Raw genomic sequence first — 144,179 nt, 5'->3', positions numbered from 1 at the left:
CAAAGAGAAATGACAGAGGCTTGGATGAGAACAGTGGCTACAGCAATACAGAGGAAATTAGGGATCAGAAAACTGTTAACAAGTTGAATGGGATTTGGTGGCCAGTTAGTTTTGAAAGATGGAGGAGAGGGTCTGTGATAAGGGTCTGTGGGGAGACTAAGTGAAAGGTAGTTCTTTTTACTGTGATAATGTCATCTGGTTGTCTCTTAGCTTCACCAGTTCATGGGGACAAACGCTATCACATTAACAGGATAGCTATCAATTTCACTAACTCAAAGCCCCACCAACAGATGGTTGCAAAGTTTTCCCAAAGAACTCCTGGCCTCTTAAAAAGTCTGACCCACATTCATGTATCCATCTGAGTCACTAGACATGGGCGCTACCTCTGCAGGACAGAGATGCGTTGTGCCTGCCCTCTCATTGGCACCAGCAGCCTCATGGAGCTCTGCCCAGGTGTGCAGAGGCTGTAGGGGGTTCACATCCACGTGGCCACCTGCTGGGAGGTCAGAGGAGAGAGCTCCTTCCCCTTCGGCGATGAGACTGTCATAGACCATACAGCTTTCACAGGGAGATTCTTTTTTTTTTTTTTTAAAAAAAAGGACTTCCGTGGCAGATTTATTCATAGCTCAGAGTGGATAAAGCCCAACGTTCATCACCAGAAGAATGGAGAAGCAAATCATGGCATGTCCTTCCAATGGAATACAATGTTTTACATACAAAAGTACACATTGCTGGGAGTCCCTGATAGTCTAGTGGTTAAGATTCCAGGCTTTCACTGCCATGGTCTGGGTTCAATCCCTGGTCAGAGGTCTGAGATCCTGCTAGCTGTGTGGTGCTAGTGGCATAAGGGAAAAAAGTGCAAGTTGCCGACACACGTGATGCTATAGATTACAGTCACATATGGTATGTGGACTGAAAGAGTCCAGACAGCTCATATTGCATGATTCCATTCATAGAATTTCAAGGGCAGGCAAAACTAATCTATGGTTCTAGAAATCAGAATAGCAGTCACCTGCGTCAGAGGGGGCAAACAGGTGGATAGGAGAAAGAGGGACTTTTCTGGGATGCTAGAAAAGGTCTGTGTATCTCAGTCTGGTTGGTGATTACATGGGTAAAAATTCAAGCTGTGCCTGAAGATTAAAGAATTTTACGTACTTCGTGTATGTTATACCCTGAGAAAAACAACAATGTCACCCTTGAAGCCCTTGTTCCCCGGGTACATACCTACCATCCCCTAGCTTCCGGGGGCTCCTCCAAACCAGCTGCCCTGCAGCGCCCAGATCAGTACCTAGATCACTCCCTTCCTATGACCACTGGGCACTTTCGGCAGATGTCCCACTTTTGACATCATACTAGGTGTCTCCATATGTGGTGAATTATCTCCCAGAGGCCCAGAAGTTCTTCTAATTTGGCCTCTGCTAGCTGCCCTCAACCTCTCACCCCGCCCCACCCCACTGCGCCTGACACGCCTCTATGTGGCTGGAATCCAAATGTGGGTGGATTCTCTGTCCACACACACAAGCGGTCCTCAACCGAGTGGGTCAGTGCACGGAGGGAGATGCTCAAAGACACGAGTCTTGTTCGAATCTTAGGGTGGCACTTTTGGGGTCTGGACTTTTTGTTCGCTTGCTTGCTTTGCTGTGCTTGTTTACCCTTTGATTTTGCTTTGGGATCGTAGATGTGGGGGCTCGAGGTAACCACAATCCTCATTCTGTGTTATCACCACCACATCTGCATACGATCTCACTCTTATTTATTTCTTCCCCTAAATTCCATACCTAGAGTGACCGTTTATCACACAAGCAAGAACACTTTCGGGAAGAAAAAGAGAGACTTTAATAATCGTTATGCTGGGACCTCAGAGGTAAACCAGGATGGCTGCGGGCAAACCAGGACATGTGGTCCATGCTTATTCCTGTGTCCATTCTTGTATCCCTCTAACAACCATTCTCTTTTGTTTAGTTTATGTTTTGCTTTGGTATGTTTCTATACAATAGTGTATTTTTGTTTTGTGAGCAGGCATCTTTAATTTACATAACTGATACTTTGCGATAGATCTATTTCTGTTTCTTACCTTTTTCACTGAGCACCGTTCATGTCTACCTCGATGCTGTTGCTTCTAGTGAATGCAATAATCCTCCGTGTCGTGCGGCCTCCACAGGTACCCATGCACACACCTGGTGGTGGACGCCCACGTGCCCAGCCTCAGCCCATCACAGGACACGCCGTCATGATTCCCCTCATTCAGGAAACCTCAAGGGCTGCTGAGAGAATTACTTTGGGATCTCAGGAACAGAATTGCCAGGTTGTTATTTAAGTAAGTAATACCAGATTGCTTTCCAAAATTTGCCTGGCTCTTCGTGACTGACGTACACGTTTCAGCTCCAGCCCAGCTGGGACGCCCCTAGGGAGAGAAGGCTGAGAACAGAAACCAAAGAAGCACCAGAATTTGGGGAGTGAGCAGAGGGGGTGGATATGATGGTGAAGACTGTGACCAAAGTGGTCACAGAGGAAGGAGGGAAAGCAGCAAATGAGATGGGGAGTCACGGTGACGCCGTGGCATGGTGGCCTGGAACGCTGGCTCTGAGGGCAGACACGCTTGCCTTTGACCTCAGCTCGGCCACCAACTAGTTATACAACTTTGGTTTTCTCATATGCACTCAGCCTTGGTTTCCCCACAAGTCAGCTGGGTACGACAAGTCCCTGCTTGGACAGGTTGTAACTTAGCTCTGTATCTGGCACATAAGCATCCAGGAAATGCTAGGAATGTGATCTTCTAACAGTTTCTCATCCAAGCACTTACCAGAGTTTGTGGCTATGTTGTCATTTGTAGGATTATTTGACTAATATCTGTATCTTCCACCAAGTTGTATGCTGCCTTGGGACTGGAGCCCTGTCTATTTGATGATGACTTTATTGTTAGTACCACAGTAGCTGTTGGGGTTTCCCCAGTGGGTCAGCAGTAAAGAATCCACCTGCCAATGCAGGAGACACAGGTTCAATCCCTGGGTTGGGAAGATCCCCTGGATGAGGAAATGGCAAGCCATTCCAGTATTTGTCCCTGGAAAACTCCACGAACAGAGGAGTCTGGTGGGCTACAGTCCATGGAGTCGCAAAGAGCTGGACATGGCTGAGTGACAGTCAACAACAGACGGTGCCTGGCACAGAGGAGACAGGATAGAGATTTATTGCATCGATGACCCGATGTAAGTAGAATACAGAGGTTAATCACTGGTTGTGGTAAGTGCCATGAAGGAAAAGACATCATGAATACTGGAGAATAATTGGACTAAGGGAAGAACACAGATAGGGTAGGGAAATCTCTGCGAAGATGACATGAGCTGAGGGAGACAGGCAGAGAATGGATGGTCCACCTGGAGAGTTGAGGGAAGAGCATTTGAGGCCGACGGACAGCATGCTCAAAGGTCCTGAGGCAGGTCAGGGCTTGCCATGTGTTGGGAAGTCAGTGAGGGATCTTAATCGGGAAAGTAACACTGAGTGAGCATGCAGAGAAGTTAGGAAGCTGTTGCCATGGAAAGATGATGATGACTTGTAGGGTGAATAGATGAAAAAGAGTGGGTGTGGTTTGGGTGCATTTTGGAAGTGGAAGATGAGTGATCAGGTGTAGGGCAGGAGGAAAATACATATATTAAAGTTGACTTGGGCAATTGTGTGACTGGTGGTGTCAGTTACTGGGACTAGAAAACCTGGGAGGAAATAAGATTAGTGGTGGAGTGGGAAACTGAGAATATGAAGCTTATATCTCGACATACTAAGCTTGAGATAACTTCAGATCACCAAAGGGAAATAGTGAATAAGCAGTTAGAGAAATCTGGGAAGAGGTTCTGATTTATTTGGAGTCATCAGCCAATGAGATGGCACTTAAAGTCATGGGAGAAACCTCCCTAGTGTTCAGTGGTTAAGATTCTGTGCTTCCAAGGCAGGGGTCGCAGGCTCCATCCCAGGTCGGGGAACTAAGATCCCACATGCCGCGAGGCTTGACCAAAAAGATAAATTAATAAAATAAAATAAATTTATGGGAGAGGATTGAATAAACTCCAAAAGGAATAAAGTATCAATAGAGATGGTAAGAAGGCCCTACTCAAAGCCTTGGGGCTCCAGCATTCAGAGGCTGGTGGAGGAGCCAGCTAACAAGACTGAGCAGGCGTGCTGAGCAACACCAGAGAACCGGAGCGGGTGATGCCATGAAAGGCAAGAGGAGGGCATGGGCAGCTGGCAGGCTGCTGAGAAGCCAAGGAGGAAGGGGAGAGGGAACAGCGGCCTTTGGAGTAGGCGCCTTGAAGGCTGACAATAGGTTTTGTAGCATGCGGGACCTTTGGTTCCTTGACCAGATGGAGTCTTAACCACTGAACTGCCAGAGAAGTCCCTGAAATAAGGTGTTTCAGTTCAGTTCAGTTCAGTCGCTCAGTCATGTCCGACTCTTTGTGACCCCATGAATCACAGCACGCCAAGCCTCCCTGTCCATCACCAACTCGCGGAGTTCACTCAAACTCATGTCCATAGAGTCAGTAATGCCATCCAACCATCTCATCCTCTGTCATCCCCTTCTCCTCCTGCCCCCAATCCCTCCCACCATCAGGGTCTTTTCCAATGAGTCAACTCTTCACATGAGGTGGCCAAAGTATTGGAGTTTCAGCTTCAGCATCAGTCCTTCCAAAGAACACCCAGGACTGATCTCCTTTAGGATGGACTGGTTGGATCTCCTTGCAGTCCAAGGGACTCTCAAGAGTCTTCTCCAACACCACAGTTCAAAAGCATCAATTCTTCAGTGCTCAGCTTTCTTCACAGTCCAACTCTCACATCCATACATGACCACTGGAAAAACCATAGCCTTGACTAGACTGAACTTTGTTGGCAAAGTAATGTCTCTGCTTTTCAATATGCTATCAAGGTTGGTCATAACTTTCCTTCCAAGGAGTAAGCGTCTTTTAATTTCATGGCTGCAATCACCATCTGCAGTGATTTTGGAGCCCCAAAAAGTAAAGTCTGACACTGTTTCCACTGTTTCCCCATCTTTTTGCCATGAAGTGATGGGACCAGATGCCATGATCTTTGTTTTCTGAATGTTGAGCTTTAAGCCAACTGTTTCACTCTCCTCTCTCACTTTCATCAAGAGACTCTTTAGTTCTTCTTCACTTTCTGCCATAAGGGTGGTGTCATCTGCATATCTGAGGTTATTGATATTTCTCCTGGCAATCTTGATTCCAGCTTGTGCTTCCTCCAGCCCAACGTTTCTCATGATGTACTCTGCATAGAAGTTAAATAAGCAGGGTGACAATATACAGCCTTGACGTACTCCTTTTCCTATCTGGAACCAGTCTGTTGTTCCATGTCAGGTTCTAACTGTTGATTCCTGACCTGCATATAGGTTTCTCAAGAGGCAGGTCAGGTGGTCTGGTATTCCCGTCTCTTTCAGAATTTTCCACAGTTGATTGTGATCCACACAGTCAAAGGCTTTGGCATAGTCAATAAAGCAGAAATAGATATTTTCCTGGAACTCTCTTGCTTTTTACATGATCCAGCGGATGTTGGCAATTTGATCTCTGGTTCCTCTGCCTTTTCCAAAACCAGCTTGAGCATCTGGAAGTTCACGATTCACGTACTGCTAAAGCCTGGCTTGGAGAATTTTGAGCATTACTTTACTAGTGTGTGAGATGAGTGCAATTGTGAGGCAGTTTGAGCATTCTTTGGCATTGCCTTTCTTTGGGATTGGAATGAAAACTGACCTTTTCCAGTCCTGTGGCCACTGCTGAGTTTTCCAAATTTGCTGGCATATTGAGTGCAGCACATTCACAGCATCATCTTTCAGGATTTGAAATAGCTCAACTGGAATTCCATCACCTCCACTAGCTTTGTTCGTAGTGATGCTTTCTAAGGCCCACTTGACTTCACATTCCAGGATGTCTGGCTCTAGGTGAGTGATCACACCATCATGATTATCTGGGTCATGAAGATCTTTTTTGTACAGTTCTTCTGTGTATTCTTGCCACCTCTTCTTAATATCTTCTTCCGTTAAGTCCATACAATTTCTGTCCTTTATTGAGCCCATCTGTGCATGAAATAATCTGTTGGTATCTCTACTTTTCTTGAAGAGATCTCTAGTTCCCATTCTATTGTTTTCCTCTATTTCTTTGCATTCATTGCTGAAGAAGGCTTTCTTATTTCACCTTGCTCTTCTTTGGAATTCTGCATTCAGATGCATATATCTTTCCTTTTCTCCTTTGCTTTTCACTTCTCTTCTTTTCACAGCTATTTGTAAGGCCTCCTCAGACAGCCATTTTGCTTTTTTGCATTTCTTTTCCATGGGGATGGTCTTGATCCCTATCTCCTGTACAATGTCACGAACCTCCATCCATAAGTTCATCAGGCTATCAGTTCATCTGTCTATCAGATCTAGTCCCTTAAATCTATTTCTCACTGCCACTGTATAGTCATAAGGGATTTGATTTAGGTCATACCTGAATGGTCTAGTGGTTTTCCCCACTTTCTTCAATATCAGTCTGAATTTGGCAATAAGGAGTTCATGATCTGAGCCACAGTCAGCTCCCGGTCTTGTTTTTGCTGACTGTATAAAGCTTCTCCATCTTTGGCTGCAAAGAATATAATCTATCTGATTTTGGTGATGTCCATGTGTAGAGACTTCTCTTGTGTTGTTGGAAGAGAGTATTTGTTATGACCAGTGTGTTCTCTTGGCAAAACTCTATTAGCCTTTGCCCTGCTTCATTCCACATTCCAAGGCCAAATTTGCCTGTTACTCCAGGTGTTTCTTGACTTCCTACTTTTGCATTCCAGTCCCCTATAATGAAAAGGACATCTTTTTTGAGCGTTAGTTCTAAAAGGTCTTGTAGGTCTTCATAGAACCATTCAAATTCAGCTTCTTCAGCATTACTGGTTTGGGCATAGGCTTGGATTACCATGATATTGAATGGTTTGCCTTGGAAACGAACAGAGATCATTCTGTCGTTTTTGAGACTGCATCCAAGTACTGCATTTCAGACTCTTTTGTTGACCAAGATGGCTACTCCATTTCTTCTAAGGGATTCCTGCCCACAGTAGTAGATATAATGGTCATCTGAGTTAAATTCACCCATTCTGGTCCATTTTAGTTCACCGATTCCTAGGATGTGGATTTTTACTCTTGCCATCTCCTGTTTGACCGCTTCCAATTTGCCTTGATTCACAGACCTGACATTCCAGGTTCCTATGCAATACTGCTCTTTATAGCATCAGACCTTGCTTCTATCACCAGTCACATCCACAGCTGGGTATTGTTTTAGCCTTGGCTCCATCCCTTCATTCTTTCTGGAGTTATTTCTCCACTGATCTCCAGTAGCATATTGGGCACCTAATGATCTGGGGAGTTCCTCTTTCAGTATCCTATCATTTTGCCTTTTCATACTGTTCATGGGGTTCTCAAGGCAAGAATACTGAAGTGGTTTGCCATTCCCTTCTCCAGTGGACCACATTCTGTCAGACCTCTCCATCATGACCCTCCCATCTTGGGTGGCCCCACAGGGCATGGCTTAGTTTCATTGAGTTAGACAAGGCTGTGGTCCACGTGATCAGATTGACTAGTTTTGTGTGATTATGGTTTCAGTGTGTCTGCCCTCTGATGCCCTCTTGCAACACGTACCTTCTTGCTTGGGTTTCTCTTACCTTGGACGTGGGGTTCCTCTTCACGGCTGCTCCAGAAAGTGCAACTGCTGCTCTTTACCTTGGACGAGAGGTATCTCCTCACTGCCGCCTCTCCTGACCTTGAAGGTGGAGTAGCTCCTCTCTGCCCTCTTGTGCCTGCGCAGCCGCAGCTCCTTGGACGTGGGGTTTCTCCTCTCGGCCACCATTTAAAAAACAAAACAAAACAGGTTTATTGAGATATCGTGCACATGCCACAGAAATTGTCCCATTTTAAGTATACGGTTCAGATTTTTCCAATAGTCACAGAATGGAGCAGCCACCACCATGATCTAATTTTTGAACTCTTCCCTCACACCTGTTAGCAGTCACTTGTCTTTCCCCTTCCTACCCCCTATCCAATCCTAACTCCAAGCAGCGACTAACCTGCTTTCTATCTATAGGTTTGTCCATCTGGATATTTCATTTAAACAGAATAAAACAAATGGAGTCTTTGTTTGTTTCACTTAGTGTAATGTTTCCAAGTTTCATCTATGTCACAGCATGTGTCAATACTTACTCCTTTTTTTTTGGCCGCCCCATGAAGCATATGGGATCTTAGTTCCCTGACCAGGGATCGAACCAGTGCCCTCTGCAGGGGAAGCACAGTGGTCTTAACCAGTGGACCACCAGGGAAGTCCTCCATATATCATTCCTTTTATGACTAACATTCATATTATTCACTTGTATGGATATGCCACCTTTACTGATCATGCATCTGTTGGTTGAAATTTGGATTGTTTCCACTTTTTAGCCATTATAAATAAAGCTGCTGTGAACATTGTGTACTAATTTTGCTATGAACATTTATTTTCATCCTTCTTGGGTATATACCTTGGGTGTAATTTCTAGGTCATGTTAAACCTAAGTCATACTATGTTTAACATCTTGAGAAGCTTCCAAACAGTTTTCCAAAGTGGCTTCCAAACCATTTTATATCCTCACCAACACTGTCTGAAGGCTCTCATTTAGTCACATCCTCACCATAACTTGTTACTGTCTTTCTTTTATTTTAGCCATCCTGGTGGAGGTAACACAGCATTTCATTGCGGCTTTTTAAACATTTGTTTTATTGACGTATAGTTGATTTATTGTTGCTGTTCATTTGCCCAGTCATGTCCCATTCTCTGCGACCCCACGGACTGCAGCACACCGGGCCTCCCTGTGCCTCACCATATCCTGGAGTTGGCCCAAGTTCGTGTTCATTGCATCGGTGATGTCGTCCAGCCATCTCATCCCCTCACACCCTCTTCTCCTCTGCCCTCAGTCTTTCTCAGCATCAAGGACCTTTCCAATGAGTCATCTGTTTGCATCAGATGACCAAAATACTGGAGCTTCAGCTTCAGCATCAGTCCTTCCAGTGAATATTCAGGGTTGATCTCCCTTAAGATTGACTGGTTGATCTTGCTGTCCAAGGGACTTTCAGGGCTCTTCTCCAGCACCACAGTTCAAAGTTGATTTATAATGCTGTGTTAATTTCTGCTCTACAGCAAAATGATTCAGCTATACTTGTATGAAAACATTCTTCTTCATATTATTTCCATTATGATTTATCACAGGATATTGACTATAGTTCCCTGTGCCATACAGTAGACTCTTGTTGTTTATCCATCCTGCATATAATATAGGTTTGCTTTTGCTAACCCCAAAGTTCCAATCCGCTCCTCCCCTCCCCTTCCCCCTTGGCAACCACAAAGATCCTTCTTTTGCCATTGCTTTGCACTGTCATCGTTGTCATAAACTGAGTATCCATATATATTTGTGTTTATTTCTGGAGTTTCTATTTTGTTCCGTTAGTCTATGTACCTATGGTTGCCCCAAGCTGTCTTTATTACTGTAATTAAGTAAGAAATCTTAGGAAAAAAAAACAATATTGGAAATCTTCCAATTTTGTTATTCTTATAAGATTTTCTTCACCTTTAGCATTTTTTACAAGTGCATTAAAATATAATTAGATAATGAAAGGATAGGGACGTCCCTGGTGATCCCTTAACACGCTGCTGTTGCCAGTGCAGAGCTTGGAGGTTCAGTTCCCGGCTGGGGAACTCAGATCCCACATGCCATGCAGCTTAGCCAGAAAATGTTTTAAAAAGTAAAATAAAAATAATAAAAGGAGAATTAGTCTGCTGTGGATTGAATTATGCCCTCCGCCAATTATATGTAGAAGTTCTAACTCCCAGTGCCTCAGAATCTGACCTTATTTAGAAATAGAGTCTTTGCAGATGTAATCAGGTTAAGATAGGGTGACGCTGGAGTAGGGTGCGCCAATATGTTGGGGGGGGTTCTATTCCAATATGAACAGGGTTCTTATAAGAAGAGGGGAAAGGAGACACACAGAAAGAGATGGTCATGTGATAGTGGAGGCAGAGGCTAGAGTGATGCGGTGGCAAGTCAAGGGATACGAAAGGGCGATGACCACCACCAGAAGCTAGGAAGGGTAAGACAGGAGTCTCCTCTATGGGTTTCAGAGGAGCATGGACCTGCTGACACCTTGATTTCCAACTTCCAGCCTCCAGACTGCGAGACAGTAAATTTCTGCTGTTTTAAGCCACCCAGTTTGTGAGATTTTGGTAAAGCAGCCCCAGGAAACTAATACAAAGATGTTATAACAAACAATTTTATACATGAAATAGACAAATACCTAGGGAAACACACTTGGAAAATTGATTAAAATGGAAATAAATATTTTGAAATCCTCATATCCATTAAAGAAATTCAATCTATAACTTAAAAAACTTTTCTCCACACACACAAAACACTATAGCCCTATAGCCCCAGACGACTTCACTAGGGATTTTACCAAACTTTCAAAGATGCAATTTTAAATCCTCGGTAATGTGGAGAATTGGCCAGCGTCATAAATAGATGTTATAAGATCCCAGGGGAAAATGATGGAGACTTAACATTCTTTCAGTGAAAATGGGATGGCAAAGAGAGGATGGATAGAAGAGATTTTAGGGAGAAAAGGCAGAATCAACAGAATTTGTGGATGTTCTAGACGTGAAGGAAAGATGCTGGACTGACATCCTTGCTCAGGTGTCCTCCGTGGACATCGGAGTCAACAGTTGTAATATTCACTGAAATATTACAGAGAATATGGAAGAGAATATTATGGAGAAATATTCAGAGAATATGGAAGGTACAGCTGAAGGAGGGGGTTGGTAGGGATCCAAATTTGACCCACTGGGTTTGAGGGGAATGTTCGAGGATGGATGTTAGCTAGAAACTGGATATGTAGTTCAGGAGTGCAGTGTGGGTTGGGGGATAACAGCCTTAGGAGCCCACTGTGTGATATTTGAAGCTGTGAGAGTGGCTGAGATCTCCCCAGGAAGGAGTGTTGTCCGGAGAAGAGGTTAAGGACAGCAGCCTGAGGAATATAAAGACCTAACAGTTGTCAGTCCAGAAACAATTGCAATTAAAAAACAAAGCCAGGACTTCCCAGATGGTGCAGTGGATACTAATCCACCTGCCAGTGTAGGGGATGTGTGTTCAGTCCTGGACTGGGGAGATCCCACATGCCTTGGGGCAACTGAGCCCCAGCACCACAGCTTCTGAGCCCGTGCTCTAAAGCCTGTACTCTGCAAGAGGAGATGTTGCAATGAGACCCTGCGTGCCACAACTAGAGAGCAACCCCTGCTCACCGCAACTGGAGAAAGCCCGCGCGCAGCAGTGAAGACCCAGAGCCACCAAAACTAAATAAATAAAATGTAAAAGGCCAGAAACAAAACGAAAAGCCCTCTCCAACTAGGTGGAATGATAAAGAAAAAATGCAATTATGTATAATGCATAACAAGTGGTCTCAAGATAGGGTTGGTGGATAGATGGAAAGACCTGGATTCATTTCCTAGGGCTGTCATTTAAAAATTGCACCCATTGGATGGCTCCAAAGAATAGAAACATTGTCTACAGTTCTGGAGGCTAGAAGTCCAAAATCAGTTGTCAGCAGGCCCACGTTCCCGCTGAGGCCACGGGAGAGACACCAGTCTCTGCCTCCATCGCCACGTGGCCATCTTCTTTCCGTGTCTCCTCTTCCTACAAGGACACCAGTCAGATTGGATCAAGGGTGCATCCTACTTGAGTATGACCTTAACTACGTCTGCAGCCCAGGACAGAGCCTTTCCATCTTTCTGCCCTGCCTTTCTCAACCTACTGGCTTGGCTTGAGTCTGCTTTTCTCACAATCAAACCTGTCAACGACAGTCCCAGGCCCCACCTCCACCACAATAGTCAATTCCTAGAATTGGCTGGTTTTCCTGGAATCCAGGTAACTGGGTGAGTGGTAAGAGGGGGCAGTGGGTTTTGATTTACTGCTGAGCAGTGAAAACAGGTTTACCGAGAAAGAACTCAGAGTTCCGAGCTCAAGTTCAAACCCAGCCACGTCGTGAGCTCTGAGTTATAGATAAGAGGTCGTGACTGCCGGGGAAAGCTTAGTACATCCGCATGTATTTGCTGGTCCGCGCATCTGTCTCCCCATTTGTTCAGATGCGCCTACGGGCCGTCGCTTTCCACCTACTTCTCTCTCTGCACATTTACTGCGGAGCTTCGCGTACACACATAGCGATCTAGAGGCAAGTCCACGTTCTGGCGTTTGCTAGTGGAAGACCGCTCCTGGCCCCCATTGTCACAGTCGTGAAACAGAGATAGCAATTGCACCTCTCACAGGATTGTTGTGAGACCTGAGATCATTGTATAAATAAAAAGAGGCATATGGAATTGTTATTATGGCTACACTCTCTCTACACATCGCATCGTCGGGCCAACTGACCGCTGATTCCCAAGTGTTGGATGAGTACAGTTTTAAAGGTATATTTATATTGTATGATTCCATGTATATGACATTCTGGAAAAGGCAAAACGATGGACACATTAAAAGATCAGTGGTTGCCAGGGCTTGTGGAGGGATGGGGGTGCGGGGAAGGAACAGGCAGAGCGCTGAGGGTTTTTAGGACAGTGAATCTACTCTGTAGGACATTTAGTGATGGATACATCTGTCCAAACCCATAGAAGGTGCAACAGCAAGAGGGAAGCCTGATGCAAACTGCGTGCTGTGGGTATGGGTTGTGCCAGTGTGAGTTCATCATTTGTAAAAAACATACCAATCTGATGGGGGTTGTTGATCATGGGGAGGGCTATGTAAGGGGGTGGTTAGAGGGGTACATGGAAAATCTGTGCTTTTCACTTAATTTCATCATGAATCTAAAACTGCTCTAAAATGTCTTTTAAAAAAGTATATTTATAGCCTTCAACTTATACCCACCTACATGCGTCTATACCTAGAGAAACACTTGCTTCTAGCATTGCATATAAACATACACACAGCTTTCCACTTGTCTACCTGTCTTTCCAGCAGCTACTGCATAAACAAGAGGTTCTGCACAGAATCTCCATCAGCGACACTGATATATACAACTTTCTCTCCTTATGCAAATGCGAGGTGTACCAGTCCTGGGCCTCTGAGAATCAGATGCCCATGTGGGATTAAATGTGCAACATATTACTAAGAGGAATGCCTGTGATGGGGTCTGGAGAGGGAGACAGGGAAGGTAAAGAGAGCTGTCAGACTGCTTGGTGGGAAGTTTGGTCTGAAGTGAAAGAGAGAGAAGGAACAAGGGAAGGAGTCTTCCTGGACTGCCATGCAGTGGAGAAGAGCTGTGGCAAGGCTGTCGGGGAGTCCTATAGCTGATCGTTCATCAGAGGGGTCCCCGTCTCCCAGAAACAGGTCCTTCTTCGCATCCCTGCCAGGATCAGCGCCTGGTCTGGAGCAGTCCTTGGGAGGTGTGGCCTCAACACCAGCCTCCTCCCCTCCCCCCCCCACCCCTGGGGATTTCAGAGCTGCATCTGGAGCCCTTGATCAATTACCCTCGGTGCAGCCCAGGGACAGGGTATTCTCACGGCCGCCCTAGGAGGTGCCATTTATTTCTGTAGTTGATCCAAACACTCCAGAATTTAAAACAAAACAAAACAAAACAAAAAAATAGATTAAACAGTTCAAACGTGGAGAATTCACCTGGGGACAGTATCAGCTGTGTGGCCCTCTCTGCCACCACGGCTTTTCTAGATGGAGCCTCTGCTCAGAGAGGCTCTTCAGGCTGGCCTCCAGAGGGCCAGGGCTGTCCAAGAACTAGGTGTGCGCTCTGCTTCAGGCGTGCCTTGGGGAGCCCTGACTGAGCTGCCTCTGCTGCTTCCTGGCTGCCTTCAGGGAAGATTCCTCACTCAGGGCAGAGGCCAGGACACCCTTGGCTGGTTTCTTCCAGGACCCAAACCTCAGATCGGGAACAGGGGGAATGGGTAGCACCCCCTAAGGGATCCCATCATGTCTCCCGCTCCCTGGGGTCCGTGCCCTCCTTTGAGGCCGGGCTGCCCATCCAGCCCTGATTAGAGGACAAGGGACCAGGGCGGGCCAACCAGGCCAGTGACGTGGTGAACCACCTTGTGCCCAAGGCTGGGTCCCACTGATGAAGGTGCAGAGCGGCAGTGGCCCGAGCCCAGTACTGTACAGACGAAAGCCTTATTTATGTGAAAGATACATCTACAGAGGGGGCAATAAACCGCAAAGCAAAGTATGAAGGGTTGCAGCAAATGCTGTAAAGTTTTATACTCCTGAAAACTAGGGATAAAAGATATAACCATTTAAAGCAAAGTGGATGAAAGGGGCTTCCATGCGACTGTAAAGCATCCTTATAATAGTTGATTGCTAGTTTCTTAGTACAGCGGAGAGAGTCAAAATAACCTTTAAAATAGCCATCGTTGGACAGTGAGAGGGAGAGGGGTCCAGGACAGGAGGGAGTGCTCTGCCAGAAAGAGGGTCGGGGCCCCAAGTGGTCTCAGGGGAAGGACCACTGTCATTCCTGCAAGGTGGTCCTGCCCCCAGTACTAAGGGACTGGTCGCTGCTCACTCGCTGCTGCAGAGAACTTGAGTCATTTCGCCACCCTGGACCACAGCATGTTTTTCAGAAGGGAAAGAGTGCACAGTGACCTCCCGGGTCCTCCCAGCTCCAGCACTGTCCACCAGTGCCCCCACATTCCAGGCACTGTGTTAGGAAGGTGGAGGGAGGAAGGCTAAGATCCTGAGAATGGTGGCGATCAGTGCCATTCCCATGTAATATGCTGTGGAACAGGGGTGTGCGTGGGTGTTATGGACACTCAGAACTCTCAGAGAAGATGGCATCTGAGCTGCATCTTGGGTTGGGTAGGGACTTGCCAGAATGACATCCTAGCAGGGGACTAGCATGTGTAAAAGGCCCAGGATCAGAGCTTCCTCAGTGGTTCTTGAGGTCTGTGTAAATGTTCCTTCTGTGGTTGTACAGCCACCCCATAAACTGGGGCCCAACAGCAGACCTTCGGGGTTGGCTCTCTCACCTCCACCCCCATTTCCCACCGGTTCCCTTACATCAGGCCCCTTCAGGGTGCTACTGCTTAAATGTGGGCTGGCCCCAGGGGATTTCTGCTTTACTCCCAAACTCTTGGGGAAGCCCCAGGGAAGTGTCAGGAAGCTAGGGAAAGGCCCAAATCCATTTTCCCCTTTAGCAATACAATTGCCCTTTCTCTCTACTCTGCGGGAGGGCATATGGGTTTCCTCCTCCACAAAAGGGATTATTAACAAAAAGTAAACTGTTAAGACAATGGTTTGCCTTGGGATTCCTTGTCAATCCAGCCCCAACTTTCAACCCCAAGGGGCACATCTCCTGCTAGCAGTGCCAGCTCCACAGTGCACCCTACCCCCACGTTCAAGCTCAAGCATCTTTGAGGGGGAGGGACCCCCAGGACCATGTCCTTCGGATAGTGGGGCAGGGAATGGGAGCCTCAGAGCCCCTCCCTGCCTGCCCTCCCACCCCCCCCCCCCGCACCACTTCCTGCTCCAGAATCAGCCCATCCTTCTTCCTGGGGGCAGGGGGGGCAGAGGCCCAGGGAGGACTCCGTGCAGCTAGCTCTACTGAGGACATGCGGCATTTGACCTGTGACCCCCACAGGAAATCCTTCCAACCTCTGAGACCAACCTCAGGGGGGAAACCATGACCCCGGAATGGACAGAGGGCAGTGCGGAGGCCTCTCCTCCCCTCCCCCAGCCCACAATGGCTCAACTCTCGAAACTACAGGCGTGGAGGCTCTCACAGCCAACCAGCCTGCTTAGGTCTCAGCCTTGGCTGGGGACCAGGGGACCCAGAAAAGGGGAGTAAGTTGCCTGCACGCCGCCTGCTTGGGACAGCCCATGTGTAATTATTAATGTCATGGTCTGTGCGCGGGTTGGGAAAGAATTCCCAGACATGAGGCAGAATAAGAGGAGAATAAAGTTTATTAGAGAGGGAGATGCTGTTAGAATAGCGAGCTGGCTCAAGGGAGAGCCAAACCCTTTCACAGCCCAGTAGCCAATTTTTATAGCTTCAAGACAGAGACAATTCCTATTGGAACAGTGGCATTAAGTGGTGGTTAGGATGCTATAGGGTGGGCATATTACCTAATATGGGGTCAGGGAACTGGCTGGTTTAGATCCGAGGCTCATGGCAACAGTTGCTATGGGGTTTGGTCAGTTCCAGAGACTTTATCCTGTGACCTTGGTACAGGGCTCCACATCTGTGACCTTGATACGCGTGCTGTGCTTAGTCACTCAGTCGTGTCCAACTCTTTGTGACCCCATGGACTGTAGCCCACCAGGGGCTCCATAATTAATTGTGCTTCCATTTCCAGTACAGAAACACTCTGGTCTGGCTGGTAATTACAAGATCATCCTGGCAAAAGGGGACTCACATGGAATCCACATCACCAACCCCTTCATTCATTCGAATATTGAGCTCCCGCCCTGAGCCTGGCACAGGTCTGGTCCTGGAGACACAGAGCTGAGTAACAGGCAGACAGTCCTGATCTCGGGTGCCCTCAGCCTGCAACAGCTTGGAGTGGGGCTGGGGTTTCCAGTTGGAGACTGAGGCCCAGTTAACAGCAGTGAAAGCACCAGATCCCAGCCCCTAGACCAGTGGTCAGTGACAAGGGCCTGGCCCTTTGGCTTTGCAAAAGAGAATTTCCACAAAGATAGAAAGTAGTGAAGCAGGCAAAGCATTTATTAAGAGGAAAAAAGAGTACAGTACATGTGGATAGGCACACAGGCAGACTCGGACGGAGAGTCCCTGAGTCGCGCCCTAGTGATAGTTTAAATCACTTACATTAGGCATTTCTTCTGGTTTTTCTTTGGCCAATCATTTTGATTTCCCTGGGTCACAGTCCATATTTGGTATATCTCAGGATCCTTCCAATTGTGTGCGCCCATCTCTTAGCCAAGATGGAGCCTACCGCTAAAGTCTGTGGGTAGCTCACCTTTCACCTCTAAGGAGCCTTTCCGCACATGTGTGGTCGGAGAGGTCTCCTGACTTTGAGAATGAGAAATATGTGGTCTGGGCAGGGCCCAGCCTCCTCCCTTAGTTGTCTTGCTGTTCTCACCTTGGAGTTTCTCATCCATAGGGAACGAATCTCCAATTGCTTTACCCTAGGGGGGCCCACCCGCCTTCTGCCTGAGTCCTGGCTATGGGAGCTCACAGATTTTGGCTGCTGCAGCCCCAAACCAACTACGGCACAGCGTGGAGGTGCTGGGGGAAAGTGCGTCACTCTCTTCATTCCCCGCCTCCCGATTCCCCAGTGCTGTCTGGCTGCCTGGGTCTCTCTTTCACCTTACTTCCTGCTCCGTACCCCAACTGGCATTGGAGGTGAAGAGTAGATTAGAGACGGGCTTGCAGATAGGGGCTCCCATTTGCACACCAGGTGTCTCTTTCTCCAACCATAGCTCATTCACTCTTTTGCCCACTAAATGCCAAGCATGGACTATGTGCCAGCCCTGTGTGAGTGGTGAACAAAATGAGAAATAACCTGCCTTGGGCATCTAATGGGCTGGGAGTCAGGATAAATGCTAAAGAAATCACCTGACAATAAATAAATGAATCACAGTCCTGGAGAGAGGAAAGAAACAGGGTGGGTGTTGACATTCGAGACACGCTGAATGAGGCCAAAGCAGCGAGAGGAACACATCGCTCACCTTCACGTGACTTTTGAAGAGGGGACTTCTCGTGGGAATTTGAAGCCCATCTGGTGGCGAGATTCAAGTTTCATGGGTGAGAGCAGAAAGATGAGTCCTTGGGTGGAAAGGGCAGGGGGTGGATATGCCAGCAAAGAGAAAAGGATAGAGCACAGAGCTGGCACCTCGGGCCGTGATGAAGGGTCACCTAGCGGAAAGGCACCATTTCCTGGACCCTAACCTCGGCAGGTCCTCCAGGGGTTGTTCTACCCATGCCCCTTGCCTGTACTACGGTCTCAAAGAGGGCGGATCAGGAGAAGGATGTCTCTATGAAAGTCTTAGTAGGGAGGTGATTTTTCACTCCGTGCTATGTTTAACATCTGTTGCCTCCAGAAGCCCTAAGGTGACTACCTTGGTGGTCCAATGGTTAAGACTTCCCCTTCCAATGATGGGGGTGTAGGTTCGAGTCCTGGTCGGGGAACTAAGATCCCACTTTTCTCAGCCATAAAACCAAAACATAAAACAGAAACAATATTGTAACAGATTCAATAAAGACTTTAAAAATGGCAGAATGATGCCCCTCTCCCCAGATAACCTCCCTAACACCCAGAACCCGTGATTATGTTGCATTGCAAGTCAAAGGGTCTTTGCAGATGTGATTAATCTAAAGATCTTGAGGGTGGGACTTAATTCTGGATCGTCTGGGTGAGCCCACCAGATTCACAAAGGTCATTATAAGTGAAGAGGGAGGTAAAACAGAGAGAGACACGTAAGAAAGAGAGATCTGAAAGATATTATACTCCTCCTGGCTTTGAGACGAGGGGAAGGGGCCATCAGACAAGGAATAGAGGCAACCTCTAGACTACAGAGGAGGCAAGGAAACACAGTGTCTCCTGGAACTTCCGGCAAGAGCAGAGCCCTGCCAATCCACTTTGGACTGCAAGATAAGGAATTTGTGTTTTCAAATTGGCAATTTGTTTTTTGCAAAACAGAAACAGCGATACAGACATAGAGAAAAACTGTATTGATACCAAGTGGAGGAAAGGGAGTGGGATGAATTTGGAGATGGGGGCTGACATATATACACTATTAGATAACTAATGGGAACCCTATGGTACAGCTCAGGGAACTCTAGTGCTCTGTGGCGACCTAAATGGAAAGGAAATCCAAAAAAGAAGAGATATATGTACATGTGTAGGGGGTCCACTGTGCTGTACAGCAGAAACTAACACAGCATTGTAAAGCAACTATATTACAATAAAAATTAATTTTAAAAAGAATCAACAGGGGAAATGAATGAATAAATTGGTTATTTGTTACCGCAGCAGCGGCAGACTAATACATACAGCCAGCACGCTGCAAGAGCAAAAAGTTGTGGTTGTTGCCCTGGGATGGGCGAAGAAATCATGCCATTAACTCTGCTCAGGACCAACATCATCTCTGGTTCTTAGCCCAGAGCCTTTGGATGAGTGTCTCCCAGGGCGCACCTTCTCTAACTACTGACCTCCACCCCCACCCACACCTTCCCGGCTCCTGCTCTGGGCAGCCCCTCACTCTCACTTTTCCCTTCCCAGGACCATCGAGGATCATCTCAGAGCGTGTGTGATGTGGGCTGGAATTGGGGCCTTAGAGACACCAGCAGCAGAGAAACGTGGGGAGTCTTCCATGGACCTGTGTGTGTACGGGTTTTAGCTAAAACGGCTCCTTTCACCATTAGGCATTGATATCTTCATCACACAAGCAGAAAGGGGGAAATAAACTAGGTGTGCAGCTTGGTGTGGGCTTGAAGCCCGAGTACGGAAACAAAAGAGGCTGCCGCTGAGGGATCAGTATGGGCACAGCCTCTGCCCAGAGCATCAGAACAGGTCACCGAGCTCTCTGAAACATGATCCTTGGTGCTGGCCAAAAGGAAGGGGCTTGCCTTGAGAAGAGGTGACTCAGAGACTCCCGAGGAGATGGGGCATTTGGGGGGAAGTGGGGTGAGGTGGGGGCAACAAGTGTTTCGTAGGCCCCTCCATAGAACTTCTGGACTTTGCCGCCACCTTGTGGACAGAGTCTAGAAGGACAGGGTTGTGGCTGCCCTTGGCTGAAGTCTCACGCCAGGCCCTTAGGATGGTACTTCTTCCTGAGCTTTGAGTCGGGGGTTCTTCAGGGCACATGGAAATGAATCCTACGCTCCTATGATTCCGAATGTCATGCTCATGATGTGTCCTTCTGCCAAGAATCTAGTTATTTTTGCAGACAGGGACACAGGAGGTGGAATTGAAGGGAAGAGATCCAACTCGAATCAGGATAATCCACCCAAGTGTTGCCCAGTAGCCACAGGCTTTCCCGGAGAACTTGAAGCTGTGGTTGTACGAAGGAACTCTGTACAAAGGAGCCTGGGAGTGCTCAAGGGCAAGGCAGAGGGGGTAACAGTAGGAAAAAAAGGGACAGGAAGGAACAGGACATAGAGATGTGGGTTCAGCCTGGTGTGGACAGAGCTGGCCTTATAGTGAGCGAGTGACCAGCTCACTTTCTCCTGCCCATTTCTAAAACAGAGACAACAAGGAAATGGGAGAAGTTCTCACCCATTCAGAATGTGATGTGAGCAGATGGAGGAAGGGTCCATATGCCACTCAACATCCCTCTACTCCAGCCTCACGACCTCCCTAGGCTTTTGCACCAAGCTGGGAGTGTGAAAATCAGCTTTCTCCACAGACCCTATGAGCTGGTACTAATGTGTACCCATTTTTCAGATGAGAAGATTGAGGCACGGAGGACTGAAGTGCTTGTCCAAGGTTTCACAGTGAGCATGTGATGGGGCCAAAATTCCACTGTGGGGGAGTCCACTCCACACAGCATGCTCATACTGCACCAAGTAAATATATTGCAAAAGGAATTGGGGGACCACACTTCTGGTGTCCTAGCTCTGGGTCTCTCCCAACTTGAGCTCTGGCAGGAGAATGATGCGGTTTTCTCCATGGTTTGCCCCTTCCCAACCTAGATAAAGGTCTCTCTTCAAAGGCTTCTAGGAAATGAGGTTCCATTCTTCCCTTTCAGACTCCCAGTCTCATGAATGTCAGGAATATGGCTCTCAGGAAGTTTCTCCTGCAGTCTAACCTTCATCCATCTTCCTTCAGGTCAAGTCCAGATAGAAGGTCCCAGACAGGAGAGAGAGAGAGCATGTGGACAGGCTTCTGTCTCAGAGAAGGGTATTCTTGGTCTCTAAAAGCAGGGTTTAATTCTCTACCAGTGACAGTCAGGGCCAGCCAATCACAGGCCTTAATGGGAGAGCTTAAATTATAGAGGACCAAGTTAGACGAAAGAAAAAAAAAATCAACAAAACCCACCCCACTCCCAGCCCCTGGTACTGCAGCTGATAGGTAATTATTTGCTGTTTGTGTGCGCTGGTTGGGCTCCAGCCCTGACTGCTCGGGATGGACAGTGTGGGGACCAGGCCATTGGGCTGGTGTCAGGCCAAGACAATTGAGAGGGGCCCCGGCCAGACTCTTCTCGACGTCATCCCCCCGCTCCCACCCCTCTACTCCCCTCCAATCAGGGGAGGAGCTGCCCTCTCTTGCCCAACACCCTCCCTGCAAACCCCGGGAGGAGAGAGGGAGTGATTAGCATGGGGCATTGTCCCCAGATAATGGGCCCCAGCTGCCGCTTGCAAGAAGAGACAAAGCGCCCGGCCGCTCCACAAGCATTATCCCCTCGTTAAATCTCTGTTATTAGATTAGATTCAAAATGTATTGATTCAGAGTCTGGCAGGGGGGAGGGGGCGCGGAGGACGGGGATGTGGCTGCGGAGTGCGGAACCACACCTCTCCGAGGGCGCGCTCTCCCCCTCCCCCTCCCCGCAGCAGGCAACTCTCCTTCCCGGTCTCTGAGCGGAATCTCCCCTAAGCCCAAACCCTGACTCTGAGCTCTGCTGCTCGTCTGGACCCTCGCCAGAGCTGCGGAATGTCCACTCTTGCGGGGGGCGGGGGCGGGGTGCGGGGGCTGGGGTCGTGGAGCGCAGATGAAGCCCGCCGCTCGGGAAAGGCAGCCTCGCGGAGATGCAGGCGCTGAGCTCCACAGCTGGGAGCCCTATGCAGGGCTGGGTCGCCCAGGCTGGGCGCTTTCAAGTCCTTTAAGGCAGTCTTCTGAGTAGAAATGACAGGTTTGGAAAGCAGTGCGGATGGGAAAGGAGGTGAGAACTGGGACTGTTGGTAGATGAGTGGAGAAGGCTGCAGAAGAGGAGTGGAGATGAGCTATAGAGAACCTGTCTAGTCAAGGCTATGGCTTTTCCAGTGGCCATGTATGCATGTGAGAGTTGGACCATAAAGAAAGCTGAGCGCCCAAGAACTGATGCTTTTGAACTGTGGTGTTGAAGGACACTTTTGAGAGTCCCTTGCACTGCAAGGAGATCCAACCAGTCCATCCTAAAGGAAATCAGTCCTGAATAGTCACTGAAAGGACTGATGCTGAAGCTGAAACTCCAATACTTTGGCCACCTGATTCAGAGAACTGACTCATTTGAAAAGAGTTGCTGGGAAAGATTGAAGGGAGGAGAAGGGGATAACAGAGGATGAGATGGTTGGATGGCATCACTGACTCAATGGACATGAGTTTGAGTAATCTCCGGGAGTTGATGATGGCCAGGGAGGCCTGGCGTGCTACAGTCCATGGGGTCGCAGAGTGGGGCACAACTGAGCAACTGAACTGAACAGAACTGGGCTCTTCTCAGAAGCACTTCTTTTTAAAGACTTGGGTGGAGAATGAGAAATATCATATGATATCAAATATCATATGATATCAAATATATGATATCAAATATCATATGATATCAAATATATGATATCAAATATCATATGATATCACTTATATGTGGAATCTAGAAAGAAATGATACAAATGAACTTATTTATAAAACAGAAACAGACTCACAGACTTAAGAGAGGGAACACTGTGGTTACCAGGGGAAGAGACAGTTAGGGATTTGGGTACGGACATGTACATGCTGCTATATTTAAAAATGGATAAACACCAGGGACCTACTGAATAGCACAGGGAACTCTGCTCAATGTTATGGGGTAGCCAATGGCACCCCGCTCCAGTACGTCCTGGCAAATCCCATGGATGGAGGAGCCTGGTGGGCTGCCATCCATGGGGTCGCAAAGAGTCGGACACGACTGAGCAACTTCACTTTCACGTTTCACTTTCGTGCGTTGGAGAAGGAAATGGCAACCCACTCCAGTGTTCTTGCTTGGAGAATCCCAGGGGTGGCAGAGCCTGGTGGGCTGCCTTCTATGGGGTCGCACAGAGTCGGACACGACTGAAGTGACTTAGCAGCAGCAGCAGCCTGGATGGGAGGAGAGTCTGGGGGAGAATGGATACATGTATATGTATGGCTGAGTCCCTTTGCTGTCCACCTGAAACTATCACACCATTGTTGACTATACTGCAATATAAAATTAAAAGTTTAAAAAAGACAGTTGGCTTAAATAAGAAAAAAATAAATTAAAAATAAAAATAGATAAAAGAAAAGACATAGGTAGTTTCTGGTTTTCTCTCTCTGCCTAGGACAGAAAAAGAGGGAAGGAGCAGAAGTGGCTAAAGAAGGAAAAAGGGAAGTTCTGGAAGAGACAGAGGTGGAGGGAGCTTCCACAAGTTCTCATATCCCAGGCAGGGTAAAGGTCTGCTTGGGCGGCACCCAAGATCGATACTGATGGACAGGAGTGAGTAAACCAGGGGCTTCTTGGCCCCGGGCCTCAGTTTCCCCTCCCTGGGCAGCACAGCCTGGTTGCTGGATCGATGAGCTGATTGGCTGTGGCCAGTGGAGCCGACGATGTTACACGTGGCGGCTCATTCTCTAGGTGGTTAATTGGCTGCCTCAGTGCTGGGCTCTGTTGCTCCATTGATTGTGGGTGGAAAGTGGGGAGGGGGAGATGGGGAATCAATACGTTGATGAGTGTCTTACTAGCTGTTTGGTTGGACACTTTGTCAATAGCCACCCACTTACTGATCAGCAGTGCATGGACAGTGCCAGACCATCCAGCTTTCTTTCTCTCTCTGGCCTGAGACATGAGACCCATGACTGGCCCATGACTGTATGACTTGGCCCAGCAAGTCCAAGTGGAAAGTGCAGTGGAACAGCTTTGATCCCAAGATCAGGCTCCCAAGCATAGGCTGCCAGGATCATCCTGAGAAAGTCAGGATAAACAGGATAAGCAGGATCAAGATAAACATCTTTAGCCCAGTCTTTGCTCAGCAGAAGGCAACTATTGTGTGCTTGTGGGTGTACTTAGTCGGTCAGTCATGTCCCACTCTTTGCCACCCCTTGGACTGTAGCCCACCAGGCTTCTCTGCCCATGGAATTCTCCAGGCAAGAATACTGGAGCAGGTCATCATTTCCTCCTGCAGGGGATCTTCCTGACCCAGGGATCCAACCAGCGTCTCTTAAGTCTCCTGCATTGGCAGGCGGATTCTTTACCACTGCGTCACAGGGAAGCCCATTGTGAATGGGAGCCATTCTCCAGCCCCGCAGTCTCCTGTTTTTTTTCCTGGAAAACCTACGCATCAACAAAACAAAGTAAAATCCTTTACTAATATCAAGAGCACATATGTCTGAGGTGGAAGTAGCAAATGAAACTCATCCCAGCTTATATTAGGAACCAGCAACCGGTTAGATAATATTTCATGAGTTTCTTCTGCTGGAGAAGCTGGGTGAGAAGCAGCTCCAGAAATCTAAACCAGACAAGCCTGCTTCCTCAGCCTCTAGGCTTTTTCAGACAGAAAGTTCTCAAGGCTCTGCCTTCCATCCAGCCTCCTTGGATGGTCTGAAAATTGGAGATGCAAGAGCTTGGGGTCAAGGGAAGGTGTCGGCTCAGGTATTCTGCAATGAACCCCTTATAGTTGGGCAGCCTGGAATAGCTCAGCCTAGATATTTTAAGAAGTCCTTTTCATTTAGCCTGGAAGACTTCACTTCCTAAGAGACAGGCAGCCCAAGACAGGGAGACTGATAAGACTGGAATGAGAAAGGAAGAACCAGAGAAAGTCTCAGGCAAACACAGCAGACTCTAAGCCATCATTCTTAGTGGGTTCTAGCATTCCTCTCCTCTGAATACTTGTTAGGTGGAGGGAGTGATGGAGTTTGGATGTTCCTTGTGCATGCCTGCATGCTCAGCTGCTTCAGTCGTGTCCGCCACTTTGTGAGTAGCCCGCCAGGCTCCTTGGTCCACGGGATTCTCCAGGCAAGAATACTGGAGTGGGTTACCATGCCCTTCTCCAGGGGATCTTCCTCACCCAGTGATCGAACCTGTGTCTTCTGCATTACAGGCAGTTTCTTTACTGCTGGGCCACTGAGGAAGCCTGTGATGTTCCTTAGCATATCTTTAAACCCTGATGTGTGAGAGAGGGGCCAGGATCTGTTATGTAAGATCGCAGACCATGCCTTGGACTCTCCCTCCCTCGTGGTCCTGCTTTCTGGTGGCTATGCCAGGGGCTGGCTGCTAAGAGTTCCCAAAGGAGCTAGGTAAGTGCAAGACTTAGCATTCTCTGCTTTCAAACACCAAACTGGTGGTTGCTGGCCGTGGTGCTGATGTTCTTGCTAAAGGAGAGCGGGCTCCCAGCTTCCCCAAGAGGCCATGAGCCCACAATAATAACAGGACTATGTAGACCCTTCCATCATCTTTCCAGGGGATTACAGAACTGAGCATCATTCTCCCCACCTCCCCACTGCTAAGTGTTCCTGGTTCTGATCCTCACACCTTGAATCCCACCTCCAGTTGTCTCCTTCAGAACAGCCACCATTTGGTCACCTCTTAATTCCTTGGGCCAGAAAGCACCAAACATCTGAAACCACAGATAATTCCCCAACCTCATTACCACCGGTAACTTCAGACCTCATCTTCCATCTACTCGGATGCTGACAAAGGGTCAGTAAGAGAGTTTAGGGATTCATCACATTTTATTATCTCCTTCCTCTGATGGGTGTTCAGGGAAGTGGCCACTGGTGAGCAGGGAGACCTTAGGGCTGGATGAATCTAATGCAGAGTAGTGAGGCCCAGGTGGCAGAGAGCTGGCTTACCTTCCACCTCAAAACAAGGCTGAGGGGGTGAGCAGAATTCCAAATTGCCAGTTCAGGGAAATGCCTGTGGGGAAACTGAGGCTTGATGTTTTAGACAGAGTGAAGTCAGGCCATGTGTGTGTTTCTTCTGATCCAAGAGTGTGTTTTAAAGCTATAATGGGCCTGTAGGGGAGTGGATGAGCATGGAAGAATCTTAAACACCAAGTTTGGGGGAGGGAGAGTGAAGGCCCTGGTTTGGGACTGCTGAGATGCATTGGCACTGGAAACAGGCAGGAACTGTATATGTGCTTTGAGAACATCACTGGTGCCCCTCGGCCCTGAAATTCCCCCATTCCCATCCTAACAAGCGCCATCACCGCCCACTCCCCCCGTGGCCGGGCGCTGGGCTGGACCCACTCAGGAATACTGCCAAATGGACCAGAGTGTGACCAGGGTGACGCTGTAGGCCAGCACCGCCAGCAGGTAGATGCGGAAGAGCAGCCGGTCCAGCACGGAGCCCACACGCAGCCAGTCCCGGGCCACCTCTCGGCTCCCCTCCCGCTTTTCCAGGAAGTGCCGGATGGAGGTTAGCTCCTGCAGCAGCCCGCGCACCGCCAGGGAGGCCTCCCGAGGCGGCGGGGGAGGGCTGCCTCTGCCCCTCGGGGTCTTCTCCAAGTCCCGGGGTCCCCCCAGATGGCTGCAGTGGTTTCCCATGTCTAGAAGAAGGACAGAGCATTGGCAAAGGAGGGAGGCCCAGCAGGCTCGTGTGAACACTGGCCTTTACACTTCTAAGGCCTCAGACATTTTTACAGCGTATGATTCCAGACCTAAAGAGTACGGAGAGTAACTTACATCTTTGGGTACCCACCGTCCAACTTAAGCAAATAAAGAAAGCCGATGCAGTTGAAGATCACTGTATATCCTTCTTCCTTAGTCACATCCTTCATCCCTCCCCAGGTCAGCAAGACCGTGAATTTAATGTTTATCCTTCTTGCACGCATTTTTTTTTTTAACCCAAGGGATTTCCCCAGCCATTTGATATCCGTTATATCATTTGAGAGCCTCCCTGGTGGCTCAGATGGTAAAGCATCTGCCTGCAATGCGGGAGACCCGGGTTCAATTCCTGGGTCAGGAAGATCCCTTGGAGAAGGAAATGGCAATCCACTCCAGCACTCTTGCCTGGAAAATCCCATGGACGGAGGAACCTGATAGGCTACAATCCATGGGGTCACCAAAGAGTCAGACACGACTGAGTGAACCTCCTGGCAGCCCCATGGAGAGGCAGACTTAGAGTGATTACTAACCACACTCTTCACATGAAGATGTGAAAGCTCAGAGAGGTTAAGTGACTAGCCTGCAGTGACACAGCGAGAGCATCATTTATCGGTGAGGCCACCGAGGTCCAGGTATCCGGACTCCAAATCCACTGCTTTGTCCACTACATCATATCACCTCCCTGCACTCCTCTCCATGACTTTGAATCCTTCTGGACCAGAAAATACACCTTCAGATCACTGCCTTCACCAGGCGAGCAGTAGGATTAGGCATTAGTTTATTGCACGAGCTCATGATGAGATGGTCTTAGGTTAACCAAACATCTTCTACAAAAGGCCAGGCCCCAGCCAGGAGGAGGACTCAAAGGAGGGGAGAAAGGTGGAGGGTTTAAAATACCAGCTTGGAATCAGATGAGCCTGTGTTCAAATCATGCCTTCGCCAGGTCCTGGCTCTGTGACTTAGGGCAAGCTGTTTGGCCTCTCTAGGCTTCTGTTCCCTCATTTGAAAAATGGAAATGAGGATCCTATTGGGTCACCGTGAGAATGACCTGTGATAATGCACAGAAAATGCTTTGCACACACCTGGTAAAGTGCTCAAGAAATCAACAAACCAATCACTACCACCACCACCGACAGAAGCATGAGGAACTTAGGATCCCTCTGTGCCCTGTCTCTCTGCCTCACAGGTGTTTGAAATGCTAAAGGGCCAGGTCTTTGGCTGATTCTAATGAGAGGGCGTTAGGAACCAGGCTGCAGTGTTGAACTACAGGAGGGTAGTTGTCCCACGAGTGCCTGCTGTTGTCACTGTTTAGTTGCTAAGTCATGTCCAACTCTTTTGGTACCCGAGGGACTGTAGCCCACCAGCCTCCTCTGCAGGCCCCATGGACTATGCCAGGTAAGAATACTGGAGTGGGTTCCCATGTCCTTCTCCAGAGAGTCTTCCCGACCCAGGGATCAGACTCGCATTTCCTGCATTGCAGGTAGATTCTTCACTGCTGAGCCACCAGGAAAGCCCTATAAGTGCCTGGGGGCATCCACTTGACCTCCTTTGGGATCCATCTCAGGCGAGGTCACCCTCAGCCCAGAGGTCTTAAGTCATGACACGCTCAGTCTCTGGGACTCCTAAACCCTCTTCCCCTCCACCCAGGCTGCTGCTGCTGCTGCTGTTAAGTCGCGTCAGTCGTGTCCGACTCTGTGCAACCCCATAGACGGCAGCCCACCAGGCTCCCCTGTCCCTGGGGTTCTCCAGGCAAGAACACTGGAGTGGGTTGCCATTTCCTTCTCCAATGTGTGAAAGTGAAAAGTGAAAGTGAAGTCGCTCAATTGTGTCTGACTCTTAGCGACTCCATGGACTGCAGCCCACCAGGCTCCTCCATCCATGGGACTTTCCATGCAAGAGTACTGGAGTGGGTCACTAGTGCCTTCTCCGCCCAGGCTGATGAGTGAATACAAAGTGAGGAAGGGGTTTGATTGATGCCTTTGGCTGAAGTCTGCCATGAGTTCTCTGTGCAGGACGGTACCCAGTTCACAGCCCTGCCCAGGCTCTCTGGCCTGGTGACCCCTCCAGAGCCTCCCCCACAGCCAAGTCCCTGCCTCCAGGTCAGAAGTTCCCCTCCACGTGGGACTCTCCCATTCCTGTCTCACCTGAGCAGTCATCGGTCTTGGTGGCTTGGGAGGTGGCTGCGGGCCTCCGGGCCGTCGACTGCTCCCCTAGGCAGAGGAGCAGGGTGACTCTCTCAAGAACCAGGTGGCGCAGCCAGGCGGGCACTGGCTGCTGCAGGTCCTGTTTGTGTACCAGCCGCACGATGAGGATCGTCTCGGCCAAGCTGATCACCAGGAGGGCCATGCACACGACGAAGTAGACACCTATGTGCCCCGGGAGGGGGCGGGGCGGGGGACGCAGACGGGAGGTAGGAGAGGCGCGGGCTCCTCGGCCCCGGGGAGCCCTCCCCCAGGAGCCGGCCTTACCGATGAGCGGCGTGCCGATGGCCGTGGCGGGCAGCGTGTCGGACACGATGATCAGGAAGACCGAGTACCCCAGGAGGAGTGTGATCTTGAAGGAGACTCTCTCACCGCTGTCCGGAGGCAGGTAGAAGCCCACGATGTCCACGACCATGAGGAAGATACTGGGCAGAAGCAGGCTGACCGCATAGAAGAGGGGCCGTCGGCGGATGACCACCTGGATCGAGAGAGGAGCTCAGGCGAGTCGGGGCAGACAGGATCTGGGCCCAGGAACCCCCTCCCCACCCCAGATCCTCTTGCTTCATGGAGCGTTCAGCCTGGACTGCTGAAAGATATAGACAAACCCCAGATAGTGTCTCTGGATCAAAGCTCCTGGCTGTTCAGGGCAAGTTAAGAGACAAGGCAGCTGTGTTTCCCCAACCACTTTGTTGAGGCTGCAGGGCACCCTGGAGTTGGGAAAGGGCCATGGAGGTTTTTCCCCATATGCCTCCTGAAGTATGCCGGGGTGTGCCCCACTCACATAGAACTTCATCTCTGCGTAGCTGTCACTGCTCTCTATGCTGAACTCCTGAAACTGGGTCAGCACCCCCAGCAGCTCCCACTCGCCCTGGTTCATGAAGACGCTCCTGTCGAACTTCACCTTTTCAGGCAGGCGCCACAGGGAGATGTTGATGTCCTGGACTGAGACAGGAGAAACAGGGCAGCTTTGGAGCCCAGGCCAGGGGCATGCCAGGCCCTGTCAGGGTGGGGCAGCACCCACATGGCATGGCTCAAGTCTCCAGCTCGTAATCTTCAGCCTGTTTCTTGGCTGTAAGATGAGGTCATAGTGCACCCTGTACCTGTCTGTGCAGTGGGACTGTACAGAGGGGACGGGTCTTGGATGGAGACACAGCAAAATGCAAACAGCCAGGCAAACTATTTATTAGAATGCCTTCTCCTCTTTCTGTCTCTGTCTCCCTCTCCCTCTCTCTGTCTCCCTCTCTCTCTCTCTCTCTCTCTCTCTCTCCCTCTCTCTCTCTCTCTCTCTCTCTCTCTCTCTCACACACACACACACACACACACACACACTCATACCTTTAAGCACTCCTCTAGGTGACCTGTTAGACTTTCTCACGTAGGCAATGAGCAAGAGGCAGCTTTCCTCATCTTTGCCTCGATAGAGCTGCCTGCCTTCATATTTATTTATGCAGCTACGCCATGTCTTTGTTTTGGCATGTGAGAGAGCTTACATATGGCTGTGGCATGCAGGATCTAGTTCCCTGATCAGGGATCGAACCCAGGCCTCCTGCTTTGGGAGCGTGAAGTCTTAGCCACTGGCCCACCAGAGAAGTCCCTGAGCTGCCTGTCTTTAAAGGTGAATCAGGAAAATAAGCAAAATCCTCCCTTACAGAATAGCAGTTACACCGCTCCGCATCTATACTAGCGAAACAGATATACATGCGCAGCAGAAGACAGCAATATCCGTTGCAGCAAAATACTGCAAACGACCTAAATTCCCACCAATCAGGGAAATGCTTAATAAAGTTTATGCAGTCCAAACCATGAGCTCTTCTACAGCAGTCAACATTGATGAGGAAGAGCTAAACCTGCACTACCTGGAAAAATGCCCCAGACTGGTTGTTAAGTAAAAAGACTCAGGTACAAGCATATATTGGAACACAAAATATTTTACATTTATGTAAAATAAAAATCCATAAAACAATGTCTGTACACTTTCCATAGATGTGTATGTATGTGTATGTATTCAAAGGCTGAAGAAGGATCTGGAAGAACATATTATATAAAATATATATCAGTATATCTATGTATATCATGATACTGATAAAAATTAAGTCTCGGTGTAGGGAGTTGTTGGTAAGAGTTTGGGATTGAGTATAGAGGTCAAAAGTCAAAGATTATTTGCAATTATGACTTTTGTTCAAGGGAGTTACGTATTATGTTTGTCATTTACAATTAATAAAATCAGGATAGCACTGGAGGGTGCCTTTATGCAGTAGAGAGATGCTCACTTCACTAGGCCTTGAAGGCACCTAGCGTGCGTCCACTCAGTGGAAGTTTGCCAAGCATCTTCCTTTGTGCTAGGCACTGCCCTGGGGAGCTAATCATGGCCAGAAATCCTGTCCCTGCCCTAAGTTTCCATCTGGTGGAGGAGTAGACGTTGAAATAAGTCTTTACAAATGAACAGAAGTAGAGAGAAAGCAGGAGCCTATAACATTGGGTGATGGAGGTGCCTTGTTTGGGGGACAGATGGGGGTATACTGAGTAACTGACATGGACACTATGATTAGAAGTTGTGTGGAGGGACTTTGGGGTTCTCTGTGGTTCAGATGGTAAAGAATCTACCTGTAATGCAGGAGACCTGGGTTCAATCCCTGGACTGGGCAGATCCTCTGGAGAAAGGAATGGACAGCAGGGAATGGTTCCCCACTCCAGGACTCTTGCCTGGAGAATTCCATGGACAGAGGAGCCTGGTGGGCTGCAGTTCATGGGGTTGCAAAGAGTCGGACTCGACTGAGTGACTACACTTTCACTTTCTTTCACTGAGGGACTTCACTGGAGGTCCAGTGGTTACAACACCACGCTTCCAATGCAGGGGCCATGAGTTCCATCCCTAGTCGGGGAACCATCCCTAGTCCTGCCACAGGTGCCAGAGGGCAGGAGTGGCACCAGAAGGAGAAAAGGAGAGGGAGGGGCAAGGTGTCCCAGGAGAAGCAGCAGCATGTGAGTAAGGGAAAAAACAAGGGGTGCTGGGGCCGGGAAGGCAGGCAGCTGGGCTGGGCACTGAGTAGCAGGGGAAGCCGGAGTGGTGTCTGTGCGCAGAGGACTGGATCATGTCTCAGGAGTGCTGGAGAAACACTGAGAGTTTTACGTAGATAGAGACATGATCAGATCTGCATGACTTTTCAGTTAAAAAGATGGGGGGGGGGGGGCACACACATGGGATATTACTTCCCCAACAAGGGATGGAACCTGAGTTCCCTGCATTGGAAGCTCTGGGCTTTAACCACTGGACTGCCAGGGAAGTCCCCAGATTTGCGTTTGCATAAGATCTCTCTGGCTGCTGCGAGGAGCATGAATTGGTGTGGGGGTGGGGACTGGAGGGGGTGAGGATGAATGGGGACCGACTGCTAGGAGCGCTACTGCAGTAACCTGGGCGGGAGATGAGGGTAGCTGGCACTGGGGCGGGCGGGGCGGGGGGTCCATCAGTGAAGAAGTGGGTAGATTTGAAAGGCACTTCCTGCAGATCCTACTTGTGACTTGGGAAAAGCATCATTTGAAAGGCACTTCCTGCCAGATCCTACTTGTGACTTGGGAAAAGCATCATCCCTGACCGAGCATCTTGCCCTCAGTTTACATCGTCTCATTCCATCCTTAGGACAGCTGAGGGAGGTGAAGACGGCAACATAGTCAGTGCCATTTAGAGGATGGGGAAACAGAGGCTGAGCAACGTGAACAAATAAGAGGTGAGCGAACTGGAGAAGGGAGACTGCATCCCCAGGGGTGCTCCTCATGCAGGCATCCCTGGGCCCCGACCTGTTCTCCCACCTCCCAAAGCCCCTGGACTCACTGGTGTGCAGCCAGCTAGTGAAGGTCAGCGAGCAGTTCTGTACGTCGAAGGGGAAGTTGTAGATGTCCAGGGTACAGGCGGTCATCACCTGGAGGGGCTTGTAGTTCTGGACTTCGCCGTGATGCCGGACATAGACATACGGGATGTTTGGAGACTTCCCCACGTCCACACTGGCCAGGGAAGAGGGGTGGGTTTGGGGCTCAAGAAGCAGGTCAAGCCCTGGATGTCAGAAGGTCTCTGAGCAGTTCGGCAGGGGAAGAGATGCAGAGAGGGTCCAGACAACAGGACAACCCTGCAGTTTTGTCTGGCCTCGGCGTGTCCAAGCTTCTTATCTTAGGCCTCCTTACCTGCCATCGCCAAGGCCACTTTTCAAGCAGTTAAAGAGCATTTCTCCTTTATTCTCCTGGCAACCTAGCCACAAAATGCAAGCCAGGAGTCTATGGACCCCAAAGCCCCGGGGCATAAGGAGAACACCTACATGTCCCCCATGTGCTGCCCACCCGGGCTAGGCAGAGCTCAGCTCCCAGGATCGACAGCCTGGTGGCAACAGGCAGGCTTGGTGGCAGAGCAGACCCTTGGGTTCCATCCCTAGGAATCCCTGAAATGAAAACAATCATTTCCAGGGGTGGGGGGTGGAGACAGAACTGGAGAAATCATTGAGAAGAATTAGGGCCAGTAACGAAGTCCTGTAAGAGCTCATCCCACTCTCTTTGGGCAGACCCCAGGCCAAGCTCCCCCAACGGAGCCCTGGAGCTAAGCCTGGGGTCCTGAGTCCGTGGCCTTCTGTGGCGTCAGGCTGAGAGACAAGAAGTCAAAGCCAAGGCTACTTCAGTGTTGAAAATGGAGATCCAGCCTGAAACTGGAGATCCTCAGTCCCTCCAGCCTCAGCTCTGCAGGGAGTGAGGCTCTCAGTCAGCTGCCTCCCTGAATTGTGAGCGTCACCCCCTGGACATGGGCGATGCAGTGGGTACTGGGTGGAGGACAACTGGCCCCCGCCACCTTCTCCTTCCACCTATCTCCCCAGCTATCTTCCTAGCCCTTGGATTCAGAAGCCCAGGAGGTGGAGCCTGAAGGATGGGGAGAAGGAATGTTGGCTGCTGGGAATAAAGACTGGTGGGACCCACTTCATCCCTGGGTGCAATCTGTGCCCACTCAGGCACATGTGTGGCTTGAAAGTTTGAGTGTCTCCTGGCCCCAAGTCTCCTCTGCCAGCCATCGCTGGCACTTTATTCCTTTCAGAAATATTCCTGCCCCTTTTAAAAACACTGCTCCTCACTAGACTATTATGACAATGCGGATTCTTTCACTGGCCTCCTTTCTCCCTGGAAAGGGATCCTTGGGTTAAGGAGAAGAACTAAGTTTCAGCATCAGACATAGAAAAAGGGGAGTTTTTAAAAGAAAAGAAAGGGAGAAAAAGATAAAGGGGAATGAGGGCCCCGTGCAACTTCACCTCCATTTCTGCAGGTCTGGTGGAGCATCTCAAATGCAACAGCAGTGATCTTGTCTCCTGCCCCCCTGCTGTCCCCAGCCCCCACGCCTCTGGCTGCCAAGCCTCCGATGACAGTACTCACAACTCATTGATAAGGATGTCTGGGACCCAGATGCTGTCTGTGGGGATGGACAGTTTGGTGATGTTGTCAAAGTCCTCCGGGTTCCACTGGAGAAACTCATCGGTCCAGTACTAGGGGAGGAGCAGGAACGATCACGGGTGACCCAGTCCATCATGGGCCAACTTCACCGCTCAGAGCCCAAGCAACAGGGTGGGGGGCATCTTCTTGGGAGAATCTGGGTGTCAGTGGCACCCAGGTTACTCAGTGGTACCCAAGAATCCCTTCCCCTCTGCACTCACACATCCCTACATGCGAATATATACAACACAGACAGATGCAGCCTCTCCCTGGGGAAGGTATCCAGTCGTTTCTAATGTTATAAACCACCTAGCCATCAACTGACGTACGTGTGCTAAGTCACTTCAGTCATGTCCGACTCCTTGCAACCCTATGGACTGTAACCAACCATACTCCTGTCCATGGGGTTCTCCAGGCAAGAATACTGGAGTGGGTTGTCATTTTCTCTTAGACAAATCCCTTCTTGGGTCTTGATGTGCACACACATAGACAGGGGTAATGGTGTGCACCTCACAGGGTAAGACATGGCTATTGCTTAACTTTGATCAATGCCTTCCCCACTATCTTGCCAGAATGACTGGTCTAAAATGTAAATGCCACCGTGTCGGTCCTTTGCCTCTGAGCCCTCCTTGCACCTTGCCTGGGCGGCGCCCATCAGAAGCTGGAGGAGCGGGGAAATGGCTGGGGATAGGAAGACCAAGTGATGGGATCATCCTGTTTCAGTCACCCAGTTTGGGCATCATCCAATTTGGCTTTAATAGAGGGAAGAACTTTCTAGCAATTAGAGCTGTTTGAAAGCGAAGTGGCTGCCTTCTGAGCTGCCAGTCACCGAGGTGTTTGATCAGCAGAAGCGGGACAAACACTTGTTAGAGATGCTGTGAAAAACCTTGGAAACCAGAGGGGAGGTTGGGGGATTTCTCCTCTGCTTGATCTTTAAGCCGCCTCCCATTCCCAGTCCTGAGGTTAGAGGGGCCCAGATCCAGGAGACCCCAGATCTCATGAGCATGCGTCTCCCCTCCTCTCCTCTCCCCTTTCTTCCCTTCCTTCCCTTGCCCAAGACCTCTGAGACTCCCAGCTCCCCTGAGACAGAGGAGTGCCCTCAGGAAGGGTTGCCCGCCCCCCAGTCCCAGGAAATGGGGGTGGGGGAGGGGCTGGTTGGCTCACCTGCCGATACCAGATGTAGGTGGTCAGGACCTGATTCTTCTCATCCTGTGGAAGGAATGGGAGCTCAGCAAAGGCGGCCCTGTGGGCTGGGAGCCCACCTCGCACACGCCATCCCCAGTAGGAGCTGCTGCTCTGTGTGCCTGATCCCTTGAGAATGAGGAAATGGGGTGGGGAAAGGGGCCAGCTGGGAAAAAATCGGCCTTTTACTAGGAGACACCTAGGAAGAAGTTCAAGGATTTCTTTTTTAACATATGTGTGTGTTCACACATATATGTCTTCTAGTATCTTCTATTCTGTTGTGTATATTTCACATAAACATAAATAATAACATAATAAAAGATTAATAGAAGACATAATAACAACCCTAAAGAAGGCTGAGTGCCAAAGAATCGAGGCTTTTGGATTGTGATGCTGGAGAAGACTTCTGAGAGTCCCTTGGACTGCACGGAGATCAAAGAAGTCACTCTTAAAGGAAATCAACCCTAAATATTCACTAGAAGGACTGATGCTGAAGCTGAAACTCCAATACTTTGGCCACCGGATGCAAATAGCTGACTTATTGGAAAAGACCTCGATGTTGGGAAAGACTGAGGGCAGAAGGGCATGACAGAAGATGAGACGGTTGGATGGCATCACCGACTCAATGGACATGAGTTTGAGCAAACTCTGAGAGGTGGTGAAGGACAGGGAAGCCCGGAGTGCTGTGGTCCATAGGGTTGCAGAGTCGGCCACGACTTAGCGACTAAACATCATATATGTGTATATCTGTACAGTTATATCTGTATGTATGTATCTACACCTATTTCCTACCTTAGCATGAAGTCGAAAGGTACAGACCCACATAAAATGAAAAATTCATCACTCTCCCTCCCTTCCATCCAATTCCCAATCTCCCTTCCTGAAACAGCCTGCTGACTCTAGTAGAGATGCCCAGAGAAGTCAGTTCTGCCCACCCGACCCCAGCGCAGGACTCGCATCTTTGCAGTTGCCTTCTTCTTATCTCAGCCCAGCATCCAACCCCCTCTGCTGGGCAGTGCACCCCTCCCCACTTCAGCAATTGATTAATTGCTTTATTTATGAGTAACTCTTCAACCACGATTTAGTAACACCCGCCATGTACCAGGGACGTGTGTAGACAGTGAGGGTGTAGAGGTGAAAAGGATGGTCTGCACCCTCACCCAGCTCACCCCGGGAGGTGCAATGTGTGAAGAGCCACACGTATGCACAACCGTAGGGAGCGTAGGGTGTGGGAGAGGCAGCCATGCAGGTGACCCCAGTTTTCAGTTTGGGGAGCATCCTGAGCTGTGGTATCAGGGCTCAGGGGCTATGGGCACCCAGAAGCCCGCCATGGACTGGGTCTCACATGGTCTCCCACTCAGAAGGTCCATCCTGGAGCAGGGCAGTGGGGCCGGGCGCTCACCACGCTGAGGATGGCATAGACAATGACATCGATGGACACGGTGGTCGGTGTCCTCCAGTCCCGCACGGGCCGCACGCCCTTCTTGTAGTTGCCCAGCAGGTGATCTGACAGCCGCAGCAGAGCCGGCCTGGAGGCGTTGGGGGGCTGGGGGTCCCCCCTGTGCTTGGCTGGGAAGGACAGACAGCACAGCCTGAGTCTGCCCCAGATCTCTGGCCCTGGTTTCAAAGCTAGTAAATGTGTCCCCACTTAATCCCACCTCCCAGAACTCCCAGATACCCCCACAGACTGAAATTCTCATCTCCAGAGCATTTTTTGCCTACAGAGGTTCCTGCCAAAACACAAAGGTATTCAAAAGGGTAGCCCCAGCCCCCGTTTATATGAGAAAGGAAGCTGGGCTGTGAGAGCAGGTGGCACGAGGCAGGGGAAGTCTCAGGTCAGCCAAGGATGAGAAGGGTTGAGAGAGTCGCTGCCCGCCCAGAGGAGGTAGGCCTCTGGGGCCTGGACGAGGGGCTCTGGGAGCCGAGGGAAGCTGGCCTTGGCAGGAGAGCCTAGAGAGTGTGGCCCCAAGTGCACAGATTCTAAGCCCAGCGGTCTGCAAAGTGTCAGCCTCCGCGGAGGTCAGAGCTCAGCGTCTGCACAGCTCACGGTCCCCAGGACCCCAGCCCTCAGCTGACGAGGAGAGAAGGGTGGGCACCCAGTGAAAGTGGACATTCCCTCTCTGACCTGCAAAGCCCACCCCAGGGAGAGCCCTCCCCATCTCCACGCTCATGCAAACTCCCGAGGAGTCCTCGCCGGGCCTCCTTAGTCTAGCTCTCTGGGCTAGTTTGATGGGGTTGGGAAGAGGGCTGGTGTGGGGTCTGGAGGAAGTCAGTAGAAACCAAGCTGCTCCCAGAGCCAGAGGCCTGCAAGGATAAAATGGTGAAACCCCACACCTAGGCCCTCGCCCCGCTCTGTGGGGATTTCACAGGAGCGCCTCAGCTGTCCCTCTGGGAAACAGTAAGAGCGTTTCCTGAAAGATGCCAGAAACACAAAGGGGAAAGATAGGGTGAGGAGGGGCACCCTGGAGGACACAGGGCACAACTGGGGGGGGCAGGGCCTTTCACAGCCCAGGGCCCTGCAGGCTGGGCTTTCCCTGGACAGAGCTGCCTCTTCTCCCACCTCATCTACCGTGTGTGCAATCCCTACAGCAAATCCGTCCTGCAGGTTCCCTTTCCTGCCCTTCCCCTGCCCCTCCCCCGCTCCCCAATAAACTTTCAGAAAAACAACAACAGAGAGAGAGAGACGAAGATGAGAGGATGTTTACTGAGCATCCCTTTTGGGAATAATACCAATGAGCATATCGTTCATTTCAGTATCAGCCCCCTGGGCTGGCTGTTACCAGAGTCCACATTACAGATAAAGATGCCCAAGGCTCAGACAGGTGAGTACTGTGCCCTGCAGGGAAGGGAGCTGGGATTCAGACCCAGGTCCCTGTGTGTCTTCACTGCACCAGCAACAGCCCAGGTCTTATCGTCTGGGATTCTGACCAGACTGGGCGCCTCAGACCTCAGGGCCAAGGACCAGTGCTGGGAGAGACAGAGCTCCCCCTCAACCAGAGAGGCCCCAGACCACAGTCTTAACTCACAGCCCGGGCCTGCTCGTCCCACTGAGCTACCCCCAACGACACGAGGAAAACCATCGTGCCCCTAAGCCCCTCAATGCTGTGCATTTAAGTACATCCTGACTGTGCCCGCCCTGCTTCAAAGAGCTCTGGCTGGAGAGAAAACCTTCCCACGAGGGGTGGAGGTGGTGGATGAATATTGTCTGCAACAAAAGAAATGGATTCTTTTGTGGCTAAAACTCCTCGTATCCCCACGAGGCAGGAAGGGATGGGTGAGGGAATGCAGAGAGAAGTTTGGTGCTATCTGAGCTGAGCCCTGGAAGGAAATTTTCTAGACAACCAAGGCCCAGAGAGCTTGTGCAATGAAAGCAGAGAAGTCCGGGAAGATGACATCTGTCCTGGTCTCTACTGCTGCAGACCTGTGTGACCCTGGGTAAAATCTACCCACCCTGGACCGCAGCATTCCCGTTTATAACAAGAGAGAGGGGATCAAGAGAGCTCCAACTTCCCTTACAGCTGCCCTTCGATGAGTCTGGGGGCCGAGCAAGGAGGAGAGGAGCCCGCTAAGCATTTCCCACACAGCAGGCTGTGCCACGCCCCACTCTGCGAGCTCTGCTCTCACTCTTCGCTCCAGACGCCCAACTTTCTAGCTGTATCCCCGGGGCGTGGAAATCCCCTCTTGCCCACATGCAGTAAGGTCCCTGACTTTCCTGTTGCCTCACCTGCTCCAAAACCCTCCTTCCTTCAAATTTTGGAGTCGCTAAGCATCCCCTGCTTCACCTCTGTCCGCTGCCGCCCAGGTGCTACGTGCTGTCCCGCCGTCTCCTTACCTTCTCCTTGTGGTGCCAGCAGCGTGGGCAGAAGCAAGCCGAGCAGCGCCCGTGGCACCCAGGGCAGCATAGTCGCTTCTCTCGGAGCAGCCTTCAGGGTGAGCGCTCCGGAGGACCAGCCTGCCCACTGTGCTCCACCAGCCTCATATCAGCCAGCCTCCCGCACCTCCTGAGGCTGCAGCCTTGCTGCCCCTGGCCACCAGGGCTGGGAAGCCGCCAAGTTTTCCTGCAATCAATCCTTCCGCTGGATCAGGTTTCAGGGCGGGGGAGGGAAGGGGAGGAAGCCGGCCAGGCCGATGTCACGGGGCCAATGGAGCTTAGTCCTCCCGTTCAGCCAGGTGGCCTGGCCAAGTTCCCCAAGGAGTAACTCAGGGACAGAGGGCTGCAGGAGCCCCTGGAGCAAGGGGGCAGCCTGCCTGTTGAAAGGTACTCTGGGCTGCTGCCTTCACTTATACCCCTCGCATGCATTGAGCCGGGGCATTTCTGGTGGCTCAACTGTAAAGAATCCACCTACAATGCATGAGACCGGGGTTCGATCCCTGAGTCCAGAAGATCCCCTGGAGGAGAGCATGGCAACCCACTCCAGTATTCTTGCCTGGGAAATCCCATGGACAGAGAAGCCTGGTGGGCTACAGTCCATAGGGTCGCACAGAGTCGGACAGGACTGAAGTGACTTAGCAGCAGCAGCATTGAACTGGGGCAGAATGGGTTGAAGCAGGAGAAGCAGGAGGACCATGCTCTTCCTCCACAGGTGACACCATGTCCCCAGCTAAACAGGTGACTGCGCATCATCAGTAAAGAGCAAATACACATTTAACTGCTCCCCAGACACACCTAACCATTGCCCCTAAATGTCCCATTCTGTGTCCTTGGGGCTCCCTATATGAATCCGTGAGGCACACCCCCCCCCCCACTTCCCTGTTTCTTGCTCCAAGTCCTGGCCTATGTGGCCTGGGGGCCCATGCCTTCCACTGAGCCAGGAGCCCCCTGGAGACAGAGCCGGACGGTAGGAGCATCAAACACCAAACTTATTCTACAAGGGGCAGCGCCGAAGCAGGAGGGAAAACACGGCAAGAGGAAGATGAAAAGAAGCAGAAGGTAAAACTGTAGAAAAGACCTGGAGAAGAAGAGGGAAAAGGAAGGAGAAAAGGAAAAGATGGGAAAATTTGTAGGAAACAGAAGGAAGAGGAAAATAGAATTAAAAGGCAAGAAGGAGGGGGACAAAAAGAGGACAAGAAAAAAAGGAGGAGGAGGAGGAATCAGACGCAGCAGGAAGATGCTGAGCCCTGAGCCCGGGGGGCCTGAGTGTGGCTGCTCCTTCTGGAATGGGACCCTGGCTCATGGCGGGGTAGTGGATCACCTCGGGTCAGTGAGGAAGCCTGGAGGCCCCATCCCACGAGCCCACATTGCTGCAGTGAGCTCCTGGGACCCTCTGAGACTGCCTGATTGTGTTGGGGGCGGGGGAGAGCATGTCATGGGCACAGTGTGTGCATTTGAAAATTAGCTACTTAGGTAACAGGATTAGAGCGAGCTGGGCAGGCCACAGCCTTCGATGGAGATGTATTGCCCGTGCGTCTCTCTCTGATGGAGCAGCAATCAGGTTTCCCCTGAAGAAATTTCCTATTAATGGATTTGATGGTGCACCAGACAAAGGGAGTTGGAGCCGTGGCCAGTGGCGGGGTGTAAATTGCCTCCGATGAAACCGTGGAGTCACTTTTGCCCCTTTTAAACAAGATAAGAATTAGTGTGAGGCCTTGATGAACTCTCCTTGGCCAGTGGGGATGAGGGAAAAGCAGAGGCCTGGCTAATTTGATTCCTGAGCTCTGCCTGTAGACGGCCAGGCTCCTCCGAGGGAGCGGAGGCAGACACGCAGATGGCAGCCGGCCAGCGTGGGTCATGAGAAGCTCGGAGGCTGCAGGGCCCAAAGCCCCAGGCTTCCTTTGAGTCCGGCAGCTCCAGGTGCCGTGGGAAGGAGGACTGTTAGCACACGTGTCTGGAGCTTCCCACCCTTTGTGGTGCTGTCTCATGACATACCCCTGATCTCTTTTCTTGCTCTCATTTTCCAGGTTCAAACACTCCAGAGCCCAGAGCACCTCCAGGACTTGCCTCAGCCCCTAAAGCTAGTTACGGATGGAGCTGAGATTCTCCAGAATCCTGGCTCCAGCTTTTCCCATTACAGCTGCATGTTTCCCATCTTCCCCAGTAGATTTTTTACTGGTCTGTAAAACTTTTACCACCAAAGAGCCTGATCTTTTAACACCTATAAACCTATAAGAATTCTGCAACCCATTGGGGCCCACCTGCTAGAGAAGGGCTGGGGGAATCGTGTGGCTTCTCACCACCCTCCTAAGTGGGAGATACAGCTTCTTACTCCCCAAAGCCTGAGGAGAGTGATTCAGGAAGCCCCGCAGCTGGTTGGACACTCAGGTTTGGCACTTGTTCACCAAGTCCCTACGAGACCCACCCCTCTCTCCTCTGGGGGAGCATTGAAACGAGCGGAACCCTATGGGCCTTGCCCGCCACGTCTTCAGCCTGTGTTTTGACTGTGAAAAAGCTTCAGCCAGAGAATAAATTTAATCAAAAAAGCGAGAAAATGCAGAAACAGGGGAAAATAGTCCAACAAGACTAAGTAGTCATAGCTTAGTCGTTAAGCATCGACAGTGATCTTTAGTTCCTCCTCGAGGGCTATAGCTGCTGAACAACAATAGCAAGGGCTACAGAGGATGATCTGAGCCCTATCCCTGAGCTGCCTTATAGATGCTGAAACCCCCACCAGCTGGAAGAAGTTAACTGCACGATGACCAGACTGTTAGCTGTACTGCCACCGCTCTGAGAACTGGCCTCAGGGAAATGGGAACAGACAGACCCTGGAACTGAAGATTAACTGTACTTAAAACAATCAAGATGACGCGGGTCAGACTACCGATGACCAATTTCAAGATGACTGTCAGAGCTGGCTGTGCAGTTTCTACATGTAGCCCCCACCCCAGCCTATAAAAACTCTTGCCCATTGGTTGTGGTGGTTGGGGTGGGGTGGTCAGCCTTTGAACAGAAGTCTGCCCTTCTCCCCAGGTGCCACATCCAAAATAAAGCAAACTTTCCTCTCCACCAGTCTTGCCTCTTTATCAGCTTTCGAGCAGTGAACAGCTGGATCCCACTTTTGGTTATAGCCTGGGGGAAGCCTTTCTGCTACCCAGTTCTGGGGGCCTGACACACTTTGGCATGGAGGCTGGGCCACTTAGGGGTTGTGTGCTCATGAGAAGGGGGGGAAGATGCCTGCCTCAGTTTCCCTAGTCCCCCTGCCCAAAGAGGCAGCAGTGGCCTTTATAGGGAGGAGAGTAGAGGAATCGTATCCTCAGACACTGAAGGGTCTCTTCTGTGTTGGTCTTTCTCTCTTTGATGTCCCATCCCCTCTTGCCATGACCTGTTCCCTAGTAAGGACCCGGTCTGATCCTTGGAATGGCCTGGGCCTGGCCGCCACCAACAATACCTGCTATTTATCAAGCATTCTATGTGCTAGGCACTTTATCATATTTAATCCTTACTTCCTGTGAAGAAGATATTACTCCCATACTGCAGGTGAGGAAACTGAGGCCCAGAGAAGTTAAGCAACCTTATATAGCGATTAAGTGGAGAGTGTGGTATTAAGTCTTATAGACTCAAAAGCCTGAGCGTTTAACCACCTGCTTGCACAGGGTCCCAGAGCATCTCTCTGAGATCCAGGCTGATGGGACTCTGGCTCCAATCCCTGTAATGGATGGGGGTCCTCATTCTTACCTTGATGAGTTTTCTTGAAAAGCTAAGCTCCAGAGTCTACTAATTAAAGATATTTTTTATTGAGGAGTATCATAAGTAAGAATATATGATGACTTAATGGACTGTGAAGTGTACCATTTTCCCCACTACAAAATAGATTCAGAAATATCACACTCTACCATTCAGGTCCTGGCAAAGCCCATTTCTGCAAATGTCAGGTAGGGGCTGCACAGTGAATGTGGGCCAGTGACTTCTGCAGTCCCTCCTCACGGTATGAATGTGACGCTAGAGAATTTCACATACACATCGTTTTAGCTATTTTGGCTGTGCTGGGTCTTCCTCGGTGCTCCGGCTTTTCTCCGGGTGTGGCGAGCCGGGGCTACTGTCTAGTTGCGGTGTGTGGGTTTCTTATTGTGGTGGCTTCTCCTTGTGCGGAGCATGGGCTCTGGGGCTTGTGGGGCTCCGTAGTTGGGGCGTACGGTCTCAATACCTGCAGCTCCCTAGCTCTGGAGCACAGGCTCCACAGTTGTGGTGCGTGGGCTTAGCTGCTCTGCAGCACGGGGGATCTTCCCAGATCAGGGATTGAACCCGTGTCTCCTGCATTGGCAGGCAGATTCTTTACCACTGAGCCTCCCAGGAAGCCCAATGCTAGAGTTTTTAAATTTATTTTTACTTATTTATTTGGTCAAGCCACATGGCATGGGGGAGTTTAGTTCCCTGACCAGGGGTCAAACCTGTGCCCCCTTCAGTAGAAGCACAGATTCATAACCACTGGACCTCCAGGGAAGTCTCTAGAATTCTTAGAGTCTAATATTATTCTGTGGAGGATGGGCACATGGGAGTGAGGCTTCATTAGAGGATGTGGTTATTACTTGGGTCCTGCCACCTGGGGAAGAGGCTTTTTATAGCCCTCCAATAAGACAGGGTGGAGATATTGAAGTAAATGACACACTGGGGATTTTTTCTGTCTTGAGAGGTGGCTGCTGATATTTGCCACCTTCCGCATGCAGACGGGGAAGAAATAGGAATGAAGAAACCAGGCAAGGGGCTGATGAAGTTTAGTGTCTCTCTGGGAGTCTGTGAAGCTACCGCGGGACACCAGGTCTGGGAGCACTGAGCACCCTATGCCCCACAGCAGAGTGTCTCAGTCTTCACGCACCCCCTGCTCACCTCCCTCACCCCTTCCCCTAATACGCACTCATCTGGGATTCCTCCAAGAAGGAAGGCACTTTGCTCTGTGTGCGTGGTGGCAGCAGCAATGGCCTGAGAAGGAAGCACCCAGTGCAGTGAAGCCCAAGGGACCACGATGGACTGCTTGAGTCCCCTGCCTGGAGATCCCTCTGCTTCTCATCTTCGGAGATCAGTGACTCGTTTTCACAAGGGAGCTGGTAACCCTTCCCACAAGCCATGGCCGGGGAGTGGGTCGTGGGTGTGAGAAGCAGCAGAGCAGGCAGGGTCAGCTGGCACAGAAGGATGGAGGTCTCACTCAAGTCCTTGTGAGGATCCAGGAGGGGGATGGCCCAGCCTCTTGAATACGTCTCCTTCCTCAAGATGAAACTTTGCCACTTCTCCTCTCCCCAAACCTCCATCAAATTCCAGCCTTTTTACTTCCTTGAGATCAAAGCTCGTCTTCTGTACCCGCCCCTTCCCCCCACCCCCCCGCCCCAGCAAATAGTCAGGTCTAGGGTGGTCTCCAGGGTAGAAGGCCATCCTGAAAAGGGCATCTAGGATTAGCAACCTGGTAGCAAAGGCAAGCCTTAATGGGGATGGTGATGGGTCATTAGTCCAGCTGGCCACCCCAGAACCAGACCTGGGGACAGAGGCTTAAGTTCGGCTTCAATTTCCCTCTAACTCAAAAGAAGGAATAATTCCAGGGAGGAAGGAACCAGAGAGCACATCTTATTCCTAGTGAATGGCCATTCATCCATCTGGCCACCCCAGAGCTGGACCTGGGGACAAAAGATGGTTTGGCTAAAACTTCTCCCTTATTTGAATTCCTATCCAGGTAGGAATTTGATAGGGGTGGCCAGGAGTGGCCTTTTTATCCATGCCTTTGTTTTTGGAAAATTGGAGTCTTAATATGTTGTTATTAGTATTTTCTGAGAAATTTTCAAAGAAATCTCACAAACCCCTTTGGGATTCCGAAACTTAGTTTCTTTCAATATCTTACTTTAATTGCACTTTGTACAGTTTGTATCATTTCCTTCCATCCTGTAGAAATGAGTTGTGTCTCTATCCATCCTCTCCATTGTTTCTGAGAGGTGGTGAGAACACAGTGGTCATTTCCGGACTCTTCCGGAGAAAAGAAAGCAGAGGCGGAGAACACCAGCCTTTGTACCACACTGCATGGATCACAACGCACTTTCACACACAGTCTCATTCCCTTTGAAACGCACTCAATCTCTCTGAGATAGGTGACATTATCCCCATTTAATAAATGGAGAACTACCATACCAAGATATTTAGTAATTTGTCCAAGATCACTCAGCTAATAGGCAGCCAGTCCTGCTTGGGAACCTAAGCCAAGCTAGGGTGACGCTCATGAAAAGTGGATGCTGTCTTGTACCTTTTCTACTGAGATAAGAAGCAAAGAAAGAACCCCAACACACTGTAATGCTTGTCGCCTCTTGTGCAAGCAGAATGTGGATCTAGAAATAGGATAGGCTGGGTGGGGTGGTAGATTTTTCTGTATCTACCTGTTAAACCGTTAAATTCTGTACTATGTAAATATATTACCTATTAAAAAATGTGGTTTTACAAAGAAGCTATGGGAAGAACGGAATATAAGCTGGGTAGGCATGGCTCCATCATAACCTATCTGTGTGAACTTGGGTAAGCCAGCTAAACCGTCTATACTTCAGTTTCAGCGCCTATCAATGAGGATAAGGAATAATTGTCCTGACTACTACATTCACCAGTCTATCGAGTTCACAGGCTTTTCTTATTGGAGTATAGTTGCATTAGTTTCTGCTGTACAGCTGAGGGAATCAGCCACACGCATACATGTATCCCCTCTTCCTTGGATTTCCTTCCCATTTAGATCCCCACCGAGCACTGAGCAGAGTTCCCTGGGTTATAGAGAAGGCCCTCATTAGCTATCTATTTTATACACAGTAGTGTGTACATGTCATTCCCAACCGCCCAATCCATCCCACTACCCTTTCCCCCGCCTTGGTTCTGTATGAATGTGACTCTATTTCTGCTTTGCAAATAAGTTCATCTATACAGTTTTTCTAGATTCCACATATATGCATCGATTCATAATATTTTTCTCTTTCTGACTTACTTCGCTCTATGCGACCGTCTCTAGATCCATCCACCTCTCTGTAAATGACACAATTGTGTTCCTTTTTATGGCTGAGCAATATTTCAGTGCATCTATGTGCCACAAGTTCTTTATCCATTCCTCTCTTGATGGACATTTAGTTGTTTCCATGTCCACACAGGACGTTTTTGGAGAATAACAGAGTTCAGTAACTGTTAATCTGGAATGGGAAAGGCAGTATCAGCATCACCTGGCTGAAACTGTGCCTGCCTCCTCTTCCAGATATTCTGATACCTACTCCCCCTTCCCCATTACACCATCAGGAAAACCATAATTCATAACCAGTCTGAGTTAGAAAAACCACGGATGCTGAAGGCAGGCTAATCTTGAGCTCAGATGTCAGTTGTTCAGCTGACTAGTTGTATGAACCTGGCCAAGATACCTAATCCTCATTTTTCTCATATCTAACTTAGGCACAACCATACTTATCCTCATAGGTGGTTGTGAGCATTAAACGAGATGGTGGACGTAAAGCGTGTCACACACTGCCCAGGACCTAGTATGTACTCATGAGCTGCATAGTTTCCTTCTCATTACAAATAAAAGGGATCAATAGAATTAATAGCCACCATCCATTCTACTCTCTGTTTATATGAGTTCGACTTTTTAAAAAAGATGATTCTACCTACAGGTGACACCACAGAGCATTTATCTTTCTCTTATGGCTTATTTCTCTACGCATGATGGTTTCAAGTTCAACCATGTTGTCACGGATGGCAGGATTTCCTCATTTACGGGTGAACAATAAATACTCCGTGTGTCTATATGCCACATACTGGTTCCATGTTGGCTCTTTCCATATCTTGGTTATTAGACATGGGAGTGCAGATATCTTTCTGAGGGTCTGATTTCGTTTTCTTTGGATACATAACCCAGAAGTGGGATTGCTAGATCTTACCACATGTGTGTGTGTGTTAAGTCATTTCAGTCATGTCTAACTCTTTGCGACCCTATGGACCGTAGCCGACCAGGCCCCTCTCTCCATGGGATTCTCCAGGCAAGATCCTGGAGTGGGTTGCCATGCGCTCCTCCAGGGGATCTTCCCGACCCAGGGATCAAAGCTGCGTCTCTTAATCCTCCTGCATTGACTGGCAGGTTCTTTACCACTAGTGCCACCTGGGAAGCCCCAGATCTTACCGTTCAGTGCAGTTCAGTTCAGTCGCTCAGCCATGTCCAACTCTTTGCGACCCCATAGACTGCAGCTCACCAGGCTTCCCTGTCCATCACCAGTTCCCGGAGCTCACTCAAACTCATGTCCATTGAGTCAGTGATGCCATCCAACCATCTTATCCTCTGTCGACCCCTTCTCCTCCTGCCCTCAATCTTTCCCAGCATCAGGGTCTTCTCAAATGAGTCAGCTCTTCGCATCAGGTGGCCAGAGTGTTGGTGTTTCAGCTTCAGCATCACTCCTTCCAGTGAATATTCAGGACTGATATCCTTTGGGATGGACTGGCTGGATCTCCTTGCTGTCCAAGGTTTACCATAGTTGTCTTAATTTCTTTTCCCCCACGGACTGTAGCAGGCCAGGCTTCCCTGTCCTTCACCGTCTCCCAGAGCTTGCTCAATCTCATGTTCATTGAGTCAGTGATGCCATGGACATGAGTTTGAGCAAGCTGTTCTAATTTTTAAAAGAACCTGCATAATGTTTTCTATAGTGACTGTAACAGTGTACAAGCGTTCCCTTCTCTCTACATCCTCACCAACACGTCATTCTTATCTTTTGATAGTAGCCATCTTAACAGGTATGTTGTGAAGTGATGTCTCATTGTGGTTTGATTTGCATTTCCTTGATGGTTAGTCAGGTTGAGCACCTTCTCATGGACCTATTAGCCATTTGTATATCTTCTTTCGAAAAAATGTCCACTCAAGACCTGTCCCCATTTTTCATCAGATTGTTTGTTGTCTTACCAAGTTCTATCTGTTTCTCACATTTTAGATGTGAATCCCTTATCAGATATGTGGCTTGCAAATATTCTCTCCCATTTCATAGACTGCCTTTTCATTTTGTTGTTTCCTTTGCTGTGCAGAATATTTTTACTTTGATGTAGTCCCACTTGTTCATTTCTGCTTTTGTTAATTGTGCTTTTGGTGTCATATCAAAAAAAAAAAAAATCAAGACCAAGACCAACGTCCTTGCCCTGGGAGTTTTATGATTTCAAGCCTTATACTTAAGTCTTTAATTTTAGGTTAATTTTTGTGAGTGGTATGAGATAGGAGTCCAATTTCATCCTTTTGCATGTAAATATCCAGTTTTCCCAACACCATTTATTGAAGATACTGTCTTTTACAGGTGCTTCCCAGGTGACTGACTTCCCCGGTGGCCCAGCAGTAAAGAACACACCTGCCAATGCAGGAGACCTGGGTTTGATCCCTGGGTCAGGAGGATCCTCTGGAGGAAGAAATGGCAACCCACTCCAGTATCTTTGCCTGGGAAATCCCACGGACAGAGGAGCCCGGCAGGCTACAGTCTGTGGGGTCACAAAAAGTTGGACATGACTGAGCAACTAAATTACAATCCTTTACAGGCAGAGATTTTTCCCCATCTGTTCTGTTGGTGTTGAATTCCCAGAACCTGGAGGGCTGCCTGTAACATAGTAGGTGCTCGGTAAGTATTTGTTGGGTGAATGAGTGAATGGCATTAGCAGAAGGGAAGAAAAGTGGGACTATATAGGAAACTCCTCCAGTGCTCATTAGCCCTCCTGGCCTTCTTGGACGGGAGGGTGGGGCCTGCCAGCTGAGGCAGGAGTGTGTCACCAGCCCTGGAGCTGCGGTCTTGGCGGCCTCCTCTGGCTCTGGGGATGTTCTGTGCAGACTGTCATGGTCTAGCTGTTGCCATGGCTCTGGTCTGCCGCTCCCTTGGACACATGGGACGCAGCTGGCTACTGAGCAGCTTGAATTGACACAATAATGCATTTCTTGGAATGGAGAACGATTTGGTACCCCGAGCTGCCATTACCTGGAAGAAGGAAACACTCTGGGCCCCAGAGCCTGGAGTCCTGTGTGAGAATGCAGACAGGTGGACAGTGGGGCGAGGCCAGGCCCAGAGCAACCCCAGCCTCAGCCCCGACAAGGGAGGCAGTGAGGCCTTGAAGCAAACTCGGTTAAGGAACATTCAGCTCACAGCACCCAGTGAAGAGGTAAGGCCCACCGAGAAGCCTGCATGCCCCCTGCTTCAGAGGCCACCGTCTGATTCACCTCAGTGCTCATGGGAGAGCAGTCTAACCCCCAGACCAAAGCAAGACTCTCAACACAGCCCAACAGCCTCAACCTGCCTTTGTACCACCATCTTCCAGAGTGGCAGATACCTGAGAAAATTCCCTCGGGCCTTAAAAACCATCTAATGCAGCCTCCATCTAGCACCCAAATCTCTATGAATCTCCAGCAAATGGTCTTCCAGCCTTTGCTTGAAGACATCCAGTGAGCAGAGCCCATCGCATTTTTGCAGAAGCCTTCCTTCTCTTGTCTTCCAGATCTGTTTCGCAAAACATTCCACCCATTCAGTGCCTTCCTTTGGGACTACTCAGAGGAAGCCGAATTCCATTTCAAGGTCAGTCGTCCCATCATCACGCCGTCTCTAGGCCCCTCCCCTCACTTCTTTCAGCAGAGTGTAGAGCAGGAAGGACCCAGCACAGGGAGGGCTGAGGCCGTGCGTGACCCAGCTTAGAGTCTGCAGCGCTGTGCCATGCCGTGTGCCTGGGGCCCCATGGGTACCTGACAGTGTCCCTTGAATAAGTGGATGAGCAAAGAATTGGTGCAAGTGTCTAAATGTAAGAGCAAGGAAATGCATCTCAGCAAGAATGTGACGTCAGCAAGGCCAACAATCGTTCACACCAGAACTAGCGCTAGTTCAGGGGACTTTCTCCGGAGTCCCTTATCAGAGGGTTTAGAGAACTTGCTTCAGTGCGTCTTCTCTCTTCTTTCTGGGTTTGGCCTCAAGCCCATCTGGCCCGTGTTCCCTCTGTCCTTACTTCTCTGCCCCTCTTCCTGTGACCGCCTCCCCCATCATCCTGTCCACCCTGCCTTAGACCCTTTGCTCTAGTTCTCTCTGCCCAGAGCTCTCTCCCTCGACATGCCCACTTGGCTAATTCCTCCTTCCTTCCTTCAAGCTTTTGGCTTAATCTTACCTGCTTGGTGAGACCAATCATGACCATTTCACTCAATACCTTCACCTGCTCCCATCCCGCCCTGGCACACCTGATCCCTCTTACCCTGCCGTACTTTTTCTTTCTCTTTTTCCCACAGCCCCTTCACCTCCTAATATTCTACAGGATTGACTTATGTTGATTCTTTATGTTCTGTCTCCACTGATAGACTGTTACCTCATTGAAGGGAGGGAACTTTGGGGGCTTTGTCAGCTGATAAGTCCAAAATACCTAGTACAGTGCCTGACATCTAATAAGGGCTCAATAAATATTTGTTGGATGAATCTCCTACTCAGAGAACCCAGCAAGGCCCCAGGTCTGAATTGTCTACCATATGGCACAATAGGGGCTGCACACATATTTGTTAATAGTTGGACCGATTGATTACATGACATAGCTTTGCTGCTCTACAGCACGTGTACTGGGTAGGCAGCTGAAGCAAGACATGTGTACACAGGCTCTCCTGCAGTCACCACAGAGGTTGCCTCCACGGCCACGGGTGCCCTCTATGCCAGTCCCGAGCAATCTGTGCAGTACAACTGGGTTCATGGTTGCCCCCTTTGCTTTCCAACCCATCTCACATCCTCCACGTGGCAAACTGAATAATGGCCCCCAAGATACTCAGGGATTAATCCCTGAATCTTTTGAATGTTACTTTATATGGCAAAGGAAGTTTGCAGGTATGATTAAAGATCTTGAGAGGGTGAGAGTCTCCTGGATCATCCCTGTCTGCCTTAAATGTAATTACAAGTGTCCTTGTAAGAGGGAGGCAGAAGGAGACGCGATGACAGGAAAGGAGGAGGCCGTGTGATGTCAGAGGCAGAAACCAGAGTGGTGAGCCTTGAAGGAGGAGGAAAGGGATGCAAGCTGAGGAATGCAGGCAGCCACGAGAAGCTGAGAAAGGCGAGGAAACAGATTCTTCCCTCAGAGCCTCTAGAGGAGCCAGTCCTGCCCAGACAGCTTGACTTTAACCCTGTGAAACTGATTTTGGATTTCTGACCTCCAGAGCTGTAAGAGCACATACCTGCATGGTCTTAAGCCACTATATTTTTGGTAACTTGTAACAACAGCCATAGGAAACTACTACAGGTCAGTCCACAGGCAGTTTCCCTTCACAATCACTAGCACAGGTATGTTTTCTCACGACACATAGAACCTCAGACTCTCACAGACTCACGTTTGGGCAGGAGGATGCTGCAATGTCCTGGATAATGGCAGCCCTGATACCATTGTGTTGCTCCCAGTCGATCCGTCTCATCCCTCCCTTATCTCTTCTCCTCTGGAGCTTTCCAAATGCTTTCCAAAGGTTTTGCTGCTCTGGAGCAGCATCCCTGAGAAGACCTTCTCCGTCTTCCTGCTTTGAGTATCTAATTATCTAATCCTAAATGAAGAGTCTTCCAAAAATGTACAGCACTTTGCACATTTGATGATATAATCACATTTATATGCTTGCTGTTGCTGGTGATCGTCAGCCTGGAGACTTTCCTCCCCTCTGGGTCCCCATAGGTGATTTCAGGCACATAGAGAGCATAGCATGTCCCCTCATTTCCTGGGAACCTTCCAAATTCTAAAGCTCCACTTGCCATTTCACCAAACCAAGGTTGAGCAGACCAGCCCCTGAGTATTGATTCCCCCATGGACACAGATCACCATGGGCAGGGGTCCCAGGATAGGGCTTTTTATACAGTAGTCAGCACAACAGTCCTGAAAGGTAGAATTATTATTCCCTCCTTACAGCTGAGGAAACTGAGGTTCAGGATACTGTGGAATGTGATTAGAAACCAGATATGGTGACCATTCATACTATGATCCAAATATTCCAACTGTCTCCTTTTCTGGGCACTTGGAAGAACCAATGAGTCAGTTCTTCGCATCAGGGGGCCAAAGTATTGAAGCTTCAGCATCAGTCTTTCCAATGAATGTTCAGGACTGATTTCCTTTAGGATGGACTGGTTGGATCTCCTTGCAGTCCAAGGGACTCTCGAGAGTCTTCTCCAACACCACAGTTTGAAAACATCAATTCTTTGGCGCTCAGCCTTTTTAATGGTCCAACTCTCACATCCATACATGACTACTAGAAAAACCATAGCTTTAACTATACGGACTTTTATAGGCAAAGTAATGTCTCTGCTTTTTAATACACTGTTTAGGTTTGTCACAGCTTTTCTTCCAAGGAGAGTCTTTTAATTTCATGGCTGCAGTCACCATCCACAATTTGAGTGACCTCCCCCTCAAACACACACACACACACACACACACCCTCTACTGTTCAAAAGAAGTGGCGCAGGTGACTGCAGACCTACATAGGAAAAAGCCGGAGCTCTGCTCAGTGGCCTTCAGTCTCCAAGTTCAGGGAGCAGGGAGAAGCGGCTGATAGACAACAGGGCAGAGGGGCTAGGGGAGACAGGCCAAATGATCAAAAGGATCAGCAGGCTGTTGGGAGCCCTAAAGGCCTGGATCGCAGTCCCAGAGCCATCTCCTGCAGCCCCAGAAGCAGTGCCCCATAAAACCAAATGGGTGTTTGAAGCCAGAGAAAGTCTGGGAGACAAGAGAGCTCTCATCTCTCCCGGGACTGGGCCGGAGACATGGTGGCGCGAGGCGCGGGTGGGGAGACAGAGCGTCGCCTCCACTTAAGTGCCTCCTCCCAGCACTGGCACCTCTGGAAGGCAGGCAGTGAGGGGGCGACTGTGGCACGGCGTACCCTCTCACCTGGGGTTCTTCTTCTCCCCAACCCCAATACCCAGAGCTTTGATCAGGGGTGGCAGCAAAGCTCTTGTCCCCCTGCAGCTTGCCAGGCGGCCTTCCGGGGAAACTGGAGCGCAGATTAGCGTCCTCATCCTGAACTCCTAGTGCGCATGCTCCGTGCAGGCTTGCGCAACAAGCCCGCACCCACGCTCGCGTCTTAGGTGTGCTGCCACCGGATGTTCTGATGCGCCAGATTCTGGGGAGTGGCGAGGATGTGGGTGAACAACCGTGCTACCTGCGTCAGAAGGCCAGTCCCTTAGAGGAAGCCCCTCCCATGAGGGAAGGGATTCAGACGATGGAGGTGCAAGGAGACACGGTGACCAGGCTGGCGGGAGGGCTCAGGAGTTTGCTGCACTGAGTTTGCTCCAGCGTAAGTGTGCTCTGGAGGAAAGGGGGTCGCCCGATGGCTGGTGCTGGCAGACTGGTTCTCCAAAAACGAGGATGTGTGCTGTCAGGGGAAGGAGGACAGTGGCAGGGGCTTCACTCCCCTCTTTCTTTGGACGGCACACACAGAGCCACCATCTGCCCGCAGCCTATAATTCAGCCACCCAGCTGCACTGCTCTGATTGTGGGGAGGGCAGATTACCGAGTGGAGCGCGATGATTGGCAGGTGCCTGGGGGCCCAGCTGTCCTGGTAGCAAAAACGGGCTCCACATGACACTGTACAGCCCGAGAAGGCCCAGCTCCCAGGACTTCTGTGCGTCTCCTTCCCAAAACGCAGACTGGCCCGCTTTGCCTTCATCATTCTTTAGACCCAGGCTTCTCCAGCTGTCAAGTGCAAGTGAATGGTCCGGGATCTGGTTAGGATTCAGATTCCAGTTTAGAGCCTAAGATTTTGTATTTCTAGCTAGTTTCCCCATGCCCCTGCTGCTGCTGATCCAGGTACCACGTTTTGAGTAGGAAGTCTTTAGAGTTTACACAGCTTTTTTATGTAGATGATCTCTGGGCTCACCTAACAACGCTGCGGAAAGATGGTGACACTATTTATTAATTGCTATCGTTCTCAGTGCCTCCAATACACAGCACTGAGCTCAGCACTTCATAAACCCTACCTCAGTCCTCACAGCACCTCAGCAAAAGAGTTCTTTCTCAGAATTTGCAGATGAGAAAAAAACTGACATTTTGAGATAATCCATAACCTACCCAGAATCATAAACCCCATGAGGGGTAGAATTAGAATTCAAATTCCCATCTTCTAATGCTGGGTCCCTCCTCTAATTATACATAATGTTGGCAAGTTTAAGCTTCTTTTAAAAACTGATGGTCAAGGATGAAAGCTCTGGAGCCAGTGTGCCTGTGTTTAGCAGAGATCCCGAGTCTGGACCCAACTCAGATTTCAGTGCTAGCTTTGTTACTTGCTGGCCTGGTGGCTCAGACAGTAGAGAATCAGCCTGCAGTGCAGCAGAGCTGGGTTCGACCCCTTGGTTGGGAAGATTCCCTGGAGAAGGGAAAGGCTACCCACTCCAGTATTCTTACCTAGAGAATTCCACGGACAGAGGAGCCTGGTGGACCATAATCCATGGAGTAACAGAGTTGAACACAGCTGAGTGACTAACACTTTCACTTTTCACTTTTTTTCTTTGTAACTTGCTACCTGGGTGATTTTAGCCAACCTGCTTAACCACTCTATTCCTGTTTCTTTCACTGAAATGGGGATGATAATCCTAGTTACTCTGAGGATTATGCAGTCAGCTTTCTGTCTCTGTGGGTGTGGAACCTGCAGATATGGAGGGCTGGCTATAAGAATCTTGAGTATTTACAGATTTTGGTATCCATGGGAGGGGTCCGGAAGCCAATCCTCTTTAGATACCATGGGACAGCTGTATATACCATGATATCTCATATATATGTATAATCTTTGTAATAACCATAGTATTATCTATCTATTGTTGAACTTAAATAGTTACTTCTTCAGCAGTGATGGACTTATTCAGTATCAGCAAAAAATTGCAATCTGGGGTCTGGAACCATGGCGAGTGCAAATCTCATGCAGCAAGGAGAGAAGAACTCTTTCATAGAGAGGAAAAGGAAGCTGCAGGGGCTAGAGTGAGCAGAGAGTCCACTTCGGGAATTGAGAAGTCTAAGCAGAGTGGCTTTTCATTGGTTGAGCTCTTGCCAGGCTAGAAGAGAATGATTTTCCTTCTTCCTGTTGGACTTTGCTGTCATCTCGGGTGTGAGAACTCCCCCTTCTGACCTCCCTATTTTAATTGAGGTTCCTGTTTATTAATGTTTATATTATCTGTCTAAAGAGATTACAGAGAGAGCACTTAGAGAAGTGTCTGGCACCAAAATCAGTGATATTAATTACTTGCAAAATGGCGATATGGATACTAAGGATAAAAATTATCATTTAATCATGGCCTTAGCTTGTGTCAGACACTTTTCTAAGCATCTTAATGTAGTAACTAATTTAATTCTCATAATAACCCTATAATCTAGGCATAATATTCATCACACTGTATAGAAGAGAAAACTGAGGCCCAGAGCTTTCACGACTTGCCCCAAATCACACAGCTAATAAGTGATGGAGCTGGAATTTGAACCCATTGGGGTTCACACAACACATCTTGACAGTGATTGAGTGTTTCCAGTGTACCAGGCACTGAAAATACAGCGGTGAACACAATAATCCCCCTGCTTTCCCAGGACTGACATGCTAGGGGTCCTAGAATAACACCCGCTGAGCACTCAGCATAGTGATTGGCACGTAGCAGAATTAGCTCTGCTTGCTCTCGTCCTCTTTTCTTGCCTGTGGCAGACATCACTAATTGATCACAGCACAGCTGTGATTCTTCCCCACAGAGCTGGCCTGTGGCCCAAAAATTGGTCTCAAGGCAGCCCTCCAGGCAGCCTCTGCCTAACCCTCAGGCCTGCACTGAGACCAGAGCTATGTGAGTTCTGAGTGACTGTGCTGCAGTGGGACAAATGAGCGTTTCTGCCCCCAAAGCCCGTGGTGTCAGCACCAGGAGGAGGCAGTTAGGACAGAGATAGATAGGGAGGCGCTTATGGGGAAGAGCAGAGAAGCCAAGATTGACCAGGGTGGTGGGTAAAAAGAATGGCCCACAGCCCTCAATCCCTGGTTCTTGGCCTGGAGCTCTCCAAAGAGGATGAGCAGGGTGACGGGGGTGGACTCTGATCAAGGGCTGGTCATCTACCTGAGGTCTGTCCCTCGTGGCGCCAATTAGGACTGAAAATCCAACAAGGCTCAAGTGGGCCCCGGGTCTTGGGAGCCTGGTCAGCACCTCCTCCTGGTGCTGACACCACGGGCTTTGGGGGCAGAAACGCTCATCTGTCCCACCACAGCACAGTGACTCAGAACTGTGCTAGGCTCGGGGAGAAGTAGAAGGCGAGGTAAGGGGTAAGTAAGGGGCTCCCCCACCCAGGCTCTGGCGTCTGTTGCCTGCCACCCAGCCCGCCCACTGCCCAGCAGTCGCTTCCCAGCCAGCAGAAAGCCGGGCTGCAATCCCCACTTTATGGTCTCTGCTAAATGAAGCACGAACTTAACTACATCACCCCTCTCCAACCCTGATAGGATGGGGAGGGGCTGGAGTGGCATGCTGGGCTGCTTCAGCCCCTAATCTAATCACCGGTGTGGGTCATTTCAATTCCGCACACCGGAGTGCGCTGGGGGCATGGCAGCTCATAAAAGCCTCCATGCTGGTGCTCAGCTAATTGTGAAGCGCTTACTGTCTTGCAGGTGAATAACTCAGGACTGAGAGCTTCCAGCTGCTGAGATGGCATGTGAGCCGGGAAATGGGACAGGGAGAAGCCTGGGATGGGCCCTGTGGCAGGGAGAGAGGCATCGCCTTCTTGGAGGGGACACAGTAAGTTGGGTCTCTGCCCTGGGGTGACCACTCACCACCTGGGAGTTGGCAGAGAAGCTCTTTACCTTAAACCCGAAGACCTGAAGTTTTCTGGAACCTGAGAACCACAGACTAGGGTAAAAATTTAAACGCTGCCCCTTTCTACTAACCTTGCCTTTAGCTATATAATTAGATCCCTGAGAAGTGAGAGGGCCTGGGAGCCCTTAGGGCTGTACCCAGGGGAGGGCTGATGCCTTCGGGGGCAGCTTTGTACTGGTGGCTCACAGGGCCGCTCTTTGGTTCACTTGAGGACCTAAACCATCCAGCTTCAAGCAGGCCCCTGGGAGACTGGCTGAGTCATGGAGATATAAGAGACCAAGGGCTCAGCATCCTTAACTACAGGGCTCCTCTCCTGTAAGACAACTGGGGGGAGAGGTGGGGATGTCCTGGGGGGAAAGTGAGACCCCTGTGGAGGCTGTGGGAGATCATAGCAGAAACCCTTGCAAGTTCTCCTGAGATAGAATGGCAGACGGAGGGCTGCCTGCCTAGCCAGGGGCTGTGCTCCACCAACTCTTTATTCTAGACATCAGTGAAGTCTCCAAGAGCTGGAGCTGTGATTTCTTGGTGAGTGCTAAAAAGACTTGAGATTCTGGGAAACAGCAGATGGTAGGAACAATCACAGCTGGGAAAATCCCATTCTTGCTCTGTTCCTCAGTTTCCTTCCTCTGTGAACCAGGAATCATGAGATTGATAAGCATTTGGAGAGGCTGAGCCAACAATGCTTTGGAAGTAAGGGCTGTTGGTGCCCTATCTTCCTCCCATTGCAGAGGGGCCCTCTTCCAGGAGCGGTGCTCTAGTGCCATTTGCTAATGACGGCTTTACTTCTGGATGCTGACCTGACCCAGGGCTTAGCATGCGTCCCCAGCTGCCATGTTGCGATCAGGGCCACCTGGCAATCGGACAGAGGAGATCCACACACTGGGGCCACACTCAGCATCCATCCAGGGTTCACTCCCGAAGGGCTTTTTCTTAGAGGCTGACTTTGAGAACCTGGGAGCTATTCCCTGGGCAGGGGAAGCCAAGGGAACTGTGTGGGAAATAGGAAGTCCCTTGGGCAGTACCCCCCTCCCCCACCAACCCGAGTTGCCCACAAGGAGGTATATAGTGGCTTCAGTCCTTGGCCTTTGGATTCTGGAACAAGGACACTTCTGTGGAATCCAGCCTATAACTGTATTCTGATAGAGATTGCTAGAACAGAACCTCATGCTGAAGACTCAAGATTGGAATCCATCTGCTGATAGCAGGCAAGCCTTTTTATTTCATAATACATGACTTATCTTTCAAAGTGTGCTTAAGTACATTGCTTCATTCTCATCCTCAAAATTCTGTGATATGGGCAGAATAAATATATGCAGTTCTGATGTCAAACAGGGTAGGCTGAAGCTCGGAGAGGTCATTCTCAAGGTCCCCTGGCTAGGTAGTGATGGAGCCAGGAGCAAAGTCAGGTGCTTTCTCCAAGACAGGTGGAAAGGATGGAGACCCTGTAGTGGGGACTTACTGCAAACCTTTGCCTCCTCTAATAACCGAGGAAGTGAAGAGAGATTTAGGGATCAATTTAGAGGCTAACTGAGCAGGTCAAGGCAGAGGAGGCCAGGAATAGGAAGTAGGAATCGAGGAGAGAAACAGGTGGAAGTTTGCATGGACACTTCCTGTTCACAAACTTCTTCTGCTCATTTCATTAACAGCAGCAGTGGAATTTCATGGACAATTGGCGTTGAGCACTAACTGGGAGGTAATGAGAGAGGGAGGAGGCAGGTAAAGGCTGTTTGAATTTAAATTCTCTTTCTTTGGGGGGATGGGGGGCAGATTTTTTTTAAGGCAATTTCAGTGCTGGAAAAAGTTGCAAGCAAACAGCAGTCCTCTGTAAGCAGTGTTGGGAGTGATGCCTGTCTCTCAGTCCCTCTGTGTTCTACCCACCAGATCCTAGTGGCTGTTCTGAGTGAGGGATGCCGAGGGCCTGGGTGTCTGACCCTTGGCAGATTCAGTCCCTCAGACTTGCGGAAACACACTAGAAATCTGTCCTCCATCAGTGGTGAGCTAGAACGTGTATCTCTGCAATAGTTACAGCAGAATTACCATGAAAAAAAAAAAATACTGTATGGACCTGGGCCAAGATGGGAATGAGTTAGAAATAGAAAAGATTTCTGTTCTAGGAGTGTGTGATTGATCTGACAAGTGATGCATGCGTGCACACACACACACACACAACACACGGCCATGAAATATCCAAGGAGAGGAGGATGAGATTAGGTACATCTAAAGTTAGAGGAGAGGGGACAGAGTCATGGGGCAGTCAGGTGGGAAGGGTGGGAGAAGGAGGCTGGAGTTTGAGCAGCGTCTTCACACAGGGACATACAGATGGATGAAACAGAAGACTAGAAGTACAGGCTTGGGTGGCAATAAACCCTTTCCTGAGGAGGCTGGCAGGCAGGCTGGCTTGGCTAGATTGCAGACTGTAATAGAAAACAAGAGGGACTGGCTGTCCGGTGATTAAGACTCCATGCATCCACTGCAGGGGGCATGTGTTTGATCCCTAGTTGGGGAACAAAGATCCCACGTGCCATGTGATGTGGCCAAAAAATAATAAAAATTATTAAAAAAAAAAAACAATGAGAAATGAAGAAAGTCAAACATTGTGGAAGGCTTGAGTTCTAATCTTAGTGTTCAGGTTATGAGGTCATAGGAAATGGCATAAGATTGGTTCATCAATCCAGAATTGACTACTGAGGAGACTGAACCAGAAATTGGTTAGTTACCCAAGTGCAAGGTGATCAGGGCTCATCTATCTAGACAAGAGGCTGTGGGCACAGATGGGAAGCTAAGGGGCCATCGAGACTCTGATGGCTAATTTTAAGTGTCACCTTAGCTGGCCAACTGATATTTGTTCAAAGCTTATTGTTGATGTTTCTTTGAAGGTGTTTCTTAGATGTTTAAAGTCTTAAACCAGTAGACTTGGAGTAAAACAGATTAACCTTCTGAATGTGGGTGGGCGTCATCCAGTCACTTGAAAGCCTTATAGAAAAAGACCAACCTCCCCAGAAGCAGAGAGAATCCTGCTAGAAGACCAGCTTGGGACTCCAACTGCAATTCTTGCTTGGGTCTCTAGCCTGCCAGACTACCCTCTGGATTATGGACCTAGCAAGTCTCTACAGTCAAGTGAGGGTTATGGGCTGAACTGTGTCTCACTCAGATCCATGTGTTGAAGTCCTAATTCCCAGCACCTCACAAATGGGTGTGCATATAGAAAAAAGGGGCTTTTAAAGAAGTAGTTAGGATTAAATGAGTTCCTTAGGGTGGGCCACTCCAATATGACTGGTGTCTTTAGAAGAAGAGGAAGCTTGGACACATATGTGCATACACAGAAAGAAAGACCACATGGGAACCCAGGGAGAAGGCAGCCACCTACAAGCCCAGGAAGAGGCCTCAGAATACACTAAGCCTGTCAACACCTCAACCTTGGACTTCTAGCCTCCAGAAGTGTGAGAAAATCCATCTGTTTAAGCTCCCACGGTCTGTGGTATTTTGCTATGACAGTTAGAGTAGGCTAATGCAAGGATAGTGGATTATAAACTCCTTGAAACTCCCAAGGGCCATGCATTAAGCTTGTTCCCCCAGCTCAGCACCTCATGCATGGTGTGTGTTTATGAGACGTGCTAGGTCTGGATCCCTTCCAATAGGAACGCACAGGGGAGATGGACTCACCTGGGATGGTGGGAACCAGGGCTCCAGGAGACAGACATGACTCCAGGATTCAGAACTTTGTGTTCTGGTTGGAACAAGGTTCTTCAGAAAGCAAGTCAAGTGAAGAATGATCTGAAATGGACTTATTCTGTATTCTCTGGTATGCCTAACATAATGCCTGGGGCTTCGTGGCCACTCAATACAAGTTTCGCTGAATGACTAAGTGAATAAGTAACCACAACAGGACTGGAGATGGAGTGCATTCTTAACACCTTTTAAAAACCAGTTTAAACATACACGTATGTTTGCATGTGCTTAGAAATTTTCTGAAAGAGGCTGCTAATGGTGGTCCCTTCTGGGAAGTGAACGGGGTAAGAAGCCAGGCTTACTTTTCCGTGGATACCTCACACTGTTCATGCATTTTCATCATGAGCGTATTACTCCTCGGTCATTCAATAGCTCATTAGATGATGTGTGTTCTGGGGGCTGGAGAGCTTTTTAACTCACCGTTCCTCTCCTTCCAATATTCCCCGAAAAAATGTTCAGCCTTCCCCAAGTGCCAGGAGAGCCCATGGATGGACACTAGCAACCCTGGGTCTTCCTAGCCACTCCACGACACCCAGAGGGAGCTCAGGGTGACGGCATAGAGCCCCAGCACAACAAGGTAGCTTTGGAAGAGCAGGCGGTCAAAGCGCTCCAGGAGGGCCAGCCACCCAAGCTCCTGTCGGTCCACCTGGTCCTGGGTTTGGAAGTAGCTGCCGATGGAGCGAAGCTGGGACCAGACTTCCATCAGGGTCCCTGATGGGGCCTGGTACTCTCGACAGACGGAGGACTCTGCGTGAGAGGAAGATGCTGTAGGTGAGCCAGGGGACACCATGGCTCCGCCTGCCTTTCCATCGAAGCCAATGGCCTTATCCTTCAAGGAAGGCTGAGGGCAAGTGGCCAGTGGGCTGCAAGATTGGGGATTCTCTCCCTACCCACTGAGGGGAGGCAAGGCTGTGCTGAAGGAACCCTGGAGAACACAGCAAGCAGGGTGATGAGTCTAGGTTACATCCTTCTGGGAGATTTTTCTGAGGTAGCACAGCCCTTGTTGACTTAGAGCTTTAGGGCAGGAATGGTTCTTCTTTAAATTGAGGTATAATTGATATGTATCATCATATTAGTTTCAAGCATACAACATAATGATTCAATACTTGTATATACTGTGAGATGATCACCATGATAGGCCTAGGTAACACCCATCATCTCACGCAGTTACAGATTTTTGTTCTTGCGATGAGAACTTTTGGACTATAGTGTCTTGTTTACTTTCAAGAATACAGTAAAGTTAATGAGAAGTTGCTGTATAACAGGGAGCTCAACCTGGTGCTCTGTGACAACCTAGAGGAGTGGGATGGGGTGGGAGGTGGGAGGGAGGTTCGAGAGGGAGGGGGCATGTGTATACTTATGGCTGATTCACATTGTTGTATGGCAGAAACCAACACAACATTGTAAAGCAATTATTCTTCTTAAAAATAAATAATTAAAAAAAACACAGTAAAAATATGTCCCACTTCACACCTTTGCATGTCATCCTTGCCCAGGGGCCATACTCATCTTTGTATTACTACCGTTTTAGTATAAGTTCTGCCAAAGGGGGCACTGGGGTGACCTGTATATTTCTGCACATTTGGCAACTAGAACCCAAATGTATACAAACTATTTGTGCACGTGTGTGTGCGTGCATGTGTGTGCAGGCATTCTGCTATTCTGAGGTCGGTGGCTCCAAACTAGTAAATAAAACTAGCTAAGGGGACTGAGGGGCTGATCTCTAGGCTAACATGAGGCTTTGCATAGAGCCTGCAGAAGACTGTCTTGTCTCCACAGAGTTGATGTAAAATGCAGGGCAGAGGCTAAGAAGCAGATGTTTCCATTTTTTCACACAGTGATGCTTGGCCTACTGCTCCACCTGTGGGGACTGGGGCTGAGTGATCAAGTGAGACAAACAGGGACCTCAAGGCTTCTCACAAACCTGCTACCCCAGCAAGCTGGGCCCCGGGATCCATTCGAGGCTGGTCGGTTTCTGTGTCCCCTCGAAGACACAGGAGGGTCTGCTCCTGCTGGCTGCACTGCTCATCATAGAGGAATTTGACCAGCAGGATGGACTTGGATAAGCTGAGAACCAAGAAGGCCATGCAGACCGTGAAGAAGACCCCTGAGGGAAGGAGACAGCGGAGGTGGGGTTAGCAGGAGTCTCTGGGCCCCTTGCTTCCCTGTCTGAAAGGCAACATCAGATCTTGGACAGAAGTAATGCCAGACAGGCACCTGGACTCCCCGGTGGTCCAGTTGTTAAGAATCCACCTGCCAATGCAGGGGACATGGGTTCCATCCCTGGTCCGGGATGATCCTACATGCCCTGGGGCAACTAAGCCCAGCGAAGCAGCTCCTGGACCCACCAGCCTAGAGCCTGCGCTCTGCAGCTGGGGAGTAGCCCCTGTTCCCCTCAACTAAAGAAAGCCTATGTGCAGCAATGAATGCCCAGCACAGTGAAAAATAAATGAATAATTTTTTTAAAGGCCTGGTGACCCCGGGGCTGCTCACCAATCAGAGGGGTGCTCCCTGCACTCCTTGGCACCTCGTCAGACATGTTGACCCTGAAGACGGTATAGCCCACCAGCACGCTGGTCTTGAACAGAATCCTGGCTTGGCAGGTGGGCGGGAGGTAGAAGCTGCCCAGGTCCACGAGCATCAGGAAGATGCTGGGGATCAGCAGGCTCACCACGTAGACCAGAGGGTGCCTGCGAATCACCACCTGGGCAGGGACAAGCAGTCTGTTGACAAGAGGATCCAAGCCAATGGACTAGCCAAGAACACTGCCGTCCCAGCATTTTTACATAATATGAAAAGTCTACATAATTTATTTTTATTTTTTAAAAACTTATTTATTTAGCCGTGTCGGGTCTTAGCTGCAGCACATGTGATCTTTGTTACATCATGCGTGATCTTTCACTGTAGCACACGAAGTCTCTAGTTGTGGTGTGTAGGGTATTTGCAGCCCACTGGTTCCAGAGAGCACAGGTTCAGTAGTTGAGGTGCATGTGGGATCTTAGTTCCTCCACCAGGGACTGAACCTGTGTCCCCTGCATTACAAGGCAGATTCTTGACCACGGGGCCATCGGGGGAGTCCCTCTATGTTGTTTGGAAACAGAAGGTTATTTTGTGGTTTAGAAAATAGTGGGGTGGGGTGACCCTTTAAGCTCTTCTGCATAACTAATATGGATAATATTATTCATAATTATAAGAAGAGAAGCCACCATTTATTTAGCACCTGCTGTGTGCCAGGCACTGGACTAAGCGTTTCATATGATTTGTCTTCTTTAGTCCTCACAGCAACTCTGGGGGCTGAGTATTATAACCTCCATTTTAACCAGGAGACAGAGGATCCTAGAGACTAAATGGCTTGTCCAAATTCACATAGCTGGAGAGTGAGAAACTGTTTTAAAATCAGGTCTCACACCCAAAATCTTTCTTCTTAAACCACTTAGTTTGCAAAATATTACACTGGTTTTGGTTTAGTCTCTCTTCTTACTTGGAATGCACACGCTTTAGTACCTGTGTGTGTGTGTCAGAGACTGGCTAGGAGCAGATGGCACAATGAAACTAGGAGGGCTGAGGCGGGCTTGACAAGAGGTAGGCGGGACATACGGTGATCACAGGAGGAGGGCAGTCCCCCAGGGACTGGGGCACTGGCTGAGCTGTTCCTACCTGTAGGCCTGAAGGGGCCCAGGGCCGGCAATGTGGTTGAACCTGAGGGGAGAGGAGGCTGGGGGGACCTGTGGCATCCTCTTAGGAGCCCGGCCCGCGGGTGGAGGCTCCTTGGAGTGGGGAGAAATGGAAAGATAAATTCGTCACTCGGTCTCCCCCTCCCTCCAACCTCTAGCCACTGCTCCCCCTGCCTGCTGCTCCCAGACTGGACCAGGGCTCCCATCTCTGCAGGTCGCAGTCCAGCCTCCAAGAGCAAAAGTAGCTGTGAAGTGGGGCAACCACAGAGATCCACCAGGGCCCACAGCATGGCTGGGCAGAGAGCTGGTCCAGTAGCCGGGAATTTTTTTTTTTAATTAATTAATTTATTTCTTGACTGTGCTGGGTTTTCGTTGCTGCCCACAGGCTTTCTGTAGTTGCGGCGAGCGCGGGCTCCTCTCCAGTTGCGGTGTGCGGGCTTCTCACTGCGGTGGCTTCTCATTGCAGAGCACAGGTTCTAGGGTGAGTGAGCTTCGTTAGTTGCAGCCTGTGGGCTCTAGAGCGCAGGCTCAGTGGTTGTGGTGCAGGGGCTCAGTTGCCCTGTGGCATGTGGGCTCTTCCTAAGCAAGGAAACAAACCTGTGTCCCCTGCATTGGCAGGTGGATTCTTAACCACTGGGCCGTGAGAGAAGTCTTATAGCTGAGAATTTAAGTCTCATAACATTACAGTGAGAGCCACTGCCATTTTGTTATACCCAGCTTCTCTGGGATGGTCATAGGACGTGTCTATAATGAACACAAAACCTATTCTCATCCTTCCTGGAGAGAAACAGGATATGACAGGGCTGCTTTCCCCATCAGACTATGGACCCTTTGAGGGTGAGAATAGTAATTTTTAATCCCTCATGGGGGCAAAAATAATGCCTATTTTATGACAGAGGATGGGATGGTTGGATGGCATCATCGACTCGATGGACTTGAGTTTGAGCAAGCTCTGGGAGTTGGTGATGGACAGGGAAGACTGGTGTGCTGCAGTCCATGGGGTCACAAAGAGTCGGACATGACTGAGCGACTGTACTGAACTGATCAGTAGCTCAGTGGTAAAGAATCACCTGCCAATGCAGGAAACATGGGTTTGATCCTAGATTTGGGAAGATCCCCTAAAGGAAATGGCAACCCAGTCCAGTATTCTTGGCTGGAGAACCCAATGGACAGAGGAGCCTGGTGGGCTATAGTCCATGGGGTCAGAGAGAGTTGGACATGACTCCGGAACTAAACACACACACACACACACACACACACACACATTCAATAAATGTTCACTAAACAAATGAATATTCTGGGCCCTGTGCTGCTAGATTTGAAGAAGAAACAAAAAATGTCTGAAACCTCCCATTTCTCTGATTCACCAAACAACTGAATGATTTCTGCATGTCAGAAAGTGTGCTAGACCCTTTTCCACGTGGAATGTGAGTTATTTAATACTCAGTGTGAGTTTGTTGGCAGGTAGTATGGCATCCTACTCTATAGATTTTTGAAAATAAGGTTCAGCCCCGTAAGTAAGCTGAGTAAGTGGGATGTGCCCATGCACCTTCTGGTTCCAAGCTCTGTGCTCTGTCCCAGACAGCCTCCTCTCAGTTTGATCAGACCTCTAAGCTGAATTCAGGGTCTTCTCTCTCACCTTGGCCTCCCTGCCTGGAAGAGAATTACTTCCAGACGGAGTAGAAGGTGGTGGGGCAGGAGCCTGGCTGGGTGAGATGAGATGTCACCTTGCTGGTGGGAGTCAGGGCTCCTCAGCCTTTGGGTCTTGAAGCATATCCTGACTCAGTGGAGCTCAGTAGACCAGGGCCGTTTGGCCAATTGTAGTCTGACTGTGGTCTTCCGCGTTAAACTTAATTGCCTGCAAACATCTAAACCAGAGTGACACTCACTGTTTTGCCATCATTTGGTTAAAATACATCTTTACCAAAGTGCAGTCAACAAGAAAAAACATGAACTGTCAAAACCCTGCATCTCTTTCCTTGCTTTGTCGTGCTGTGACAGGCATGGCCGCGGTAGGTGGGGTGGGGAGAAGAGAGTTCAGGGCCAGAGTCCACACGAGGTCTTGCGTTGTGGGCCCCACCTGGGCTGTGGGATGGGGGGCGACCGAGTCTGCTGTCTCTGGAGGGTAGAAGCAAGAAGACCCCCCGAGACTTCATGGTGGACGTTACATAAAGGAGATGAAGAGAATAAGAATGCTACCCCAAAGAAAAGCACAAGCAGGCATGTTTGGTTAAGCAGAGAGAGCCCAGACTTAGAGTCAAAGAACAGCAGAGGCCCCGAGCCCCTCTGTTCCATGTGCCGGTTTAAGGGACTCTGGATGGCATCAAACCTCTCCAAGCCTTGATTTTCTCCCCGTTTTTAAAAAACAGTTTACTTTTGCCTCGCCAAGCATCTTGGGTACAATTGAGATCAGCTGCTGTACTCTTTAAATAAAGTTCCCACGTAAATAGCACATGCTGAGACGATTCCTCTCCACCCAGAGGCTGATGCTGAGAGTGAATAGAAATCTGGGTCAGAACCAAAGAGGAGCAGTGTGGCTCCTTAGGGTCCCTGGTTCCCAAGAAAGTGCAATTTCACCGAACCTCAATGGCAAGCCACTCCGGTGTTCTTGCCTGGAGAATCCCAGGGATGGGAGAGCCTGGTGGGCTGCCGTCTCTGGGGTCACACAGAGTCGGACACGACTGAAGCAACTTAGCAGCAGCAGCAGCAGCAGCAGCGTGTTCCGCAAGAACTGAGAGGCTGGGAGGCAGGCTGGCTTCATGCAGTCATAGGGAGTCCTGCACTTAGAAGGGCCCCATGCTTGGCTTGGTGTCATTTTGATGTTCTAATAATTTTTAAGCAAGGAACCCTGCATTTCCACTTTGCATGAAGCCCCACAAATTTATGTAGCCAGTCTCAATGTGAGGATATTCCTCACTGGATATCGAGAGTAGTTGAAAGAAGAGAGGAAACAGGTAGGTACAAGGGTAGACAATTAGCTTGGGCTGTGAGATAAAGCAGAAAGTTCTCCAACTCAAAAAATTGTGTAAGTTATAAGCTGACATAAAATCGTAAACTTAGGCCTTCCAAAACCACTTCATCCATTCTTCTGCCTTTTAGCAAGGATGAGCCAGTTCTTAAGATGGATCAAACAGTACCTGTAGTTTTGCTTTCCTTCAAGAACAAAGGACCCACCTTTTTCTTTAGGATGATTTGGGGGCAATACTACCTATGGACTAGTCTCCTTTTCTCTACAAGCCCAGTGCAGACTAAAGAAACTCTAATTTTATCCCACAGTTTTGAGAAATGTTTTGTTCCCATGATCTCATTTGATCCTCAAAGCCCTTTATGCTCATGTTCAAGAAACATGAATTGAGCATGAACAGAGGTCAGGCACAATCCTAAATATCAGAGTTAGAACTGCTGACAGGACAGGTCCCCGCTCTCGCCCCTGACTCCTGACCCCATGTCTTATGGGATCAGGAACCAGATTCTGACAGTTAGATGCTTCACAGGCCTGTAGACAGAAGTTTGCCCCAGAATGGACCATACCCAGAGTCTATACTTGATTTGATGAAAACATTTGGGACTTTCTGAGTGTACATTTAGATGATATTTTCATCTTAGAGGGCTTCCCTGGTGGGTCAGACTATAAAGAATCTGCCTGCAATGCAGGAGACCCAGGCTTGATCCTTGGATCAGGAAGATCCCCAGGAGGAGGGAATGGCTACCCACTCCAGCCATAAACAGAGGAGCCTAGCAGGCTGCACTCCATGGGGTCACAAAGAGTCAGACATAACTGAGTGACTCACACTTCACTACTTTTTGGTCTTAAATCAGTACTGAAATGGGTTAAGATATTTGGGATGTTGGGATAGGGTGGCTATATTCTGCATGTGGGACAGATATGAATTTGGGGGAGTCAAAATGTGGCAGACTCTACTGGGTTGAATGCTGTTGTTTATCACCAGTTCTGTCCAGCTCTTTTGTGACCCCCATGGACTACAGCCTGCCAGGCTCCTCTGTCCATTGGATTTTCCAGGCAAGAATATTGGAACGGGTTGCCATTTCCTTCTCAAGGGGATCTTTCCAACCCAGGCATGGAACCTGTGTCTCCTGCACTGGCAAGTTGATTCTTTGCCACTGAGCCTCCTCGGAAGCTCCACTGGGTTGAATAATGCTCCCCAAAATTCATGTCCTTCCAGAAGCTCAGAATACAGCCTTATTTGGAAATGAGATCATTGCAAATGAAATTAGTTAAGATGAGGTCTTACAGAACAGAGTGAGCCCTTAAGCCAATATGCCTGGTGTCCCTGTAAGAAGAAGAGAAGAGACATACAAAGGATAATACCTTTGTAAGCATGTGAAGATGGAGGCAGGCATTGGAGTGACGCATCCTACAAGCTCAGGGAAGCCAAGATTGTTAGCAACCACCAAAAGTTAAAGGAGAAGCAAGAAGCAGACTGTCCCTCAGAGTGCCCAGAAGGAACCAACCCTGCCTACATTTTGCTTACAGGCTTCTGACCTCTAGAACTACGAGAGAAGAAAGTTCTATTGTCTTAAAGTGGTACTTTGTTATGGCAACCCGAAGAAACTAATCAGGTGGGGACTTCCCTGGTGGCCCAGTGGTTAACAGGCCAGGCTCCCAATGCAGGGGGCCCAGGTTTGATCCCTGGTCAGGAAACTAGATCTGGCATGCTGTAATTAAAGGATCCTGCCTGCTGCAACTAAGATCTGGTACAGCCAAATAAATAAATAATTTTTTTAAAAAGTGGGTACAGGCGACTTGGCCAGTAACACACAGTGGGAAACTGTCACAAAATGGACTGGAACATACTGCTTCTCTTTAGCTGTGTGTCAGTCAAGTCCTGGTTCCACCAGTCACCTGTTATCCTTGGTTAAGTTGCTTAAGTTCTCTGCACCCCAATTCAACCACTTGTAAAAATGTGGATATGTGGAGTCCCCATCTCGTAGAGACGTAAGGATTAAACACGGAAACTTTTAAAATGGTGCCTAATACAGACTCAGTGCTTGGTTTTTGTGGTCGCTGTTATCATGCCTCCTTGGGCAGATTTTGAGGCCCATGATAGGAACCTAGAGTCTTGTTTTATTCATGCTGGTGTCCTCAGTGCTTAGCAATGAGCTTGGCACAGGATAAGAACTCAAAAGAGGTGTGTCGAGTTGTATTAGAGTCTGCTAATAATGGTTCTTTTAGTTCCAATGGGTAAGAGAGTGGAGTGAGCCCAAAGTGGGGCTCCCCTCTTGAAGTCAGTCTTCTGGGGGCCACTTCTCTGCAGCTCATGTCAGAGGCAGTGACCCCCGTATACCAGCGGAATGGTACATCACCAGCTCGGCAAGACACTGCTCTCTGCAGAACTGCCCCTACCTACAGCCCATCATTTCTAATGGACTAAAGGAGCTGGTGCCTTTAAATTCCACAGAAAGGGAAGAAAAAGCACTTTAGTTTCAGTCTGTGTTCTCCATTAGACACCCTTCAGGTGTTAGCAATATTATGCCACAATTTCATTATCCATTAAAGCCAGGTAATAATAAGTACACAAAGGTATTTGGAGCCTATTGATGTTAATGAAAGAGATCAATCTAATTCAGAATGTGTGTGTGGAGAGCTCCTTGGAGATGGAATAGGCCCCAAGGTTAGCCTCTAATTGCCTCCTTGATGATAGACCCCACCAGTACTCAATTTTGCATGACCGTCTTTATGACATAGTTGGAATTTTGACGCCCAGACTCACGCTTCATACAGAAGCCCATTTTCCTCCTCTCCCAAGCCCCTCCCAACATTCCCAATTCAGAAAGAACGGGAAAGTTGCTGCCATTTAAGTAAGATCCTTGTGCAAGAGTGAGAGCTTCTTGGATCTAGACCATGGGTCGAGTTGGTTTAGCAGAAAGTCCATGATTCACCCTGGAGGGTTTCTAGGGGTCCAAATTCTCTCTTTCTCTCTCTCTCTCTCTCTCTCTGGAGTGACCTGTAGAGCTTGGAAGGATCTTCTATCAAGTTTATGAGCTGCATTCAATCGATATCTCAACAAAATTAATCTAATCTAGAAAGGAAAATTACATCTGAAAAATAGGATATATGAGGCATATTCCTTCCACAAATGCCCCTCTTCATTTTTCTAGGAGTCTCCTATAGGTCTCCCAATTCCTGCTCACATGAGCATATCCGGGAGAGGATATCTGGGGTCAGGGCTCACTATAGTTCCCACAACTGTTTGCCAGTTTGCATCCAATGCATGCATGCTAAGTCACTTCAGTTGTGTCCAACTCTTTGCAACCCCATGAACTGTAGCTTGCCGAGTCCTATGTCCAAGGATACTGGAGTGTGTTGCCATGCCCTCCTCCAGGGGATCTTCCTGACTCAGGGATCAAACTGGCCTCTCTTATGTCTTGTGCCTTGGCAGATGGCTTCTTTACCACTAGCACCACTTGGGAAGCCCTTGCATCCAACAAGAGTTCTCAAGTATCATTTCTACCTCCACATACTTCTACCATCATTCTTTAGAAAACAGAAAAGAAACAAAACAGTGCCAGACACGGGCTTCCCCGGTGGCTCAGTGGTAAAGAATCTGCCTGCCAATGCAGGAGACACAAGTTTGATCCCCAGTCTGGGAAGATCCCACATGCCACAGAGTAACGAAGCCCATTCACCACAACTATTGAAGCTGTGCTCTAGAGCCGGTGAGCCGCAACTTCGGAAGCCCGAGCACTCTGGAGCCCGAGCTCCACAAGAGAAGCCCCAGCAATAAGAAGCCCGAGCGCACACCAACCAGAGAGTGGCAGCCATGCAGCAGCGAAGACCCAGCGCAGCCGTGAATAAATAGATAAAATAACTTTAAAAAAGGCACTGCCGTACAGAAATTGAATGCTCATCCTGTTTCTGGGAACCAGCGCCTCCAACAGTGTACTGAAGGAAGCCTCCCCTCCTGTGGCCACTGGCTCGGGCACCAGGCTGCACACAGCGTCTGTGCCTCTGCTCTGGGCTCCCTGTGGAATGCAGCCTGACTCCAAGGTGTCAGCGGTGCTCTCTGATCAACAATACACGTCCTGGAGCCACAGACAGATGGCGCGTTAGCAGGAACCAGCGGGCACCCGAAGCATTTGATTCAGTGTCAGCGGCAGCGTGTACATCAGGCCCAGGCGGAACATGCATTTAGATCTTTGTTCCTCCTTCTGCCGTCACCCTGCTTATTTAACTTCTATGCAGAGGACATCATGAGAAACACTGGGCTGGAAGAAGCACAAACTGGAATCAAGATTGCCGGGAGAAATAGCAATAACCTCAGATATGCAGATGACACCACCGTTATGGCAGAAAGTGAAGAGTAACTCAAAAGCCTCTTGATGAAATTGAAAGAGGAGAGTGAAAAAGTTGGCTTAAAGCTCAACATTCAGAAAACAAAGATCATGGCATCTGGTCCCATCCCTTCATGGCAAATAGATGGGGAAACAGTGGAAACAGTGTCAGACTTTATTTTTTTGGGCTCCAAAATCACTGCAGATGGTGACTGCAGCCCTGAAATTAAAAGACGCTTACTCCTTGGAAGGAAAGTTATGACCAACCTTGATAGCATATTGAAAAGCAGAGACATTACTTTGCCAACAAAGGTCCCTCTAGTCAAGGCTATGGTTTTTCCAGTGGTCATGTATGGATGTGAGAGTTGGACTGTGAAGAAGGCTGAGCACCGAAGAATTGATGCTTTTGAACTGTGGTGCTGGAGAAGACTCTTGAGGGTCCCTTGGACTGCAAGGAGATCCAACCAGTCCGTTCTGAAGGAGATCAGCCCTGGGATTTCTTTGGAGGGAATGATGCTGAAGCTGCAACTCCAGTACTTTGGCCACCTGATGCGAAGAGTTGACTCATTGGAAAAGACTCTGATGCTGGGAGGGATTGGGGGCAGGAGGAGAAGGAGAAGACAGAGGATGAGATGGCTGGATGGCATCACTGACTCGATGGACATGAGTTTGAGCGAACTCCGGGAGATGGTGATGGACAGGGAGGCCTGGCGTGCTGCGATTCATGGGGTAGCAAAGAGTCGGACACGAATGAGCGACTGGACTGAACTGAACTGAACTCTGCTGTATCTGTCCCCAGCCCCGTGCTGGGCAGCCAGGATGGAGACACAGCAGGTGATTAGATTAAGAGGAAGCTGGCCTTTTGCTGTCAGGACCCCGGCCGGTCCAATGTGGGCAGGAAACTGGGCTCTGAATTTCACATCATTGCCTAAAGGTTGTTGAAGGAGACCAAGGTGACTTGACTACTCAGTTCAGAGCTGGCTATCTGGCATGGAGCAACGAAGAGAACATGAGCCATCACTGTGCACGTAGCGGGAACAGGGGAGTCGCGGAGGCTGGGAGAGGTCAAGGGCGCGAAGAACTGACCTGGAGAGTCACTCAGTCTACTTTGTCTTCCAGAGTTGCAGAACTGTTCCTGAGTTCGGCTCCCTGCCTCACCAAGCACGATCGGCGACTCTTCTCAGGATTCTGCTCCTGAGAGCCAGGGTGGAAGGCAACCCCCCACCCACCCAACCACCCACTGTAGCCCGCACGGCAACAGAACCCTGGGAAAAGCTCCCAGAGCAAGAAATCGGTTCACTGCCCTCTCCGGCTGCGCTCAGCGGAAACACTGAATGGAGAAGAAGCATGGCGGGGAAGACAGCAAAGAAACGCGGACCTGTTGTTCCCTGTGATTCAGGGAAGCCTCTCCTCTCTTTAACAATATTTTATGCCTGTGCTCATTATATTTAAAATGGAGCTAGGACACAGAAAAACTTGACCACCATTGAGAAGACGATATTTAGGGTAGAGGGTGACATGTAACTACAAATAGCGGCTGCGCTATGGAGAGGTGGGGAGCGAGCGTGTGCGCGCGCACTCCCACACTCGGGCTTGCCTGCCCCTTCTCGCGTCTTTGTTTGTCTCCTCCGTGCAGTGTAGGTAATGGTGTGTGCAGCCTTCTCCGGAGTGCTTGGTAGGTGACTGTGTTCCACCTTGCACGTGCTACTCCCTCACATTTCCCTTTAATGCTCTCCATTATTCGGGCTGCATTAATAATGTTTGCAGGCTGATATCTTTAAAATTAATGAGGTGTTTACTCTGAGCCAAGAAACTCATTGAAATTAAAAAAGCTTTCTTTTCCACCGCCGCCCCCCCCTTCCCTCGGTAAAAAAGTGGACAAACAAGCCACAATGTAAGCTTTGCTAAAACAACAAGTAGAAGAGGCAAGGACTCAAGCCCTACCGCAAGGAAGGCGTGAACTGGGGTTAGCTGGTGCCCAGCATTATACATCAGTCAGGTTCAAATCACAGCTGTATTTAAGAGGCCTTGTTTTAACAAGTGCTTTACTAGAAAACTGCATACCACACCTTCTAACCAATGGAGGGTTTCTGTGCCCTCAAAAATTGCTTATTTCACCACCACCATCCTCCTTAGCAGGTAATTATCCATTATAACCATAGCACCTTAGTGTATTTTTTCCTTCTTATTCAAAAGGTTTATTTCTAGGAGAATTCAGCTGTGCTTAATCCTGACCTGTCTGTAGTCTCTAGCTTTCGGTCAGATTACCTGGTCTAAAGGACCCTCCCACCCCTCAGCTACCACCATCACTAGCTGACTTTGTGCAGAAAAGCAGGGTTGAACACTAATGACAAGTCTACTGGCTGCAGAAACTTGCTGCAGACCACATGTCAGGATGGTTTGTCGGGAGGGAAGGAGGAACGGTGCCCCTGGACTGCAAAGCAGCAGGCTTTACTGTCCTGCTCCCACTGCCCCCTCCAGGCAACAGTGGACACATTTCCCCAGGAACAATGCAGCCAAAAGCATTCCTGGTGGCGCATCTGAGAAGCCTGGGTTCTTATCAGGTCCGTGCTGAGCAGCTGTACTTCTCAGATCTGGAAACCACCAGCGGTCTCTGAGGATCCTGCTGGTGACAGGTTAGCTAATCCCTCAAGAAACTTAAGTTAATAATATGATAATTTTATGCATTTGCATCTGGAATAATTAATAATTTACTTAATGTCACACAGGACATTCATACTGAAGAGACATTTTTCTCCTAATTTTGGTTGCTGTGTGTGGGTTTCTTCTTTCTTTCTTTTTGCTTCTCAGTAGCAATTAGAAGTGAGAATGTTATATGTGCTGAAAGGGGTGAGGACTCCTGCTGCAGTGGCTGGTTCGGGGCTGTGTGTCTGAAAACCATCCTCTTTATGTTCATGAATGTAACCGCTCCAGCAGGAGTCTAGGATCTAAGGCTGAACCTCTGGGCTCAGATGCAAATGGATGTCTGGAGCCATCCAAATCAGCTGTGCTTAGGTGATACGAATGAGAAGATGCAGGAGAGCAGAGATTGCCCAGCCTGATAGGGGAGGTGAAAGACTGCACAGAAGTGGGCAACAGGGACAGGAAGAGGGGTGGAACCTACATTGAACTGAATCTGTGCAAGATCTCCAGCGCTGTTCTGCAGGATGCGGTAGGTTGAGGACACAGAAAGAAGTTCCCACTCACTGTCATTCAAAAATGCCTTTCGGTCATGTGTAATGTCTTCTGTGCTTCTCAGGAAGGCCAGGTCTACATCTTCCACTGAAAATAACAGAAACAGTTGATTTCCCATAGAAACAGGCACCAAAGACAACCCACTTTTCTAATTCCCAATTAAAACCCTTCCTTTTAATTCTTGCTCCCATATGGACAGTCTTACTGAGATGGGGTTCAATATACCATTTTGAATTAGGGGTAATGATGAGGAACAAAAACTTTCTGGTCGTGAAAAAAAAGCAGCTATGAACTGAGGGTTTGCACTCCATTGTCTGTAGAATGAGAATTCTGTAACGTTCTCAGTGGCAATGGAGGCCTAATGTGTTTTCAAACCAACAGCAGCAAAGGGCCCTATCTCTGGGCACAGTACTGTGGTTAGTCTGAATTGCACCAGGAGCCAAATAACGGCAAGAAGATTTTAGATTTATAAAAAGCCAGTTATGTGCAAAAATAAAATCAATTGAGGGACCACGTAACATAATTTCACCTTTGTGTGCCCACCCAGCACAAGTGTGTTTGCCCACTAGCAGACTACACTTCTCATGACTTACCTGTGTGCAGAATGCTACTGAAGGTTAGGCTGCAATTCTGGACATCAAATGGAAAAGCATATGTCTCCAAATTGCATGCAGAGACCACCTGGATGGGCTTGGAGTGTTTAATGGTCCCAGATGAGTTCACATAGACATAGGGAAGGTCAGGTGATCTTTCAATGTCCACACTGTGTGAAACAGAAGAGATCTTGTTGTTACAGAGTGAGCTTTTGTCATTTTAATACGTAAACAGAACTGATTATGAGATAGTAGTGACCATATATCATCCCAGACTAGCCCAGAAGTGCAAAGACTGAATCACATTGTCCATGAGACAGTCATCTGGCAAACGTCGGTTCATCGATGACAGCCTCACGGGCCAACTCACTTGCTACTGTTAAAACAAAGATATAATCCAAGGGCAACATCAAGCATTAGCAATCAAATCTTTATCTTAAAGGGCTTCCCAGGTGGTGCTATGGCAACACACTCCAGTATTCTTGCCTAGATAATCCCACATACAGAGGGGCTTGGTGGGCTGCTGTCCATAGGGTCACACAGAGTCGGACACGACTGAAGCAACTTAGCATGTATGCATGCATTGGAGAAGGAAATGGCAACCCACTCCAGTATTCTTGCCTGGAGAATCCCATGGACAGAAGAGCCTGGTGGGCTGCTGTCTATGGGGTGACACAGAATTGGGCACGACTGAAGCGACTTAGCAGCAGCAGCAGCAATCAAATCTTTATCTCAAAGGGCTTCCCAGGTGGTGCTATTGGTAAAGAACCTGCTTGCCAACGCAGGAGATGGAAGAGATGCAGATTCAATCTCCGGGTTGGGAGGATCCCCTGGAGGAGGGCATGGCAACCCACTCCAGTACTCTTGCATGGAGAATTCCATGGACAGAGGAGCCCAGTGGGCTACAGTCCATGGGATTGCAAAGAGTTGGACATGACTGAAGGAACTTAAGATGCATGCACACACTGTATCTTGAATGATGTCAACTTATGGTTTTGATACTGCTAACCTGAATGCTCCCAACAATACAGCTCCTCTTCAAGTTGAAAAACAAAAAATAGTAACAATGTCTGAAAGGCAGCAGCAACTGGCTTGAGTATTCTAAGCAGTCTACACCCCACAGAAACACAACCCAACACACTTACTACTCATTTATGATGATATCAGGGGCCCAGATGGCACTTAGAGGTAGAGAGATCTCTCTAATCTCATCAAACATGCTGGAGTTCCAGGATAAAAACTCATCATCCCAAACCTGTAGCCAAAAAGAAAATGTCACAAAGAGGCAATGTCAGCCCCATCAAAGAACTGAAGAGGAATTTGAATGAATAACTCAATTGATCAGCCTGTTGCTACTATCTGTTAGGGGAGAGGAGTTCTCACCCAGTTCCTAAAGATGTTTGCCCTAATCAGAAACAACAGCCATATATCTTACTCAGATTCTAATAAATCAGGTCTGCTGCACATGTAAGGAACTTTAAAAGGAAAGATAATATCTATTCCTGGGACTTCCCTGGCAATCCAGTGGTTAAGACTTAGAGCTTTCACTGCAGGGGGCATGAGTTTGATCCTTGGTCAGGGAAATAAGATCCCACATGCCACATGGTGTAGCCAAAAAAAAAAAAAAAAGAAATATCTATTCTTTCAAATAATTACATTTTTCAGCAGATCAATTTCAGGAGTCCAGCATGCATAGAAGGAAAAAAAATAATCATTTACCTCACGATACCATATGCTTGTCTTTAATTTTTGATTCTGTGTATCCTGCAAAGCAAAGATTAAATACACACCAAATCTTAGAGAGTCAGTAAATCAAAGCCCAATTCAACAGTATGACAATTTAGAGGAAGAAAATTGCATCCAAGTAAATAATGCTGATTTTAAAACATTACCTTGACTCTTTAAGATCTGAATATTCCCAGTTATTTATTACATACACCTGTTGCTATAAGCTTTACTGCATTATCTATGACAAAATGATGCTTTAACTGCACTTGACATGTTAAATGATTTGCTAATCTCTTTCCTACTTTAATAGTTACTCTGCCATTAATCAGACTAAAAGATGATATATAGTTATAGACAATTCTGGACTAAAAAGATGAGACCAAGCTCTTATCTGTAATTAAGATGTTATTCCTAATCTTTGAATGAGTATTATTAATATTTCACTTGCCATTGGCAGCCTTTCCTGTTGTTACCTTATGTTTGGATTTCTCTGCTTATAAAACAGACTGAATGAGCTTAATCCAAGTGAGGTATATTTTTGATGATACAAATAGATGTGATTTCCCCATTCTGCAATGAATCAGCAATTAAAAAGGCAAAGACCCCCAAAAACAAAAAAAAATCCTTTTCATTAAATTTTTTTCATACTGAATCTAGTAAAAAAAACCAAAAACATGCTATAGTTACTATGTTCTTAGGGATTAAAAGAAAAGGAATATTTCATACCACATTCAAACATTAACTCAAAATGGATCATAAACCTAAACGTAAGAGCTAAAACTACAAAACTCTTAGAACAAAACATAGGAGTAAATATTCATGACTTTGAATTAGGCAATAATTTCTTAGATAAGACTCCATAAGCACAAGCAACAAAACGAGCAGTAAATGGGACTTCATCAAAATTTAAAACTACTGCGCTTTAAAGTCCAATGACAGGAAGTCGATGACAATCCCCATTGTGGGAGAAAATACTTGCAAATCACATAGCTAGTAAGGGGTTTGTATCTAGAATATATAAAGAACTCTTATAGCTCAACAATAAAGATAAGTAATCAAAATTTAAAATGAGCACCAAAGAACATAATATAGTGAGAAGGAAACTCATGGAATGTGAGAAAATATTTGTGAATCATATAGCTGATAAAGGGTTATTATCCCGAATATTAAAGAACTTTTACAACTCAAAACCAAAATCCTTATATAAGAATGGACAAAAGACTTGAACAGACATTTGTCCAAAGTAGATATTCAAATGGCAATAAACACAGGAAAATATGCTCAGCATCATAGCTATGGACCAAACTGTGTTCTTTCAAAATTCATATATGGCTGTATTTGGAGATAGGACTGTCAGGAGATAACTAAGGTAAAATGAAGTCACAAGGGTGGGCCCTCTTCCAAGAGGCTTGGTGGCCTTAGAAAAAGAGGAAGAGAGAATGATCTCTTTCTCCTTCATATGAAGACACAGTGAGAAGGAAGCCATCTGCAAGCTGGAAAGACAACTTTTACTAGGAACCAAATTGGCCAGAACTTTGATCTTGAACTTTCCAGATTCCCAAACTGTGAGAAATAAATTTCTGTTGTTTCAGTCACCATGTCTATGATATTTGTTATGGCAGTCAGAGTCAGAGCTGGCTTATATAATCTCTAATCACTAGGGAAATACAAATCAAAATCCACGATGAAATACCATTTCACTCTCATTAGGATGGCTACTTTGTTTTTTAAGCAGAAAGTAAGTGTTGGTGAGGGTAATTGGAATTCTTGTGCACTATTGTTGGGAACGTAAAATGGTGCAGCTGCTATGGAGAACAGTGTGCCATTCGTAAAAACTTAAAAATAGAACTACTGCATGGTCCAGCAATTCCACTCCTTGGCATTTACCCAAAAGAACTGGAAACAAGAACTAGGACAGATATTTGCACATCCGTGTTCACGGCAGCATTAGTCACAGTTGCCAAGGGGTGGAAGCAACACAAGTGTCCATCAGTGGAGGGATGAATGAACAAAATGTAGTGCATACATACAATGGAATATTACTCCGTCTTTAAAAGAAAGGAAATTCTGACACGTGCTACACTATGGATGAACTTGAAGTCTTTATGCTAAGTCACAAAGTAAGCCAGTGACAGAAGGACAAGGGGATTCCAGCATACACTAAGTCTAGGTACTTAAACCAGTCAAATTCAGAGAGACAGAAAGTAGAATGATGATTGCCAGGGGCTGGGAAACGGGGAGTTGGTGTTTAATGGGTAGAGAGTTTCAATTTTGGAAGATGAAGAGTTTTGGAGATGGACGTGGTGATGATTGTACAACAATGAGCATGTACTTAGTGCCATTGAACTGCACACTTAAAAAAATGGTTAAGATGGTAAATTTTATATTATGTGTATTTTACCACAACAAAAATAATTATTTAGGGACTTCTCTAGCAGTCTAGTGATTGAGTCTCCGAACTTCCAATGCAGGAGGTATAGGTTTGAATGATCAGGGAACTAAGATCCCACATGCTGTGCGGCCAAAAAAAATTTTTTTAATGACTACTCAATATTCTGCAATAACCTAAATGGGAAAAGCATCTGAAAAAGAATAGGTATGTATATGTATAACTGAATCATTTTGCTGTATACCTGAAATGAATACAATATTGTAAATCAACTATATTCCAATACAAATTTGAAAAAAAAAATGAGCAAAGGACTTGAATAGATATTTCTCCAAAAGAAATATACAAATGTGGCCAATTAGCACTTGAAAAGATGCTCAACATCATTAGTTATTAGGGAAATGCAAATCAAAACCACAATGAGATACCACTCTATCCCACTAGGATGAAGAAAATTAAAATAACAAGTGTTAGGAAGAATGTTGAAAATTGGAGCCTCATACATTGTTAGTGGGATTTTAAAGTTGTGCAGCCACTTTGCAAAACAGTATGGTAGTTCCTTAAAATGTTAAATATAGAGTTAACATATGACCTAGCAATTCCACTCCTAAGTGAATAATCAAGAGACTTGAAAACAAGTCCACACACTCAAAAAAACCTGTACAGAAAAAAAAAAAGCAAACCTGTACAGGAATGTTCACAGCAGTTAAAAAGTAAAAATAAGCCAATGCCCATCAGCTGATGAATGGATAAACAAAATTAGTATATATCCACTCAATAGAATATTTTCCAGCACTAAAAAGTAATGAAATATGATATATGCTACAATGTAGATGAACCTTGAAGACATTATGCTAAATGAAAGAATTCAGTCACAAGAGGCCATTTATCGTAAGACACCATTTATATGAAACGTCTAGAATAGGCAGCTCTATAGAGGTAAAAATTAGATTAGTGTTTGCCTAGGGCTGGTGGGGATGGGATGCAGGATGTGACTGCTAACGGTATGAAGGCTCTTTTTGAAGTGATAAAATGCTCTGAAATTAGATATTGGTGATGGTTGCACAACTCTGTGAATACACTGCTGCTGCTACTGCTGCTAAGTCGCTTCAGTCGTGTCCGACTCTGTGCGACCCCATAGACGGCAGCCCACCAGGCTCCCCTGTCCCTGGGATTCTCCAGGCAAGAACACTGGAGTGGGTTGCCATTTCCTTCTCCAATGCATGAAAGTGAAAAGTCAAAGTGAAGTCGCTCAGTCGTGCCCAACTCTAGCAACCCCAAGGACTGCAGACCACCAGGCTCCTCCGTCCATGGGATTTTCCAGGCAAAAGTACTGGAGTGGGGTGCAATTGCCTTCTCTGGTGAATATACTAAAACCACTGAATTGTATACTTTAAATAGATGAATTTTGTAGTTAGGTTATACATCAATAGAGTTGCCATTTAAAAAATGTATTAATAGAGAGAAAGGAAACCATTTTTGTTGTTGTTGTTTACTTTTTTAAATTTAAATTTATTTATTTTAATTGGAAGCTAATTACTTTACAATATTGTATTGGTTTTGCCACACATCAACATGAATCCGCCACGGGTGTACACGTGTTCCCCATCCTGAACCCCCCTCCAGCAGGGAGAAGGGAGGAGCGCTCCCTGTACCATCCCTCTGGGTCATCCCAGTGCACCAGCCCCAAGCATCCTGCATCCTGCATCGAACCTAGACTGGCAATTTGTTTCTTATATGAATATATAATATACATGTTTCAATGCCATTCTCCCAAATCATCCCACCCTCTCCCTCTCCCAGAGTCCAAAAGACTGTTCTATACATCTGTGTCTCTTTCGCTATCTCGCATATAGGGTTATTGTTACCATCTTTCTAAATTCCATATATATGCGTTAGTATACGGTATTGGTGTTTTTCTTTCTGGCTTACTTCACTCTGTATAATCGGCTCCAGTTTCATCCATCTCATTAGAACTGATTCAAATGTATTCTTTTTAATGGCTGAGTAATACTCCATTGTGTATATGTACCACGGCTTTCTTATCCATTCATCTGCTGATGAGCATCTAGGTTGCTTCCATGTCCTGGCTATTATAAACAGTGCTGCGATGAACATTGGGGTACACGTGTGTCTTTCAATTCTGGTTTCCTCAGTGTGTATGCCCAGCAGTGGGATTGCTGGGTCATAAGGCAGTTCTATTTCCAGTCTTTTAAGGAATCTCCACACTGTTGAAAACATTTCCAGGGAATGTATATGTAAGAAGGCTGATACAGACTACAGACAAATCCATTTCTTCCCATGGGCTTCCCTGATAGCTCAGTTGGTAAAGAATCTGCCTGCAATGCAGGAGACTCCAGTTCGATTCCTGGGTCAGGTAGATCCCCTGGAGACGGGATAGGGTACCCATTCCAGTATTCTTGGGCTTCCCTTGTGCTGGTAAAGAAGTCGCCTGCAATGCAGGAAACCTGAGTTTGATCCCTGGGTTGGGAAGATCCCCTGGAGAAGGGAAAGGCTACCCACTCCAGTATTCTGGCCTGGAGAATTCCATGAACTGTATGGGGTCGCAAAGAGTTGGACACAACTGAGCAACTTTTTCACTTTTACAATCCATCATTAAAAGTTGCATTATTCAAAGAGAATAGAGATATAGAAAATTCAAGATGAAAATATGTAAAATAAAATGTGAAACGCTCCTCCTGTTGATTTTGGTTCAAAGGTAAAGAGTCATTTAAGTAACATTTGTACTTCTGTAATATTAAGTATAATACCAGTTTCAGTAAAACAATGGAGCTGGGGAGTTATGGCATGAAAGCAAATACACAGGTCCATTTTCTTCCCTAGAACAAGATACATTAAATTAATTTTCCAGGGAATTATCCAACCACATCAAAGATATATGATGTTTGTGCATAGGGTCAAGACTACCACTGTCCTCAGTCCAGGTTGGGTGGGGCTAGGGAGGCGCTATCGATATTTGCTCTTTGGAGGGGGTGCACCTGGAATTGTGCGATACTCAAGACTATACAGGTGTGCACAGGGGGTGGCATAGTTTGAAAGAGAAACAATAAACTTTTAAAGTTCCCCTTTTCTGAAATCAAGAAAGCAAGTTGTTATTGCATAAATATTTCTAGGTACCTTCAGAAAAAAAGGATGGTTCACAAATACAGTAACCCATTACAGTTGTTCAACAAAGGCTAGCCTGAGTATACTTGCTCTACAGATTTTTGTGAATCTCAAACAGATACTTGGGAAAAGCAGGTTTTAAAATGGTATACACTTGTCCTTCAGAATCCATGGAGGATTGGCTCCAGAGGCTCCAAAACCTTCTTGGTTACCAAAATCTACAGATACTCAAGTTCCTTATGTATAAAACGGAGAGGTATTTGCATAGAACCTACACACATTCTCCTGTATACTTTATATCATCTCTGTGCTGTAATTGCTTATTTGCTTTGGTTGTGTCTGATTCTTTGAGACCCCATGGGCTGTATCTCACCAGGCTCCTCTGTCCATAAGATTCTCCAGGCAAGAATACTGGCAGGGGTTGCCATGCCCTCCTTCAGGGCATCTTCCTGACCCAGGGAATGAACCCACATCTCTTGTGTCTCTCGCTCTGGCAGATGGGTTCTTTACCACTAGCACCACCTGGGAAGCCCAAATCATCTCTAGAATACTCATAATTACCCAATACAATATAAATGCCATGTAAATAGTTGTCAGTGCATGGCAGGCAAATTCAAGTTTTATTTGTTGGAACTTTCTGGAATTTAAAAAATATGTTTATTTTTTATCTAATGGTTAGGACTCCATGCTTTCACTTTGGAGGACCCACGTTCAATCCCTGTCAGGGAACTAAGATCCTACAAGCTGCTGGGTATGGCTAAATAAATAAATAAAAATATTTTCGATGCAGAGTTGGTTCAATCCGCAAATATCTGCAGTCCTCCAGGACTGATTGTACAAAGTGAAAACACTGAATTCACAGCATTTCCCTAAGAAACAGCTTGGAAGACGGACAGAGGGGACTCCCAACCAATATCAGCTCTGTGGGGCTCAGGGCAGGGAGCTTACCTGTGGCCAAAGAATCAAAACATAAAACAGGAGCAACATTGAAATAAATTCAATGACTTAAAAAAATAAGACCTCTAGTGACAGCTCCAGGTTGGGCACACCTCTTTCTTCCAAGTTTCTCTGGCTGAGACAGCCTGAGATAGATCATGTCTCACCCATGAAAGCACAAAAAGACTCCATTCTAGGCTTAGTTGCTTCCCAGGTGGCTCAGTGGTAAAGAATCCTCTTGCTAATCCAGGAGACACGTTTGATCCCTGGGTTGGGAAGATACCCTGGAGGAGAAAAATGGCAACCCACTTCAGTATTCTTGCCAAGGGAGTCTCAAAGAGTTGGACACAGACTGAGTGTCTGAGAGTATATAGGCTTAGTTCCAGTCAACGAGGGTCCCCTCGTCATAGGGAGAAAAGGTCCGGAGTGCAGTTTCCATTACCAAATAATACAGCTTTTCACTACTCTCTCCTAACAAATACACTTTTACATCTACAAAGTGTCCGGACCAGTGTCTTCCCCACTGTGTATCTTGCTGACTCAGTCACATGGCTGGAGAGGAAGGTCTCTATATCCTAATGTTTCCTTTCCACTGTCATTATATCCAGTTTGGTTCTTATTAACTGCCATGTTGATGCCTTGGCTTGTTTCTCTCTTCCTGCCCATCCCTTTGTCACGTTACACATAATAATAGTGTTAAGGATTTTTTTCCTAACATCTTAGAGGGGGTGTCTGGGAGGACTGGTTATTCAGCCCTAAAGAACACAATGTCAAAAAGAAGTCGGAGGCTAAAACTGAAGTCTTTTTTTTTTTTTCATCAAGAGAAACAAGTTTCTCAATGCCAGCTGGTGAACATAATTGGTTCTCTGGTGGCATTATTCACAGCTTTTCCCTCTGTGTATCTCTCTCTCTTTTTTTTTTTTTTCTTTAGATACCTTCCATCCCGCTTGTTAAAAGCAAAGGATATTTCAGAGAATTGGAATTCATTAGTCTTCCTAACAGAGGGAGTCTATTTAGATCTAAATTGGTGGTTAGCAAATATACAGATAATTCCCGCACATTCTTATTTATCTTTCCCAGTTCTGAAGACTATAGAAACAGATGCCTCAACGTCTGGCTGGGAGGCTCTAGTCAATGGACTGGAATACAAAGGTATCTGTGATTCGGAATTGACAAAACTCAATAGAAACAAATGGAAACTCTTCACTGTTGAGTAGATTATCTCTATAATCAGATTTCCCTAAGGTACTCATAATACCCAGAAATTCTAAGACGAGACTGTAGTCTTTCATGTAAATAAAACAGGAGGCAAAACATTATAATGAAAGCGAGGTGCAGTGATGAAAGCCGGGCTGAAAGCTCTTCACTCTAAACAAAAGTTGCCAGCAGTTCAGCTGCTGGCAGATGCATCCAGCAAGTTATCTATTCACATTGGGAATGTCCTTGTCTGAGCAGAATCTGTGAGCAATTTTCCTCAAGTTCTTCAAACCAGTCATGTTTCTGGAACGAACCTAAGGATCAGCCCACCTGAATGTAATATAGACATTTGCAAAGACTAAGTCATTCATAAAGATTCTAGAATTGAATTCACATATCCTAATTAACTGATCAGGCAAATATCTACACAGCTAGCTTTGAAGGAAGGTGTGTATGTGTGTGTGTGTGTGTGTGTGTGTGTGAAGTCACTTCAGTCATTTCCAACTCTTCGCAACCCTATGGACTGTAGCCCACCAGGCTCCTCTGTCCATGGAATTCTCTAGGCAAGAATACTAGAGTGGGTTGCCATGCCCTTCTCCAGGGGATCTTCCTGACCCAGGGATTGAACTGGCATCTCTTATGTCTCCTGCCTTGGCAGGCAGGCTCTTTACCACTGAGCCACCTGGGAAGCCCGAAGTAAGATATATTGTCCTGAATATTGTGGTAAATAGGATCCTGAGTTTGAAAACCCTTCCCTCCAATGGCTATTTTTAAATAATAATAATTATTATTATTATTATTACTGTTGATATAGGTTATGTTTAAATCTTTATTGAATTTGCTACAATATTGCTTCTGTTTTATGTCTTTTTTTGGCCACAAGGCACGTGGATCTTAGCTCCCCCAGGTATTGAACTGGCACCCCCTGCATTGGAAGGTGAAGTCTTAACCACTGGATCACCAGGGAAGTCCCTCAAGTAGCTATTGATACATTAGGGTATGAGACATTTGGGGTTTGCCAGATGGCTCAGTGGTAAAGAATCCGCTTGCCACGCAGGAGATGGTGGTTCAATCCCTGGGTTGATAAGATCCCCTGGAGAAGGAAATGGCAACCCACTCCAGTGTTCTTGCCTGGAAAATTCCGTGGACAGAGGAGCCTGGCGGGCTGCAGTTCATGGGGTCGCAAAGAGTTGGACACAACTTAGTGACTAAACAACAGCGGCATAATGTGTCATTTTAACAGTCAGCTATGTGCATGAAGAAATATACATATTTCATTATATTCAAAGGAAGGAGACATTGCTGCCAGATTGGAGAATTGAGTAAAATTTCTTTTAGGAGCTGAGATTTGAGGGCTATAATCTTTTGTAGATGGAGAATGATAAAGAAGACGCATTCAGTTGAGGAAACAGCAGAATGAACAGGATACAGGCCGGACCCAAGAAGTTCAGGTTCATTGTAACACTGAGTACTCGTAGAAGATAAAGTCAAGACAGGAGATAGGGATGAAACTAGAGGGATGGAATGTAAGATTTTACATAGTTCAGAAGACAAGTTTTCCATATCCAATAAAATGATATGTCTAATACATTCTTGTAAAAAATAGTATATTTCACAACACTGGAGTAAAGCATTATCTTTGAAAAAATAATAGTGTTCTCCTTACCTATCATAATGGCTATGATTTGTTTTCTCTTATTAAGGTGGGAAGAGCTAGACCAAAAATTCAAATTCGATACCTTCAACTAGTTCAGACAAGTGAAACATTAAAAAAAAACACTATTTCAAAAGATATTAATAATTCTCATCTCTTGATGTGACTGTCATGTAAGTGATCTAAAATTGTCAGTTGCCCTGAGGTATTGAGTAGGTAACAAGGAGTGGAGTGGCATGAATTGTATTGTTCTCGAAGCTTTGGCCTACAGGGCATTTCTTTGCACTTATGTGGACAGATTTGGATTTCAGATGTCATGTGGGCAACTAAGCATTGCCAGACCAGAAGCTCCAAGTTCACTGTCATTGATGGAGTGATGCATTAAGTTCTTGCAGAGGCCTAGTGTTTTTATAGTTTATAGCAATGATAATCTCAAGCTTTAAGGGTGTCAAATTATTTGGTTTTGCCCTGGTTTTCAGTAAGTCGTTCAGTGATTATTGTGTTTTTGTAATAAAGACTAAACTTCTAAAAAAAAAACACCTCAATTTGATATTGTTGTTCCAAGGGAAAATATTAATATAAAAACTTTACTCCTTTCCCTTATTTCCAAATAAGCCTGTAAAGGAAACTCTGAGCAATTCTACTTTACCTTCATCAATATGAAGTCAGAAAGTAAAAGGATGAGGAGAGACCTAGAAACCTTTCTTCGTCTCTTACTCAAAGCTGATGTTATCCCCGTGTTGGAGTTTCATGTAACATGGTTCATATCATGTCTTTTTCAAATCATGCTTTTCCCATTGGACAATGTCCAATAAACAATACAGACATAATAACCTACTGACAACTAAATAGCAAGGACTAATGAAATACGCCAAAGCCTTTGTGGATCACAATAAACTGTGGAAAATTCTGAATGAGATGGGAATACCAGACCACCTGACCTGCCTCTTGAGAAATCTGTATACAGGTCAGGAAGTAACAGTTAGAACTGGACATGGAACAACAGACTGGTTCCCAATAGGAAAAGGAGTACGTCAAGGCTGTATACTGTCACCCTACTTATTTAACTTCTATGCAGAATACATCATGAGAAATGCTGGGCTGGATGAAGCACAAGCTGGAATCAAGATTGCCAGGAGAAATATCAATAACCTCAGATATGCAGATGACACCACCCTTATGGCAGAAAGTGAAGAGGAACTAAAAAGCCTCTTGATGAAAGTGAAAGAGGAAAGTGAAAAAGTTGGCTTAAGCTCAACATTCAGAAAACTAAGATCATGGCATCTGGTCCCATCACTTCATGGGAAATAGATGGGGAAACAGTGGAGAAACAGTGTCAGACTTTATTTTTGGGGGCTCTAAAATCACTGCAGATGGTGATTGCAGCCATGAAATTAAAAGACGCTTACTCCTTGGAAGGAAAGTTATGACCAACCTAGATAGCATATTGAAAAGCAGAGGTATTAGCTTGCCAACAAAGGTCCATATAGTCAAGGCTATGGTTTTTCCAGTGGTCATGTAAGGATGTGAGAGTTGGACTGTGAAGAAAGCTGAGCATCGAAGAATTGATGCTTTTGAACTGTGGTGTTGGAGAAGACTCTTGAGAGTCCCTTGGACTGCAAGGACATCCAACCAGTCCATCCCAAAGGAGATCAGTCCTGGGTGTTCATTGGAAGGACTGATGCTAAAGCTGAAACTCCAATACTTTGGCCACCTCATGCGAAGAGCTGACTCATTGGAAAAGACTCTGATGGTGGGAGGGATTGGGGGCAGGAGGAGAAGGGGATGACAGAGGATGAGATGGCTGGATGGCATCACCGACTCGACAGACATGAGTCTGAGTAAACTCCAGGAGTTGGTGATGGACAGGGAGGCCTGGCGTGCTCCGATTCATGGGGTCACAAAGAGTTGGACACGACTGAGCGACTGAACTAAACTAAGCATCTCTTAAGTAGGTGAAGATGCAGTCCCAGAAAATTGTCTCTAAAATTCTAGATCAACATCAAAATAGAAAAGAGATTTAAAGGAGTTTTCTATTGGAGCATTGTGTAAGACTACATTGTGGAGAGTAAGAGTGGGCATTTTCTGTCATTTGATTAAAAAGTATTTTCTAGGATCCTGGATATAGTGCTTTTACTAGTGTGAGTGGGAAAGTAAAGCTGAGTAAAGTGAAACTGTTTGCTAAACGAGGGATTTTGTGTGTGTGCTCCATTTAAATGCACCTGCTTATGAGGAACTAATGAGTAGGGGTTTATCTAAGCTAGAGAAAAATTATGCTAAAATAATTTACATCAGATAAAAAATAATTTGAACCATGGTATAATTTATACTTTTATTTTAAACTATTTTCCATCAATTTCAATACCTGAATCTCAGTCAAAAAATCAGAGTCTGTAATTCATAGCATAGCACTCAAATATTAACGTAGAAAACTACCTCCATTAAAATAAATTAAAGAGAAGTTATTGAATTATTTTAACAAAGTACATTAAAATAATAACATTGTATAGTAGGATACATTATGTATGCAAATATAAAGGGAAAAGGTATGTGGAATTTTACTGTTGTAAGCTTTCTATATTTTATATGAACTATAATAACATTAATTCTAAGCACATTATATTAAGTTAATGATGGCTATGGAAACCCCTAAAATAACATCTAAAAATAATACACAGAGGGACTGCAAAAAAGTCAATTTGATTTTAGAGGAACTAAAATCAAATATTAAAAAATATTTAGTTTATCCCAAATAAGGCAGGATAAGAGGAGCAGAAAACAGATGAGACAGCTAGAAAACAAATAGCAAGATGGTATTCATAAATGGACAAAACATTTCAGTTAACATGCACAGAGTGGCAGGTTAAAACAGCAGTACCCGGGAACTCAGCAACAGCAAGGAGTGAACGATCGGTATACACAGTGACCTGGGTGAACCTGCAGGGAATTATACTGAATGAAAGAAGGCAACCTCAAAGGTAACATACTATATGGTTCCACTTATATAATAGTCTTCAAATAACACAGTTATAAAGATGGAGAAGAGATTTATTGGTTGCCAGGATTTGTCAGAAGAAAGGATTGTGTCTATAAGTGAGCAGTATCAGGGAACCCTGTGCTGAAGATTGTGTAGATCGATGGGGTGGTGGTGGAGGTCACACAAAGCTACACGTGTAATAAAATTACAGAGAAACACACACACAAATACACATACACACAAGTATATGTAATCTAGAGAAATCGGAATAAGCACCAATCTCAATTTTCTAGTATTGCTGCTATACCAAATTTATGCAAGATAAATACAGGGGGCATTGGGTGAAGGCTGAACAGAACCTCTCTATAAATTGACTTGCAACTTTCAATAAATTTATAATTATTTTAAAATAAAAAGTTGGAGAAAAGCAACACCAAACTACTTGCTCTCTCTAAGAAATGACTTTGAAAACAATGCCACAGATACTGAAAATAAAAGGAAGGCAAAATATACACATAAATAAACATAAAAAAAAACTTCAAGAAAAAAAGTATTACCAGAGGTAAAAAAGGGTATTTCATAATGGTAAAAGGTTCTATTTGTCAAGAAGACATATAATCTTAAATGTATATGCATCTAAGAACATGACAGAGAAAGAGACAAACCACAGTTATAGTTGGGGATTTTTATATACCTCTCCGTGAATTAATAGAACAACAACAAAAAGAATTGAAGTTGTAAGAATCCTTAGCAATACTATAAACATTTTTATTGAATTTATATTTATAGAACAGTGTACCCTTCTATTCAACATTGTACTAAAGGTTTGAGCCAGTGCAATAAGCAATGAAAGAAAAGGCATACAAATTGGAAAGAAAGAAGTACAACTTTCATTATCTACAGGCAACATGACCTTCTACATAGGAAATCTGAAAAAATCTACAAAAAGGCTCAAAAATTAATGTAATGACAGGGTCAAGGCCAATATATATAGATCATTTATATTTTGTATGCTAGTGAGAAACAGAAACCTAAAATTAAAATACCATTTATGATAGCATCAAAAATGTGCATTACTTAGAGATTAAATTTAACCAAATATGTACAAAACCAAAAAATGCTAAACATTACACAAAGAATTAAAGAGCTAAACAAATGGAGAGAGACAGTGTTGTCATGGATTAGACATTAAGATTTTGACTCTCCTTTACTTAATCTATAGATTTCATATAACCTCAATAAAAAATGTCAGTCTTAAAAATAGAAATGAGTGAACTAATTCTTAAGTGTGTATCGAAATGTGAAGTACCTTGAAGAGTCAAAACAATTTTAAAACAGAAAATTATGTTTGGAAGACTCACACCACCTGATTTCAAGACTTCTGTAATGTGTAATAATTGACATGATATATTCATGTAAGGAGAAATATATTGACTAGCTGAACAGAATAGAATCCGGAAATAGACTAAAACTGTACAAAGAACTCTTGCAACTCAATAATAAGATAGCAAACAACCCTATTTTTTTTAAAGTAAAAGATTTGAATAAAAGGTAAAAGATTTGAGTGAATACTTCATTTTAAAAGGTAGATAGTTGACAAATAAGCACACAGAGAGATGTTCAACATCATAAGCCTTTAGTGAAATGAGTTTAAAACCACACTGAGATAACCCACAAACCTAACAGAATGGTTAACATTTACAGAGATTGACAATATCAAGTGTGGTAATCATGTGGAGGAACTGAAACTCTCATAATATGCGGGTGGAATATACAATGATACAGCCACTGCGGAAAGCAGTTTGACAGTTTCTTGTAAAGTTAAAATTGCCTTATACAACTCAACAATCCCACTCTCAAGTATTTATCCAAAAGAAGTAAAAACATATGCAAATATTTATAGTGATTTTATTCAAAATTGCTCGAACTCAGAAATAACTCACGTGTCCAACAACTGGTAAATACATAAACAAACTGCAGTACATTTGCACAATGGAATACTACTACTGATACGTGCAACAACACAACATGGATGGATCTCAGAGGCATTATTCTAAGTGAAAGAAGCCAAAAAACAAAGAGGAAAATACACTATGATTCCATTTTTATGAGAAAGGCAAAAACATAGGGAGCAAAATAAAATATGTGGTTGCCAGAGACTGGGGTTAGCAGAGGAAGGGATTGGCTTTAAAAAGATGAGTTTCAGTCTGTATAATATGTATCTCAAATTTTAAAATGCATCAAAAGTTCATAGGATGCAGTTAAATTAGTGTTTGGAGGAAAATTTATAACTTTAAATGCTAAAATTAGGAATGAAAATAGGTTTAAACTCAACAAGACAACTTTCCATTTTAAGAAACTAGACAAAGAAGGACAAATTAAGTGCACAGTAAGCAGAAGAAAGGAAACAAACATAAGAGCAGATAGAAGTGAAATGGAAACTGAAAGGAAAATTCAAAAGCAACATTTGGTTCTTTAAAGAAATAAATTGATAAACAATTTGGCGATACTGGTCAAGAGAAATAAGAAAAAACACAAATTATTAATATGAGGAATGAAAGAGGTAGCATCACTGATGATCCTTTGGACATTAAAAGAATTAAAAGGGAACATTATGAAAAAATAAATTTGCAACTCTGATAAAACAGACAAATTCCTTGAAAAATATAAATTCCAAAAGTGACACAAGAATAGAAAATTTGAAAAAATTGTATATTGTTAGTGAAATTGAATTTATATTTAAAAACCTTCCCACAAAGAAAACTCTAGCCCTAGATGCTTTTACTGGTGAATTCCATCAAACATTAGGGAAAAAAAATTATCTGTATTACACAATTCCTTCAGGAAATTGAGGAGGGAACACTTTTCATCTGGTTTTATAAAACCAACACCAAAAGCAGACAACTACATTACAAGAAATAAAACCATAGCCCAATAGTCCTCATTAACATAGATGCAACCTATCATAAGTAGGAATTCAAATTCAGAAGTATATAAAAAGGTTTACATGTCAGGATCAAGTAGAGTTTATTCTAGGAATGCAGGAGTGGTTTACCATTTGAAAATCAATCAAAAATAATTTACCATATTAACTGCATAAAACAAAAATCATGTGACCATTCAAATTGATTGAGAAAAATACTGGTGTAATTCATAACATTCATGATTTTAAAAATATCTCTCAGTGTACAAAAATAGCAGGGGACTTCTTCAACTTGATAGAGATCATTTATGAAAAATCTAGAGCTAACACCATATTTAACGGTGAAAGATTTTTCCCTGAGGATGGAACAGATACAGATATGTGCTCTCGTCACTCCCATTAACACTGGTAGAGGTCTTGGACAATGCAATAAGACAAGATAAGAAGAATAAAGAGCACACAGATTAAAAAAGGAAGTAGTAAAACTATTTGCAAATGAAATGATTGCATATATAGAAAATAGTAATTTTAAAAGAACTACTGGAATTAGTAAGTGAATTTTGCAAAGTCCCAGGATACAAAGTCAACATACAAAATTAATCCAGTTTCTTTATAATAGCAACAAATAAATAGAACATTTAAAGTTTTAAGTAATATTTATAACAGCATCAAAAATACTATGGAATAAGTTTAATAGAAACATATATGAAACTTCTATGTTAAAAATAATACACTGCTGAAGACCCAAATAAATGGAGAGAAATACCATATTCAACAATTAGAAAACTCAATATTGTTAAAATATCAATTCTCCCGTTAAATTTCTCTGTGGATCTCACAGCATTCCAAACAAACTCCTAGCAGGTTTTTTTTTAAGTAAAATGTGATAAGAATGAATATAAAATTTGAATATAAAATTTATTTGGAAGTACAAAAGACCTAAGAAGTCAAACTATCTTAAGAATAAAGTTCAAGGACACATACTATCTGATTTCAAGATAACAAATAGTCTGACACTTCTCAGTTAACTTAATTTTCAGTCAAGATACCAAAGCAATCCAACGGAAAAAGGGAAACTTTTTAAAAAATGGTGCTGGAACAAATTCTTTCTAAATGCAAAAACAAAACACAAATCAGCAACAATAAAAACCTTGACCTATACTTCACACCATTATAAAAATTAATTCTCAACATATCATAGAATTAATTATAAGGAACTAAAAACAATAAATCTTCTGAAAGAAAATATAGGAAATGTTTTGATGAACATGGAGTAGATTTCTTAAGACAATATCCAGAAAGCACTACCATAAATAAAGGAACTGGTAAAATTGGACTTCATTCAATTTTAAAATTTTGTTCCTCATAAGCTCCATTAGGCAAATGTGTAGGCAAGCCACAGCAGGAGAATATACATTCACAATACATAGATGACACAGGACTTGTATTCAGAACATACAAGCAATTTCTATACATCTATAATAATAATAAAAAACAACCAACACTATAAAAAATAGGAAAAGACTTAAACAGATACTTCACAAGGAAAGATACACAAGTGGTCAATAAGCACATTAGAAAAGAGTCCCTATTTATTAGTCATGGGATGTATAAAATAAACCACAGTGAAATAGTCCTACATGTTTACCATAGTGGCTAAAATTAAACAAAACCAATAATACCTGATGTTGGTGAAGATGTGGGGAAATGAGAACTCTCATAGTTGATGGGTGGGAGTTACAACGTACAATCACTTTCTAAAACAATCTGGCAGTTTCTCATTAAATATATATATATCTATTTTATGAGAAGTGGTGGTTATTCCACTTCTAGGTTTTACATATGTACAGCAAAATACTGTACAGAAATGTTCATAGCTTTATTCGTAATATACTAAAACTGGAAACAACACAAATGCTTATCAACAGGAGAGTGGATAAACAAATCATGGTATAGCCATAACCAAATACTACCTATCAGTAAAAAAGAAAAACTACTATGTACAACATGAATGAACCTCAAAAAACATTTCAATATATGTTAGGTGCAGACAAATACTGTTTGATTCCACTTATATGAGGTACCTAGAACAGCCAAACTCAGAGAGTCAAAAAGTACATTGGTAGATGCTAGGGGCCAGGGGGTAGGGTGGCGTGGAGAAGGTATATGGGGAGTTAGTGTTTGATGGGGACAGAGTTCCAGTTTAGGAAGGTGAAAAATTTCAGAGATGGATGATGATGAAAGTTGCATAATAGTGTGAATGTCCTTAGTGCTACTGAACTGTATAGTTAACTATCATTAAAATGATATGTTTTATATTACTTGGCTTGTACCACAATAAAAAATATTAAAAAATAAATAAACATAGGGAAAAAATTATGCTGAATGAAAAATCCAGACACAAAGTACATACAGCAAATTTTCATTCTTATAAAGTTCCAGAATTGGCAAAAATAATCTATGATGACAGATATCAGAATGGTGGTTTTCCCTGTGGATAGAGGGGATGGTGATTGGAAAAGAAATGGGGGAGATTTGTAAGATGATGGAAATGTTTGATATATGGATAGGGATATGAATTGTGTGGGTACATGCAATTATCAAAACTCATTGAACTGTACATTTAACATCTGTGCATTTCAGTATCTGTATATTATGTCTCAACTGGAAAAAGGTTTTGAAAAGTAAATTGGAAAAAAAATTTGAACTATGTTAACAAGCTCAGTAAAGTCTGATTTTAAAAGAAATCAAAGTAAATCTAGAATCTATTAATATTGAAGACTTTGTAATTAAGAAAAAGGAGAAAGAAGGAGCAGAGATAATTATACAGTCTATCGTCTACTGAGGGTTAACTAAGATCTCTAGTAACTACATGCATTTTCGCATTTAATTCCCACAATAACCCATTTTTCAGCCATAGTAGGAAACACATGCTTTAATAAATAAATCTTTCTACCACCCTTAGCAAATGTCTTAGGTATAAAGTCCCTTAAAAACTCAGGAAACCAAGACATTTTTTTTCTCATTTTAAAATTGCAAGCAGTAAGTTGTAGAAGTTGTTTCATAAACCTCCTGTTACCACCAAGAAATGCGAACCACATAAGATAATATCTATTACCATTTCTGGTTGCAGCGATACTCATAAAATATGTGTGTGACCTACGCCCACAACTCTGAAAGCATCTTAATTCTGTGAAATTCCTATTTCTAGACTATCTGCCCCTCACAGTGTAAGTTGGGGGCCAGTTAGCATGATTAGGTACCCCAGGCTCACTGCTAAGATGAATCTAACATTAACTTCTCTATCGGCTCAATGAGAGTCTCAAGAAAAAAAACTTCTCTTGCATAAATAGCGGGTAATTTTACAAAAGAATCATGGGACTAGGAGATGGTAGGATGGTCCTTACCACATCCAGCACGGCGTGAACAGACACGTCCAAATATACAGTGGTGGCCTGGGTCCAGTTGTGAACTGGCCTTACTTCCTTCCGATATGTCTGTAATAGCTGCTTGGTGAGATGATGCAGAGCAGGACTCCTGGAATGAGGCATATCTATGGCCAGGATTCCTGAAAAAGAAAGCCATCACTGTGAGGGTGAAAATAAGAACTTAGCATCTTCAGGAGACTTCAGACTGCCCAGGGCTCGGTCACTCCTGGAAGAATATAGTCTTTAGCTCACCCCAATCTGCTGAAGTTCACAACCAACTCATGGACATTTTGTCAGACACATTTAAAGGACGCTGATGATACAGAAAACAAATTTACAAGTGACCAAATGGGAAAGAGGGGGTTAGGATAAATTGGGAATTAGGGGTTAACAGATACACAGTATGAAAAATAGGTTAAAAAAAAAACCGAGGACCTACTATACAGCACAGGGAACTATATTCAACATCTTATCATAACTTACAATGGAAAAGAAACTGAAAAAGAACATATATGTGTAAGTAAAAGTGTTCAGTCGTGTCCAACTCTTTACAGCTTCATGGACTGTAGTCTGCTAGGCTCCTCTGTCCACGGAATTTTCCAGCGAGAATACTGGAGTGGGTTGCTATTCCCTACTCCAGGGGATCTTCCCAACCCAGGGATCAAATCTCTTGTGTCCACTGCAGTGGCAGGTGGATTCTTTACCACTAGTGCCACCTGGGAAGCCCATATGTGTGTGTGTGTGTGTGTGTGTGTGTGTGTGTGTGTGTGTGTAAATGAGTCACTTTATTGCACGCCTGAACACTGTAAATCAACTATACTTCAATAAAGAATAAAAAAATTAAGTCAGCTGATGGCCTAAATGCCCAATTTAGGAGAAATCTCACTGTAAAGATAAATAAATCAACTCCATCTCTGAGGGTGCAAACTTGTGCTACGTTTCCATCTTTACAGCTATCTTGCATCTTGAAGACAGCATCCTTTCTTTATTCCTGTATCACCCCCTCCTGGTACACAGGAGAAAGCTTCTGATGCACTTAGCCAGCTTCCTCCTTGGATTTTTCTTTCGATTTTTCCATTTATAATTCAAAAATCACATAGAAAAACCCAAGCAGAAACATGGACAAACCACTTGAATCCAAAGAGCTGTGTGGATTTCTAAATAATGGAATCAAGGAAAATCCAATTCATATTTTTCTCCTCAAAAATCGTATTTGTTCTCTCACTCAGTCTGTCTTAAAATGCACTTGTCAGAAAACGAGATCTTCCTTTTGGGAAAATTCTCTGAGGTCCCAGGGAACAACCATTTCCTGTGACCGAGGAATCTTGATTTGCGGAGGAGCCGTGATGAGCGTCGAGGCTGGAGAGGCCAGGGGAAAGGAAGCGAGAGAAATGAGCACCAGCAATTGGAAGCGACAGATCCGTGAGGGCTTTCTCGAAATTGCAAAAAGATATTTTGTTCACCAGCTTGGCCGGCCCCTGGGGCATTCAAAGCTTCCCTCAGTCATCGGACTGAAGCAAATTGCACACCCCCCTGCCACAGGGCGGGCGAACTCTATCCGTGGTGTCCTGCGCGTGAATTCACCACGACTCTCAGCGGTTTTGATGGTTATTTTGATGAGCTGCTGAAGGTACGCAGGCTCCATCAGGAAACTGTAAATGAGGTACCTTCCCCCTGTGCGACGATCCTGTTTATACCCGTCTCTTTATGAATGATACCGTGTCACTTGCCGCCACAGGCAGCAATTTCTATGATTTATCAATGCCAGTGTGACCAAAATGCTAACGACGGTGCTGGAGGGGACATCCAGACTCATTGTGGGCAGTGGAATATTCACTTTCATTACCATCCGAGCTGGGAATCTAATGAGCGTTTTAAACTTCCTAACTATTCATCCAACAAGACGCCAGAAGGGGCAGCCGCTCTTCAGGCGTGCGGGAACCAAGGTGGGTGGCTCACATCACGCATCATCTTCAGCTTTTGTGAACTGCGATTGTCAAAGATGCGCTATGAATCTTTGTTTTGCTGTTGTTCACTGGCTAAGTTGTGTCTGGCTGTCTGTGACCTCATGGACTGCAGCACGCCAGGCTTGTCTGTCCTTCACTATCTCCTGGAGTTTGCTCAAACTCCTGTCCATTGAGTTGGTGATGCCATCCAACCAGCTTATCTTCTGCTGCCCCCTTCTCCTTCAGTCTCTCTACTTGGGACTGTTTCTTGCTGGCTGACCCTACGGGAAAGAATTCTGGACCCCAAAGCAAAATTAGTCTGGTGTTTTTCCTGTGAATTTCACTTAGGGCAACTTCAGTTTTACCTCCCTTGGAATCTCCCAAGTCCCAGCTGGGAAAACACTGAAATGTGCGTGTTTCAAATGTGCGTGTTTCTCAGGAAACCACCTGAGACAGAGTTAGTAATTCTGAGAAATGAATGTTCTCTACACCCTCTGCTCATAGGGCCTCAAATTCCCCTCTGATATCTTTCCTGTGGATATAGGTCCCTAATGGATAAATATTTTCAAGGATGAGTCAAAGTCGTTGGGTAAAAAGAGAAAGTTCTGGAAGCTGGAAATAAGAACAAAAGAGCAACCAGGAGTGATAGAAAAATAAGCAAAGGGGAGCGTGCTTAAATAAACTACAGGGGGAAATAGTTCTTTGTTTAAAATGCAGAGAAATAATAAATTACATTTCTACTATGAATGCAAATTTGCCTGAGGAGAAAGATCAATTACAAGAGAGAGATTAAGGATTTAAGTGACCATTAATTAACAGTAAATTATGCCCCTTGAAAGCTAATGTGACATTCACACAAGCACTAAATGACTCACAGTTCAGTGATGTTTCAACAGACACTGATGGAAGCTATCAACAGACCCAGAAAAGATACCACTCTAGCACTGTCTCCTCGAATGCTAATGATCAGCATCAAATAATGCACTCGTAAGATTTCTGAAAAGTAGAATGTGTTATGAACTGAGTTGTGAACCACTTCTAGGTGAAGAGAGGTTTTAAAAAGATGAGGATACAATAGAATTATTCCTTTGCTTTCCTTATTTCAGTGAGTTACATACATACCTATCTTAAAGTGTTCTGGGCACTTTGATGAAAAGAGCTGTTTCTGGTTTAATGAGTATACACCTTTAGGACTATAAGAGACTAGAACTGCAGCAGGCTGGGACCTGGGACCTAGGGTCCTTCGCTGTAGTGTTTGCACCTGGGCAAACATCTCCTGGAGAAACAGAATACAAAGAAGCTATAAGGGACTAAAAATAACTGTGTGCATGTGTAGTTAGGGCAAATTATGAACAAGATACAAAAAGACCAAAATCCCAAATGCAGCTTCTGAAGTGTTTGCCCCCTGCATACAACACTACCAAAGTGGTGGGCAAAATACCTAAGCCACGCCTCTGGCTCGATCACAGACCCACCCCTACCTTCATCCCATGTAAAGAGCCAGCTCAGCTCTGAGTGTGAGCTAGGGAACCTGTTAGTTGTGTAACTTCTCCCTGCTGCAGCAGGGGCCCCAGTAAAGACTTGCCTGAATTTCCTGTCTAGTCTCTGATCAATTTCTATTGAACAATAGATAACAATACATAGACCTGAGAGGTTACAATATATCTGAGAGGTTCCAAGGACATAGTGGTTTAGGTGTGTGGTATTATTAAATACCTAATACTGATTAAATGCCTTGCTATGTGCCAGGCACTGGGCTAGAGCCCTTTACGTAAATTATCTCATTTAACTTCTACTAGAGCTTTATGAGATAGGTACTCTACAACCCTGTTAGGACTCACTTACAGGTGAGGGACTCTAGGTGGTGAGGTTAGTACTGCTGAAGATGACACAGCTTGCAAGAGAAGAGGATGGAATTTAAACAAAGACCAAGCTTTGGATCTGGATCCAAAGACCAAGCTCTTACTCTGATACTACGGCGACCTGGCTCCCTGAGAATACTGGGAACAACAGTGAGTAGCCCTTCAAAAGGAAGAGTTGCATATGTACACTACCATGTGTAAAACCGCCAGCCAGTGGGAACCTGCGGTAGAGCACAGGGGGCCCAGCTCCATGCTCTGTGATGACCGAGAGGGGTGGGGTGGTGCTGGGAGGGAAGACGAAGAGGGAGGGGATTTATGTATACACACGGCTGATTCACTCTGTTCTACAGCAGAAACTGACACAGCCTTGTAAAGCAATTATACTCTAATAAAATAAATAAATAAATAAGAGTTGCATGGTGTACATTTTTGGAAAGAAACAGCTCATTGTTATTTTCTGTCTTTGTGTGTTTTCAGGTCAACAATATCTTACATTTGCATTGCACCTGACGATTTCATAATGCTTTCATATTTGGTCTTCATGAATATGCAAAATAAAAAGTTAACTTACAGGGAACCAGAATCTCTGAGAGGTACATGGACTCGCCCAGGGTCACATGGCTGGTGAGCAGTGTGGTAGGAGCACGTGGTTCTAATTCAGGCCTCCTATCCTATTCCAGCACACTGCCTCTGGGTCCAGCTCTAAATTGGTGGTTTGTTAAGTGCTCTTATATTTATAAATCAACCCGATATTAACCCAGTAAAATTTCAAAGGGTAAATTCTCAGTATGATTTATGGTCAAGTGCTGACTATGAGACGCTATTAAAACACTTTCTCTGCCACATTTAGAACAAAAATCAAGCATAATACAAAACATTAAAAAGAGCAATCATTAAGAAGAATTTCTTCTATTTTCAAACCTTCATTTTTCTATTTTATCTTGCTTCGTTTAATGTTGACAATTATTTTCTGCTAAGAAACCCATTTGGCATTTAATGAAATTTCTTCTGTTTTCATTTTTATAATTAAGATATGCTTTTATCCTTTAAGTTCAACATCCAAGATTTTTAAACTTTAATGATAAGTGGCCATTTTTCTTCTCTATCCAATAAAAAAAATCATTTCCAGCTGTTTGGCTACCAAATTCCTTCCTCATCTCTGTAATTGACTCATTCCACTTTCAGTTATATTTTAAAACATGGAAATTCAGATATGAGCTCTAGGAGAACCCTCAGGAACAAAGGGTGTTGGGAAACACTAGCATGAACATAAATTTTTGATCTGTGTATGTTTTTTAGGAACCAATTGTATCCTAACTCAAATGGTTCAATACGGTAGTGTTAATACTGGCACCATGGAAGTTTAATTCCAGAAATGTAGGGGGGAATATATATATATATATATATATATATATATATATACATATATATATACATATACATATATATATACACATACAACATATATGTATTAGTTTCTTAAGTATTTTTTTAGGGGAACTGTACATTCAAAACATGCAAGTTTCTACAGCTCATCTTTAGAGAAACACTCCACATCTATACAGACTTTGTAGGACTGGATGTAAAACCCTAACACCAAAATGACACTCAGGTGTCTGTAGCTGTGATGGATCCAAGGGACTCTCTGTGGGCTTCTAAAGACCAAGATTGTTTTGGAATAATAAAAATATACTCTTCAGACATACAAGTAAATCTGAAAAAGAATGCTTCAAACTCTCAGCATCAATTGTTGTAAAGAGAGCTTGATTTCTAAGGAAGGAAAAATTTATCGAACAAACATTTATCAAACATTTCAGAGCATACTTTTAACTTTGTGGAAAGCCCCACTGTGTGGCCCTATGGATATACACACCTATAATTGTAGGAGCAAAGTCATAACAAAGTGTTGGTCTCCTTGTAGATTCACCGGACTGGCATTTTACAGATGGTAAATAAAAGCAAACACCTGTGAGGAGTTACATAGCACAACATAGAAAGGCTTGTCTCTAGGTTCTAGGCGTTAATATTCGATGCCTAGTAAAATCACTAACGTACTCACCTGAGGCAGCTGCCAGGACGAAGGGCCACAGAGGAGCCATTATACCTGCCAGTATTCCCCAGGCGCGTCCTGAAGATGAGAAACACAACTTGCCTGCTGGATAGAATGTCACTCAGTCTTTCCTAAAAAAGCTCCTTTCTGCTCCATTCTTCTCTGTTTGCCGGTTTATGCCGTCCTTGCTGATGCTATTTTGTAAACACTGAAGGGGACCAAAGGCAATACCAATGCCACACAAATGTTTTGGAGTTGGTGCCATTGCAATACCCCTTAACTTCTCCATTTGGTTCTGCCCCAGGATCAGATCATGGCCAACATTTCAATTTCCCTGACAGGAGATAGCTAAGTGAATAATGTAATCTAAGAGGAGCCCCTAAGGAGGGGAAATTCCACACTAATATGATTTCCTTTACAGCCTTTACCTAAGGCAATGCTCTTGCTGACATTCAGGACACTAATTTCATTAATAATTGAGATCCAAATAGCTGTTCTAAATCAGACTTATGCAGAACATCTTCAGCATTTGACAATGATTATTGGACTCTTGAATTACACTAAGCTAATGGAAACCTGGTATCATCAAATGAACAGCAACTGCAAACAGTACAGTGGGAAGAGTATGTTTTGTTTTTCCTAATCCCCTTTCATTAAAAGAAACATCGATTGGTTTTTTTTGATAAACAGAAATGCTTCTTAAATTCTCACTGCCCACAATTCAGAAAGTAACTACATAAGAGAGAATGTGTATAGGCTTATTAAAGATGAAATTATAAAAGTTTAATGTTCATAAAAAAGTTCTTTTTTCAGTTTCTGATTGAGCCCCATTCACTGTTAATTATTAAGGATAAAGATGCGTCATTCCACATAAATTTATTTTCCATTAGTAGACTCCTAGATGCTCTAGAAACAAAAATTAAATTTCATACCATTTCCAGCATCTGTCTGCTTTTTACTCTAAATCAAATGTAGAGCCCACTGGCTTGAGATAAGTTTTCATGGAACAAATTGAGAGGAGAAATATATACCTGATCCCTGTTCTCCTAATTATGTGATCCCTTTGTTTAGAATCATGAAGCTCTCTCTCAGTGTACCCTGATTAGTTTCCCACTGCTGGTGAAAGAAGTTGCAAACACGGAAAGGGAGAAAACTAGGACGAATCCTGTAGTGTTGAGCTGGTTTTGGAAGTATCAGAGTGAGCTCTTGGTTTTCAACACATGTAGCTAAATACAGAAATAAATACAAATGTAAAGCTGTGTGTGTGCCTCTGTTCATAAATGCATATGTTCCTAGCTCTGTCCACTAGAGGGCCTGGGAGCAAGGACACCCCAACAGCAGTGAGCACGCCTAACACCCAGAACTTGGTCTCTAAATAGCACACCTACCTGCAAAGAAGAAATGGAGAAATGTGTGATTCGGGCCGGGACAGGAAAGTATAATATAAGAGTCTAGAACACCTCCTTGTACCATAAAGAAGTGCTAAAGAAATTATGGGAATGGGATACGTGGACATGGCCAGCTTGAAGGGGCGCTCTCTGGCCCAATCTTTGATGATTTGAGCTTCAAAACCAACAATGATGGCAGAGAATTATAACCTACAAAATAGGATAACAAATATTCCACAAGTCTATCCTGATTTAAATAAAGAGGTGAATGTGAGGAAGGGAAATCTTTTCCTTTAAATTAGAATGCCAGCTAATAAATGTAGAAGAAAGAATGGAATCTTTGTAGTGATAACTAATTTACAGAAGAAACATCAATGGGTGATGAAAACCAGTTGGTGAAAGTTGGATGAGGAACAGGACATTGACACAAAATACTTATTAATTACAGAGATTTTAAAAAATCTACTAGTGGAGAAGCCTGGCAGACAACACCTCAATCAAATAATGAAAATTAGCATCACCAGTTATGAGCTGTGCACCAGGAGACAGGATCTGAGAAGATGCGAGAGCCCTTCTGTCTTCATGCTGCCAAAAATTCATAACTTGAATGTATCCTGGAGGAAACTCCATACTGAGGGACATTCTACAAAACAGCAGGCATGTGATCTTCCAAAGAGTCAAGGTTATGAAGGTTAAAGAAAGACTGAGAAACAGTACCAAACAAAAGGAGATTAAAGAGACCTGACAGTTCGATGCCTGTGTGGTTCTCGAGTGGATACTGTTGTTACAAAGAACATTTTTTTAGAAATTTTCAAAATAAAAAATTGGGGGAAAAAAAAGAACATTTTGGGGTGAACTAGTGAAACTCAACAGGGTCTGTAGTGACATAGTGATGTTAATTTCCTGATTTTGATTGTATTGAGATTATGTAAATTAATGTCCTTGTTCCTAAGAATAACTCTAAGTACTCACAGGTGAAAGGTCACCATGTTTGCAAAGAAGTCTCAAATGGCTAGCAGGGAGAGGGCAGTGAGTTATTTCTACTACGCTTCTAATTTTGCTGTGCATTTGAACATATTTCAGGGAAAAAAAAAAAAAGGAAATATAACCTAGCAGAGGAAACAGAATACAAAGTTAAGGGAAGTTTCAGAAATAACCTTGAGAGAAAGTGTTTGGTGCAGAGGTAAAGAATCTGCCTGCAATGCAGGAGACTCGGGTTTGATCCCTGGCTTGGGAAGATCCCCTGGAGGAGCAAAGGACAACCCGCTCCAGTATTCCTGCCTGGACAATCCCATGGACAGAATCTGGAGGGCTAGAGTCCAGGGGGGTCACAAAGAGTAAGACACAACTGAGAAACTGAGCAGGCACGCACAAGAGATAAGATCACCAAGGACTGGTCAGGGCCTCAAAGTCCCATCACTCTCCAGAAATGTTCTGAATTGTTGGTTTCCACCTAAGATAAATTAGCACAGGAGAAAGGCAAGCTGCATACATCAGTGCACATTGTCATGGGCAGGGAACACAGAAGCTTGCCTTTATGCAAAGGTTTAATTGAGATGGTAATCAACATTATCATCCTGCCACACACTGTAGTAAGCCACGGCTCTAAGTCAACCCCTCCGGGACATGCTTGTCCTCCCTTCTGTCTCGCCTTCTCATATACCCATCTGTTACTGGAAGGCCATTGCTAATGATGTGTAATACAGGTACATTATGACCTTCATTAGCTAATTTAACAACAGTCTGGTGATCCTGCCTATTACAGCTTTTTATTGGCTGATGAATTCTGCTGAGACAGGAAAGGTTTGTATGAGTGACTTATCTTCGAAGTAGTTTGCACCCAAATCCTTCCTGATCTTCCCTTGATCTCCCTGCTCTGCACCACCAGATGGCTCAGAGCTTTCTTTTCCCAACCTTACTGTCCCATCTGGGTTTAGTTTATATATTCAGTGCCTTTACATTTGGTGTCTGTCCCTTGCTCAACCTTCAATTTTCCATAGAAACTATCTCTTCTCACTGACTAAATTCAGCAGTTTTTACTCACATTGTTTCTTACCACCCATCAGTCAAAGATTTTACTCTCCCTTCAGTTCAAATCAGTCACTCTGTTGTGTCCGACTCTGCGACCCCATGGACTGCAGCACGCCAGGTTTCCCTGTCCATCACCAACTCCCAGAGCTTGCTCAAACTCATGTCCATCGTGATGCCATCCAACCATTTCATCCTCTGTCATCCCCTTCTCCTCCTGCTTTCAATCTTTCCCAGCATCAGGGTCTTTTCCAATCAGTCAGCCCTTTGCATGAGGTGGCCAAAGTATTGGAGTTTTAGCTTCAGCATCAGTCCTTCCAATGAATATTCAGGACTGATTTCCTTTAGGACTGACTGGTTCGATCTCCTTGCATTTCAAGAGACTCTCAAGAATCTTTGCCAACACCACAGTTCAAAAACATCGTTAGACTTATCTTTAGGGGGCTTCCCAGGTGACTCAAGTGGTAAAGAATCTGCTTGCCAATGCAGGAGACACAGGTTTGATCCCTAGGTCGGGAAGATCCCCTGGAAGAGGAAATGGCAACCCATTCCAGTATTCTTGTCTGGAAAATGCACAGAGGAGCCTGGTGGGCTACAGTCCATGGGGTCACAAAGAGTCAGACACAGCTGAGCACACACACACAAGACATCTCTTTAGGAAGGATGAGTATAACATGAACCCTATTCAGGCACTTCAGACAAATCAGGGTATTAAAGTAAAAAAGTGGAACTGTCAGGCGATACGCAGTAAGGCTTCTTAAATATCACCTGGGAAAAAGAAAGACAATTTGAGGTTTAAATCTGCCATTCTCTAATAGCAGTTCAGGCCAGGTCAATCATTAAGAGAGCACCTAGAAATATATTTATTTCAGAGGTCCCCTCTCCACATTCCCATGAGCCCTTGCACACTTTGTTTTCCATCACTTCCAAGTAAGATATGACACCCTTTAGATGGGCCAGTCTTTTGAAGAAGCAGGGGGAGACGGTTTATTATGCAAACATAATAAGGAAGTGTTTATTATGCAAACAGCAACTGAGTTATGTGTCCTTTAAGACTACTAAATAGTTTTTAATTACTGCTATATCAGTAAATCCCATAAATATGCAAATGCAATTAGTTCACAAAATAGGCCTTAAATATCTTTATTCCTCTCCAACAAAGTTCTTTGAAGTTAATCGCTAACTCTCTTTGTTCACTCCCTTGGCAGTCGTGCTAAAATTGACAGGAATTTTGACAGATGTACATATTCAGGGGGAACCAAATTTTCTGAGCACATCTGGTCAGGCTGGAGGAGGAAAGCTGAAATGGTCACTGAAGCCAAACTCAAATATTTAATGAGTAGAGTCCCATACAAAATTTCTTCTGCTCCATAGCATTGTGCTCTGAAATAAATATCAAGGTAGCCACTTGGGTTTCACTTCAAGTTCAAGGCTACATTCAGCATTTGATTTTTCTCCTCGCACAGTTCAGTTCAGTTCAGTCGCTCAGTCGTGTCTGACTCTTTGCGACCCCGTGAATCGCAGCACGCCAGGCCGCCCTGTGGATTTCATTTTTTTTAATACTAATGTGCATTTTCTGGTCCCTAAAAATAAACGAAGACCCTGACCTTTTGTGGTTATGTGACATGGTTTTCTATGAGAACATAGGAGCTAAGGTTCCAGACTTTGGAGTCAGACATACCTTATCTTGGCTCCCAACTCCGTCATTTGTTAGCTGCTCATGGGCTTGGTCAAAGTGCTCACTGCTTCTCAGCTTCATTCTTCATATCTGTAAAAAGGGTATAATAGGCTCTCTTTAGTTTGCTATGGTTGCAAGAGAAATTACCACACACTTAGCAACTTAAAACAAAGCTCATTTGTGACCTCAAAGTTCTGTAGGTCAGAAGCCCAGGCACAGCAAGGAATAAAATTCTCTGCTCAGAACCTCACAAGGCAGAAATCATGGTGGTCTACTGAAACGGGCTCTTACTGTATCAAAAGGGCCAACAGTGGGGACTGCCCTAGTGGTCCAGTGGTTAGGACTCCATGCTTCCACTCCAGGGACCATGGGTTCGATCCCTGGTTGGGGAACTAAGATCCTACAAACATCCAGAGTGACCAAAAAAAAAAAAAGGTTGGTTGGAACTGTGTACATCCCTTCCAAACTCTGCGTTCAGTGATATTAGTTAGTAGCTTGAAATCAGCCATGCTGGGAGCATTTGCCATATGGGAGGGGAACCAGCAAACACTAAAAGTCAGGGTCCCTCCCACCAGCTGGTTACTATACACCCACTAACACACTAGTGCCCAATAACCTTGAACTTACAAGGCTTCACAGACCCCTCCATTACATCACTTATTCAAGTGTATTATCATTACTTGTTTACTCTCCTATCTCTTTCAGGATTCTGTGGAGTCCTTGTAGGCAGAGCACTGTGTCTTATTCATCTTTCTGTCTTCAGCACAGACCTTGGTACCTAGTGAGTGCTCATTAATGTTTGAGAAGGATGGAAGGAGGAGAGGGAGGAAGGAATTAATAAGTAGAAAATAATTTTGGTTTATGCAAGAAAGATGGTGCCAAGAGGGGCCTAGCTTTTTCACAACCACATCCAATATGCTCTTCTTTCACTATCCATCTCATGAAGGATGGGAGAAAAAGATGATTTGGGTTTAGATCAAGATTGCTTTTATTTGGTTTGCTCCAGAACCTGCCAGCAAGACATGCAAAGGATAAACATGGGACACAAATGCGGGAAGTTCATGCCTCTCTTTGAATCTCTCAGAGGCGGCTTAAAATTCAGAGGTCTTGTGGTCATCAGGAGCGAGATGTCCCCCTGAAAGACAGAGGAACATGAAACTGTGCGCTTGCTGTTTCTGTGTATGCTCCCCACAAGAGCAGTTCCAGGAAACTGCTTAGGCTGCGCTGTCAGGCCAAGAGCCTCACTCAGTGTGCCATGCTGGCCAGGCCTTATGCACAGGTCATGAGCCTTGAAGTCTTACTGTGCCCACCCTGGGGAATCTCCTGTGACCTGTGGCTCACCGCAGAGCCCAGGACTTTCTGTTTAGCTTCATTCAGGAGTGGAGAAGCCTGGAAATGGTCAATAACAGTGGCCAGTAAGATTTTTCTGGTTTGAGTCTAAATTTACGGATACTTCAGTCTCTGCTTTAGACTCAAGATGGGCAAGGGCTTTGATCTTCTAGAGCTTGTTTTACTTGTTCATTCATTCACTGTATGGAGAACTGTGGTAGACACTGGAGACCTAAAGAGAGGGTTCAAGGATCTTGGGGTGGAGGTAATAGATGAGAAACACCTAGAATACAATGAGATAAATGCCAGCAGATGGGTGAAAAACTGGGGAAGATGGAATAAAAAGGGGACTTCTCTGGTGGTCCCGTAAGGACTCCATGCTTCCACTGCAGGGGGCACAGGTTTGAGCCCTGATCAGGAAGCTAAGATCCCACATGCCGTTTGGTTGGGGGAGGGGTGGGTGGGGAGGATGGGGAAGAGCCTGGATTTGGGGTAGGTGAGGAGAGGATTTTTCACAAATGGCATTTGTTCTGGGTGAAGATCACAGTCAGCTGGGGGAGGAGAGACCTTGGAGAGCAGAAGGAATAACGCATGAAAAGGCTGGAGAGTGAGATGAAAGAGCATGGCAGCACTAAGAACACCATTTGTAGCGACTTCATGGACCAAGGGAGTATCATGCTAAGTGAAGTGAGACAGAGAAAGACAAATATCATGTGATATTGCTTAAATGTGGAAGCTAAAAAAAAAATGATGCAAATGAACGTATTTACAAAACAGAAATAGACTCAAAGACATAGAAAACAAACTTATGGTTATCACAGGAGAAAGGAGGAAGAGGGATAAACTGGGAGTCTGGAACTGACATATACACACTGCTATACAGTCCTCTTTTTATTCCATCTCCCCCAGTTCACCCATCTGCTGGCATTTATCTCACTGTATTCTAGTGGCAACTCACTCCAGGGTTCTTGCCTGGAGAATCCCAGGGACGGGGGAGCCTGGTGGGCTGGCGTCTCTGGGATCGCACAGAGTCGGACACGACTGAAGTGACTTAGCAGCAGCATTCTAGGTGTTTCTTATGTATTACCTCCACCCCAAGATCCTTGAACCCTCTTATCTTATACAGCTAGTAGCAAAGAACCCACCTGTCAATGCAGGATCCGTAAGAGACATGGGTTTGAATCCCTGGGTGGGAAGATCCCCTGGAGGAAGGCATGGCAATCCACTCTAGTATTCTTGCCTGGAAGAATCTCATGGACAGAGGAGCCTGGTGAGCTACAGTCCACAGGGTCAAAAAGAGTCGGACACAACTGAGCGACTAAGCACGCACGCACACACATATATAAAGTAGATAATAAGAACCTAGTATATAGCATCGGGAAATCTGCTCAATACTCTGTAATAACCTATATGGGGAAAGAATCCTAAAGTATGTACATACACCTGAAACGAACACAACACTGTAAATGAACTATACTCCAAAAAAAATTTTTTTTTTAATTTTAAAAGAGAAGAAAAAAAAAAAAAGCACATACTTTTCAGGGGGCTGCAAGCCTCACTTTGTAAAACTAGGGGGCAGAGAATTCCAGATTCACATGGGTTGAGTGGATTAACAAGTTGGTGTTAAAAAGTGTCAAGGGGGAAAATAAAACAGAAAAGTGAAATATTGCATAAGTCGATGTTAAGTGCTGTTATTATAAAGCTGTCTCCAAATGGCCTGTAGCAATTATCCTGAAACTCACAACAGCTGTATTTGTCCCCTTTCTGCCACTGCTGAAATTTACACTGTCATTGCTCCAGGAGGAAGACTTGGCACTAATAATAGGCTGGCTGACTATGGCTGGAGTGTGACAGACCTCTAGTTAGAGCCCTTGAAGACTGCCGAGTGGGAAAACGGAACGCTCTGAGGAGAGCAAAGTGAGTGTGGTCAGAGAGCGCCTCCTTGTGGCAGCAGTCATAACTGCAGCCCCAGGAAACGCCAAGCTGTCTTCTATTTTATTACACGGTGCACTTTTCAGTGATTTTCAAGTCCCGTCTGGCCTCTATTCGTGTTACCACTCTTTTTCCTTTGTTCTGAATATCCCTCTTTATACCCCCCAACATCAACTCACACCAACCTATCTAATCTACTTCCACTCTGTTTACAAATGTCAACTAATCCCTCCCGCTCGTTTACTTACTCTCCTTCCTCCAAACGCTTGGTTCCTGGGAATTTCCCAGTGACTCGGTGACTTCTTAAGGGGCTATTTCCCTACTCTGTTCCTAAGAGCAGGAAGAAGTAAAGCCTTGATGCTCTTTATCTGGAAGGTTATAAATAGTGTTACTGAATGCATATGAGTAACTGCCCTCCACTCTTTTCCAGCAGCATATCGGACACCTTCCAATCCAGGGGCTCATCTTTCGGTGTCCTATCTTTTTGTCTTTCATACTGTCCGTGGGGTTCTCGAGGCACGAATACTGGAGTGGTTTGCCACTCCCTCCTCCAGTGGACCACGTTTTGTCACAGCTGTTCACTAGGAGCCGTCTGTCTTGGGGGGCCCTGCACAGTATTGCTCACAGCTTCATTGAGTTATGCAACCCCCTTCACCACGACAAGACTGCGATCCATGAAGGGGATATATTACACAGAAAGAATACAATTACGTAAAGTTGGCTGTCTTAAATTGTTTTTTATTAATATATCTAAGAATTTGTGAACTCATATTTATTATAGAAGTACTCATAATAGAAATAACTAAGGAGAAACAATGGCTTTAGCTTGACATGGCAGTGAAAACGATACGAAAAGACTGTTCATTAGTAAGGAAGCCTGGCTGGCATACCTCACCTGTCAGCGGTTGGCTTTGAGCGGGGGTGGGGGGGAGTAGGGTTGGTGGGGTAGACAGGGGTGAACTCCCAGGCATTTCCTGCTCTTTTCTTGGGCAGACAAATGTCAATCGTCCAAGGGAAGTTCTATGAAAGTTCTGACTGACTGCCGTGCCTGCTCAGTTGTGTCTGACTCCTTGCGACCCCATGGACTGTAGTCTGCAGGCTCCTCTGTCCTTGGGATTTCCCATGCAAGAATACTGGAGTGGGTTGCCATTGCCTCCCCCAGGGGATCTTCCTGACCCAGGGACGGAAGCCCAGTCTTCTGCGGCTCCTGCATTGGCAGGCAGATTCTTTACCACTGCGTCAGCTGGGAAGCCACCCTTAATTAAATGTTTACGTGTGTGTGTGTGTGTGTGTATGCTCAGTCCCATATGACTCTTTGTGACCCATGGACTGTAGCCCACCAGACTCCTCTATTCATGGGATTTCCCAGGCAAGAAGACAGGAGTAGGTTGCCATTTCCTACTCCCAGGGGTCTCTCCCAGGGGTCTTCTCGACCAGGGATCGAACCCACGTTTCTAGTGTCTCCTGCATTGGCAGGTGGATTCTTTGCCACCAGCGCCACTTCGGTAAGCCTATAAAAGTTCCAGGTATTGGCATTTGGAAGCAGTAACACACAGAAGTTGAGAGAAGGGAGCACAGAAACAGTGAAGAGAAATCTGAGATCTGGGAAGGCTGCTGGAGGTTTCCACTGCAGAGTCCGCGAAGATTTGTGGGAGGCACTGATTTTATTATTTCTCCAGAAGACTATTACATTCCAAAGAAACTGATAATCAACTTTTCCAGAACCTAAGCCTGGTAGGCTACAGTCTATGGGGTCACAAAGAGTCAGACACAACTTAGCAATTAAAAAACAACAACAAATCATATTGAAATATAAAAAGTTACCTTCAAATTAATACTGGAGGTGGTTTAGTCGCTAAGTTGTGTCCAACTCTTGCGACCCCATGGACTGTAGCCCACCAGGCTCCTCTGTTCATGGGATTCTCCAGGCAAGAATAGTGCAGTGGGTTGCCATTTCCTTCTCCAGGGAATCTTCCTGACCAAGGAATTGAACCCAGGTCTCCTGCATTGCAGGCAGATTCTTTAACTGAGCTACTAGCCCCTGCCAAAGAAAGTTCTTCTTGCCCCAAAATACTCAATGATGATTTTGCCATAAATTTTAGCAGTTGTTGTTGTTCAGTCGCTCAGTTGTGTCTGATTCTTTGTGACCCCATGGACTGCAGCATGCCAGACTTATGTGCCCTTCACTATCTCCCAGAACTTGCTCAAACTCATGTCCATTGAGTCAGTGATGCCATCCAACCATCTCATCCTCTGCCGTCCCCTTCTCCTCCTGCCCTCAGTCTTTCCCAGTATCAGGGTCTTTTTCATTGAGTTGGCACTTCGCATCAGGTGGCCAAAGTATTGGAGCTTCAGCTTCAGCATCAGTCCTTCCGATGAATATTCAGGATTGATTTCCTTTAGGATTGACTGGTTTGATCTCCTTGCAGTCCAAGGGACTCTCAGGAGTCTTCTCCAACACCATAGTTCACAAGCATCAGTTCTTCGGCGTTCATCTTTCTTTATGGTCCAATTCTCACATCCATACATGACTAGTGGAAAAACCATAGCTTTGACTATATGGGCCTTTGTTGGCAGAGTAACATCTCTGCTTTTTAATATGCTGTCTAGGTTTGTCATAGCTTCTCTTCCAAGGAGTAAGTGTCTTTTAATTTCATGGCTGCAGTCACCGTCCACTGTGATTGATTTTAGAGCCCAAGAAAATAAAGTCTCTGACTGTTTCCATTATTTCCCCATCTATATGCCATGAAGTGATGGGACTGGATGCCATGATCTTAGTTTTTTGAATGCTGAGTTTTAAGCCAGCTTTTTCAGTCTCCTCTTTCACTTTCGTCAAGAGGCTCTTTAGCTTCTCTTTGCTTTCTGCCATAAGGGTGGTGTCATCTGCATATCTGATGAAATTTTAGCAGAGGTACATGATTTCTAACTTGATCACATCATTTAAGAATAAGATATGAAATCCAAAATCTGAAGTCTAAACTATAATGGCATGAAGCCTAAACAATCCTGGAAACATGTCGGGAATCACTGGAGTATTTAAAAACTTAAAAAATATAAAATTACATGGGCCCCACCTTCACAGATTCTGATATTATGGTAAAAGGTGGAACCAAGCACTGGCATGTTTTTGAAACTCCACAGGTGACATGTGCAATCAGGTCTGAAAATCACACGTTTAAATCAAAGCAAATAGATTCACTTACAGATGGGTGGAATGAATTACCCTTTATTCAATATTATCGAATTCTACTCTGATTCTTGTAAACAGAAACTGTCGAGATGTTTGCCCTGTCTCACTTCCCTTCGAGGATGGCCTTCTTCTCCAGTTCCAACGGCCATGCGTGGACTGTTCTCCCACCCACTCTGATCCGAGCCAATAGGACAAGGGATGGTCCAAGTGGACCACTAGACTCTCTCCCAGAACTTGGGCAATAAGTTACCAGCCAATTGGTTAGTGGTGCTGGGACTGGAAAAGGCATGGACCCAGGGCTGGGTTAGCGGGGGTTGGGGGTGGATGTCCATTTCCACGGAGAAGCAAGGGATGATGACCAACTGACACTGATAAGAAAACAGAGCTGTAGAGAGGTCAAGGGTGAGAAGCCAGCGTTCAGCAAGTAGAGGAATGACCTCGATTGCCAACATGTCTCCAAGAACTGGCTTCAGTGCTTGTGTGGCCCGGCTACACCACCAAGAGGTTGTTGCCTCTGATTAAAAAAAAAAAGCCCTCCCTGCTCTTTTTCACTGGGAGCTGTTTTGTGCTGGTTTCTGTTGCTTGCAACTAAAAAGTGAAGTCGCTCAGTCGTATCCGACGGATTTTCCAGGCAAGAATACTGGAGTGGGTTGCCATTTCCTTCTCCAGGAGATCTTCCTGAGCCAGGGATCGAACCCGGGTCTCCCACATTGCAGGCAGACACTTTACCGTCTGAGCCACCAGGGAAGTCAAAAGCCTTTGTTAAAACTATGGTAGGGACTTCCTTGGTAGTCCAGTAGCTAAGACTCCTCACTCGCAGTGCAGGGGGCTGAGGTGTGATCCTTGATCAGGAACTAGATCCCACATGCCGCAACTAAAGGTCTGGCACAGAAAATAGAAAAAAAACAAAAAACAAAAAACAAACCCATGTTAGTTTGGCAAGGTGCTAAGTTTATACCCCAAATATCTTTCAGTTAGGTAAAGGATGTGAGCTGATGGTGCATATACATTTCTGAGCCTGTGTGAAATTATTCTTCACCACCATGATTATCTGCCTCACTGAACTAGAGGCCCCTTAAGGGAAAGAGGCCGTGCCTTCATCAGCCATCCAGCACTGGGCATAGTCAAATGGTACAGTGGATATTCAATAAATGACTGTTGGATTCAACTCTGAGGCTTGCCAAATAATATATGTATAGTCTGCAAGGGCTATCATAACACAATACTACAGACTGGGTGGGGGCAGCGCTTAAACAATAGAAATTTATTTTCTCAGAGTTCTGGAGGTTGGAAGTCCAAGGTCAAGGTGTCAGTAGCATTGGTTTCCTCTGAGTCCTCGCTCCGTGGCTTGCGGGGAGCTACATTCTCACTGTGTCTTCACATTGCTGCCCCTTGGCCTTTTTTTTCTGTGTCCTGATCTTCTCTTTTTATAAGGATTCCAGTCGTATTGGACTAACAGCCACCCTAATGACCCTATTTTAACTTAATTACCTCTTGAAAGGCCCTGGCTCCACATATTCTCCATGTAGAAGCATTCTGAGGTACTGGGGGTTAGGGCCTCTACATGCAAATTTGGTGGGGGTGGGGGACGTACACAAGTCAGCTCAGAACAATGTCTGCTCCTTCATTTATGTATCCAACTTGCTTTTATTGATTGTAATGAAACAAGCCTAGTATGATCCTTCAAACTAGAATTCTTGGGTGCTCCATCACTGCTAAATATGCCAACCTTCATATTCTTAGTCTGTAACTCTCAAAGGCTCTTAGAGATTGAATTTGCTCCAGATTATATAATTAGCCCTCAGAGGAAATCGAAAGCTGCAAACTTCAGAAAAGTTGGTAAGTTTCTAGCAAAAAATCTTATTTATTAAAATTAGTATGGATTCAGGTTGGGTTTTTTTGTTTTATAAAAATTTTTTTAAAGATTTTTTTTTTATGTAGACCACTTTTAAAGTCTTTATTGAATTTGTTGCAGTATTGCTTCTGTTTTCTACGTTTTGTTTTTTTGGTCGCAAGGCATGTGGAATCTTAGCTTCCCAACCAGGGATCCAACCCACTCTCCCTGCATTGGAGCTAAGCATAATATTCTACAGGTCCCTCCATGTTGTTGCAGATGGCGAATTTTCCCTCTTTTTTTGTGGCTGAGTAGTATTCAATGGCACCCCACTCCAGTACTCTTGCCTGGAAAATCCCATGGACGGAGGAGCCTGGTAGGCTGCAGTCCATGGGATTGCTAAGAGTCGGATACGACTGAGCGACTTCCCTTTCACTTTTCACTTTCATGCATTGGAGAAGGAAATGGCAACCCACTCCAGTGTTCTTGCCTGGAGAATCCCAGGGATGGAGAGCCTGGTGGGCTGCCGTCTATGGGGTCACACAGAGTCGGACATGACTGAAGTGACTTAGCAGCAGCAGCAGTATTCCATTCTATGTGTCTTTATCTATTCATATGTTGAGGGGGATTTAGGTGGTTTCCATATCTTGGCTATTGTAAATAATGCTGTTATGAACACAGGGATGCATGTATCTTTTTGAATTAGTTTTCTTTCTTTTGGGTATACACCCAGGAGTGAAACTGCTGGATCATATGGTAGTTCTATTTTTAGGTTTTAGAAGAACAACCATACTGTTTTTCAAAGAGACTGCATCAATTTATATTCCCACCAATGGTTTATGAGAGCTCCCTTTTCTCCACATCCTCACCAACATTTATTATTTGTGGTCTTTTTGATAACAGTCACTCTGACAGATGTGAAGTGATATCTCATTGTAATTTTGATTTGCATTTATCTGGTAACTGGTAACACTGAGCAATTTTTCTTTTGCTTGTTGGCCATATGTATGACTTCTCTGGAAAAATACCTATTCAGGTCTTCTATTTTCTGATTATGTTCTTAGTTTTTTATTATTGAATTATATAAGCTATTTATATATTTTGGATATTTACCCCTTATCAGACATATCATTTGACAATATTTCTCCCATTCAGTAGGTTGTCTTTTAATTTTGCTGATGATATCCTTTGCTGTGCAACAGCTTTTAAGTTTAATTAAGTCTTATTTTATTTTTGCTTTTTTCTCCCTTTGCCTGAGGAGTCAGATCCAAAAAAAAATTGATATGAATTTTGATTTGCATTTGCATTGAAATTTGCTATGAAATTTGATTTGCATTATCCTATCAAAAATGTTTGCCTATGTTTTCTTCTAGGAGTTTCTTCTAGACTCATGTCCATTGAGATGATGATGCCATCCAACCATCTCATCCTCTGTTGCCCCCTTCCCTTCGTGCCTTCAGTCTTTCCCAGCATATCATGAATATCCCTGGAGAAGGCAATGGCACCCCACTCCAGTACTCTTGCCTGGAGAATCCCATGGACGGAGGAGTCTGGTGGGCTGCAGTCCATGGGATCGCACAGAGTCGGACATGACTGAAGCGACTTAGCAGCAGCAACCAATATCCCAATCAAGCACATTTCCAGAATTTTTCTTCATGTTCTCTTTCTACTCTGTTTAACACATCTTTGCCTTCTGAATTTCATATAATTAGAATGATATACAGTGTATTATTTCGTGCCAGTCTTCTTTTTCACAATTAAATGTTTTTGAAATTCAACTACATTGTTTTTGTTTTTGAAATTCAAATATATTGTTTTATATTTATAAATGTTGTTATGTATAACAATAATTCTTTGATTTTTATTGCTGAGCAATATTTTATTACCTGTATATGACACAATTTGTTTATCTAATCTCCTATCAATAAACATTTCAGTTATTTCCAATTTGAGACTATTATGAATAAAGATACTATGGACATTCTTATTCAAGTTTTTTATGGATGCCCACTTTTTTTTTTCCTTCCAGGTAAAAACCTGGGGATGGATTGCTAGTTATTTAGAATATGTGTATGTTTAAAACAGAAGAAACTCTCAGTTTTCCAAAGTGATTTTACCACCTTTTACTTCCACCAGTAATGTATAGCAGTTTGAGCTTCATATCTTTTCCAAAACTTAATAAAGTCTTTTAAATTTTAGTCATTCTAGTGAGTGGGTAGCAATATCACATTGTAGTTTTAATTTGTATTTCCCTGGTGACTAGTGATATATTGGTCATTCATATATCTTACTTTGTAAAGTATGTGTTCAAGTATCTTGCCCATTTTAAAATTGAGCTGTCTTTCTCTTAATAATCCGTAGGCATTCCTTATATATCAGGCTATAAATAATTTTATAAGATACATGTATTGTAAATATGTTCTCCAACTTTGTACCTTAATAGTTTTTTGAGGAACAGAAAATTTTCATTTTGATGAAGCCAATATATCAATTTCTTCTTTTATGTTAAATGTACTTTCAGTTCAGTTCAGTCGCTCAGTCGTCTCTGACTTTTTGTGACCCCATGAATCACAGCACGCCAGGCCTCCCTGTCCATCACCAACTCCCGGAGTTTAAGCAAACCCATGTCCATCGAGTCGGTGATGCCATCCAGCCATCCATCCTCTGTCGTCCCCTTCTCCTCCTGCCCCCAATTCCTCCTAGCATCAGGGTCTTTTCCAATGAGTCAACTCTTCGCATGAGGTGGCCAATGTATTGGAGTTTCAGCTTCAGCATCAGTCCTTCCATTGAATATTCAGGACTGATCTCCTTTAGAATGGACTGGTTGGATCTCCTTGCAGTCCAAGGGACTCTCAAGAGTCTTCTCCAACACCACAGTTCAAAAGCATCAATTCTTTGGTGCTCAGCTTTCTTCACAGTCCAACTCTCACATCCATACATGACCACAGGAAAAACCATAGTCTTGACTAGATGGACCTTAGTCGGCAAAGTAATGTCTGCTTTTGAATATACTATCTAGGTTGGTCATAACTTTTCTTCCAAGGAGCAAGCGTCTTTTAATTTCATGGCTGCAGTCACCATCTTCAGTGATTTTGGAGCCCCCCAAAATAAAGTCCAACACTGTTTCCACTGTTTCCCCATCTATTTGAAGTGATGGGACCAGATGCCATGATCTTCGTTTTCTGAATGTTGAGCTTTAAGCCAACTTTTTCACTCTCCTCTTGCACTTTCTTCCAGAGGCTTTTTAGTTTCTCTTCACTTTCTGCCATAAAGGTGGTGTCATCTCTATATCTGAGGTTATTGATATTTCTCCCAGAAATCTTGATTCCAGCTTGTGCTTCCTCCAGCCCAGCATTTCTCATGATGTACTCTGCATGTAAGTTAAATAAGCAGGGTGACGATATACAGCCTTGACGTACTCCTTTTCCTATTTGGAACCAGTCTGTTGTTCCATGTCCATGTTGCTTCCTGACCTGCATATAGGTTTCTCAAGAGGCAGGTCAGGTGGTCTGGTATTCCCATCTCTTGAAGAATTGTCCACAGTTTATTGTGATCCACACAGTCAAAGGCTTTGGCATAATCAATAAAGCAGAAACAGATGTTTCTCTGGAACTCTCTTTCTTTTTCGATGATCCAGTGGATGTTTGCAATTTGATCTCCAGTTCCTCTGCCTTTTCTAAAACCAGCTTGAATATCTGGAAGTTCACGGTTCATGTATTGCTGAAGCCTGGCTTGGAGAATTTTGAGCATTACTTTACTAGCATGTGAGATGAGTGCAATTGTGCGGTAGTTTGAGCATTCTTTATGTTCTGTCAAACAAATACTTGCCTGTGTCTAGGTAGAAAAGATACTCTCTTATGTCGTCTTGTCTGTAGAAGCACTGAAATTTTCGTTTTACATTAAAAATAATTTTATGTGTTTATTTTTGGCCGTGCTGAGTCTTCGCTGCTGTGCAAGCCTCTGACTGTGATGGCTTCTCTTGTTGTGGAGCACAGACTTCAGTAGTTATGCACATAGGCTCAGCAGTTGTGGTTTCCCAGCTCTAGAGCATAGATTTAACAGTTGTGGTGCACAGGCTAAGTTACTCCACAGCATGTGGGACCTTCCTGGACCAAGGATCAAACCCGTGTCTCCTGCACTGGCAAGCAGATTCTTTACCACTGAGCCACCACAGTGGTTTTACATTTAGATCTTTGACCAATATGGAATTAGTTGTTGTATATAATATATAATACTATAATATTATGTATATAATAGTCATTGTTTTTATACAAATATCCATTTTTAATCATCATTTATTGAAAATGCTTTTTCAGTGAATTGGATCAGCGCTTTTCTGAAAATCAACTGACTGTGTAAATTTATTTTTGGACTCTCTTGCGCTGTTGCATTTTATATTTGTCTCTCCCAAGGTTTCTCAGTTTCACAAGCTTTCTCCATTTCAGCACTGTCGACGTCTTGAGCCAAATAATTCTTTCTTGCGGAGAGGTTTGTTGCCCTGTGCATTATGCTTGGGTGCTAAGTCACCTCCGATGTGTCTGACTCTTTGCGACCCCATGGCCCTGCCGGGTTCCTCTGTCCGTGGAATTTTCCGGGCAAGAATACTGGAGCGGGTTGCCATTTCCTACTCCAGGGGATTTTCCCAACCCAGGGATCAAACCCACATCTCTTGTATCTCTTGCATTGGCAGGCAGATTTTTTACCCCTGCACCACCCACCTGACTCCCTCTCCAACCACTCCTCCACAGTGCCAGGTCTCAAGAAGCCACAGCTCAGAGAGCCTGGCTCTCACTATGAGGGCCAATTTTTATAAAGTAATCCACCCCACACAACAGGGACTTGTAATTTTTGCCCAACTTACGTGCCAGTGTTTTCCTACTCCTTGCCCACCCATTCAGCTCTCTGCATAGACTTGCACTATCCCATATGGCAGCCACTAACTAACATGGCTATTTAAATTTAAATTCACTAAGATTAAATAAGGGATTTGATTTAGGTGATACCTGAATGGTCTAGTGGTTTTCCCTGCTTTCTTCAAATTCAGTCTGAATATGGCAATAAGGAGTTCATGATCTGATCCATAGTCAGTTCCCAGTCTTGTTTTTGCTGACTGTATAGAGCTTCTCCATCTTTGGCTGCAAAGAATATAATCCATCTGATTTTGGTGTCAACCATCTGGTGATGTCCATTTGTAGAGTCTTCTCTTGTGTTGTTGGAAGAGGGTGTTTGCTATGACCAGTGCGTTCTCTTGGCAAAACTCTATTAGCCTTTACCCTGCTTCATTCGGTATTCCAAGGCCAAATTTGCCTGTTACTCCAGGTGTTTCTTGACTTCCTACTTTTGCATTCCAGTCCCCTATAATGAAAAGAACAACTTTTGGGGGTGTTAGTTCTAAAAGGTCTTGCAGGTCTTCATAGAACCGTTCAACTTCAGCTTCTTCAGCATTACTGGTTGGGGCATAGGCTTGGATTACTGTGATACTGAATGGTTTGCCTTGGAAACGAACAGAGATCATTCTGTCGTTTTTGAGATTGCATCCAAGTACTGCATTTCGGACTCTTTTGTTGACCAAGATGGCTACTCCATTTCTTCTAAGGGATTCCTGCCCACAGTAGGAGATATAATGGTCATCTGAGTTAAATTCACCCATTCCAGTCCATTTTAGTTCTCTGATTCCTAGAATGTCAACGTTCACTCTTGCCATCTCCTGTTTGACCTCTTCCAATTTGCCTTGATTCATGGACCTGACATTCCAGGTTCCTATGCAATATTGCTCTTTCTATCACCAGTCCCATCCACAAGTGGGTATTGTTTTTGCTTTGGTTCCATCCCTTCATTCTTTCTGGAGTTATTTCTCCACTGATCTCCAGTAGCATATTGGACACCTACTGACCTGGGGAGTTCCTCTTTCAGTGTTCTATCTTTTTGCCTTTTCATACTGTTCATGGGGTTCTCAAGGCAAGAATACTGAAGCGGTTTGCCATTCCTTCTCCAGTGGACCACATTCTGTCAGACCTCTCCACCATGACCTGTCCATCTTGGGTGGCCCCACGCGGCATGACTTAGTTTCATTGAGTTAGACAAGGCTGTGGTCTGAGTGATTAGATTGGCTAGTTTTCTGTGATTATGGTTTCAGTGTGTCTGCCCTCTGATGCCCTCTCGCAACACCTAGCGTCTTACTTGGGTTTCTCTTACCTTGGACGTGGGGTATCTCTTCACGGCTGCTCCAGCAAAGTGCAGCCACTAATCCTTACCTTGGACAAGGGGTATCTTCTCACGGCCGCCCCTCCTGACCTTGAACGTGGAGTAGCTCCTCTCAGCCCTCCTGCACCTCTGCAGCCACTGCTCCTTGGACGTGGGATTGCTCCTCTCGGCCACTGCCCCTGACCTTGGATGTGGGGTAGCTCCTCTCAGCTGCCACCCCTGACCTCAGACGTGGCGTAGCTCCTCTTGGCCGCTCCTGCGCCATCGCAGCCTGGCACTCTCGGTCGCTGCCCCTGACCTTGGGTGCGGGGTAGCTCCTCTTGGACACACTTCTGCATGGTCCATCACAGTCAGTGCGCTTCTGCAGGGTGCCAAGGGAATATTTCATGCAAAAATGGGCTCAATAAAGGACAGAAATGGTACGGACCTAACAGAAGCAGAACATATTAACAAGAGGTGGCAAGAATACACAGAAGAACTGTACAAAACAGATCTTCACAATCCAGATAGTCACAATGGTATGATCACTCACCTAGAGCCAGACATCCTAGAATGTGAAGTCAAGTGGGCCTTAGAAAGCATCACTACAAACAAAGCTAGTGGAAGTGATGGAATTCCAGCTGAGCTATTTCAAATCCTGAAAGATGATGGTGTGAAAGTGCTGCACTCAATATGCCAGCAAATTTGGAAAACTCAGCAGTGGCCACAGGACTGGAAAGGTCAGTTTTCATTCCAATCCCAAAGAAAGGCAATGCCAAAGAATGCTCAAACTACCACACAGTTGCACTCATCTCACATGCTAGTAAAGTAATGCTCAAAATTCTCCAAGCCAGGCTTCAGCAATAGGTGAACCATGAACTTCCAGATGTTCAAGCTGGTTTTAGAAAAGGCAGAGGACCCAGAGATAAAATTGCCAACATCCGCTGGATCATGTAAAAAGCAAGAGAGTTCCAGAAAAACATCTATTTCTGCTCTATTGATTATGCCAAAGCCTTTGACTGTGTGCATCACAATACACTGTGGAAAATTCTGAAAGAGATGGGAATACCAAACCACCTGATGTGCCTCTTGAGAAACCTATATGCAGGTCAGGAAGCAATAGTTAGAACTGGACATGGAACAACAGACTGGTTCCCAATAGGAAAAGGAGTACACCAAGGCTGTATACTGTCACCCTGCTTATTCAACTTCTATGCAGAGTACATCATGGGAAATGCTGGGCTGGAGGAAGCACAAGCTAGAATCAAGATTGCCGGGAGAAATATCAATAACCTCAGATATGCAGATGACACCACCCTGATGGCAGAAAGTGAAGAGGAACTAAAAAGCCTCTTGATGAAAGTGCAAGAAGAGAGTGAAAAAGTTGGCTTAAAGCTCAACATTCAGAAAACGAAGATCATGGCATCTGGTCCCATCACTTCATGGCAAATAGATGGGGAAACAGTGGAAACAGTGTCGGACTTTATTTTTTTGGGCTCCAAAATCACTGCAGATGGTGACTGCAGCCATGAAATTAAAAGACACTTGCTCCTTGGAAGAAAAGTTATGACCAACCTAGATAGCATATTGAAAGGCAGAGACATTACTTTGCCAACAAAGGTCCATCTAGTCAAGGCTATGTTTTTTCCAGTGGTCATGTATGGATTGAGAGTTGGACTGTGAAGAAAGCTGAGCACCGAAGAATTGATGCTTTTGAACTGTGGTGTTGGAGAAGACTCTTGAGAGTCCCTTGGACTGCAGGGAGATCCAACCAGTCTATTCTAAAGGAGCCCAGTCCTGGGTGTTCAATGGAAGGACTGATACTAAAGCTGAAACTGCAGTACTTTGGCCACCTCATGCGAAGAGTTGACTCATTGGAAAAGACTCTGATGCTGGGAGGGATTGGGGGCAGGAGGAGAAGGGGATGACAGAGGATGAGATGGCTGGATGGTATCACCGACTCGATGGACATGAGTTTGAGTAAACTCTGGGAGTTGGTGATGGACAGGAAGGCCTGGCGTGCTGCCATTCATGGGGTCACAAAGAGTCAGACATGACTGAGCGACTGAACTGAACTGAACTGAAGATGAAATAAAATTTAAAAGTCAGGTCCTTGTACTAGTCACACTTCAAGTGTGACATGTAGCTACTGTGTGTGTGCACGTGCACAGTTGTGGCCAACTCTTTGCAACCCCATGGACTACAGCCAGCCAGGCTCCTCTGTCCGAGTGGGATTTTCCAGGCAAGAATACTGATGTGATTTGCCATGACTTCCTCCAGGGGATCTTCCAAACCCATGGATCAAACCTGTATCTTTTGCATCTCCTGCATTGGCAGGTGTGTTCTTTACCACTAACACCATCTGAGAAGCCCCTTATGCATTATATAATAGGATATTTAGCAGTGTCTCTGACCTCTCTGCTCATTAGATGACTGAAATACCCATTCCCTAATTGTGACAAATTAAAATGTCTCCACGCATTGTCAAATGTCTCCTGGGGGGACAAAATTGTCCCTGGGGAGAGTCACTGGCATATCCTTTTGCCAACACCACATGACTTGAAATTACATAGTATAAGGTCTCCAATTTGTTCTTTTTCAAGATTGTATTAGTTATTCTATCGCCTCCACATTTCTATATAGGCATAACTCAGAGATATGTGGCTTCAGTTCCAGACCACTGCAACAAAGTGACCATCATAATAAAGAAAGTTTTTGGTTTTGCAGGCCACATGCAACCTATGTCTTCCCTATACTATAGACCATTAGGTGTGCAGTAGTATTATTTCTAAAAAAAAGTATACCTATTAATTCTTAATTGCTAAAAAAATTGGTAACCATCATCTCAATTTTCAGTTAGTAGTATTCTTTTTGCAATAGTAACATCAGAGATCACATAACAAATATAATAATAATGAAAAACTTTGCATTATTGTGAGAATTACCCAAATGTGACACAGAGACATGAAGGGAGCCAATGCTGTTGGGAAAATGGGATCAATAGACTTGCTGGATGCAGGGTTGCCAAGGCTTCCCTGGTGGCTCAGAGGTTAAAGCATCTGCCTCCAATGCGGGAGACCCGGGTTCAATCCCTGGGTCAGGAAGATCCCCTGGAGAAGGAAATGGTAACCCACTCCAGTATTCTCGCCTGGAGAGTCCCATGGATGGAGAAGCCTGGTAGGCTATAGTCCATGGGGTTGCAAAGAGTCGGACACGACTGAGCGACTTCACCCTTCGACTTCGCCAACTTATATAAAACCACAGTATTTACAAAGCACAATAAAGGTAAGTGCAATAAAATAAGGTATGCTTGTGTAAGTTTTAGAATCAGCTTATCAATTTCTACCAAAAACTACCTGCAGAGATTTTGATGAAATTATGTTGAATCCATAGATGAATTTGGAAAGAATTAATATAACAATTACTCAATCTTCCTATCTGTCTTAGCTTAGGCTGACTTTATTATTTCATGATATAATAAAAATATCATGGGCTTGTTGACTTAAACAGAGGTTTAGTTCTCATAACTCTAGAGGCTGCGAAATCCAAAATAAAAGTGATTTATTCCTGGCACTCACTTCCTGGATTGCATATAACCACTGTCTCACATCATTATATAGCCCTTATTATAGACCGTGTGGTTTAAACAACAGAAATTCATTTTCTTATATTTTTGTAATCTGTAAGTCCAGTATCAAGGTATGCCTAGTTTGTTTTTCCTAAGGCCTCACTCCTTGGTTTGTAGATTGCCTCCTTCTTACTCTGTTTTCACATGACCTTTTCTCTGTACACACATGCCATTGGTGTCTCTTCCTCTTCTTATGAGGATACCAATCATAGGATTAGGGCTCCACTCTTATGACCTCATTTATCTTAATTATTTCCTTCAATGCCCTATCTTCAAATACAGTCACACTACAGATTAGAGCCTCAATGTGTAAATTTGAGGGGAACACAATTCATGAGGGTTATCAAATTTACAAAGTATGCTTCCTTTTTTTTTTTTCAAAAAAAATTAATCAATTTATTTTAATTGGAGGCTAATTACTTTACAAAATTGTGTTGGTTTTTGCCATACATTGACATGAATCAGCCACAGGTATACACGTATTCCCCCATCTGGAACCCCCCTCTTACCTCCCTCCCCATCCCTACCCTCTGGGTTGTCCCAGAGTACCAGCTTTGAGCGCCCTGCTTCATGTATCAAACTTGCACTGGTTATCTATTTACCTATGGTGATATACATGTTTCAATGCTAATCTCTCATAACGTCCCACCCTCATCTTCTCCCACATAGTCCAAAAGTCTGTTCTTTACATCTGTGTCTCTTTTGCTGTCTTGCATATAGGGTTGTCATTACCATCTTTCTAAATTCCATATATATGCATTAACACACTGTATTGGTGTTTCTCTTTCTGACTTACTTCTCTCTGTGTAATAGGCTCCAGTTTCATCCACCTCATTAGAACTGACTCAAACATGTTATTTTTTATAGCTGAGTAATATTCCATTGTGTATATGTACCACAACTTCCATATCCATTAGTCTGCCAATGTACATCTAGGTTGCTTCCATGTCTTAGCCATTGTAAACAGTGCTGCAATGAACATTGGGGTACATCTGTCTCTTTCAGTTCTGGTTTCCTTGGTGTGTATGCCCAGCAGTGGGATTGCTGGGTCATATGGCAGTTCAAAATTGATGCTTTTGAACCATGGTGTTGGAGAAGACTCTTGAGAGTTCCTTGGACTGCAAGGAGATCAAACCAGTCAATCATAAAGGAAATCAGTCCTGAATATTCACTGGAAGGAGTGATGCTGAAGCTGAACCTCCAATACTTTGGCCACCTGATGTGGAGAACTGACTCATTGGGAAAGACCCTGATGCTGGGAAAGATTGAGGACAGGACAAGAGGGTGTCAGAGGATGAGATGGTTGGATGACATTACCGACTCAATGGACATGAGTTTGAGCAAGCTTTGGGAGTTGCTGATGGACAGGGAAGCCTGGTGTGCTGCAATCCATGGGGTCGCAAAGAGTCAGACATGACTGAGCAATGGAACTGAACTGAACTGATGGCAGTTCTAGATCCAGTTTTTTAAGGAATCTCCACACTTTTCTCCATTGTGGCTATACTGGTTTGCATTCCCACCAACAGTGTAAGAGGATTCCCTTTTCCCCACAACCTCTCCAGCATTTATTGTTTGTAGACTTTTTGATGGCAGCCATTCTAACCAGCCTGAGATAGTACCTCACTGTGGTTTTGATTTGCATTTCTCTGATAATGAGTGATGTTGAGAGTCTTTTCAAGTGTTTGTTAGCCATCTGTATGTCTTCTTTGGAGAAATGCTTGTTTAGTTTTTTGGCCCATTTTTTGATTTGGTCATTTATTTTTCTGGTATTGAGCTGCATGAGCTACTTGTATATTAACTGGAGAGTAATTCATTGGAGCTGCTTGGAGATTAATTCTTTGTCAGTTGTTTCATTTGCTATTATTTTCTCACATTCTCATGACTGCCTTTTCACCTTGCTTATAGTTTCCTTCATTGTGCAAAAGCTTAAGTTTAATTAGGTCCCATTTATTTATTTTTGTCTTTATTTCCATTACCCTGGGAGGTGGGTCAGAGAGGATCTTGCTGTGATTTTTGTCAGAGTGTTCTGCCTATATTTTCCTCTAAGAGTTTCTTGTCTTACATTTAGATCTTTAATCCATTTTGAGTTTATTTTTGTGTATGGTATTAGAAAGTGTTCTAGTTTCATTCTTTTACAGGTGGTTGACCAGTTTCCTCCATTGTATATTTTTGCCTCTTTGTCAAAGATAAAGTGTCTTTAGGTTTGTGGATTTATCTCTGGACTTTACTGTGTTCCATTGATCTATATTTCTGTCTTTGTGCCAGTACCATACTGTCTTGATGACTGTAGCTTTGTAGTATAGTCTGTAGTCAGGTGGGTTGATTCCCCCAGTTCCATTCTTTTTTCTCAAGATTGCTTTGGCTATTTGAAGTTTTTTGTGTTTCTATACAAACTGTGAAAATAGTAGTTCTAGTTCTGTGAAAAATACCATTGGTAGCTTGATAGGGATTGCACTGAATCTATAGATTGCTTTGGGTGGTATATTTATTTTCACTGTATTGATTCTTCCAATTCACAAACATGGTATATTTCTCCATATAATTGTATCATCTTTGATTTCTTTCATCAGTGTTTTATAGTTTTCTAGATATAGGTCTTTTGTTTCTTTAGGTAAATTTATTCCTAAGTATTTTATTCTTTTCATTGCAATGGTGAGTTGGATTGTTTCCTTAATTTCTCTGTTTTCTCATAGTGTATAGGAATGCAAGGGATTTCTGTGTGTCAATTTTATATCCTTCAACTTTACTATATCATTGATTAGCTCTAGTTATTTTCTGGTGGTGTCTTTGGGGTTTTATTTCTAGATGAAGATCATATCATCTGAAAACAGTGAGAGTTTTACTTCTTTTCCAATCTGAATTCCTTTTATTTTTTTCTTCTCTGATTTCTGTGGCTAGGACTTCCAAAACTATGTTTAATAGTAGTAGTGAGCATGGGCACCCTTGTCTCGTTCCTGATTTTAGTGGAAATGCTTGCAATTTTTCACTATCGAGGATAATGTTTGCTGTGGGTTTGTCATATATGGCTTTTATTATGTTGAGGTACGTTCCTTCTATGCCTGGTTTTAATGAGCCAGAGTTTTGGCTTTGCTATTTTCTTTCTTTTGTCTGTTTCCTATTTCATTGTCTTATCCTCTTTTCTTTATTATTTCCTTCATTACGCTTACTTTATTTTGCTCTTCTGTTTTTACTGTCTCACAGTCTTATAGTGGAACATTGGGGTCATTGATTTAAGACCTTTTTCCTTTTTCTAACACAAGCATTTCATTTCATATGATTTCAAAAAATCATACATTTCCTCTTGGCACAGTAAACATGGCACTGTACAAATTTTGATATACTGTGGATTTACTATTTTTATTTTAAATATTTTCTAATTTCTCTTGTGATTTATTTATTGAGCCATGTATCATTTAAAATGAGTTGCTGGTTTAAAATTTTTGGATGTTTTCTAAATTTTTTACTGCTTTTGATTTCTAGTTTTTGTTTTGGTCAAAGAATACATCTTATATGAATATAATAATTTCATTTTGAGAGTTTTTTAATGCATAGCATATGATTTATTGTTGTGAAAGCACCTCTAGAAAGGAATGTGTATTCTCTGGTTGGATATAGCATCTATGAGCATCAATTAGATCAAGGTGGGTGACAGCATGTTCAGATTATATTTTTGCTGATTTTTTGGGAGGAGTCTCTTGTTCTACCTCTTCCTACAAGATGTTAAAACCTCCTACCACTATTGTAGAATTGTATATTCCTCCACCATTTTGTTCTTTCAATTTTTGTTTCATGGATTTCTAAAGCTCTGTTATTAGGCACACACCCATTTATGATTATTATATGTTTCCCTGATGACTCAGATGGTAAAGAATCTGCCTGTAATGCAGGAAACCTGGGTTCAGTCCCTGAGTTGGGAAGATCCTCTGGAGAAGGGAATGGCTACCCAACCTGGTATTCTTGCCTGGAGAATTCCATGGACAGAGGAGCCTGGCAGGTTACAGTCCAGGGGTGGCAAACAGTCAGATACGACTGAGCAACTCACACTTTCACAGCTTCCTGATTAGTTGATGCTTTCACCAGTATAAAATGACCCTCTGTGTTATAAGATCTATTTTGTCCTATATTAATACCCACTCTAGCCTTCCTATGGTTAGGTTGCAGGACGTCTTTCATCATTTTGGGCAGCTATAATAAAATACCATAGCCTAGGTGGCTTATAAACAACAGAAACTTATTTCTCAGTTTTAAAGGATCAATGTCCAGATCAGGGTGTCAACATGGTCAAGCTCTGGTGAAGGCCCTCTTCTGGGTGGCAGACTGCTTGTATACTTATATAGTTGAAAGACGACTAGAAAGCGCTCTACAGCCTCTTTTATAAGGGCACTAATTTCATTCATGGAAAATAGATGGGGAAACAGTGGAAACAGTGTCAGACTTTATCTTTTTTGGCTCCAAAATCACTGCAGATGGTGAGTGCAGCCATGAAATTAAAGATGCTTACTCCTTCGAAGAAATGTTATCACCAACCTAGATAGTATATTCAAAAGTGGAGACATTACTTTGCCGACTAAGGTCTGTCTAGTCAAGGCTATGGTTTTTCCTGTGGTCATGTATGGATGTGAGTTGGACTGTGAAGAAGGCTGAGCGCCGAAGAATTGATGCTTTTGAACTGTGGTGTTGGAGAAGACTCTTGAGAGTCCCTTGGATTGCAGGGAGATCCAACCAGTCCATTCTGAAGGAGATCAGCCCTGGGATTTCTTTGGAAGGACTGATGCTGAAGCTGAAACTCCAGTACTTTGGCCACCTCATGAGTAGAGTTGACTCACTGGAAAAAGACTCTGATGCTGGGAGGGATTGTGGGCAGGAGGAGAAGGGGACGACAGAGGATGAGATGGCTGGATGGCATCACTGACTCAATGGACGTGAGTCTGAGTGAACTCCGGGAGTTGGTGATGGACAGGGAGGCGTGGCATGCTGCGATTCATGGGGTCGCAAAGAGTTGGACATGACTGAGCAACTGAACTGAACTGAATTTCATTCATGACAGTGCTACTCTCATGACTTAATTACTTTTCTAGAGGTCGCATTTCCAAATACCATTACACTGGGGGTTAAGATTTCAGAATATGAGTTTTAAAGGGGGCAAAAACATTTAGTCCATTGCACATGATATATTGGTATATCTCTTCTTTTTCAATCCATTTACATATGTTTTTATATTTAAAGTACATCTCTTGTGTAAAGCTTAGTTGGGTCTTGCTTTTAATTGCATTTTGTTAATTTATGTCTTTGATTGTTATGTTTGCTCCATTAATATTTTAAGTAATTATTGATATGGTTGGATTTAGGTCTCCCATTTTATGATTTGCTTTCTACATTTGTTTCATTTATTGTTTCTCCTTTTCTGCCTTCTTTTTCAGTTTTTTACTTTTAAAACTCCTGTTTAAGATTACCTGTTGGCTTTTTGAGCTACCAGGGCAGCATAAGAATGTTCAAACCTTCAGACAATTGCATTCATCTCCCATGCTAGTAAGGTCATGCTTCAGTTCAGTTCAGTTGCTCAGTCGTGTCTGACTCTTTGTGACCCCATGAATACAGCATGCCAGGCCTCCCTGTCCATCACCAACGCTCGGAGTTCACCCAAACTCATGTCCATCGAGTTGGTGATGCCATCCAGCCATCTCATCCTCTGTCATCCCCTTCTCCTCCTGCCCACAATCCCTCCCAGCATCACACTTTTCCAATGAGTCAACTCTTCGCATGTGGTGGCCAAAGTATTGGAGTTTAGCTTTGGCATCAGTCCTTTCAAAGAACACCCAAGACTGATCTGCTTTAGAATGGACTGGTTGGATCTCCCTGCAGTCCAAGGAACTCTCAAGAGTCTTCTCCAACACCACAGTTCAAAAGCATCAATTCTTCGGCGCTCAGCTTTCTTCACAATCCAACTCTCACATCCATACATGACCACTGGAAAAACCATAGCCTTGACCAGACGGACCTTTGTTGGCAAAGTAATGTCTCTGCTTTTCAATATGCTATCTAGGTTGGTCATAACTTTCCTTACAAGGAGCAAGCGTCTTTTAATTTCATGGCTGCAATCACCATCTGCAGTGATTTTGGAGCCCCCCAAAAGAAAGTCAGACACTGTTTCCACTGTTTCCCCATCTGTTTGCCATGAAGTGATGGGACCAGATGCCATGATCTTCGTTTTCTGAATGTTGAGCTTTAAGCCAACTTTTTCACTCTCTTCTTGCACTTTCTTCAAGAGACTTTTTAGTTCCTCTTCACTTTCTGCCATAAAGGTGGTGTCATCTGCATATCTGAGGTTATTGATATTTCTCCTGGCAATCTTGATTCCAACTTGTGCTTCTTCCAGCCCAGCATTTCTCATGATGTACTCTGCATAGAAGTTAAAGAAGCAGGGTGACAGTATACAGCCTTGACATACTCCTTTTCCTATTTGGAACCAATCTGTTGTCCATGTCCAGTTCTAACTGTTGCTTCCTGACCTGCACATAGGTTTCTCAAGAGGCAGGTCAGGTGGTCTGGTATTCCCATCTTATTCAGAATTTTCCACAGTTTATTGTTATCCACACAGTCAAAGGCTTTGGCATAGTCAATAAAGCAGAAATTGATGTTTTTCTGGAATTCTCTTGCTTTTTCAATGATCCTAACCTTTACACAAATAAACATTGTTAAGCAGGATTACCGGGGCTGGGTAACTGACAAGGGTGAGTGAGGTAAGGTTCAGCTCCTAGTATTGTAAGTTTGTTTTCCCCAAAACTATGTAACTTACATGCCTTTGCAAGGAGTTAGCTGAGTTGCAGAAGCAGAAGGAGCATGAGGTTATTTCTAGTGGGGTGCAAGTTTTTAAATATTCCTCTTCACCACTGCTGCTGCTAAGTTGCTTCAGTCATGTCCAACTCTGTGCAATCCATAGACGGCAGCCCATCTGGCTCCCTCATCCCTGGGATTCTCCAGGCAAGAACATTGGAGTGGGTTGCCACTTCCTTCTCCAACTACTTCATGGCAAATAGAAGGGGAAAAAGTGGAAGCAGTGACAGAATTCCTCTTCTTGGGCTCTGAAATCACTGTGTATGGTGACTGCAGCCATAAAATCAGAAGACAATTGCTTCTTGTCAGGAAAGCTGTGACAAACCTAGACAGTATGCTGAAAAGCAGAGATTTCACTCTGCCGACAAAGGTCCATATAGTCAAGGCTATGGTCTTCCCAGTGGTCACATACGGTTGTGAGAGCTGGACCATAAACATGGCAGAGCACCAAAGAATTGATGCCTTTGAAATGTGGTGCTGCAGAAGACTCCTAAAAGTCCCTTGGACAACAAGGAGATCAAACCAGTCCATCTTAAAGGAAATCTTCCTTGAATACTCATTGGAAGGACTGATGCTGAAGCTGAAGCTCCAGCATTTTGGTCTCCTGATTTGAACAGCCAATTCACTGGAAAAGTCCCTGATGCTGGGAAAGACTGAGGGCAGAAGAGGGAGTCAGAAGATGAGATGGCTGGATGGTATCACCAATGGAGTGGACATGATCTTGGGCAAACTCTGGGAGATGGTGAGGGACTGGGAGGCCTGGCATGCTACAGTCCATGGGGTCACAGAGTGGGACATGACTGAGCAACTGAATAACAATTGACATTTTAGATATGCCTTTTACTTAATTTTCTTAGTGATTGCACTAGGGATTAAAATATCCATTCTTAACTTTCCACAATCCACTTTTAGAGTTAGGACTGTTTCTTCCCATGAAATGTAGTAACTTTGTACTCACTTAGTTCAATTTATTAGCTCCTGTTATTGTCATATGTATTCTATCTACATGTATTATATACACTATAAAGTGAAGTGAAGTTGCTCAGTCGTGTCCGACTCTTTGCGACCCCATGGACTGTAGCCCACCAGGCTCCTCTGTCCATGGGATTCTCCAGGCAAGAATACTGGAGTGGGTTGCCATTTCCTTCTCCAGGGGATCTTCCCGACCCAGGGATAGAACCCAGGTCTCCCGCATTGCAGGCAGACACTTTAACCTCTGAGCCACCAGGGAAGCCCCTATATACACTATAATAAAATATTATACTTTTTCCTTTACATAAATATGTAGCATGTTATACAGCCAATTCAATTACTCTTTTATTTTAAATACTGAATGTTTTAAATTCTAAATTTTTCATTTTGGTCTCGTTCATATTTTGTTATCTGTTGGGGTTTTCTAATTTTTAATTTTTTACGTTTGTTTTCCTTTACTTCACTGAACATTTATCTGATAATTCTAATATCTTGATCTGAACTGACTTTCTTTTGAGAATGGGTCACATTTTCCCGGTTCTTTATATATCGAGTACTTTTTTTATTGTATGCTGCACATTGTCATTTTGTTCAGACTGCTGCTGCTGCTGCTAAGTTGCTTTAGTTGTGTCTGACTATGCGACCCCAGAGACGGCAGCCCACCAGGCTCTCCCATCCCTGGGATTCTCCAGGCAAGAACACTGGAGTGGGTTGCCATTTCCTTCTCCAATGCATGAAAGTGAAAAGTCAAAGTGAAGTTGCTCAGTCGTGTCTGACTCTTAGTGACCCCATGGACTGCAGCCTACCAGGCTCCTTCGTCCATAGGATTTTCCAGGCAAGAGTACTGGAGTGGGTTGCCATTGCCTTGGAAGAAAAGATGTGTATGTATGTGTGTTAACGTTTTTGTTTTAGCAGTGAAATTAATTTGGTTATATTCAAACTTTAAACTATTTCTTCTAGGGTGGGTAACAGCTCAAAGCTCAGCTGATTTTTTTTTTTGTTGTTGTTCTTTTTGAGGTGCTTTGTGTCTACGGAAGAAGAGTCAGTCAGAGACTTGGGCAGAGTCTACACAAGAACCCAAGAATACTCTACTCTACTTTTCTCCTTCTCAAAATTCCCTTTCTCACTTTTGAGTGGCTGTATTTAAATATCCCAAGCTCTAGTTTATGGTTCATCAGTCTAGAAACCTGATTGGTTTTCTATAGTGCTTCAACCACTCTGTCCTGCTGAAATTACAGCCTGTTGTTAGGATAATGCTACCTAATGGAGCACACACCCTTTCTCAGAACTTTCTTTCACATTTTGATTCCCTTTTAAGACCTATATTTAATGCTCAGATCCTTCAAGTGGTTGTTTTTTGTCCAGAGTTTATAGTTTTTATCTGTTGGAGGGTAGGTTTGTTAAGATTTTATTCCCCTGTGTCAAAAGCAGTACTCTTGATTGCTACTTTTATTTACACTTATTTTAAAAGTCAAGGACTTCCCTAGTAGTTCAGTGGTTAAGAATCCATCTGCCAATGCAAGAGACACAGGTTGGCTCTCTGGTCCAGGAAGATCCCATATGCCATAGGGCAATTAAGTTGTGTGGCACAACTCCAGAGACCGTGTTCCTAAAGCCTAGAGTCTGTTCTCCCTAACAACGGAAGCGACCACAATGAGAAGCTGATGCACTGCAACTGGAGAGTGGCCCCAGCTCACTGCAACTAGAGAAAGCCTGCAGGCAGCAATGAGGGTCCAGTGCAGCCAAAAAAAAAAAGTCAACACTGTATCAGAAATACTTGCTGTGAACTGAATATAATCATAAAATAATGATTCATTATTATTAATTTTTCAAACCTGAAAGTAAAAATAGATAAGAACTATAATAATAAATAAACATTTAAAATATAAATTCTTTGGTGAGAAAAATAAAACTACTTTTAATGTCATTTGTAAAAGAGACAATAGCTCTAGTAGGTCAGTTTAAGATAAAGATATCTTATCCTTGAATGGTTCATTTTTTTAGATTTTACCAATAGAGATTCCCAACTAATATGTGAATGAGAATGGAAAAACAAAAGATGTACCATAGTTTTTCTAGCATGACTAAATACAGCTAACCAAGAAAGGAAACACAAATGTCACTCTAACAAACTTCTGCTTCAAGAAATCTCTAGAATCTGCTCTGAATGTGCAGACTTACTCAGTAATGTCTGCAGGCTAATGGAGTAGGGGCTCTTGACCCCATCTAGTTTGAACAATGCATATTTAGCATTTGTAAAAATAAAAACTTTTTCAAGTGTCAGTTCATGTCACAGTATTTTCATGTTCATCAGATGAGCTCAGAACCAGCTCATTCAGAAACAAATCACAGGGTTGGTTTGCCCTCTGCCCATTCTCCTTGACTTGCCATCAAAATAATAATTTAGCATAAAATAAGTTACTAGGATCACTGCTCATCTTTTCATGAAGTTGAGGGAACAAAGATTGAGAATCCTCTTCTTCAAATAACAAGACTGACAATTTTATCTTTAATTTTGCCTGCATGGGTGGGCTCTCTACTTCTGGCACACTAGCCTAGTTACCCCCTGGCATGTGGGATCTTAGTTCTCCAACGAGGGACTGAACTTGCTTCTCCTGGAATGGAAGGCAGATTCTTAACCTGAGGACCACTGAAGTCCCAACATGACTAACAATTTTAAGTGGAAATACTTTCCCAAAGCTTTTTACTCCTTGGTACAAGAGCTCCTTGATTTGCAGAGACCATCTCTCTAATCTGGTGGCTCCAGGAAGATATTATGTGAACTCCCTGAAGCTGCTGACACCCATTCTATAGTGCTGCAGTTCCTCACAAAAATGGCTGGGTTTCAATCTATTCAGTACCCTGTTCTTTTGGTTTTAAGCTGCTTGCTAGGGGTTACTCTCGGAGAAGGCAATGGCACCCCACTCCAGTACTCTTGCCTGGAAAATCCCATGGACGGAGGAGCCTGGTAGGCTGCAGTCCATGGGGTCGCTAAGAGTCAGACACGACTGAGAGACTTCACTTTGACTTTTCACTTTCATGCATTGGAGAAGGAAATGGCAACCCACTCCAGTGTTCTTGCCTGGAGAATCCTAGGGACAGGGGAGCCTGGTGGGCTGCGGTCTCTGGGGTCGCACAGAGTAGGACATGACTGAAGCGACTTAGCAGCAGCAGCAGCAGCAGCAGCAGCAGAGATTACTCTGGAGAAGTGTTAAAGACAATAAGTACAACAAATAATTGTTTCAGAGCTTCCAGTGTTCTCACCTTTGCCTCCTCAGGTCTGAAATTCTAAACCTTCCTCTCCAATGGGAGCTGAAACGCGTTAGTTGCTCACTTGTGTCGGACTCTTTGCGACCCTATGAACTGTAGCCCTCCAACCTCCTCAGTCCATGGGATTCTCCAGGCAAGAATACTGGAATGGGTTGTTATGCCCTCCTCCAGGGGATTTCCCTGACCCAGGGATCAAACCCAGGTCTTCTGCATTGCAGGCAGATTCCTTACTGTCTGAGCCACCAGTGAACCCCTGGGGCTGAAAGCCCCATTTAATTTCTGCCCTTAGCTTTTACCCCTGAGGCAGAGATCATTTATTTATCCACCCTACCCCCAACTCCAATTCTCCATCTCTTCAGTGCTGGCCTTGAGGCCATCTAAGCCTTGCCAATAAAGGTTAGCTTACAAAAGTGAAAGAGTTACAGCTCCTTAAGGGCATGAGACTCCAGGCAGGGAATTCATTCACTCTAGGCTACCCTCTATTCCTTCCAGCTGTGAATGATACACGCTCAGAAATACTTCGGGAAATACTATGGTTAAGATTCTCTAGGATCACTGCTTAAATTCAGGTTAAAATGCTCCATAAGTAGACAGAATATATAATTTATCACCCAAACCTATACATTTGAGAAAGGCAGAGCTACTAACAATCATGCTTGGAAAATAGGGTTAAACTAGAATTGCACCAGCAATCTGGGACCTGTGGTTACCCCAACAGTAACTGGTCTTCTGCGAGCCAAGATCCCCATTGTCTTTCTCAACTCAAATAGCACCTCCTCAGAGAAGTCGTTGAAGGGTTTTTGTTTTCTTATTTGTTCATCTTTTGCAGCTAGGGTTTCTCTAAACCAGAATCCTCTTCTATCTCACCTCAGGCTATAGAGAGAGAGACAGATTGCTTAGCTTAGAATCCTGTCTCTACCCTTATTAGTAGAGTCTTTGGCAAATAAACATTTCTGTAGTGGTTTACTCACTTGTGAAGCAGGTATTAAAAAAAAAACAATCGAACTTACTTGGGAGGATGAAATGAGTAACACATGCAAAGCACTCAGAACATCACCTAGTCCATAGTGCTTGGCAAAGTTAGCTATCATTTCCTCTAAAAACGCCCCCCACATCAAGAGTCAAGTATCTGATCATTTAAAAAATACAAGCAAAATTGTATATGTCACTTCTGCCTCATCCATTCTTTCCAATCTGATATTTTGAGGAGGAATATATTTTACTTTAATAGTGATCCTGAGTGGAAAAAAAAATTAAGTTGCCTGGAGCCCAAATTTATGTCACAGTACTTGCTGCATTATAGAAGTTTCTATTTGCTTTTCTTGGGTGGTAGCTTTCTGGTTTTTATCTCAAGTCATGTTTTTGTTTTTGTAGCAAGGTCCCAACTCTGACACATGTGGACAAAGTAGGTCCTGCCTGCCATTTCAGTAAACAAAGTATGTAGCAGCCATAAAGCCACCTGTTGTGCCCTGAGGGGAATTTGGGGCAGAGGAAAGATTCTGACCCTCGACAGCACACACGTTGTTGTTCAGTCGCTAAGTGGTGTCCAACTTGTGCCCCATGGACCGTAGCACACCAGGCTCCTCACTCCTCCACTATTTCCAGAGTTTGCTCAAATTCATGTCCACTGAGTGAGTTGGTGATACTATCTAACCATCTCAATCTCTGCCGCACCCTTCTCTTTCTGCCTTCAATCTTTCCTAGCATCATTTCCTAGGGTCTTTTCCAATGAGTCGGCTCTTCGCATCAGGTGGCCGAAGTATTGGTGCTTCAGCTCTAGCACCAGTCCTTCCAAAGAATATTCAAGGCTGATTTCCTTTAGGATTGACTGGTTTGATCTCCCTACAGTCTAAGGGACTCTAAAAGATTCTTCTACTCTACGAGTCTTCTACAGCACCACAATTGGAAAGCATCAGTTTTTTGGTGCTCAGTCGTCATGGTCCAACTCTCACATCTGTACATGACTACTGGAAAAACCACAGCTTTGACTATATGGACATTTGTCAGCAAAGGGATGTCTCTGCTTTTATAATACAGTCTAGGCTTGTCATAGCTTTCCTTGCAAGGAGCAAGTGTCTTAATTTCATGGCTGTAGTCATTATCCACAATGATTTTGGAGCCCAAGAAAATAAAATGTCACTGCTTCCACTTTTTCCTCTTCTATTTGCCATGAAGTGATGGGACTGGGTGCCATGATCTTAATTTTTTGAATGTTGACTTTCAAGCCAGCTTTTTCACTTTCCTCTTTCACCCTCATCAAGAGGCAATTTAGTACTTCACTTTCTGCCATTAGAGCGGTATCATCTGCATATCTGAGGTTGTTGATAAGATGTATATCAAAGGAATAATTTCAGTAAGCCCAGACTCTTACATCTTTCCTACATAGAAAAATACTAAAATCATCTTGAGATGTCTTTTTTTGTGATTAGCAGTAATTTTTTAATGCTTGACTACTTTTTCCTGTTCACAAAAACTCCTATATATCCTTTTCCCTTAGGTGCTTGGAACAATTCCTCAGAACATGGCTGTATCCTAGGCTATAGCCCTCATTAAAGCTACAGAATTAAACACAATTCTCAACTGCACCTGTGTGTTTTGTTTTTCAGTCAACCCACAGAAGTCTTTTGCAAAGAGCTGGGAGCTAAAAGGGAAAATACTTTACAATGTAAACTTGCTAAAATCTATAATCTGGATTTTTGGCACATCCTACATAAAATGGAATGGTAATTTTTGTTTATCTTGAAGATAGTCAACTTACAATTTCTACTTATTAGGAAAGACTGCCTTATCAATCACATAATAGTTTTCTGTAAATTTGAGACTTTTGCCAGTTTTGTGAGGACCACAGAAATGCTATTAGAGAATGAGGATGGTATGCTTTTGAGCTTTATTTTTTGACTCGTGTACTTCTGATCTTTTGTTGTTATAGAACACATATAAAATGATTTAATGAATACTCATGTATCTACCACCTGACTTATGAAAATAGATTATCAGTATCTTTGAAGGCGCTTATATGACTCTTCCCCATCCCATCTCTTCCGTCACAGCTTCTATTCTGAATTTTGGGTTTATAGTGTTCTTGCTTTTATTTGTAGTTTAATCGTTTGTCTCCATAGACAAAATATTAATATTTAAAAAATTTGTATAAATAGAGTCATATTGTATGCCATCATCTGTGCTTTGCTTTTCATCCCACAAGACTATGATCCTGAGCTTCATTCTTGTTATTGCATGGCTATCATTCATTCCTTTTTGATGTTCTATGATGTTCCACTGAATGTCTATACAAGAATTGAGCAATTTATATACTTATATACTGTTGATTTATTTAGGTTATTTCCTGTTTTGTCTGCTGTTGAAAGTGTTATGAATATTTTTGTACATATTTTGGTAAAAATGTTCAAGAATCTTTCTAGGATACTTACTTAGGGGAGGAATTGTTGGCCATGAGCCACGCATGACTTTAAAGTTTAGTTATTATTTAATTGCTAAGTTGTGTCCAACTCTCTGCCACCCCATGGACTTGCCAGGCTCCTCTGTCCATGGGACTTCCCAGGCAAGAATACTGGAGTGGGATGACGTTTTCTTCCCCAAGGAATCTTTCTGACCCAGAAATCAAACCTCTGACTCCTGCATTGGCAGATGGATTCTTTACCGCTGAGCCACTAGGGAAGTCCAATTTTAGTAGCTAATGTCAAAGTGTTTTCCAAAGTGGTTGTGCTATTTTATACTATCAAACAGTGTAAAGTGTTCTTCCATTGCTCTGCATTCTCACCAACACTTGTTAATGTGGACTTAAAGTATTTTGTCAGTTGAATCCATGAAATGATGTATTTATGGTTTTAATTCATGTGCTCCTGATTACCAGTGAGTTTAGCACCTTAAAAATTTATTTTTGGTCATGCCCTGCACGGCATGCAGAATCTTACTCAACCAGAGATGGAATTTGCACCTCCTGCAGTAGAAGCAACCCACTCCAGTGTTCTTGCCTGGAGAATCCCAGGGACGGAGGAGACTGGTGGGCTGCCGTCTATGGGGTCACACAGAGTCAGACACGACTGAAGCGACTTAACAGCAGCAGCAGTAGAAGCACCCACCAGGGAAGTCCTCAGCTTCTTTTTGTATGCTTGTATTTCCTTTTCCGTGAAATGCCTTGCTTAGGCCTTTAGCATTTTTTTTTCTATTGCATTGTCTTTTAATTTGTAAGAGTTTTTCACTTAATTTACTTATCTTTAATTAAAATATAGTTGATTTACCATATTGTATTAGTTTCATGCTTACAGCATAGTAATTCAATATTTTAATAGACTTCACTCTATTTAAAGTTATTATAACAAAGGATTAATCTCCAAAATATACAAGCAGCTCATCCAATCAAAAGGTGGGCAGAAGACCTGAACAGACATTTCTCCAACGACATACAAATGGCTAACAAATACATGGAAAGATGCTCAATATCACTCATTATTTGAGAAACGCAAATCTAAACTATAGTGGTATTGACACAGCCACTATAGAGAACACTATGGAGATTCCTTAAGAAACCAGGAGAAAACTACCAGATGATCCAACAATCCCACTAGGCATATACCCTGCTGCTGCTGCTGCTGCTGCCAAGTCACTTCAGTCGTGTCCGACTCTGTGCGACCCCAGAGACCACAGCCCACGAGGCTCCCCCATCCCTGGGATTCTCCAGCCAAGGACACTGGAGTGGGTTGCCATTTCCTTCTCCAATGCATGAAAGTGAAAAGTGAAAGTGAAGACGCTCAGTCGTATCCGACTCTTAGCGACCCCATGGACTGCAGCCTACCAGGCTCCTCCATCCATGGGATTTTCTAGGCAAGACTACTGGAGTTGGGTGCCATTGCCTCCTCAGAGGAAACCATAAATGAAAAAGACATATGTACCCCAATGTTCACTGCAGCACTATTTACAATAGCTAGGACATGGAAGCAACCTAGATGTCCATCAACAGACGAATGAATAAAGAAGTTGTGATGCTTATATACAATGGAATATCACTTAGCCATAAAAAGGAACATGTTTGAGTCAGTTCTAATAAGGTAGATGAACCTACTATACAGTGTGAATTAATTCAGAGAAACAAATGTCTATAAAGGCATATATATGGAATCTAGAAAGATGGTACTGATGAGCCTATTTGCAGGGCAGCAAGGGAGACGCAGACATAGAGAACAGACTTGTGGACACTGGGGGAACGAGAGGGGAAGGATGAATTGACAGAGTAACAGTGAAACAAATACATTACCACATGCAAAATAGCCATGGGAATTTGCATATGATGCAGGGATCTCATACCTGGTGTTCTGTGACAACCTAGAGGGGTGGGATGGGATGAGAGGTGGAAAGGAGGTTCAAGATGGAGGAGACATATGCACACCTATGACTGATTCATGTTGATGTATGGCAGAAACACAATATTGTAATTATCCTCCAATTAAAAATATAATTAAAAAACTATAAAAAGTCATTACAAAATAATGGCTACATTTCCCTGTTGTATATCCTTGTTGCTTATTTTAATACACAGTGTTCTTTATTTCTTAATCCCCTACCCCTATCTTGCCCCTCTTTTCTTCCCTCTATCCACTGGCAACACTAGATTTGTTCTCTATATCTGAATCTGTTTGTTTTATCATATTCATTCATTTTTTAGATTTCACATTATGTAGAATATTTGTCTTTGTCTGACATATCATTTTTCATGTAGTTTAAATATGTGATTCTCAAATGGAGGAGAAATTGCCCCTTAGGAAACATTTGGCAATGCCTGGAGACATTTTTAATGGTCACACAACTTGACAGGGAAAGTATGTAACAGGTTGAGATCAGAGATGATGCTAAATCATCCTATAAAGCACAGCCTCCACAGTAAAGAATTATCGGGCCCAGTATGTTAATCATGTCAAATGAATACTAGAGATTTGTCCTAGACACCAATATGTTATCAACTGTATGTGTTGTAAATATTTTTCCCAGTTTTTTGGTATCTTCATTTCTCCTGTGGTACTTTTTGATGATAGGAAATTCTTAATTTTAATATATTTAAGCTATCAATCTTCTCTTTTATGGACTATGCTTTAGTCTCTGATTTAAGAAAGTTCCCCATGCCTTAAGGATAGAGATTTTCCAATGAAATGTTTCATAAGTTTAAATTTTGCTTTTTTATATTTAAGCCTTTGATTATATTTGTTTATAACCTAAGAGTCCAAAACTAACTTTTATATGAAGAAATGAGGACTATTTATTTAAAATCCAGCTTATCCCCACTGGGTTACAATGCTGTCAAAACTGAAGTTTGCAAAAATGGGCTTATTTCTAGTTGTCTATTTTTACCTTTTTATCTGGAGGCTACAGTTGTTTTCATTTTCTTATAAAAGAAAAACTGAATCCCAAGAGTTTAAGGTTTTCATAAATTTCATGAAAATAGATTTTAGAAGCTTTTTTCAAAAGTGTTTCTCTGTCTTTTCTAGAGATATAAAAGAAGGGAATTTGATGTTATTTTGAATACCAAGACGAAATACTTCTCAAATTATTATAAAATGAACTTATTAATTTCACTGACAGTTGTTTCACTTCTCCACAAACTACACTGCCTACAGTATATATTTCACAAAGGTTGGAAACCCATTTACTGACTGGCAAAATGAGAGCCTTTTCTCAAATATTTTTTAACATCTATATTTACCTTAAACATCATCCAATTCTTTTATCTAGGGGTTGTAACAGAAATACCCATATTCTTTCCTCCATAGTAAGAAAGACCATTTCCTAACTGCTGAGAAGCTGGCTCTTAAGGACATTCCCAACCAGATCATTCCTGGAAAGGAATCCATAGCTCAAAACACATTCACACCTGTCAATCAGCCTCAGCCATCAGCTTTCAAATCCAGTTGCTCTGAAGAAAGAAAGTGAAATCACTCAGTCGTGTCCGACTCTTTGCGACCCCGTGGACTGTAGCCCACCAGGCTCCTCTGTCCATGGGATTCTGAAGCCAGTGGCAAAACTATTCACAGGGTGAAGCAGAGACGGAATATATGTAAACATCTTTGTTTCCTTTTCTCTTTTCTTTTTCTAACATTTCCCCTCCATTCTCATTTAGCCCACACAAGCTCCAAACTAGTATTCAATAACACTGAAGTGGGATCATTTTATTAAAAGAAACTATATACTTTGGAATTGAGGTAAATCAGAAGCAGAAGTATAAATCCACTGATTCAGAAAATAACTCAGAATTGGGACAAAAACTTTTCCAGGAAAAGAACATTTTTTTTTTCAACTTTTTCCTTTGGGAAAATACTCTGGAAATTATTCCCTTTTTAAATGTATTTGCTATTGCTTGTTATTATTTATTTTTTCCTGAATATTCTTGAAATGATTATCAACTAATGATGCAATTAATCTGGAGCTTCAAGTATGGGTTTAAGGGAAAATGAGAAGGGGTTTTCTGTAGTGACAGTACTTTCCATGATACCTACTTTTGATATCTGATCACCATAAAGATTGACAACTCATGGCAAAGCAATGATGTACAGTGGTCATTAAATACTCTGGTTGGACAGGGTGTCTCTAGCTGATTACCATGTCTGGGATAAGGTGGTAGTTAAACCCAAGGGGGCTAAGAGGATTTACCACATATTCAGCTCTCAGATTCTATTAAATTTATTACATCTGGAGCACTGTTTAGAACCATATAGCAGAAAGATGTTTACTTAAAACTCAAAAGAGACCTCTATTTACCAAATGGCTGTACATACATCTTTCAGATATAGGAGTATAGATCTCTGGCAGTCTTTTAAGGAAATTTTCATAAACAAGATTTGTAAGTTTACAGCTCATTTAAACACATTAAATAAGCAATTTCCTAAATATTGCAAAGGCACATAGGAGCTGCTCTAGGAGCAATGTAGAAGTACGCAATGCTGCAAATAAACTGGACTGAGAAATCAGTTTGTTTTGCAGTGACCCCCTCCTCTCCAAGTTGAGGCCAGGAACTCAGGATTACACAAGAGGAAAAAAAAAAAAGACAAAGCCACAAGCATAAAAAGTCCTACAACCATCAGACATAAACACACACTCGTTTTATGTGGAAGATTACGATTACGCTGCAAGTTTTTACCTGCCAGGCAAGGGGACCCCCTGAATCTCCAGGTTA

General features: G+C 44.8%; 2 protein-coding genes and 1 non-coding gene across 5 annotated transcripts; all 3 read right to left on the bottom strand.

Annotated features, from left to right (window-relative positions):
• Nucleotides 1–26,135: 26,135 nt before the first annotated feature.
• On the bottom strand, nucleotides 26,136–39,234 carry HTR3A (5-hydroxytryptamine receptor 3A). 3 transcript variants are annotated; one of them, XM_068988754.1, is made up of 10 exons: nucleotides 39,165–39,234; nucleotides 38,937–38,944; nucleotides 36,735–36,878; nucleotides 35,315–35,359; nucleotides 34,094–34,203; nucleotides 32,523–32,692; nucleotides 29,475–29,635; nucleotides 28,961–29,171; nucleotides 28,637–28,858; nucleotides 26,136–26,434 (listed from the first exon to the last, which is right to left on the bottom strand). In XM_068988754.1, the coding sequence occupies exons 1-10, from the start codon at nucleotides 39,232–39,234 to the stop codon at nucleotides 26,136–26,138; spliced, it is 1,440 nt and encodes a 479-aa protein (XP_068844855.1). The 3 variants fall into 3 exon arrangements, with proteins under 3 accessions (XP_068844855.1, XP_068844853.1, XP_068844854.1); XM_068988752.1 differs by having other exon boundaries at nucleotides 28,637–29,171; XM_068988753.1 differs by lacking the exon at nucleotides 38,937–38,944 and having other exon boundaries at nucleotides 36,735–36,901.
• Nucleotides 39,235–61,277: 22,043 nt separating this feature from the next.
• Nucleotides 61,278–102,023, bottom strand: HTR3B (5-hydroxytryptamine receptor 3B). The gene is made up of 10 exons (XM_068987965.1): nucleotides 102,008–102,023; nucleotides 101,744–101,812; nucleotides 95,856–96,016; nucleotides 77,238–77,282; nucleotides 76,664–76,773; nucleotides 75,519–75,688; nucleotides 74,855–75,012; nucleotides 63,257–63,467; nucleotides 62,688–62,870; nucleotides 61,278–61,510 (listed from the first exon to the last, which is right to left on the bottom strand). The coding sequence occupies exons 1-10, from the start codon at nucleotides 102,021–102,023 to the stop codon at nucleotides 61,278–61,280; spliced, it is 1,356 nt and encodes a 451-aa protein (XP_068844066.1).
• Nucleotides 62,215–62,318, bottom strand: LOC138093335 (U6 spliceosomal RNA). Its single transcript, XR_011146068.1, has one exon. It is a non-coding gene; the product is annotated as a U6 spliceosomal RNA (small nuclear RNA).
• Nucleotides 102,024–144,179: the final 42,156 nt, after the last annotated feature.

This window comes from Capricornis sumatraensis, chromosome 16 (genome assembly GCF_032405125.1).
Source record: "Capricornis sumatraensis isolate serow.1 chromosome 16, serow.2, whole genome shotgun sequence".
Taxonomy (NCBI): domain Eukaryota; kingdom Metazoa; phylum Chordata; class Mammalia; order Artiodactyla; family Bovidae; genus Capricornis; species Capricornis sumatraensis.
This window is presented reverse-complemented; position numbering and strand designations above follow the sequence as displayed.

What these genes read in the sequence shown, in the direction of transcription:
- HTR3A (XM_068988752.1), bottom strand. Translation starts at nt 39,234, where the DNA reads ATGCTGCCCTGGGTGCCACGGGCGCTGCTCGGCTTGCTTCTGCCCACG. An exon ending in CCTACATCTGGTATCGGCAG is followed by an intron (nt 34,204 to 35,314) that starts GTGAGCCAACCA and finishes CTCCTCCCCTAG; the next exon opens with TACTGGACCGATGAGTTTCT. An exon ending in CAAGACCGATGACTGCTCAG is followed by an intron (nt 26,435 to 28,636) that starts GTGAGACAGGAA and finishes TCCTTCTTCTAG; the next exon opens with ACATGGGAAACCACTGCAGC.
- HTR3B (XM_068987965.1), bottom strand. An exon ending in CGTCCTGGCAGCTGCCTCAG is followed by an intron (nt 96,017 to 101,743) that starts GTGAGTACGTTA and finishes TTTCTTTTTCAG; the next exon opens with GAATCCTGGCCATAGATATG. An exon ending in CAAGCATATGGTATCGTGAG is followed by an intron (nt 76,774 to 77,237) that starts GTAAATGATTAT and finishes TTTTGGCTACAG; the next exon opens with GTTTGGGATGATGAGTTTTT.